Genomic DNA, 144,179 nt, shown 5'->3' on the forward strand with positions numbered 1-144,179 from the left:
TAAATTATAGGCTGACTACAAATCACCACCCACAGAAAAATGTGTGAAAAAGAACGGTAAAAGTATATGTGGACTGTGTGAGGACGCAGAGGAGGATGATATTCATTTATTCATGAGGTCTCAGAATAAGAATTAAACTATATTTAGGAATTGTTGATGAGGGAGATATCTTCATATCGTCAGACTTAATGAAGGATAATATTATTACATTTTAAAATTTGAAAGAATTGAAAAGAAACTTAAAGCTCTGGATGGAAGTTTTATTGATTATGAATGGTCTATTTTAAATGTTAAACTAGTTTTAGATATTTAAATATTCTATGTAGGCATTTTATATTTTATGTTATTTTAGACATCTATATATTGGTTATTTTCAGTATTTGTTTGTTTTAGAGGGTCGTTATGTTGCTGTTAGTTTTATGTGTTTATTTTGAAGACAATAAACCGTCCTAACTCCGGGCCAAGAAAAAAAATAAATAATAAAAAACAAGTTATTATCTAAATGATATTGGGAGAACAGTTGCTTTTACAAAAATAACATTTTTATATTAATATTGTGAGGGTCTCTTGAAAAGTGTCTGACATCAACGTCAATATGTCAGAACTTGTCAAAAAAAAAAAAAAAAAACTAGTCGCATCTATCAAGTATCTAGTGTACTATTTTGACGGATTACAGAGATTGGGAACATCGCTGGGAGAAGTACAAAGAGTCACAATGAGACTATGTTCAAAACTTACATTAAAATTCAGAAAAAAAGTTTTCTATCCTTCTTTGGTCGGAAACTCTTTAGAAAACCTCTGAATAAATATCGGTATATACAATCAAACGTGTAAATGCATGATAGATCCGGCAGCCCCCTTTAAGAAAGAACAAGGCATCCAGTCTAATCGAAAAAACAAAGAATAACTTTTAAAAATTATATGATGATCATTTAAAAACCGGGAACCGTTAGGGTAAAGGACGTCATAGCCGCAAATAAAGGACCCGCATCATTACTAATTCAGATACTTAAAAGGAATTGATTTTACAAAAAAATTACATGTATGTTTTTCAACTTAAATGAACTCTGTTAATAAAAAAAGATAGGGATTTTTTACTCTTTTTAATTATGTGGTCTAATCTTTATTTTATCACGTGAAAAAACTATTAATTAAGAAATATATTTTCTTTTGATAAAACTTTACTTTGTTTTATATTTTTTCATAGCAAAGTAACAAACGGAAAAAATTAATGCTCACGTTCCAACATATTCTTTGGATTTCTATTGACCTTTTAAGGCATTGTTCCATTCTTTTGGGAAAAAGGTAAAGTCGTACATTAAACTATGTCGTACTCAATAGAAAACAAACGATTTTAATATCATGTGCATTAAGGTGTCCCTAAAAAACAAAAAAAATTGGTATCATAAAATCTGTGCTGTTGTATTATGATGTTTTTCAAGATATAACTTACATAACAAAAATCCTACAGATATCTTTAAAAAAACCACCCTGTAGGTTTGAAAATATACTCGATTTTGAAGGGAAAAATTGTTACAAATTTTATGGTTTCAGCACATGAAAACTTCATACTTCAGTGAATATGACTAATTATTTAATTTGCGTGACCTCTATTTTCATTTTGATACATTTCTGATCCATCTGATGAATATTTTATTTTATAGTGTAATACACTTATCTTTCTGTTATATTTTAGGATAAAACAAATTAATAACACAAACAAAATGATTGTCTTTGAGCCCCAGCTCAAAATATGGCACTGAATCGTAGTTATACCCTAAAAACATGATTTTTGTAAAAGGCTTGAAAGACCAAACCTATATCCGTGAAATATTTAGTAGTCATATTCGTGTTCTATGGGTTAAATAACATTAATAAATGTGTGTTTCAGTCTGCAGGCCAAAATGTTGTTGCATGGTCTAATTTATGTGACTTTAGATTAGGTTTAGCAACGAACGTGTGAAGCTAATTCTTATCACGTCATAAAAAATGAAACATAGGATAAACTATTTTGGATTGTAAATCCTGATACATTTTTTAGTTCAAGAATTTTTGTTGTTGTGGGCAATATTTTTTATTTTCTCAAGCTCTTATTAGGCTTTTTATATTCTAGGGGAGACACCTCTAATTATTAAGTAACTACGCGTGAGTGTGCCCATGAAAAGTAGGGAGTAATCTTGTTGATTTGTGGAAAAATTGTATTCTTTATTATTAAAAAAAAAATTGTCAGATCTTCGAGACTTAATAACTCTAGGTAATGCTGGGTACTTAGGCTAGTAACTAATAATAGCATTCATATTTTGCTTCTACAAAGAATAATTTTTTTTATCATTATACTCATTTATTGGATCATTTGCATATTAAAAATTTGTCTTCTGATATTAAAAATATTTTAGTAAAAAAATCAATTATACTTGATAGTATCAAAAAATTATATCAAGAGTGTAAAATAGTTACACGATACAAAGAGAGGTTAATGTTATTTCCTTCCACTCATAAGTGTTTACACCTGATCTCATAAAGTGTCATTACAGGTAAGCTGCTCTACTTCCTTACATTCTTCAAATTGTACTGGGGTTCTATCTCATTTCTACGTTTCCTTTATTTCTACATCCTTTGTACGTCATATTTTATACAATTCTACCAATGCCTTCAAAAATAGCCAAATTTAACAGACCATCAGTGTAATTCTTATTATTACCTTATTGAACAGGTTACTATCTTGTAAAGTCAGGCAGGAGTTCAAAGTACTTGTCAGCACCCCCTCCCCCCTTGTTTGGCTCAAAGAAAATGGGGCATGAGACTGCCATTGTTCCTTATGATTCCTAAGGTCACGATGCTGGCCAGAAACTTGGCTTTAAAGACATGAGGGACATAAACTTTCCCCGTGGGCAACCACATGTTGTTCTGGAAGTTCTGGGATCTGTCGACAGTCCATTATATCTTATCCAAATAAAATATAATTGGGTTACCAAGGGACTTTTCTTCCGTGGTAAGCCCGGGTAGCTTTCATTTTGTCTTTAAGAATATTTCGTTTGTAGAAGTGGAATAAATTTATCGTCAGGTCAGTGTTTATGGGACTGTTGAACTTTGCAGGAACGTTAATCAGAGTCCCAAGAGATGCATTCTCGGACTGTTTCAGGGCTACAAGGAATAATGAGTTTATTTCTTATTAGTCTGTGACTTGTTGCCTTTTTTCTTATATACCCCTTCCTACTTCCAGTGTTTGTAGACGTCATAGACTGCACCTTTTGGATATACAGGGTTCGGATGCAAAATGTGGAATTTTAATAAATGCTAATAATATAATTAAAATTTAGAGGTTTTGAGATTTTTTTCATGCATATTCGGAATTTTCTGACCTTTCTATATAAGTAACCAATTATTAACATTTCTCGAATTTTTCTTCATGAGTGAGCAAGAAGCAAAAAGGCAAAGGGTATCAGACCTTCTGAATGCCAAAATTGAGGTGACAGAGATGATGAACATTGTGAAGTGCTCCAGGAAACTCATTTTCAAGGTGGCCAAGATCAAAAATACCTCTTAAGGAACGAAGGAAGTAGGGAAACAACTTGAAAAGGGATTCTAATTTTCTGGAGTACCTGGAGAAGAAGATCAAGGAGGACCCCACAAAATACATGAATCGTCTCTCTAAGGAGTTTGACGTGGATGAGGGGAGAATCAGGAGGGCTGTGAAGGATAACTTGGAGTTGTCTTCTTACACAAGGACTCAACGCTACCGGTTGACGTACCCTTTGAAGGAAGGAGACTACAAAAGTTCGTGCATTGATCTAGGCAAATGGATCCATAGTAAACATTTTACCTTTGCCTTGGGAGATCACCAGAGGAGGTCGAGAGGTTGTTCCGTACAAAACATGCGGCACAAACAATGGTCCTGGGGGTCGTAGTCTCCGGACAGCAAGAAAATACCTACCTTCTCTTTTAAGGCTGGGGAGAAAATCGGCCAAAATGCCTACGACATTGTGCCGAGGTGCCACTGTGAAGGAGTTGAACAACTTGTCCGAGAAGTTCATCATCAATTCCTGCAAGTGCGGAGGATTGGATTGCTACTGAGGGATGCCTTATTGAGTGAACATGTTCACAAAGGTAAAGTCTCAAAGTTTTCAAAAAAAATTTAATTTTATTATTAAAAAATATTCTTGACTTTTTTCTGAAATCTGTCATTCAGTCCACTTTTTGCTTCCAAACCCTGTATACCATCTTGTCTATGTACAGTGTTTGTGTCCCACTCAAGCATATTCGATGAAAGTGTTCCTTCGAGTATCCCATATTATTCATTCTTGTTTGGAATTGAAAGTTGTGCAACTAAATTAAAGCCAAGGCTCAATCTCTCATTTAAAATTGAAATAACCGAGTTAAATACATTCCTGATTTTTCAGGATCTAGTTAAAAATGGTGTAGATTAACCTAAAGAAACATGTAGAAAAGTTGTGTACCGACTACAACGAGTCTCTAGCATACAAACTAAGTTGTGTTCCTTAACCAAATATATTCCTTTTTTAAGAAATAATTATAGACAAGTATAAATAAATACATATTTGTGAATTGGATTTTTAATTACATATATTGTTTTCAAAAATGGCATAAAATATAAATTATTCATTGACATATATGAAGAAATTGTAATTCCCATTCAATGTTTAATTAAAATTTTATTACATATATTTTTTATTATTCTTTACTTTTTGCAAAAGTGTAAACATAAAACTACTTTTTTTATATATATTTCATTCATTCTTTTCAAAAGTTAAAAAATATCTCTCTTAAAATTTACTATCAATATATTTATATTGCAAAACTTTCTGTCAAAGTTGAAAAAATTAAAACTATTTTTATATTTATTCTAATGTTATTTATTTAAGTTTGCTTCGTGAGTAAAGAATCCAAGATTCAGTTCGGCATTAACTCCATAACGACCACCGTAACATCGGTGCAAATGGAATGTTCCAGATTATTAGCCTTCTCTAAGTAAACAACTTTTTATAATGTGGCAAGTAAACTTGGTATAAAATAACCCGTATTTAGTTATATAATAAAAAGTTGAACAATCTTATAAGTACTTAATTTAAATTTTGTATCATAAATCTAACTATTCCATCTATTTAACACTCATAAATATCAATTCAAATGGGAAAAATAATATTGTGAATTTAAATAATCGAGTTTATATGGAATTGCTGTAGTTCAAAGATAACGTAGATATCTCAGAGTTTATTATATACTTAATATAAAAAAAATACTAACAATAATAGTTTTGGGTTCTGGAAAGATAGAATTTGTTGTTTTTATAATAAAACTTTTTTATTTTTGATAGAGATTTCGTTAGAATATTCGTTACTTTATCCAAACTTTGAGAATCAAATGAGCTTTTTTGATGAGGTTGCATGTAGTATATAGAATAGTAGATATAATTTTTTTTTATGGCTACTATTGGACGTCTTTTTTCTCACATTGTAATAATAGAAGAATTTAAGAAATCTAAAGTAACTACTTTTACTTGAAACATTTAACTTAATTAACTAAAACTCAATTAAAAATTGCTAAATCTACAAATGAAAATACTAAGTAAGGCATAATTTAAATCATTAAAAATTTTTATTTAATAAAATTTAATATTTCTTGAGAATAATGAAATGTATTGGCGGAAAATGTTGATTAAAAGAAATAAGAAGAATTTCAATAAATATTGGACTTTATAATGACTCAATACCGAAATGCAGGGTTAAATCGTCATTCAAAATACGACATAATCGTCGTATTTTTAACCAAGTTTGTCCTTATATTCTAATTTACCAAATATGTAGTACATAAAAACTAACTACTGAATAGAAACATTTTCTACAAGTCTTGTGATTGTTATACAGTGTCAATATATTCTATTTTGATTCTTGCCTGATCTATTGTAAAGTCAATACCACTTTTCCAATATAATTTTTCCAAAAATAAGCTTATAATTTTTAATTAACCTTTGTTATACTAAGTTTCCCCAAAAATAATTGCTAAAACACTCCTTTTGCTATTTTAAAGTTTACTTTTGAACCTGCTTAAAAATTGAGTTTAAATGTTGTTGTTTTTAACCGGTATTTAGTCAGAAATAATTCATAAAATTAAAATGATCTAAAACTTTCTTGTGAAGATGTATTTACAAAAATATGATTAAACATTATAGTTTAAAATTTCTTCACCAGATTAAGGCCTATAAACATACATTATTCATATATCTTATCTAATAAAGTAACATTTAAAAATAATGATATACAAACATTTAACATTAAGTTTATATTTTCTTTTAAATCAACAACTAGCGCGTTTTTTGCACGTTTGAAAAAGTTTGAGTTTTTTTGCAGAGTCTGTAAATGTTTTAATGCGTTTGATGAATCATATTTCATTAAATCCGATGCCCCGTCCAAAGAACCCTCAATAGCCCTGGGTAGTTTCAATTCGAACACTCCATAACTTCCCACCTCCGAAATTAAAATAGTACGACTATCGTCAGCATCCAGAGGTTCTCCGACAGTTATTTGCCTTGCTAGGTACATCTTAACATTTGATAAAGCATTCTCTATCGACCTTGCTATAGGAGTACTTTCTTTATTTTTTGATGATACGCCAAATATAATTATCGGCGTAATTATATTAACATTTTTGTCCTCCGGATCCTTCAGGCTTAAAATAATAAATTATCACAGAATATGTAATTGTGATCATTCCGAAAAAGTGTGTCTAGAAGTATTAAATAATTTACCATAATCTTTACAAAGAGAGCTGAAAACCCAAATTCCTTTGACTTTTTGAAATTGATCTTTGAATTTACCTCCAATTAGGTATTCCAAAAGTCAACGACATGATCCTATGCATCCAAACACTAGATAGATAGTCTTCTTCTCAATTAGAAAAGTTCATTTTCATATGCCAAGGAATGGGCACATTCTGTAGCTTGACATGAGGAATGAGAAGAAAAGTAAACTTAATGTAAAAAAAAACCCAAAGTCAACTCAAATATCATGTATTATTAGATGATACTTGTGATTGCCTCTCACTCCATAGACACAGGGTTGTTTTTTATGTAATAAAAAATCATAGTATTTATTGTTTCATGCAATGGCCCCCTAATAGTTTTTATGTAGCCCCCCCCACCTCCACACACACAAAAAAAAAAGTAGTATCCCATATAAAATCTGAAACTTCAGAACAGATAATTCTGAAATTGATCAAGTAGACGTATAAAATAACCATATCATGTTCCTATGATATTTTTTTGGGCCTCCGAGGTAAATAGGAGCATGTTTTTGCAATAAAACTCCCTTTGTCTTTTCTCTTTCTCAATGACTCTGTCCCTCTGTCGGTCTCTGTTATTCTACCTTCATTCTTTGTTTCTATTCCCCTCCAGTAAGCCTTGCTACGCGGGTACACTCTGCTAGTAAATAAATACAAATTAAACATATTCTTATACATAATTTCATTACGGTGTGAACATAATTTTTTGGGCATAAGTCCCCCAAATGATGACAACTAGCAAAGTCCTGGTTATATATTTGTCCAATTTTTAGAATTGGAGAAAAAATATAATTTTGTATACTACTTTAAAAAAGGGATACAAAATTAATTTATATCCGAAAGTCAAAATATAATTAATTATCAGTTTGGCAGGTGTTAAATAACATTTTAATTAGTTTTAATATATTTTTATTAGACAGTATACTATTATAATTATTAACGTATTTATAATAAATATTAAAAGATTTTATAAGTAATAATGTTTTATATATGTTTTGAGTCAACATAAAATATATCTTAAACATAATATAATATCCCAAATTATATTTTCATTTACTTTATACATACAGGATATTATTTCATGGATTTATTTGAGTTCATTGAATGGTTTGTATTCAAATTTGTGCGATGAGTTATGATACACAAGAATTATAACTATAATTAAGAGTCACGACCCTTTAGAATCTTGAATAAACTTTTGATATGATATCGAGAGAATGACTTCAAAGTTATTAGTAAATTACAATGTTTATTATTTCGAACATAATAGGACAATGTTTATCTCACAAACAGTTTTGTTTATGCTACTCTAAACGACCTTTTATGGACAAATTTAGTCGACGGGGAGAGAACAAGATATAGGGAGAGGAAGTATATTAAAAAAATATCTTTACCTGTGTAAATACTAAAAACTAGTGTTAAAGTAGTGTTAAGACGATTAAAAAAAAAATACTCTTTAACGAAGCTATTCCTGTACAAATTCCCATTTTGATGTAAATTTCTAAAAATGTAACAATGGGTAAAATAAATTGCCTTCCTAAATTATTGTTGCTAATAGCAATATAAAATAAAGGAAAGTGACTCTTCTGGCCAGACAGCTTTTTCCAAGGCGCATTTCCACAGGGAAAGTAATCTCACGGCAAATTTTCCAAAGGTGAGCTTTCCTAGATACCATTTTCCATTCTTCGTTCACTCCTCTTATGATAACAAAGTTATTGACTCAAAACATTGCATAAAAACTAAATTTTTAATATTTTATATCATTCATAACTTACTTCACAATAATATCTTATAATTCTTCATTGTATTTTATCTTTTAAAATTTACTACAATAATGAATTAGTTTATATTTTATAATAACGTAAATTTAATTATTGTCATATTTTCAAAATGAATAGAGAATCAGTTTGAAAATTTTAAAAAAAACATAAACTTTATATAAAAAAACTTTTTTTTTTATATTTTATAAAAAAATCAATAAAATTATTTTCCATTTATTGTGTTAATAAATTTTTGACTACTTTGAGTGTTGGGGGTATGGGGGGGCAATTTACGGCGCCTCAAAAAGGTTAATAAAACTAATTTTTTAATAGAAATTGATAACAATTGGTCGAAAAATAGAGATTTTAGAAAAATCATTTTAGTTTCCATATGTATTGGTAAGTAATTAATGCTGTCTCAAAAATACTTATACGTCCATAAACCTCAATATCTCCACTACAATTCCTCACACGATTATTTTTATGGGGGTGTTTAGTCAGAACAATGCTGATATTTTAATTTAATAAAACTTTACTTTTTTTGTTGAAATTGTTACATTCCTATGATACTATAAGCATCACTAAAAAAACGGAATACTGTATATCATTTTATTTAATACCTATTAACTCATAATCTGAAGTAGAAGTTGGCAATAACAATATTATTTTTATAGACTGTTAAATATAGATTACAGAACGTTAATAAATTAAAATCAAATAAGATATATATTCTATATAGAATATTATCTCCTATTCTCATTTTTATACAATTTTTCATTTTTATCATCGGAGTATATTTGATCAATAAAATCTGTATAAAATAATCAAGATAAGTAATATTTTTAACTTGATAACTAACTTAAAAAGGTTAGGAAATGTCAATTAAGTGGGTCATTTGATCGATCGATGCAGTGCATTTTAAAATATTTATTCTTAAATTAAACAAACTTTTATGCTTCAAAAGTTTTAATTTGGCTCTGGGCCTGCACCCTGAAAACCATCAATTATAAACAATAAGAGTGTAGAGGACCTTAGAACTAGTTATAACTATTAAAATTGTTACAATATGTAGATTAGGCGCTATCAGGGTCCTTTGTTTTGAATAGCTATTTATAAATTTATATTTCAAATATATAATTAGATATTCCCTGATATCGAAAATAAATAACCAAATAATGGATCACTCGAGATTCATATATATATATAAATATATATTCTGAGTTTCCGTACTTTGAGTTCTAACTATTTCAAATTTTTCAAAAGATAGTTTGGTCGAGTTTGAGTAATTAAAAAAAAAGTTTGTCTTTACTTATGTCGAGTATTTTTTGAGTTTGAATAAATAGTCGGATCCAACTCTACTTTCTAATAACAAATTAAAAATGTTATATGTTACTTCAATATGTAGTTTAATCAAGTTCATAGATCGATTTTCCCATTTTTCTTTAAATGTATAAACAGTTTTTAATATTGTATATGAAACAGGGGATTTAATAAAATATAGCTTTTATATGAATCATTTGTTAACTCCTACGATATCACAAAATATAATATACAGTTTTATTTCCTCGTGCTACATATATATGTACAGATTTATAATTCCTTGTATTAAATTTACTATAAGCGAACGTAAAAATATATATACTTCAAGTTAAAGGATTTTTTCTCATTTAATCTGCTTTTCTGGCATGTATGATACATAAAAAGTATGCCTATTCAACAACCTGAATGCTTAATATATTAGGTAAATAACTATTTTAACTCTCCCTTAGCAAATTGAGATATTACAGACTGTTTCAGATAAATTTTCCAGAGAGAATAAAACTTATAAGTTTATTATTATAATTTTATTTTAAGTATATATAAAATTTACTATAGAGATGAAGACAAAACACTTTGATTAAATTTGTTCTGCGTTAGGTCCTGAAAGAGGAACTTTTGGATCCAAATCCCCCCCAAAAAAAAAAAAATCATATAGAAATTATACAGATGATTTTATAAGCATTATATCCAAAGTTGAGAGTTAAATAAAATGGGATCATGATTAAAATTACATTTTTACTAATTACTGATGCCGAAACAATACATGAGAGAATGTTAATAGTATTGCAACATACTTAGTAGTTATTATTAGAATTATTTGAATAATAATATTGGACACAATATTACCTTTATTTTGCTTCAAGCCTTTACTCCGAAAAGAAACTGAAAAAGGCTCAAAATCAGTTGATGCCAATTTTTCCAACTGTGGATTTACTATTTTATAACTGTTCATAGACTGATAAGAACGAATTATTATACATTTAATCAATGTTAATAACATAGATTATAGAAATAGAAGAGAATACTTTGAGAGGTAACAACCAAATGAATGATACATTTCTGTGTCTGCATGCATGACCCTTTCTCGCTAATGCAAAAATATACAGTGTATTTTGTCGATGTTTTTATTTATTTTCTCATAATCTGTGTTTTGAAAGTTCATTGGTTGAATTTGAAACTTTGAACAGTTATAAACAATCATGGAATAATATTTATATAGTGAAGAAAAATTAACCAACTACCAACTGATTTTTAATCCTATTTTTCGGTTTCTTTTCGGGGCGAAAGCTATAGGATACAATTATAGTCACGGCATATTTTTGTGACAAAAGTTGATATGTTTATAAACTTACATGATTGTTCACAACTACTTAACGTACCAGGAATATTGTCCTTGTAGTAAAATGATGCAGATGTCATGGAAAACTGAAATGCACGTAAATCCACCACCAAAGTTTTTGTTATGAATGAAAGGGGTGCACTTTTCCAATGCAACATAAACTTAAAATGTAAACAGCACCTTCTTTCTAACAGCTTCGTTCTGTTTCTATGTTCTTCTTCCTATATATATTTTTTATTGTATAACGAATTAGTCACATACGTACGTAAAAGACCACTGATTGATTGGTCTACCCCCTATCCGGAAATTAATCCCATATAAATATATTTCAATGAGAAAACCAACTAAAAAAAGAGAAAGGCATTAAATACATATCACTTTCACTATTTTTCGGTGTTAAAAGTCAAAATCAAAAAGCTTGGACTAATTTAGCCAAAAAAAAATAAACAAATGCTGCATCTATTCACGGGGTCCCTTACTTTTTAATCTAAAATATGTACTAAATTTGCTTCTGATGAAAATCGACTATTATAATCAAGGATATATTTTACAAAGAAATATATTTGATACAAATCCACACTGTAATGTAAAGAAACAATAAATAAACAATCTGTCTTTTCAAATTAAGATTTATTTTTATTTCATCTCATGTTTCTTGATTGCATCCAAGATATTTACTGATTTACATTTGTTATTTTCTGCTATGTAAAATATGAAATTGTATGAAGATTGATGATTTAAAAAAGAGTAATATTGTTAGATTATTTTTTAGTTTAAAATTGATTATTACAATTTTTTTTGTATTATATTTATTATGGCTCCATGGATGTGGTTGTGCTTTTAAGTTGTATTTTGCATAGTCTATATATATATATATGAAAATTGGTAGAGTTGTAAATTGCAAGCATTTTTGGTATATAGCAACAAAATAAATCAAAAAGTAACTTGTTAGCCTCGTTTTTTTATTTTGTAGTATGCAACTACTCTATTAGAACGTTCCATTAGATTAGCTGCAAGCAGCTATTGTAAGAATAAGAAAGAAAAAAAAACACAAGTCCCACTCCGTATCTAGTAAGGGCATTGTCAATCTGTCAATATACTTTGATTCCTACAGGCACTTACCTTATTATTTCCCAACAAAAGCTCAGTGTTACTCTTTATACTCAGATATCCTCTCATCAAGAATGAAAAATAGGTTTTCAAAAATAAAAATACAGTAATGCACAAGTACACTATATGCATTGCACCCTGTATATTCGTCTGTTGCCATATGCACACGTCTGCAATATTTCATTAAATCAAAACATGTTTATGATAGACATCAGTGAGTATTATTTTCAGTGCACCCTGTGACTTGTTGTCATATATTCAAAAAGGCTTACTCTTCTTTATCTAAGGCTTTTGCATTGATTTAAAAAATAGACCGTTATTTCCAATATCGGAACGTTTAAAATGTAAAAATCATCTAACCTTTCATTTCTCTTTTCAAAATATGTTTATAATAGAGTATGTTTGTGTCCTCTATGGGTGACCCCACCGTTGGATCTATAAGGCTGAAATTTTGTGTGAGTGCCTCTTTTGGAAGAATGAGGTACCAATTTTCAGAAGGTGGGGGGGGGGGGAGGTCAAATAAAGATGGCTTATTCTATACCCAAAATAGAAAAGTAGATTTTTGGATCTCAATGAAACTAGATAAGGGGTTCAGTTAAGAAAAAAAGTGTTTGCGTCTCGAACTAATACTATAGATAACAAGACGTTTTCTAATATTTTTTAAATTAAAAAAAGTCATGAGTAAAATAACAAATCGTCAAAAATTGGACTTTGGTTTTTTCAAGTGAAAAAAAAAAGGATTTCCAATGAAAGATTGGATTCTTATATAAATTAAAGTTTGAAAAAATTTGCTTGGAAATTCGTTTGTATATAAATTTGTCATATAAAAATTAATGGTTAATTGGAATATTTTTCTTTTTCTGCAATTTTTGTCAACTTTTTTCAATTTTTTTATTTTTGTTTCATCAATGTCAATTTTCAAATTTTAAAAGAAAAAAACCATGTATTGGGTACATCACATTTTAGAATAAAACATTACACACACAAAGTATATTCAATTTTCAGAACATTTTATTAATTTATTTTTGCAATTTTTGAAAAAATTGAACGAGTTAACAAAAATTATCTTTCAAAGACATTATTCTGATACTTTTTTGTTTTTGCAAGTATGCAAAAACCTTGGTAGATTTGTGTTCCTCTTTACAGTTGTAATAAAAGCTATATAGCAAGGAAACTTAAAAAACAAGTTACAACATTCCTTGCTAAATTATTGCCGAAAATTTTTGTAATTTTACTCATAGATTTTGATTTTGCTTGTAACAAATAAAATATAGAGATCTCATCAAGATAATTTGTTCAGGTTTTATGTTATTTGAAGTTCATAAAATAGTTTTTATTTTTGAAATTTATTATAATACATTACAATGGCCGCACAAAATTCATATCCACACAGATTCATGATAAAAATAGATACTTTCATTTTTATGTTTTGCTTATTTTTTGTTATAATTTTATGTAATAAGACTATATCAAGCATGCTTTTTAGCCAAAACAAGGCCTTGAAAATTTTTTTGAGAGTGAATTTATCCGATTACTAATACTGATTTATGATCAATAATAAAATCTAATCAGAAATAGGGTCAAGTACACTGGTACTTATAATTAAGTCTCCTTAAGTCCAATGGTTTATTATTTCTACTTAAATAGTGTTACCAGATGGGTTGAAGCAAAATCAGGTGTATTTACTTACAAAATCAACTATATAAATACTATAACTATATTCATGGTTTACAGAGGTTTAATTTTGTAGGGCTTCTATAAATATATGTATCATTTTTCAAAGCTTTAGTGGGATATTTGAGAATGCTCCAGGGAAAAATGTACATATTATCGCATTATAAAATTTTTGGTGCTGTATTAATTAGAAAATAATGTCCCTAAAATCTGTTATTAAAAGAGCCAGAGATGTTTGTATTTATTTTTTGGTGGAGGAATTCTCTACAAAATTTGATTTTTATTTTAAAGTTTAGTTTTTTGAGAGAATCTAAATTAGAACAATTAACTTTTTTGAAAAAATTTTAATTTAAAAATTAAAAAAAAAAAAGCTTTAGTCTTATTTGCATTTTTCATAAAATCTTCAAAATAAATATCTAAATGAATTATTATTTTCTTTTAATTTGCTTCACAATGTTCATTTTCTTTTAACTCATTATATTTTTCAATTAATACCCCAAGATCAAGTAGTTTATTTCGGTATCATATGTTATATACTTTTTAGACATTATAATAAGGCCATTTCGTTTATGAAACCGTGATAAGATAGTTAAAAGTTTATTTCTTAAATTAAATCTATATTTAGATCATAAAGGGTAAACCAAATTCAAGTCCAGAAGTAATTCTTATTATACATATATAAATAATAGATCAACCCCAAAAAATCTTAAGATATTCATTACACATTTGTTTTTATTTCATAACAATTTACCGTAAGAACTGGTCCTAGTTGGTAAAAAGAGGGAAACTAAATTTATAGAGTAATCTTATTGCTAGAAAATTGTTTCGATAAGCTTGATATATAGTTTATCTGACTCTGGGTGAGCTGTGAACTATTACATTTTCTATTTTTTCAAATTTAATTATTTTAATTTTTTCAATTTAAATCCCACAAATAAATTTATAATTTTTATTTATATTTCTGACATTACTAAACATCGTTCAAAAATCAGCTAAACTATTGGAAAAATCAGCTAAAGGATATTTTTATGATCTATATTAATCAAAAATCAGGTAAATATAGCCGGAAATCAGATGGTTCTACAACATACATAAGTATACATGAAATAGAGTAATGATACTTTATTAAAAAAATAATACTTAATTACTTAGTTTTTGTATTTCTATAATCTTGTTGACACGAAACATACTTTTTAACATAGTTTTTTGAATTGTTTACCTCACAAGTATCATATATGTTAACGTGTATTGTGTCAGCCCATAGTTAAGACTCCAAACTGCAGACTGTCCAATTAAAACTAAGTCTGGTGTTTGAATATAAGTAATAATCCCCTTTAAGTAGTAATTAGTCATATCAAATATACATGTATTATTAAAATAAAGTTTCTATTTATACTATTTTTTTCTTTAACTTAATACAAAACAGTTCTATTATAACAATTATAAAGTAACAATAAAACAATTATATTAAAAGTGGAAATTTTTTTATTTTGATCTGACGAAAAATACCTACATAACAAAATAATATTAAAAATCACAAAATTATGGTAATACATTTTTTTTTTCTGAAGAAAATTTAGTTGGAGTCATTTTTATTTAAAAATAACTTATTTATTTAAGGCTGAGGGCAATGTAAAGTATAATGTGTAAAAAATATTCCCTATGCCAAATTGAATTCCTATATTTGCATAAATAAATCTTTTTATCTATAGAAAAAAAGTAATAAATTTTATTATAATACATTAAATTCTCATTATATTTTTTATACGAAATCCAATCATAAATGACATTAACCGTGATATCCTGGTCCTGTTCAAGTGTCACATAAATCACTTAGATTTTGTAGGAATGACCTAATATTTCTTGATCCATTTAATATTTATCTTTTGTTAAATAGAAGTCCTCTTATATAGACCATAATCCAGTTATATATTTCGTATGAGTAATTTTTAATATACTTGAATGGATTATCTTCCCATTTATCGATTTTTGTGTGCACCTTTCATTTTTTAACACTTATTTTTCTTTGGAGTGTCATCAAATAATAGATGATTAATCGTCTTCATCATTTTCATTTTTTTTAAAGTATTACATATAATCATTTATACTTATAATATTATTATTTAATAAAAACATTTACATGTCACAAATCGAACGTAAAAACTAATTTATTATAATGAACTAATTATTTGAGTTTCTTAGTATCACAGTATAAAAATTGTTTGTAGAGTTAATTGTACAAATACATTTTATTTTAGGAGAATAAGAAATAACAAATAAAAATGGCTTCACTTTTACCCCTTTAAGGCTATTTCTAAAATGGCCATTTGCAATGGAATAATTCGTTTTTTCTTGTGGGAGAATACATTTTTACAGTTTATGATTGAATTTTTAATAATATGTTAATAATCGATTGGTTATTTGACAGCCTATCTTTATGATAAGTGAATTTGTTAATTGCACATTTAAAATCAATATATTATCGAAACTTCATATTATTTAACAAAATTTAATAAAGATTTTTTTATTAATAACATTATATTTTTGTTTTAAATATGCATATTTCTTCGAAAAATTAAATAGGTTTCCGAAATTTGGAAATCAAATAAGTGCTTATCAATTTTTATGACATTGCTTGTATTCTATAAAATAATAGGTACAATTTAACATTTCTTCACAATGTCAAAAAAAGGAAGAATCCAAGAAAACAAAAGAAAAACAAACTAATGACATAAAAGAAAAAAGTTAATAATTCAATTCACTAAACCTCGATTTAAAAATACCTCAATATATAAATAAATCCTATCGAGATAAATAAAGAATTTTATTTAATCAGATTAAGTGCTATAAGGGAATACTGAAAAGTTTTTGTAATAAAATATAGACTCAAAAGAATAAGTAGCATTCTTATAAATCTTGGTGTTTATAATATCCAATTTCACTAACGCAAGATCAATTATTTATCAATAAACAAGCAGTAAACAATTTTACAATAACATAAATATATAAACTACAAGTACACTTAATTAAATATACTTTTTATTTCATTGATAAATGCCCGCATACCAATCAATTAAAATTAATTAATAAATATATTTAGAGAAAATAATTTTTTTAATGATCAAAAGTTTTTTTTAGAAAAAAAAAAAAGTTAGGAAATTAGTAGTAGAATGAAGGATTAAAAAACCAAAGGTTTTTTATTAGAAAAAATGTTTTTTTTATTAGTTAATTAAATTTCAAAGATAATATATATTCTATAAATATAAAGAAATCTCTTAATTTTTTTTTATAATCATCCCTGCAATGACATTTTTTCTGAAATTTAACTTTAAAACTAAAAAAAAAGTGTGTCTCTTATTTGTACATGGAACATGTCTTATTTATTAAAATATTTTGCTTTGTAAAAAAGCACAAAGTGCTCCTTTTTGTAGGGATACTGGGACAGAAAAAATAGAACAATCAAATTTAATCTGGGCAGCAAAATGTGTACTTGAAGCCCCATGTATGCCTTGCTTCAGCATTTAGTATATCTGAAATGTGCTGCCTTTTGCCTTTTTGATCAGTCATGATGACAAGATGGCGTAATCTTTATAAAAGCTTGTTTATGCACAAAAGATGGCAGAATCAGAATGTCACTTGAATTACACTGAAAGTCTAGTTATTTACTTAAAAAAAGTCTAATTTAAAAAAAATTCTAGCTCAATACAATATTACATAACTGTTACAACCGTTTTTGACTACAAAAACAATTAAAATATTTGACAAGAAGTCGTATTCAAATGGAATTTGTGAAAAATTATTGATTGATATAACCATTGAATAATTTCAAACAATAGTAACACTCAGATTTAGAAATATATAATTCCATACATAAATAAAATTATTGTGAGAAAAAAATAATAACTATTTTCACCTATTCTGTGTAATATTGGAAAAAATAAGCTTTTATAGCGCAATAATAATTATTGTTGTAATAATATAAAGATTACTTTATACCAGGCCGTGCAGAAGTATTTATCAAGTTTTGTTCAGAACATATCGCGGACAATAGTGACATTTGAATGACTTAAGAAACAATTTATTCATACATTTTTAGAATAATAAAATAGTTTGCGATCAAATTTAATCAATGTAGCCACCATTTGACTCAATGACACTGGTCAGGCGACGTCTGAAGCAGCCATATACTTGCTGGATGTAATCGGCGTCCATGGAGGCCCAGACCTTGTTCACAGCAGCTTTTAAGGCATTTATGTTCTTGTGTCGTTTTTTGCAGGCCTTGGTCTCCACGTGCGCCTAGATAGGGAAGTCTAGTGGGTTCAGATCTGGGCTCTGAGGGGGCAGTAGTCCTTGGCCAAAAGTTCATGTTGTCCTTGAGCCACTCCTGAGCTTTCTTGGAAGCGTGGGCGGGTGCTCCATCTTGTTGAAAAACTCAAGAAGAGTTGCCGACTATGGATTTGATCCACAGAAGAACCTTGGACGCCAGAATCTTCACATAATCCTCCGCTGTTAATCTGAGTTACCAGTGGGGAACCAGACCGGCTTCATGGCCTTCCCATAAGATCTCCAAAGCACACAACACAGTCATTTTGCCTGTTGAAAACAGGATCGACCGTAAAAGTTTTCTCATCTGAAAAAATGATGATGCGTCCAGATGAGCTCTTGATATCATTCAAGATTTTCTTAGCACGCTCAAGTCTGACTTCTCACTGACGTCCAGTTAGCAGAGGACGTTCAGTACGCCTCAGGAACTTTCCTCTAGCCCTTTTCAATAACCTTGAAACAGTTGATGTCGACGTTCCCATATTTCTGGCCATGTCGGCAATGGACCTGTTGGGAGTTCTCTTGAACACTGCCTTTACTTGCCTTGTTGAGACAGTGGGCTTCTTGCCAGCCCCAGGGGAATGCTTGAGATCACCCCCAGCCTCCAAGCGCTTGGAAACGTTGTAAATTGTCTTCAACGAGACCCAACCTGTTCTTTAATGTTGTTATGAGGCACTCCGGCTCGGAGGAGGGTTGCAATTTTGATCCTCTTTGTTTCCTGATTGGACATGGTCTCACGTGTGGAAGTTGTTACGCTCTCACAGGAAGGATTTTTGTTTATTTTAACAGTAAAAATACGAAACAATCATATTGTTTGCCACAAAACCTCTTAAAAAGTATATTTACATCATCGGTAAATAATTTTGCACGGCCCGGTATCTGAATAAACTGTTCCCTCTTTTTTACATATCCTTTGTATTATATTTTTACTGTTTAGATTACAAAAATTAATTACTTTTATTACTCAGTGAAACAAGAATAACATAATGTAAAGTTAGCTATAAAAAATAAAGGTTCATCAATAGACGTTCATCTCCAATACAAGGGAAATATGATAAACTACGACGGAACTTACAAAATAATAACTATGTTATGGATACTTTCTCAAAAATTTCTTTCTTTGCTGAGATTTAATAATAGTTCCTTCATCCGTACTCACTCATAAAGTAGATATAGGATAGGAAATTAAATATAAAAAAGTGTAAGGAAATTATTTATAAAAAAAATTACCTCTTTCTTTGACATAATTGAGCCATGCATATCCATTACTTTTGGAGCACTCTTTCAAGTTTCACCCATAAAAATATAAAACTTTCACATAATATCTTAACCTTTCTACAGCTTTGCGAAATATTAATCAAATCACAAAATGAATTGGTTGTCTGCGAGTTCATGATCATTTGATTCAAAATAATTATTACTCTCTTCTAAAATTGTTATTTAATGGAAGAACGAATTATTTGTTATAAGCAAGGTTCTATTAACAAGATTCCATGTCCTTGTAAATTCAGATGCTTAGTAATTTATGACTAACGTAAAGTGTTTTGCATTGTTGCCTTGAACAACAAAGGCATGTATTTGTTCTTCTTTGTTTGTTAGTCAATAGGATTACGACAAAAGTTACCGATGTATTTTGATCAAAAAAAGTACGAAAATTATATATGGTCAAAAAATGAGGCAATACATTTTGAGAGACCAAAGTATCACAAAACCTACATTCGACGTTAATTTTAGAAAAACTGGGGATATATAATTCAATTTTGTTTTCAGCGGAGGTTTTGCACTTTAATGAGTTATTATGTATTTATAAAAAAGGTGCTTTATATTGCAAAAAATGCGAGGTCAAGATGGAAGGCCAAAGATGCACACAAGGTTAAAAACGCAATATCAATCTTTACTTTTGAGCAAATTATGAAACTACAGAGCTGAAACTATCTCTTTCTGGCACACAATACATATACAAGGTTGTTCAAGAACATCCGTACCGAAATTTTTTATTTATATTCCTGACATTACTAAAAATTGTCAAAAAAAATCAGCTAAACTACTTCAATAATCAATTATTTTTTCCTACACTTAGCTAATTGATATTTATCTGCACTATACACATTAAAAATCAGATAGGTATAGCCGAAAATCAAATGGTCTAGCAGTACTCTACATAAGTATACATGATATAAGAGTATAATGATTCTTTAATTAACAAATAATACTTAATTACTTAGTTTTTGTAGTTCTTTAATCTTGTATGAGACGAAACATACTTCTTAATATAGATTTCGAGCTCATAATTTCTCAAGTATCATATTTGCTAATATGTGCTGTATTGACCCTAGTGAAGACTAAAAACAGTATACTGAAACTGTCCAGTTAAGTCTTAGTCCTGTGTTTGAATACAAGTAATAATCCCTTTAAAAAAATTATTCTTCATATCAAATATAGAACTATTATTTATGTATAAAAATGAAGTTTAAGTCCGGTTCTTTCGATACAGGAAGACAGTGAAGGTTAGCAATTTTATTTACGAATTTTAATACTAATAAAAAAAACATTCATTCAATTTGTGTGTCATATTTACTAATCATTCGCTCCATACAACACCTAAAATATTTGGATGGCTTGACCACATCCGCGGTGGAGACTTTGTCCTAGTACTTGTTGAAGGAGACCTTCAAGAAGTCGATACTGTTGTGTGAATTCAATGAGACCTGCCTTGCTAACACCCCTTAGAGAAGTAGTCCATGATATTCATATCAGAGGAATAAGAGGGCCAGGTGGTCTCGGAGTCTCAAAATGGAACCTTTTCTTCTATTAACGAGTTTTAAGAGTGATGAGTAGGGCCAAATCGTGCAGAAACAGTAACCTGACACCATTACCCACAGCTTTATTCAAGGTATCACTTGGGAGTTCACAGTACATTTCGACACCCACCCTCTCTTTTTGCTCAAAGAAAATGGGAAGAATGACACTGCTGTTACTCCTAATGACCCCAAGGGTTCTGATGATAGCTGAAAACTTGCTTTAAAAGACTTGGGGGAAATTTGAACTCTCTGTGGCCAACTATCTGTCGTTCTGGATGTTGTGGAATCTGTCATCGTAATTATTTGTCTGAATTAAATGTTGTACAACTAACTTACAGCCAACACTCAACCTCTCCCTTTAAAATTAAAATAACGAAGATAAATACTTTCCTTATTGCTGTATTACAAATATTAAAGGATAAATGCAGTTCTGCACATTCTGTAGCAAGAAAAATAGAAACGTCAGCACATATTCTGGTAGAGTTATTCATTTAGTAAGAATGTGTTAAGAAAAAAACAAAAAACAACAACTACACGTCTCCACATCAGAAACTTATTGGGTAGTGGCCACAAATCTGAATCTTCCCAGAGCTTTTTTAGGTGGAGGCCATCATTAGTAAAGTGCAAGTTATAATATATTTATGCAGATGTAACTAGAAATCCATATCAATAAATTAGGAAGGTGTTAAGGGTTAGAACTTGACGTTTTTCTGACAATGGTCGTTAATTCGGACTGTTGGGTACTTGTATGGAAAAGAAAAAACAAGAAAAAAGCTGTCATTTTGATTGTCGTTTTTCTTATTTTTGTTTTTTCTTTAACACATATCAGTTAGGTGTAAGGATTTTGTTATATTCAATAACAATGTTTGTATCTCAGAATTATAAATAAAGGTAGGACTATAGGGCTTTAAAAACAAAAAGAACGAATGCAGTAGAAATACAATTTAATTTAATTCAACTTGTTCACTTTGGCACATTTTTGACTTCCTAAATTGTATTTTATTGAGAACAAATGAATTGAAGTAAAGTTTTGCACTCTACTAAGGGCTCATGTTAATGATAGCTGTTGTAATACAGTCAATTTTCCTTTGTTTTTCCTTTAATGGATATCTTTAAATGATTGATTATGGTGCTTTCAGTTAAACTTATTTTATCAAAATTCATACATGTTCTAGTGAGGTAAAATTTAAGAGATTATAACTCTCAGTACAAAAGAGAGAATTGCAACAGTTTTTTTATTGTCCTCGCATTATTTTTTCATACATATTCTTTTATATAGTCACACATCACATCAATCATATTATTTTTAGCAAGATCAAGACCTTAAAAAGGTCTATAAAAGTGAATTTATCATATTTATAATACTGACTTGTGTGATGTATAACATTCATCTTTTTATATCTTAATCAATTATAATAATTACATCATTTAAATTTTGTATAGGTGTAGTAGAAAGCAATCCTTAATTTTAATTAACTTTTTTTTTTTGATTATTATTGTTTATCTCCCTGGCAATTTATAATATTTTATTCCCATTCTTTATAATAAACCTTCGCGAGTGTAGTGTATCTTTAACCTCTAAATTACCAGAACGAAATTGATAAAACCTAAATTGCACGTGATTTTTTGTTAGAGAATCAGCGCTATAAAAACTTTTTACATTTATTTACGTCTTGCTTGTGTTTTCGAAGTGTAAATCATTGAGTGTGTGGCCCATCGATGCAAACAAGTGATACTCGGAATGTGCCAGGTCTGGTGAGAAAGCCAAATGAGCAAGAGGCTCCCGGTTGTAGGATTCGACAAACTGGAGGGTGGCTTAAGAGCAATGCGGTGGTGCGTTGTCATCACGGAAAATTACCTTGTAAAGTCTGGATTCATATTTTGGGCATTTTTTGGCGTATAGAATCGTTCAAATCGGCCAATAGATGTTGGTAGCGATCTCACCATTCACAGTTTGAGCGGGCTGTAGAATGTAGTGGCTTGCAATTCGGAGTCTTCAAACTTTATTGGTGGCTGACTGCGCTCTCCATTTCTCACGTCAAAATAATGACTGCACATTGTAGTTTGTAGGACAAACTTAAGACATATTTATTTGCGAAAAAAGTGCGTTGTTGAATGAAACTATACAAACAATAAATGAAATAAACATTTAGATTTTTGAACCGGTTTGTAATGTCTAACTGGTGACACCTAGGGACCAATAGCTGAAAGTCTCATTTCATAGGCGCATATCAAGTAACTAACTTTAAAACAAAATGTACGAAATATTATCATATATATAATGAATATAATAGTTTAAGATTATGAAATATGTAGTTATATACTCATTAAAATATTGTTGAGTACAATTTTTTAAATTTAAGAATTCAAATTTGATATTTTTTTTTTCATTGTTGGAACTTTCTCTCTTTACTTGGGAGATATCATCACTTTACAAGTCTAATGATATTGGAATTTGTGATTAAAAAATCGACTTGTATAACCTTTAAAAACTCACTAACAATAGCAAACATTACTCATAGGCAAAAAAGTCAAGGGCCTCTCGCATCAATAGCACCTCTTTTTTCAAAGTAATCTTTTTTTTAGTGTGTACCAACCTTCAAAGGGCAGCTGTCAAAATTTCATGGTAATTGTTTCTTTAGTTTGGTAGTTATTGTACAAATTGTGATGCTACATTTTTATTTCCAAAACAATGAATTAAAAAAAAGTGTTTTAATTTGACAATTCTTCTTGATAGGAAAAAATACTGGTAAAGCTAGGGAATGGCTGAAATTTTTTTTAAGTCTTCTGTTTCATATAGAGAATAATATAAAATAAATAAAATATGTAATAGTGAACAAAAAATAAACCCTGTTTTCATTGTTATGCCTGTCTACGCCTTCTGCAAGTCTAAAACGTTGGAGAGGAAGAAAGGCTCTTTCAAAAAGGCCAAAGTGGATCTGTAGGAGTGAAAGAAAACAACCCAGTCCATTCCCCTATAGTGCATGAGGGCCCTTGCAAGAGATGGCAGTGTTTCAAAGCAGACTGTCCTGGGAGCTATTAAAAAATGGGTTGAAAGAGCCTTGTGTCAGTGGAGAGGTACTTTTGACACCAACAATGAAAAAAACCCATCTCTTCCGTTGCAAAACTCATTTAAAGTAGTCTGATGAGCTCTTTTGAATTCTTTTTTGAAACTTTTGGACCTCCCTACAGCCCTAATGCCAACCCCCTCGACTAAATCTTTTAGATACATGTCGAGGTGAAGGCCTGCAGTGTACGTCATCCAAACACCGAGGCCCTCAAAGTCAATGTCAGCGAAAAATGGGACGTCATGAAAGAATACTATATCTGCAACGGGTACTTGGCCTTCCACCGCAGCCTAGAGTCCATCATCATCTCTAAGGGCAGATACATTAATGATTAAGAGGGCTCATATACACATCTATTTATAATATTATTTTGATGAAATTATATAGTTTATTAATAAATTATATATTGTTGAAGTTAAAAACTCAAAGGGCTCAAATTTTAATGGACCACTCTTAATGTATGTACATTAGAGTGATTTGTTCAAATCTCAAAAGTGTTACAAATTTACGTTACAAGTTTTTTTATTCTATAACTGTTTAAAAGTAATGTATTTACTCCATAAAAAATTTATGCTCTTCTTAAAAAAAATATACAATGTAAAAAAATAAAATTTAATAAAAACTTGTTAGGTTTGAGGGGGGGGGGGGAATAAAGAATAATATAAAAATATTTTGCAGAATACTGTATTTTTCTTTTAAACTATTTTGTATTTAAATTTGCATTATAATTGTGTTTTTTTTTAGAACAATAGAAATATTTCTCATAGCAAATTTATTATCTTTAAAAACTATTGAATTTAAAATGCTTTATTGAATAGACCTAGTTACACGTCTTTGACAAATAATCAAGAAATATTACTAAAAAACAGTTACATTTTTGACTGGGAAGGCAAATAAACTAACGAAGTTAGAAAAATACTTTATCCTAATTTTTGTCCCGTTTTAGATTCCAAAAAAAAAAAATAGTATCAAGGTTCTTGTTGAGAAATTTTTTAGAAAAAGTGTATAGAAGCCAAAAAATATTCAAGGCCAAGTAATAGAAGATGACACTTTGCTGAGTTTTTGTCATTGATGGTTTACCTGAACCCTATATAAAATGGTTTCAAGAGGAGATTGGACCTTCAGGACTTCCCAAATGTTGAAAGGATTTGATGACAAGTCCTTTTAAGTTCTGTGTTCTTCTGGCTTCTATGAATTTAAGGTACATCCTCTATAAATAATTCAAGGTGGATGTTCTGTAAATATTGTTGAGCCTCGGTGTGCCGGTGGTTTTGGATTTGATACGTGTTTTCTAACAGTGGGTTTAAATAAATTTTAGAAAATTGGATGAAAAGGAAAAAAATTTATTATATCATCGATATAAAGCTGTTTCTGCTTAAGCTAAATTTTGGTTCTAACTGTTTTCACTTTTTTGGCGAAAATAGTAGTTTATAAAACTTTTAAGTAGTTGAACTACCTGTAAACATTGCTTATTTTTGCTCAAATTTTGTATTTTTGTAAGAAAAATTTCATAAAATGAAAAAAACAACAACAATTTTACTTTACGTACAAAATAGTTGAATCTGTTTTTGAAAGAATTTTATTAATTAAAAACATAATATTGAAATATCTATAATGTGCCATATTAAATTTTTGTTACAAGCACTTTTATATTAACCAACCAATATATGTTTATATTTTGTTACAGATAGCAAAGTCATTCCTAGATAATTTAAGCTAATTACAATTATTTTTTCATGTAATAGTTATTTTAATATTAGTGTTCGATTCGGATATTAATCAAACTTGAAAAAAACAAAAGCAAAGAAAAACTCAACTAAACTAAAGTCAACAACTATAAATAACTAAAATTCACACGAAATATTTTTGAAAAACTCCATTGAAAGTGAGTAAAATGATCATAACACAAAGTATTTCAGTGAATACTAGGTGTAGTAAAAATAAATAAATTATTTTTTCAATAAATTGACTTAGTATTGTGATTTCATATTGTTAAAGTAAATTCCGTTTAGACTAGATAGAGTCAGAAAAATAAGAGTTTGTCCTAAACAAACTTCTAAGACAATTTTATGATTGGTTTACTCATTATTGTTTGATCAAAGATGGAGAAAGAGAAAATACAACATATTTTACTGTTTTTCTTCGATAATGGATAAAATGTAAACCAAGCGGTTGAAAATGTGAATCTTGTTTGTGGTTCTGATAACGTAACATACAGTAATGTATAATTATGGTTAAGTTGATGTCTTTTTACAAACATATATAAAGAATTAGGGAAAAAGTTAGTTTTATTTCCGGCCTAACTGCTTAACTAAGTATATTTTCTTTATTATTGGTCACATTAGATCATACGATAAAACTTTGTAAAGGTGTGAGTGTATCATATAAATCCTTTTATTACAGAATTGTGCTTGGTCAGTTCAAACTTGAATTATCGTTCGATGAGTACGGAGTTCTCAAAGGAAGACTTTTGCAATATGTTACTAATTGGAAGGGAAAACCGTTTCAAAAACGACCAAGAAAATTTTGGATTGTAAACGGTGCCAATAATCATTTGGTTCATGTTGGACAACAATGGTTCGATATAAACTTTTTCACTGCTGCAATCTGTCGTCTAACGTGAACAATTAGATCATTTGAAGCTGGTGATCTAACAGAAATAACCAGCATTTGTCAATAGCAGGCAACAAGGCATCATTTAGACACCACCAGGCTCCATGCATCTTCATTGACGCGCCAACAGCTCTGGGAGCTAGAATTGGAAGTTTTCGCGCATTCATTCTATAGTCAAGATATAGCAGTCATAGATGACATATCTATCATCAATGTACACATTATTTATTTATACGTACTTTGCTTATTATAATCTTCAAACCGCAACTGTTTTCACTTTTAAAATGAAGAGGTATTGTGATTTATCTCTTTCAAACCCATAATGCAACGGAAAATAATTTTGGTTAAATGTTAATTCTTTAAAGTCTATAAGATTCTAATAATAAAATTTTAGTTTATTTATAACTCCTGTGTGTTTATAAAACCATGGGATACTGGTGTCTCTCAAGGACTGAAGGAACTTTTTTTATAATTAAAAAATTTAACTATAAAGGTTATTCATTTTTTTATATTATGATATTTTTGACTACAGTTATATATATTTTACTTGATCAAATACTTATATTTAATATTAATACCTACAATTTGTTGTAATAATTTTGGATTAATAACTCAATATATATACTATTGCTGAAATCAGTTTCTAACATTAACTGAACATGAAGCTTCATTAAAAGCCATAAGTATAAACGAAATATTGTTGATAATATGTTTTATTGTTTATTATTTCCATTTGATATATTTATTTTCACTGAATGTATTTAAATAAAATCAGCATTTCATTCAGAGAAAACTATGAGACACCAGTTGATACATTCAAGAACAAAAATTACCTCACACACAGAAGCACAGAAGCATATCAATGTCAAAAAGAGTCTAAGATGATTAATTTGCGATGCATTCTTATAATAAAACAATATTTTAAGCATAAATGTCTAGAAATATATACAAATATTTAATTGATTAACGTGTTGAAGAAATAAATAAAGTTATAAAAAGGGTAATGTTTATTTTCAAATGTTGATAAGTTACTTATGAAAAATTTTACTGGGGATATTTTTGGATCCAGCTTCTAATATTAAATTAACAAAAATCTCAATCGCAAGCCATAAATACCAACAAAATTAATATATATTTATTTTTTCATGCACAATCCCCACATTTTGTCCGGTTTTAATATAAAGTTATAATGTTGGACCACCATAAAAACTGTCAACGTAGTTTTTTTAATACAAAATAGTATTTTTTTGACACTATCCAGCGTAAACTGATTGTTTTTGTTCAATGAAAGCCATCTATTGAAAAAATAATCTGTTTATTTTTAGTTATGTTTTATATTTAAGAGCTTACAAAATATTCAAATTTACTTTCTAATGATTTATTATATAATTTTAAATATAGTATGACATTTTGGCTATCAAATAAACAAGGTATAAAAGTTCAATATAAAACTAAGGACAATGATCAGAATTAAATTGATGAGTCATCAGTGGATCTTAGTTGAGAAAGGGTTCAAAAGTTTCTTTTTTGATGATTTTTTTATGGAGTTATACTTTTCAATCCTTGTTGGATTCAGAATGGAATGGAAGATCGATTAATTTAATTACTACGAGTAATGAATGTTGTAATAAGAAAAACAAAAACAGTATCTAATCGAATAATTCACCATAAATCTCCCAAAAAAGCGATGGACTTGAAAATAATTTATTTATTGTTATTGCTTTGTTGTAATCGTCCAATTTTCATTTTTTTTTACATAATATCTTAATGTGTGTTTAATTTTTAATTTTTCATACACATTTTTGCCCATATATATATTCCTAATAAGACAAAAGGTGTATACTAGTTTCTATGTACTAACCCCTTCTAATCTATTGTAATTTTGAAAGTTTTTTTCTTCTTTAAAAAATATTTCATTACATATATACAAACAATGAAGAAATATGTATTTGATCCTTTTTTGATTTTGTAAGTTAGCCATTAATAAATATTTTTTTATGATGTTGATCTCCAAAAACTGGTTAGGCACTCTCAGAGCTTTATTTGTTTTTTTCTTTGGCCACTCCTTTGTTGTTTTGGCCGTATGTTTTGAGCCAAAGTTCTCCCGAAATAGTCATTAGACAACCAATTTTAAGTATTCTTCCTTGAGGAAATGAGGTTTTCGCCCAAGATTTCTAGGGTACATGCCACGTCTAACTTCCTTTGAATTTGATTAAGTCGTCCTTTAATCATATAATTAATTATAAAACATAATGTTTCCCCAAATATATTATCCTCAGATATATGTTTTATCGAATTTCTTTTCATTCCATCAATTTGAATAATTATATTTGATTAATATATTCCATGCATAAGTTTAACTCATGGAGGAATAAATTTTCTTCAAATTTTTTAAAAGCAGCATAATTGAATGATGAAACATTCGGATTATGGATTCATGAAAAAGTAAGGAACACTTTATAAAGATGATTGGTAATAAATATTTCTTAGTTTATTATTTTTATATATATTGAATGAGTTATACTTATCATTATAAATCACCATTTTTTGAGTGCATTGGGTAATTGAAATAAACATAAAACCCTCCAGTTGTCTGTGCTCTTATAAGTAGTTATTTCAAATAAAGAAAATGAAATAATTTAATAAATCTATTCATCAATAACTAGGTAAAGGAAAATAAATTATTTTAAAGTCATTATGTATGGCTGTTTTTCAATAGAATCAAAAAACTTTCAACCAATAAAGAAAAAAAATTTATGATTTTTTTTTCTCCTATATTACATCCAATGTCCAGCTACAATTTAAAATTTAACAAAGAAATAAAACGAAACGAAAAACAACAACAACCTATTTAGTACTGACATAAATTGAGGTGTTAACACTTCCTTGAATAGGATGATTAAAAAATAAAATTTGTTCCCTATCACCAATCTTAATGGTGTCTATAGGTATTTTCTAAAAGTTGATTTCCCAAAAGTTTCCACAGTCCGACATCCTGATTCCCTACTACCATTAAATTCATAGTTAAATGTTTTTTCAGCCATCAATACTTCTTATAAATTTTTCTTTCTTACGAATCACCAAATACATTTTTATAAAACATAAAAGCTGATCTGTTACCCTTTTCCTTTGATCCAAACAGGAAATTCTACGCTTGTGCCTTCAGGCCTAACTCTAATAAAATTTTAGACGCCAACTCCCTAAATATTTTTGCCTTCTGACATGAACTAAACATATGCAATTGGGAGCAATTTCTCTATATTCAAAGGTACAAAGCTGGTCTAATAGGGATTTCCCTATAAATTTGTTGCAAGCTAGTGTTTTGCTTTTATTTGTATGCGTTTGCAAATTTCTACATGTGATTTTCTTTATGCTCTTTAGTGAGGAAAAATGACTTAAATTTTTTTTCTCCTTCATCCTGCTCCAGTCTCCCTTAATGGATTTTAAACAGTGGACATTGTTTTATATTGTTTCCGTAAAATTCCGATTTAAAACCTAATATCTCTCTCACTCTTTTAATTGCTGGGGGTAACTCTAAATTAAAATCAGGCACGACGCTTTTATTATTTGGTTGTATAAGTGCAATTAACAAATTAAAGATCCGGTAGTCAATTTTACAACTCCTTCTCCAGCTAATCCATTCAACACATACCACTCTCTTAATATGTCACTGATGATTGTCTTCTTTGCTATATCTGACCTTTCTGCAGATCCCACCTTCTTTCTTCCCCTTCTGTGACTCAAGAGTCCTTCCATTCTGACGCAAATAAGATAGCTGTCATCTCGATTATCCCCTCCCAAATACAAGTTTCTTCCAAAATACCTAATGTCATCATCTTTTATTTCGTCAGAATGTATCATATTCTTTGACCCACAAAGTAAACACCCAAAACCCCACCCCTGTTTATTGTCCATCGTCCATGGAACATTTTCGCTTAAAATTAAAAAAAAAAACATTTTCCCAAAGATCTTGGAAATTATTGTTTCAATAGAGTTCAATCCAAATCCTCCCATTCTTTTGAGCACTATCAGTTTTTCTATATTGTATTTTGGAAATAGTACTCCTTTTATAATTTGTCTTAAACCTCTTATCAATATTAGAGAACCTCTTCCAATCTCAAGACAAGTAATATATAAGTTTTGAATTTACATAAAATTTCCACTAGCATACTCTTTTTATGAAACTCAAGTTCGCTTTTTTAACTAATTTTAAACCTTTATCAATTTTCTTCATTTTATGAATCATGTATGTACACTGTGTCGGTACCCGACTTTTCCCATGTGATTCCCAATGGTCTAATTCAGTTAACAACATTACATCGCAGATTATATCCTTCTGTCCCCTACTAAGGATAATTGTTTTGTTTTTTTAGTAATTCCCAAAACTAAACTTCTTTTTGAAATGATCGTACATCCTTATGCAGAATCTCTCTTTTTTCTTAAGTTATTTTTCATTTGGAGCCTCCATACAAATGTAATTATCGTCAGTATGAAATTTACATGCATTTTTTTTCTATCAAAGTCCTATTCCAATAAAATCACACTAATTTATTTTGTCCATTAGAGAGATGAGTTTTAAATTAAATAGATAGCCTTTGAAAAATATCTTTGTTCCTTAAATTGAAGAAAGTGATTTATTTTTCATCGACAGTCACAATCCGCTACAGAAATGGATCGATTTTGTATCGATATAGCAGCAATGCGCAGATGGAATTTGAGTCCATGAGATTTTTAAAGTATGGCGAAGTTCTTCCTTCAAGACTTATATACTCGAACCACGGTAATTAACAACTGAACCGGACAAGCTCAATACTGCACAAAGAAGGTTTTTGTATAGCCTCCAACCTTTATGAGACTTTATCATATGATGCGATGTGAACAATAATGAACAAGAAATACGTAGTTTAAAAAAGAAAAGGTATGAATAACAAAATTTATTTTTCCTCTGCCATATAAAAGAAAAAATTAACCGAAAGTTAATTTAGTAACTCTGACAATAAAAACTGCTTTAACGAAGAGCAACTTTGCTGTTGCAACATTTTATTATATTTGTTATGAGCAATTATGCGACAAAGGAAATCAAAATGAGTCCCATTTTGTATGAAGCAACGACAGTTGCAAGAATTGATCCCTGATCGATTTTTAAATCTATAATGTGTCCAAAGGGACTTAACACTTATAACTCCTTTAGAAATCCTCAGCATTACTCTTCATGACTCCTGGTGACAATTTATACGTTCTCTCCTCAAGAGTAAAATACTATTGATTACAGCTTTATAGAAAATAGTATTCAGGTGGACAACAACAACAAAAATTGCACTTTAAAAAAAAAGCTTAGGGTTTACATCTCTACTTATAGGAATCAATTTAATTTTATTTTTGTATTTTGCAATGTTTTTATATTATTTGTGTGTCCTTTTACTGCTTTTTTTTTATTTTGCAAATATTGTTATTAGATGATGTAGTTGTAAAATGAATACTTGCCTCAAATCTAAAGAATTATTTTTGTTATGAAATGTAAAACACGCTCGGATTTTATTGACACAGAAATTTGAAAATAGAAGGTAATTATAAACTCTAACAATAAAAAGGGAAAATTACTTCTCATTTATTTGATATATAAAATGTTTTAATCTAAAGTGAAGCCGAGTAACAAATAAAGTATAAAACGAACATAATTTTAAATTTTCTTTTTGTGTCTTATGAAATATATGAGACTCTTTGATATAAATTATAATTCATATTTTGTTATTGTCCATTGTCTTAAAAGTTTTAAAAACAATCGTCAGTCTTTTTGATCAAAAATAAATTTCAGAAAATTAAATGGATAATGTAACAAAGCAATATCAAAAAATATGTAGGATTTCAATTTTAACTTGTGACAATTCTCGTGACCATTTATAAGTTAATAATTTAATTAAGTTATTTCGGCATTAATGATTATTATGACAATACTGCATAGTGCAAAAGTATTCAATTTTTTTCTTTCAAAAGGCATAATGATTGACAAATTTGTATTCACGTAGTATCGATCAATATTTGAGCGTTGGGTTAAACTATTATTTAGCTTAAGACATTATTTTGTTGTTAATATCAAGTACCTCAATTATTCATCTCTGGACGATAGACTGGAAAAGAAAAAATAAGAAAATAAACGTGGTCCACTTCTAGTGGACCACGTTTAGACAGTTTATCTATTTTTCCAATGTAGTGAAGGAAAGGATAAGATAGTTAATCGGACTTGGTACCTTAGACAAAGTAGGGTTTATGAAATAAATATCGGATATAGTTTAGAATAATCCATGATAGACTTAAATTAAATCGCTTTGTACACTTTTTCATTTTTAGTACCTGTTTTGGACAAATCTTCAGCAGCACCTTTGAATTTCCCATACAAGTCAATATTGATCAGTTATGAAGATCTATAAAAACGTTGGAATCTTGTTTAAAGTTCATATACATGATATATTTCTCTGCTCATATTGAATTTAAAAGAATAATTTCTTCGAAAAGCGTTGTCCATGAGCTATGCCGATTCCATATTCATTTTTAAAGTGAAGAAAAAATAATTCGTGGTTTACAATTTCAGGTTCTTCTTCTTAGGCTTGTCCTGTTAATCTAACAATTAAACAGTTTTTGACCCGACAGACGTTCACGTTGGTGACATTGAGTGTCTTTTTGTTAGAGGTAGTTCTAACGGCTCTGATTAAATTGACAATGTGGGCCCTTCTTACCTTCAATATTACATGTATAAACTAATTATTTTTCCATCATTCAACAACTAAAAGCTTAGAAAACTAATCTTTTCAAAAATAGCCGCAAATTTTTAGTTTTGATAAAATCAAGCTTTTAAAAAATAGCTTTAAAAGAGGTTTTATTAGTTTTTCTACACCTGTTATAAATAATAAGTAAATATGCCTAAATAACTTAGTAAATTAGTAAACAGTTGGCAATAAGAAAATACAGACAGCTAGCAAATGACCACAAGGATACCATTGTATACAAAATAACAACCTGATCATTGCTCAACTTTAAAAATAATAAAACTACAAAACTGGCATTAAAAACAAAGTTTTATGTTCGAGTTCGGACTTTTATTATAAAAAGTTATGTTTATGGAAAGAAAAAAAAATCACTATTACTACAAATATTAATAATGGTATTCATCCTAATTTTTGAGCTTGTGTGTTTTTTGTTGGCAACCTGAATAGCGTTTTTGTTTTTATAAAGCTGTTATCATAACTCTTTCATTCTTAAAGAGAGAACATCTAAATATAAAGTAAACAACGAGTTGTGTACTCATGAATGACTGTTGGGGAGTTATAACTGTGTGTCATAGTACGGATAAAACGGATAACTTTCTTCATATGTCCTTTATTGATACATTGTCGGACTTGCAGTTATTTTTTTTATCTCATAGATGCTTACATCAAATTTAATGAAATATCATAAAAGCTCTACTCATAATATGCTTCAAATTGTCAAAGTAACTTTATTAATTTTCAGTTTCATTTTATTACACTTTGAAAGTGCTTATGAGTTACAACCCTTAGTACTAAGATTATCAGTAGTAGTGTTTATAGTTTATTGTCAATAATAAGTGGCTCATTTAATGTACAGATAAAATTAGTAGGACACAACAAAAGTAGTAAATCTAGATATATGATGCCGGTTTGTAAAATAAAAAAAGTACAATGACGTGACGACTACAAATTTTATTTTACAAAACTTTGTGGTTTTTTTTTATACCAGAAATTAAATAATACACGCACCAATTTCACTTTTTATTTACAACTCTTATAAAAATAATTTTATACTCCATATTCAATACTTTTAATACTGTTACTATATGAATATATATAGGTATTTTAAACTTTTTTGAGTTGTTAATTTTTGTATTTTTATTAATGTTTAGAATGTGTACATATCATTCTCGAATTTAACACTTAAAATACCTGAGAGTTTTCCACACGTATGTTACCACCTGTGTATAATGTTCTCATGTCTGGCAAATACAAGCAAAATTTTCAATTCAGTTTCTGGCAAAGATTAGATATTCTTCGGAAGATTTACTATTTTGAACAAAATTTTACACAAATACATGACTTTTTGTACTGATGAAACTAAGCACCTCAATAGTATTTTCGTAACTAAATTTAATTTCTAACTTAATATTATGAGTGTAGAAAATAAAATTGTAATTTTTATAGCCACCCTCCAATTTAGAAATAAATACATTTGAACCTTAACCCCTAAATCAGGTAAAAAATATAATGCTTATACCTAATTTTTGGGTCTCCTGTAAAATTTCCTTTATCTCAGATAAATTGCCTTGCCAGCCAAGGCATTATTAAACTAATATTTATTGTTTGGTATTTTTTTAATTCTTTCATTGCCAAATATGGCTTTTATAACGTTGTGTCTTCTTTAATAAGACATAATTCATAATGAAGTCAATTACATACAGGTTTGGGCAGCAGAATGTTGTCTGTTAAATAATGTTACTTTTTAATTAATATCTGAAAGTTCGGTGATAATATCTTGACATTATAGTACAGCCATTTTATTTGCATCACTAAAATATAATAAACATTTTGTCATCTCATCATCATGAGTGTTAAAAAAGTAAAGAAGCACAAAATCTCAGATCTAGACGCTCTAAATTGAGATCATGAGGATTCTGGTTTTTATGGTGGGCGAGGTGGAGAATGAAAAAAAAATACCTATACAGGAAAGCAAGTATTGAACGTCACAATTCAATAATACATTTTATTAACAATTGTATTCTGTTCCAGAGGGATGTAATTCCACTTCCTTGGTAGATTTGAAGCGACTGGACTTTGCTGTGTGAGACACTTTGGAGAGGGAAAACAACAAAACTTCCCCCAAATGGGGACTCTCAGAAGGACTCTATAGTAATTGCGTGGGACAAACTGTCAGATGAGTTTGCCATCAACTCCTGCAAGTCCTTCTAGCATTATGTAAAGGTCACTTTGAGTAGCAAAGTTTAAAAATCCTTTCTTAAAAAGTTTTAACGATGCTATTTGTACTTTGTTTAAAAAAAATGATGAAGTATTTCTAAATCAACACCTTTCGTCCACTTTTTGCTGCCAGACCCTGCTTATATGAATTAACCTACTCATATCTGAAAAAAAACTGCTCTACATTTTAATGTTATTTTCAGTTAATTTCTAACTCCTTTTTGTAGAAGCAATATTTGAGCTATCAGGATAAGAGTTAAAAATTAGTAAGCCTGAATTCTTTGTAGGTAAATATGGGGACTATCATAAATTAATTACTTATTCTATAATATAATTTAAGTTTTGTAAATATGTGTACGAGCTTACCTTTGATTAATTGGACCCGATACTATTATAAGCCATTTTTTTATGCTCAAGCATACTCCCTCCCCCCTCCTCATAATTTTTTATTTTTTCATTTGCATATAATATAAAACAGTGAGCTGGAGCAGCATAGTTTTTTCCAAAAAGCTATCCATCAAAATGGCATCTAAAACTCAAAGCTGTGACACTTGGTTTTGAGAATCTGTTGAAAATAAAATATTATAGGTTAGGCTCCATAGCTATAAACTTTGCAATTTCTAAATGTCGTCAAAACTATGAGTTTAAATCCCTACAAAAAACGTCCAATTTGTTGAAGCTTCTGGTCACCATATGATAATATTTTCCCCCCATATTATGATTTTATTTTATAGATAGCACACTCAGCTTGCAGAATTAGTGTAAAATATCACATAACGTGTTCTTTATTAATTAAAATCAAAACAAGCCTAAGGATACTAAATGTGCATATTTAATTCCTTTTTTATTACATTATTAATTAACACTGTCATCTTCCTTCATGTAATTTCGTTGTTGATGCTCACTGGAAGTTAAAGAACGTCGTAATTCGATTTTAAATGAACAAATTGGCCTATTAAATGCCATGTTAAGTTTCTGTTTTTTGGGAATGCCTTTTTCACCAGTTTCTTGACCTGATTTATCTCCCTTCTGCCACTTTGGTACTTGATCGTAACAATCCTATACTTGGCATCCCAATGGTAGCCTTTGTCTTCTTTCCAAGCCTTGTTCAGTGCATCAAGCAACTGGTTCCCCGCATTAAGACGGAGGTGAAGCTCTGGAAGAGAAATACATTCTCTGTTAGAATGTCAGAGTGAAGATCAAAGCCCATCGAAAATCCTACCAAGATCTGCCCTCAAAGATTTGGCAACCTGGAAGGTCTGGCGACCTGACAGATTGGCAGAATGCTTTGTAGAGAGGAAAGTTTGAGCAGAGATCTAGCTTAAGTTAGCTTAAAGTATGGTGCCACCCATAAGAAAGATGGGCATCCGAAGAAGTTTGGCAGGACAACATCACCAGAACATAATTGGCTCAGGTCACAAAGTGAAGTATTGATAGATTGGGCTTTTCCTTTCGGTGACATTGTTGTTAGAATGTTCAGAGACCTTGCTATCTGATGGATGGTATGTGTTATCCCTTTTTTCAACCTCCTGCTTGCATTTAAAAAAGATCTGGAGAACCTAGAGGATGGTTTTAGATCTACTGAGAGGAACAGGGGAATCAAGAGTCTTTTTGTTTGACTTTCCATTCTCACAAACGTAACACTGGCCGTTAATTTTGGGGTAGGCTTATCCCTAGTGTGGAGGGAAAGGTTGTTGACTTCATCTATAACCTCCAAAAACTTAAAAACTTCCTGAACAGCTTTTGGCTTTTGAGGTAAAACTTCCCTGTTCAGTCCGCTTATTCAAGAAGAAACTGTATGAATTACAGATCTTAGATGGAAGACAGTCCTGATGTTCCATGTAGCCACTAAAAACGAAATCGTTGACCTTTAGCTTTTGCTCCTCTGAGGAACGCATCAAGATAGCTTTTCTCCAACATGCCCCACGAATTTTGGCACCGTGAGTCTTGTGATCTCCTTTTGAAGGCATCTTCTACATTTACAAAAAAACAAATAAATAACATGGCGTGTAATACGCCTCCTTACGGATTTAAAATTGAATTATTTCCTTCCAGCGCGCATAAACTACGCAATTACATGGGTAACGATGACATTCTTAATTAATAATGTAATAACAAATTAACTAAACATGCACATTTATTATTCTTTATTTTGTTTTGAATTGATATAATATCCTTTATGTGAGATTTTACACCGATTCTGAGAGCTGAGAGTAATATCTATAAGATATTACTCTTAATATACAAACAAAAATATTATCATATGGCGACCAGAAGCTTCAACAAATTAGATAAACAATTTTGTTAGGGGTTTAAAATAATGTTTTAGCCCAAATTTAGAAATTGCGAAGTTGACAACTATGGTGCTTTATCTGGAATATTTTATTTTTAACAGATTCTGGAAGCCAGATGTCAAAGCTCTTCAGTTTGGGGTGTCATTTTGATGGTATATATTTTTTTTACAAAACTATAGTCCTCGAACTCACATTGACAATGTTAAAGGAAAGTTTTATTAATTGTTTATTTAAGTACTAATAATATAATTAACTACATACATAATTTGAATATAATTATAGACATAGGTTGACACAAGCTCCAAAAATATGTGACATAACTTTAATTCGTAATGGTGACTTTTAGTCTTGACCACAGCCAAAGTTTCTTTGGAAAGGACTTGCATACTGCGCATATCATGTTCACGGATGTGAAGTCCAAGGCAGCCTCCAGCCTCGGCCTTTAGTTCGTATAAATCCTTGGCGGGGTCCAACAGGATTTGTTCTCAAGAATGGACCACACAAAGTAATCCAATATTTAGGTTGGGATGGAGGGCGGGGGCAAAAGTTTCTGTCCAAAAAGCCACTCAAATTAGCCTCGCACTACCACTGCGTCTCTCTGGATGTGTGGGAGGGAGTACCATCCTGTTGGAAGGTCGATGGCTCATTTTGGAAGTGCTATTGTACCCAGGGAACAAGACATTTCTCAAGGATGTTGCTGATGTACTATCAGACTGTGGTTTCTACACTCTGTTGAATCCATGGTCTTCCAGCTGACCTTTTTCGGGCAGAATCTGATCATGGTGGAGGTGAAAAGCTTGTTCCACAGTGAAAATCTTTTCATCACTGAACACAATGTCGGGAGCCGCGCCAGTCCTCAGCTTTTGAAGAATGGCATTGTTTCTCCCAAGTCTATTAAAAGTGAAAGTGCTTGATAAGAGATGTTGCCTCTTCAATTTGTAAGGAAACATCCCAAGGTCATCTTTAATCAGGTCTCTCATTGCTGTTGCAACGATGTTGAAATCTTTGACGATTTTGGTGAGGTTCCTCCTAAGAATTCTTGCAATCTTTGCCCCTATTACTCGGGGCATCTTTTTGACCTTCGTTTACTTGATCTTGGTATGCCCTCAATATATTGTGTCTCCTCGTACCTTTCAATGGTTCTCCTGATGAGCTAGGATTGACCTCAAGGCCTTTTCAGGTTTCTCAAGATGGCTGTTTGAGATTTGCCCTTCAGGTACTCCTGGATTATAGTCTTGACTACTTTTGTAGTTCACAAGACTGCTATTTTATTCAAAACTGTTTGTTTTGATCTAGTTTCTAGGCACTAGAGTTTCAAAATAATATATTGCAACCTTATATATAATAATATTATTAAAAGTTAGTTTAAGAGGACTTTCTGTTGACCTCATATTTAGAAAAAAACATATATATAGAAGTATTATAGTGTTAGATAGGTAGCAAAGCTGTTGTTTATATGTAAAGAGATAACCAATCAATGATGTTAACATATCAGCAGTAATATTTTTATTAGACACAATATATAGAAGGTTTATTCCGGCATAATTTCAAACTGGCAATTTATGTTCATATTGAACGTCTTTTTTATAATTAATATTAGACCCAACACACTTCCAATTACTTCCACTCTTAATCCTAACCTAATGTTCCTTACAATGTGACCCTTCCATGTTCCCATCCATGTAATGCCCTAAATACCACAGAAGTTTTCTATCAGTGTCCAACGTTATTGCAATAATATTACTTCGAGACAAGTTAATGCAGTTAAGTTTGCTTCTGGCTTTTGAGAAGTTATTTAACTATAATTTTCAGATTACTTTTTATCTCATCATCAGTCAGAAATATGATGGGTCCAGTTGTTTCACATGTTGATGAAGTTGTATCTCATTATGTCTTCGGTGACTTAATTGAACTTTTACAGTCCATGTCTAACAAAACCATGTCCCGCAAATCCATATCTCGTAGTACTCGAGCTCTTGGTTAAAGAACTGTATAAATTAATTATTCCCAATCAGTTGTTTTACCTCTTGCCCTGAAATTAAATCCTCACTGCTTTGTTTTTAACAAGGTGTCAACGGGACATTTTCTTCTTCTTCATGTTCCCTTATCCATTCAGACTATCTGTGCTCAAATGTCAATATTATTGAAAGAATGCACTTCTGGGTAAAGAAATTATGGTCACTGCAGAGCCCAGACCTCAATTCCCCAGAATATTACATCTGGGCGCTGAGTACAATCACAGGGTCTGCAGCAGCTTCTACCACCACTTGGAGCTCAGAATCAATCATACAGGCGAATACATTGATTAAAACATTATGCTTGGATTCAATGAATAGTTTATAAGCTTATTTCTTAATTCACCCAGGACTGTGGCAAGGACTTCAATATTTACACTGTTAATATTGGCACATAATAAAAGCTTGACTGGTACTATTCAAATAAATCCGAGCAATGCCAGATACTGCATAATTTATTCATTCACAAAAAAATATAAGAAATATATTTTTTTCTCTTTGGACATATTAATTATAAAAAGTAGTCCATTTTATCTTATGTACGTATATGAAAAAAAAATATATTCAAGCATATGACTTTCTTTTCATGCAATAGTTTCTATAATTAAATGACTTTGAACAAAATAGTGCATGCAATTGAAAAAAATTATATATAGGTACATTATAAGGATATATTTATAAAATTATAGAACTAAAAATATATATCTACATATTCTACAGTTAGGATGTTTTAAATAAAACATATAAAATAAACTGGAAGTGAAACAGACTCAAAGATATGCAAAATGCTTTGTACGTTTCTTATAATAAAAAATTCATTAAAAAAAGGCAAAAAGTTAATATAAATGTAAACAGAAACTTTACAAATTGAGTCAAAAAGGAATGAAATAGTAATAATGTGGAAATGCAGAAATTATTTTTCGAAAAAAGAAAGAAAGGAAAGGGGGTGCAGCAATGGTTTTCATCATAGTACATATTGCAGATGTCCACAGACACGTGAAGTGAATTCACAACAGAATATATAAAGATGGACCATACTATATAAAGGAAAAGATTTTTCATTAAAAAAATCTGCTAAAAAATTGCGTTCTCTTATAAATAGTACTTACAGCATGCATATATTGTCATTGGAACGTGATGGTATTGATTCAAATAATTATGCAACTGATGTGTGCATCCTAGTAAAGGATTTTAACATCATATCTAGAGATTTATACTCTCTGTAAGAAGGTGAGGAGAAGGCATGAACGATAAATATGGGTTTCCTGAGTTAAGAGCAGTGTTACTATTAGCTGCCTCTGATTTAAAATGCTATCAAGAAGATCCTTTTTTACATTAAAAGTAGCTTTAGTGCAGGAAAATGATTATAATTATTTATAAGCTATTTTTTTATTTATTTCATTATATATTTATAAATCAACTTAAACCAGAGATAGGCGAGAATTTTTCTTTAGAGAGAGATGTTATATAGCAGGTCGTATTAGAAAAATGAATTAAACACAAGAAAGAGCACATGCATCAACTGTATTTCATTTTCTAATTGCATTATGTAGTTTTTTCTATACACAAATCCTTTCTTTAATCATAGTTAAATTATCAAATTACTAGAAACATGTAACTGAATGCTCAATTACGCTTGCTACAAATGAGGTTGAAGAACTGAGAAATTACAACAATTACATTTGTTAACCATTAGTCACATTTTTATATAATAATAAGCTTGATAGTGGAATGATAAAATATCAACAAAACTATGATACATTAATCTTACAGGCCTGATTTTCTAAACATTTGTATATTTAGTGTACTATATGTATTTCTGGCCAAATAATGAAATTGCGAACATTTATAATAAAAAATGGTTTTATTGTTTTTCAAAGTATTCTCCAGCATGATTTAGATACTTTTGCATGCTCTCAAACCAATTGTCAAGGCTCTTTTTCCAGCCCGATTGACAAACCACCAAACATGGTTTTCGAACGCTTCAACAACATCTTCTGGCGACAGAAATCGTGGACAACTCATTTTTTTCTTAATGTGCAGGAATAAAAATAAGTCATTGGGTGCCAAGTCAGGGCTTTACGACGGATGACCAATCAGTTTTGGCCGGTCAAAAGGCACTGGTTTTTAGCCAATGTGTGAGAGCTTGCATTGTCGTGGAGAACAATGATCTGTCTTCCCTTGTTCGTTTTTCCAATTTCTCCGGAGACTTCAGGCAAACAAATGCCGATTTACTTCTCAGAATGGACTGTCCTACGATGCTCAAGTGGAACAGTCGCCATGTTACCAGTTTTGCCGGAGACACAGGTGACCATTTGTTTAGAAGTCCTTCTTTCACAAACAACTTTCTTTGGATTGGGGTCGTCTTTGAATACCCACATGGTGGACTGTTGTTTTGTATCGGGTTCATACGCATAGATCCATGAATTGTCACCTGTGACGATCTTTTCTACGTCTTTTGAAGAACCGCGAAAGTATTTTTTTAACATTTCTTTGGACCAATCGATACGAGCCCTCTTTTGAGTGATTGTCAAATTGTGCTGGATCCAACAAGAACAAATATTTTGTTTGGCCAGGTGTACAGGCAATATCGAATGTAGGCTGGTGGAAAGAAATGCCCAAGGATGCCTCTATCTCATGGCATGTCATATGGCAATCTTGTATCATTAAAACTTTTCATAAACAACGGTAGAGACACCTGGAGAATGCACATTTTAAAGGGTTTTATCATTTGCTATCGTACACATTTTTTTATACAAAAATATATTTTCACAAAAAAAAAAGTTATTTATCGTTTCAGTTTTATATTTTCTATCAAATTACATAATTACTTTATTCCCTTTACATTAACTTTTATACATATATATACATTCCAAAAAACACAACAACTTCATTAAAAATAATATTGATGAATTAATATTATAAAAGTGATTATCATTTCTTATGCATGGTTCAAACAAAAAAAAAAGTATGGATAAAAGAAAAAAGATAATAACACCTCAACAAAAATCTGCTAAATAATTTAAATTAAACAACAAAACTATAACCCAATTCCATTTGCATTCATATGGATCCTCTTCCGCACTTTATAGCATCTTGAGAGAAGTCTGTACATACTATTAGGTATGCAAATTTCTTACTTCTTGCTATATCGAAGATAAATAGCATTTTAGTGATTAAGTATTCTATTTTAAAAAGAAATCTATGTGGAGGAGGTGAAATTAAAAGCCAATCCCTAATCTTTATTTCAGGCTTGTAGTATTCCCTCAAAATCTCATTGGTAATCCATAAATTCATGGTGATCTCGGCTATGTTGTCAGACTCGACCTTGGTCCACTCCTTCTTGATAGAATGTTCTAGAGACTAGAAACTCTTGTGAGAATTAGCACATAACCTCTCCTGTATACGAGCCTAGGTAGTGTAGTCCAAGGGGTTCATATCTGGAGATGAAGGCAGCCACATGTTGATCCAAAAAGTGCTGAAAGTTTTTTCGCAAGAAGACCTGTATCTTAGCGGTTCGATGACATGGAGCTCTATTCAGTTAAAATAAAGCTGCTCCTGAACTTTTTTCGGGGGCCAATGGTGTACCTTCTTTTTCCGAAGTTCGATGTAAGCATCAAATTCGAGCCACTCCTTCATCTCCACAAAACAAGGAGGGTAGCTTCACAACGTCCAAAACCATGGTATTGACATGTGATTTTTTTTTTAAAACATGTCTGACTGAAGCTGATATATTTATGTTATGTTCGGTTTTGTTGTAAAGCCTGTTTTTTTCATTATAAAAGAGCAAAACTTTGCCAAAATTGTTGTTGACATTGAGTGCATTTAGATTCTTATTTGCTCTTGCCAACCGTCTCATCTTACTCTTTTCTGAGATGAGATCTCTTGATGTTTTCCTCCGAGATTTTGTACCATTGTTATTCCAGATTGAAAATAATAAAATGTATACCACATGATAGGTACAACCCTATAAAAAGGGAAAAGGAATTAAAGTGTGCATTGCACATGTTAGATTTTTTTTTCACTGGATATAATTTTTTTATTTTATTTCTACTATCTAAGTAGTAATAAAATTAATGTTTTAAATGTCAAGTAGTAAATTATTGTTTTTTAATACTTTTTTTGATAAGAAGATGGGCATCAACATCTTATGTTAGTCTTATCATATTCTTTAATCTATAAAGTCATTATGTACTAAAAATTATAAAATAAGTTAATTAATGTTGAACAATAAAAACTTAATACTGTGTAATACACATGAAATAACAAATAATAAACTGTTAAACCAAGATAATATGCGATAAAAACCAAGTATAAGTGTACAATTATTTAATATATATATATATGTTCAGTTTGTTTTTCATTGTTTCTTGCTCTACAATTTGTATTATATAAATATTTTAATTAACCCTATATAAAAACTGTTTATCCAACGTTAACTTTTTTCCAAAATATCCCAGTAAATAATAATTAAACTATGAAAATTGATTGTCCTAATTTAATGAGAAGGGGTTGTTTAAAGGCATGGAACAATAAAATTTAAAAGAGTCATTAAATATTTGAGATTATTTAAAATATTAATTAGGGTTAAAAAATCTAGATTTCCACTAAAACTCAAATACACTGTTCAACGTGGTGAATTTATTTAATTGTATTTGTTTTTGAATTAAATTGAATAGGTACATAACAGGGAAGGAGCACATGGGTCCATATTTGTAAAACTTGCAATTCACATTGAACTGCAAATCAAAGATTTGGAACTTCACCGGGACTCGATAGCAAGACCTGTAATTCAAGTTAATTTTTTACAAAACTAAAGAAAAACCTAAATACTATAGATTCAGTATTGAAAATATGAACTTAAAATAAGCTCCAAATTATTTTACAAAGACTCAAAAAAAAATACTCAAGTACTTGTGAGCAAACATTTGAGAGTCGAAATTTAATTGCAATATAACATTCCGCTTTCAAAAGAAAGTGTCTACTTTAACATTAGTATTCAAGTCGCCTTAATTATTTCAACTCATTATTTTTACTCATGACTCTATCTTCCAGGATCCTATGATTATGACTTGAAAATAATTTTATTCATGTACTTCATGAAGCATGTGTAAATTATTATTCATAATTATTCTTTTTTTCTAAGATATGACCTTATTTTAAGATCTTATCTAATCTCTGAGAAAGTTTATAAAAACAACAGAATTTTCTTAAATATTATTAATTAAACCATAAAAAATTAAGATATAATGATTTACTACAATGGAATTTAAATAAACAATAATTTAGTATGTCTACTGTTTCAAAATATACTTTTGTATTTATTTATATATATTCTCAAATGGTGGAATATGATTTTAACTTATTAAGTTTAATTTATAAATATAATTGATGTTGATGATTAATCAAGTTTTATCAATTGATGGTCGAAAATAACATTTTATAATGTTTGATAAATTACTTAAATAAAAGGTTTAATTCGAGAGCTAATTTTGCATTATAAGCTAAATTTTTTATTCAGTACTAAGTTAAAGTGGTGAAAAGTTTGTCTTTATAACTGGAGAACTAATATGATTCACTTAATTTTTTTCATTTAAGTTTATAAAACTTTTTGTATTTTATTTGACTTGATAAAATTGGTTTTTGGAATTCAAATACATAGATTTTTAAAATTATAACAGATAATTACAACATTGTCTTATTGTGATTTTAAGAAACGTTAATTTATTTACTTTGAAATTATAAATTTATGTAAGTAATTCTTGTCATTAAGTTAAAATAAATTGCAATCAAGTGTGGATTTTGCCAAAGGGTAAACTCAAAGATTCAGAAGATGATTTTTTTCCTCCAAATATTTTGCAGATGAGTAGTTGATCTTTGAACTGATATATTGTTGTTTTTTTTCAATCTTGTTTTAATGATTTTCCACATCTGCAGTATTTTTAAAGCTTATGTCATGTAATTAAAGAATTTATTACTTGAAAGGGATGATAACGTTCCAAAAACATTGGGAACATCGTAAGTAAATGTTCGTACACAATGAAATAAAAAAGTAATACTTATTTAATTATATTACTAACCTTCTCTAAGTGATTATCGGGTTTTTAACGCAGTTAGTGAACTGGGTAAAAACAACACCAAAATAAAACGTATTTATTTAAAGTGTTTCTTGCCTTTTTTAAAAATAATATTAATAACATGAGTTCGGGACTCAACAAAATAAAGAAATTTTTTTTCTTTCTTATAAAGTATATTTTAAATTATTTTTCGATGAAAATATTATGAAGTTTATGTTATTCTAAGGGAATTTTGTAAATCAAATGAGTATCCATAAGTTTTTGAGAAGATTGCATGCATTATATTACCTACTTCCAATGGAAAGTAATTTTGAAACTACCCTTGTACGTCTCAGTCCTCGTATAGAAGAAGAAACGAAGAATCCAAAAAATCGAAAGTAATTGGACTTCACCTAGGGAAATACCACTTCCTGATGACATACTGGTACTCTTTGACTACGATTTTAAGGCATTTCAGGAACCAATATAAGGGCATCCTCTTCACGTGTGATTCCGCAATTTGATGTTGTATAGTGTATATGGTTCTGCATTATGATTGGAACGCAGAGCGGAACATAAATAATTGCTGAACGATGAACGAAAGAAAAAAAAAAGTAACAGAACACCAAAATAGAAGAACGGTTACACACTTGATCTATATATTAAATGCGATATTCTGTGTGTCTGGGAATCAAATCCAAATTAATTAATGGATTTTGCTAAATAATTTCATTTAGGTTCTTAAGCTCAAGAGATGGTTTTTGTAACCATTTTTTTTTTGCTTTTAAGGCCGTGTCTGCTTTCAAATAGCATTTTTCTACAAACAGTTTTGATTTGATAAAACACGTCCACTTCATATAAAACAAAAAATAAAAACTGTAAAATCCTTAAAATTATTCTTTACATGTTCATAAGTATTTTTACACTTTTTTTAAAAGTAGACAATAAGATTGAGAAAAGAATAAAACAAATGATTTTGGACAAAAACAAGAAACTTGAGCAAACAACAGTTCAATTTGAATATTTTGCTTCTCTGTATCTTATAATCTCCATTTAAAAATCAGTGATCAAAAGATAAAAGCTGCGACAATATTTTTTATTGTCCCAAAAACTTTGTGCAAACCAACTCTAACTATTATTAATAGCTTAATTCAATTTTATATAAGATATGTGACTTGAATTTACATTTTAATTTCGACATTTTTAGCACCACAAAGAAATAAGGATGAAACAAGGAATCCTATATTTCTTATAAGGAACTCTAATTTAATCGTCAGTAATGTAACAAAGTGATACTATTTCTTTTAAGTATTTTGAATATATTAACCTCTTAATGGATTTAAGAAAGTTTACTTGTCAAACCAATACAATATATGAATTGATACTGGAGGTATAACACGTATTAATAACATAACACGGCGCATTTTGCATGACGCAGTGAATTGAATTAGTCTGAATCTTTGTATAGTGTTGCATATTCCCCTCATATCTCCTATTTTGAATATTTGGTTAAAAAATTATTTAAAAAAATATTTTTATTGCTAACAAGAATTAATGTAGTTGTTGACGAGTTGACTATATACTCATATATAAGAAGTGTATACTTTTGCATTGACTATATACTAAAGTAATAGTGTAAGCACAGAAAACTGAAATACTCAAAGCAAAATCTAGGAAATATTGGTAAATACTCACTCTTAGTTGAATTTGTAGAAAATGCAGGCATACTTGACGCAGTCTCAAGTGTAACAGTCACCTTACAGGCTTTTCCAGTTGCAATGCGTATTGAAAACTTTCAATACACGGGCAAAAAATGACTACGGGTTGTATAATATTTAATGATTATTACATAGGCTGTTGTAAAGTTTTTAATTCTGTTTTTCATGCTTTTGCAGAGTGTCCTTTTTGCTGTCCATATCTTGGCTATAATTATGTTTGGGCTTACAAAAATAAGTATAAATGGTATACAACATCCCAAATGACCACTTCTTAGCTGACAGGAAGGAGAAAGTACACATGGTCTACCCAACTAAGTTGGGGGTCATTAAGTCCAATTGAAGGTGATGCCACTGATTTTCTTCAACCAAAAAGAGATACTCGATGCTCACAAGTACAGCGAGGTGTTGAAAACAAAGTAATCACATAGGTGAAAACCATGAATGGGGATCACTGGTTTACCTTCCAGTAGGACTCACCCCACCCTCACCAGGCCGAAACCCTCAACTTGCTCAAGGAGGAAAACGTCGACTTCTGGTGCCCGCAGACTTGACCCTCTAACTCTCCCGATTTGAAACTTATGGACCACTTCGTTTTAGGGGGTTAAAGCGACAATTCTGCTCAAGGCTCCACAACAATTTGGTGGATCTCAAGAAATTGATCGTGAAGCACACGTCGTCCACGCCTGCTCTTCCTTCTTAACCCGCCTCGACAAGGCCATCGCCGCTATAGTTGGACACATCAAATAATCATTGTCTCCATCCATAGAACTTTTGTTACAAAAGAAATCGATAAATTAAATTTTCTGGAGTTATATACCATTACATAATGTCCTGTAGCATGTTGAATTTTATAAACATATAACACATGTTAAATTTTGATTTCTCCAAAATAGCCACCTTTGTTATACGTAACGACATTACGTAAAAATGCTCTATATTACATACTACATTGAGTAATTCAACCACTTCAAATTAAAAGTAGGTGAATGTATACGTAAGTTTCCAATATGGTATATATGAAGATGACAACACCGGTTAGCAAATATTTGAATTATATGTTACACTATTAAGTTAAAAATATACGAAGTATTTTTTAGTAGATTTTTAAATTGTTTTTGTGTTTTTCTTTGTTACATTTCCAATAAGTCCATTTTTCTTTTTACAGTCTGTAAGGGAATATCTTTCTTAACACAGTAAGTAAACTCTTTTAAAAGCTTACCTAATAATCAAACAAATTTTATTAGACTTCAAGCGGTATTACCCGGAGTAATTAGGCGTGTGCTTAGATACAAATTTTGCTCTAATAATATAAATTATAGGTGTACATAACTTCAATAGAAATCCTCAATTTAATTTCTCTGTTTTTTATGAGCACACTCAAACAAAACTACTCAATATGTATTCCAATTCATATGTATTCATGTCTCAAAAATGAAAATAATAATAAAAGCTTGAGATAAAACAAAATCAATATGTTAGAATCACGGATGAGCACTTTCAGTTTTGGAACAGTTACTAATAAAAACAAACAATATTATTTTTAGTATACAAGAGTTATTATTTAATAGAAATCTTCACATATACAGAAAATTTAAATAAATTGTATTAATTTACATATAGGACCAACAAAGAATCCCAGAAACCATGCCTTTTTTATAGAAGCACATACCTGCAATTTTTCATTAATATTGCCTATATTATTATTTCTTAAATCAAAATGTGTTTATATGGTTTACGTCATGGAAAATTATATACATTATACAGTGCACTTATATTCATACAAAGAGAAAAATACCATTGGTTTGATTAATATAGATACGCTCAATGATACATTATTTAAGATTGTAACATTTAAAAAAATTTACTTTGTCAATTTTGTACTCGTAAAATCAAAAAAGTAATGTAAATAGTTGTTGGAGCTCAAGGCAATGCCACAAAATATATCTTATGTTCAAAAGTTAATCTTAGCAATATGAGTTTGGTGTCTCAACGAGATTTAGTTTGTAATTATGATAGTTTTTTTTTGTCATCAAAAAAGTAAAATAAATTTTTTCATATCTAGAAGTTATTAATTATAATACACAAATTTTAATCATGTACAAGGAAATATCAGACAATTTCAATAAAAATTTTGATAAAAGTTCTTTGTTCAAATTAGCTTCTGACCTAACTATTAATTTAAATTAGGACAATTAAATACTGTTTCAGAAGAATACATTTCAAAGATCTTGAGCACACTTTACTATTCAAATTATATACAGCATACAATTCTTACAATAATAGCTTTTAAAAGTTATAATTTATTTATGAATTGTATATTTATTAATGCTATTGAAAATTAAGTATAATCGTAAATTGAAAAGAAAGTTTAAATCTGATTGGCAGTTGCTTTTATTTATTATGTTATAAAAATATATTTATGTATAAATTCTAAAAACATGATTGCATAATCAAGAGCATTAAGTGGTTTAATATACTTCATGCATCAAACCAAAAGCAAATGTTCAGGAAATGGGGGAAAAAAATATAAAGTCAAATTATTTATTGAAATTTTTATTTTAAATGGGCAGGAATTTTATACTGTAGTCTACATAGACTCCAAACCATACGTTCAATTTATTTGGCAGGGTCTTATTAAGGGGGTTCACAGATGTGAGTAGAGTAAATTTTTTATTCTAAAAACTTTTTTGTAGCTAGTAGTCTTCTGGCATAGTTTACAACATCCCTTCGACATAAAGGGTTGGCAGCAACACATAGACTTAAGAGAGGGATTACGAAATACATAAATAGTTTTATATTTTCAATAATATTAACCAAAGACAAGGTTTTTAACAAAAACTTTTTAACTTGTTTCACTTAATATGACCACCTTCATTATGAATCACAGCCTTTACAAGTTACCTGAAGGCCATGCCGGTTTTGATGACAAACATATCTGACAAGTTGTCCCATGAACCCACTATGTAGGACTTCAGTGTGTCCACATTTGGGTGTGAGATCCGGTTAGTTTTCCGCTTCAAAGTACCCCATCTGTAAAAGTTTAGTGGGTTCTAATCTGGTGAGGAAGGGGGTCGTAACTCTTATGCAAGAATCGAGCCATATTATCTGTGTAGAACTTTTGACACTAGGCACCGTCCCAAGTCCACACATAGTTACCCTCCGTATAGTTGGTCCTTAGCCAAGGTGAGATGGTTTACTGATTCCGAATATTTACTTAGATTTGCTCCATGAAATAAATATTTTTGTGCTATCTAATTATTAATATTCGTTGATGTCTACATTAACAGGATATTATGATAACAAGTGTTCCTTTTCTGTATGTATACCTTTCTCTTTTTTTGACTCGAGTACCCACCGTGTTCCAATATATAACTCGTTGTTTGCCAGCTTTTCCTTCAGCAATCAATATAAATATCTTATTTGATCCAATCGATACTAGGGAAGTTCTCATTGGATGCATTTTCTTGTGTTGCTCTCATTTGAATTTAGTAATCGTTGGGAATTGTTGAACATTTTTAAAATTCATATCATAGCTGTTTTCGAATTCTAAACACATCTGTATAAATGTAAAAGCTAACCATGTCTTTGTCCTCACCGAGAACAAAGTGCTATAGCGAGCCAGATATATTCTGTCATATCTGTAGATGCTTCACTACAACACTTCAAAGACGGAACATAACTCCCTTCGTTAAGAGTATATACTTTTAATTACCGCTTGGATATTAAGACAAAAAATGGGCACTTCACATAGTATGCACGACCTGTCTCGAAACTTTGAGATCATGGTCTCAACAAAAAATGCTGAGTTCAAATTTGGTGTGCCAATGATTTGGAGAGATCCAACAAACCGCTGAGATGATTTCAACTTTTTCGTTGTAAATGTTAAAGATCCAATAAAAATAACAAGCGATACATGACATACCCTAGCATCTCCTCTGCAATAAGCCCAGTTCCTCATTCGAACGAAGTATTTGTTTTCACCAAATTAGGGTATATTGATGAGGAAGCACATGCTTCATTCTATGATGAAGAAGACGCGGATGCAAATTACACACAATTGGGTCATTGTTTGGTCAAACTTCTTTGTATAATTAACCTGAATTGAATGAACTAATTCTAGATTTGAATTTACCTTAACAATCTGCTGAGTTGTTTTCCTCCTGACTACAAGAGCGAAACATGCATAGTAAGTGCACAAGTGTCACATTTTAATGTAACAGAGATGCAGAACTGTGGAAGTTCTTTGATTCCGACAATCACTTGGTATACTGCAGTAACATTGGAGGGCTGTTTGTGGCTGTGGGGTTACCTTTGTATCATTCAAGTGAGTGGATACTCTTAATTGATAGCTCAAAAACAGGTTTAATGTGTGTTTTAATAAACACAATGGTAATATATGGATGTATTCCAATTGGATACTCAGTCTCCATGAAGGGGGATACATTAAAATAGTACTTGAACCAATGAAATACCACGATCACCAGTAGTTAATCTTTGTAGACTTAAAAGTGGTGAACTTCCTTTTTGGTAAACAAGAAAGTTCACAAAATACACTTGTTTCCTTCGGTATTGGGTCCGTAGAGCTGACAAGGATTACAGCGTTAAAATTGAATAAAATAAAACCTTTTAAACAACCTGTAGTTCAAAAATCTCATGTGATAACCAACAACTAGTGATACATTGAAATCAGCTACCAATAAGCAAATAAAATTACTTAAAAGAAAAATAATGTATTATATTTCCCTCATAAATTAAAGGTTTTTGGTATGTGTTGTAGTATTTTTCATAACCACGTTGTTCAAAACTTGGTATAATAGGCGAAAACTAATGTCAGATTTGAAATCAACAGCTCAAATGCAATTAGTTCACTTGACAAAACCCCATGCAAGGAAACTATTGTTGGCCAGGGTTATCACAGTGACCTTCTATTTTGTTACATACGGTAGAAGGTAACTTCCTTTTTAATTAGAGGTAAAAATCAGGGAGTAAAAGTGGTGACGGAGTGGCCGTGGGTCCTTTCTATAGGTGCATTTCTAAAGTTATTTTTTATTGCAGTGATAAATGAAAGATTTCCGTTTAAAATAAATACTGTCAAAAATGATTGAACAATATATTTAAATTACGTTATCGATAAATTATCTACAACTAGCATATTTAATAATATTTAAAAAAAAATTTCTATCTTGTTTTTTAAAAAAACTATCCCTCTAAAATCTGCCCATTTAAAGTAAGTTAAAGAAACACCAAAAAACGAAAACAAAAACATGATACTAAAATACTTACGTTTGGCGTATGGACACCAAAGGGTGTGTTGCCTATCTAAAATGATAATAAACACTGCGTAAAACAAAACTTAAATGTATATTATTGTATAACAATGATAAAACTTTTTTGATTCATAAAATTTTTTATATAACTTTACAAAAAAAAATGAGTTTGTCGCATTTTTAAATATTTACTCATTCTCCACAAATTTGTTTCTTTTCTTTTTTCCTCCTATATTTGATTTTAAATGAGAGGTTGTGTAAAAATAATAACAACAAAAATGAATAAGATTAGTATAAAAAACATAACTTTTTACTCACATTAATGGTCCATGAAAAATCCGAATCTGTATTATATAACGTGTTTTCAGTCGGCATTAGCGTTGCTGATGGCTTATGGGTTCAAATAGTCACGATAATATTAACGCAACCACTTTTAAAAAAATATAGATTAACAAAACAAAGAAGAAATACTGTCATTAGTTACGATTTCTGAATAAATTCTAAAAAATTTTGTTGATACCCTACAATCACACATAATCTTTCATAAAGTGTATTTTCGTGTATAAACATTGTATTGATGGCAATTAAGAGTGTATAAATAACAAGGTTAGATTAGAATAAAACTCTAATTTTTTCATTACCATTAAAAAACCTGCAATATATTTCGATGTTAAAATAGAAGAAAATAAACAGTTTGATTTAAAACTTTAAGATATATAGCAACCATTTTTATCTAAAACACCTAAATTTATTATAAATCAGACACTAACGTGTATTAAAATTTATATAAATCTACTGGAAGTATTGAATATTGAATCACGAAACCTTGCATATAAACAAATAACCTAAAATACTCTAGAACACAAAAAATATTGCTCTAATACAACAATGCATTACTGAGCTAGGCCCAATCATATTCAAGAAAAAAAAGTGCTTTGAGGTGGATCTCTGGTGATTAAAATTCCAATCATAAGCAAATGTAGATATAAATAATTTAAAAAAATGTATTTCAACTTTAAAATTTTTTGCCTCATCTGTACAGTCATTAAGGTCGCAAATGAAGATGATAAAAGATTGGCAAGTACATTGGGTATCATATGAAGAGCATTCTGAAGAACATCAGGGTCCTCAAGACCAATGGCAGTAATACCAATTGCAAGATGGGTGGAGAAAATCCTCCAAGCATGGAGGAATGCCAATATTTTGCATTTTGAGCACGATAACTCTCAAAGACAAAGATAATTGTTCTTAAGACATCCATGAAGAAGGAAGTGTGTGTCAAAGTCAAGGAGATGTTTCGTAAAGTGCATGCCGTCAGTTGAAAACTGTTAACTCATTTTTGTAAGAAATTTAGTAATTTTCGGCTCATTTAAAAAAAACGACAACTTTAGAAAAAGGCTGACATATCCATCGGGTATATTAAAGTTCAATCAGAAGACTAATAAGAGGTTAAAAACTGTTTAACCTTTACAATCGTATGTGACTAATTTGTCACATCATCATTGATGGAAAAAAAGATCTAAAATCAACACCAAATCTACCACAAAGTTAGACTAAATGAAAGTGCTTTGTCCGTATATTACAAGAGTTAAAAGAAAAGGATTTGATGACAGTGTTGGGTTCCAGAGCTACCCAAAGTCCATGCAAATTTTGTTTGCATGCTCTTTATAACTCAACTTTAAAATTGATATAATTGAAATTTCGAAATTGTCATTTACTTTAATTAAATTAAGTAAAAATAGATTATTTACCTATTCATATGATGATGATATATAAAAAGTATTATTAATGTAAGTGAAAAAATAATTTTTATAACAATCATTAATTATAAAGTTTTCTGTATAGCTTATTTGAATAAAAATACAATAAATTAACTTTTCAAAAGTACAAAAACCTTAACTTCATTTTGAATTACAATAAAATAAAGTTATATTTTCTATCTTTTATCATAGTTTCCAATAAATAAAATATTCTAACTTACCTTTTCCCAAATTAAAACTTCTTTATAATTGATTAATATAATCTAAATTTATGAAGAAAATAAGAAAGAAGAACTAGAAATAGAATGTTTGAACAACTTATGGAAAGTTACTTGTTGTCCACTAAAAGTAGGTAGTTGTCATTAAAATTTCTGATCGAAGTAATATTGTTTTCCTTTTGATTTAAGTAAATAAAATTTAATAAATTTAATTTGTGTCTTCTCTTTCCATCCTTCAGAGCTTAAAATAATAATAAAAAAACAAGAATAAACGATTCATTCATAATGATAAGTATATATAAAAATTAGTAATATAATAATCAAACGCAGTAAAAAAAAAAACTGCTTTCACCAATTAAAAAGCAATACAGTTTTAGATAATAATATAAGCAGTTTTACATATATAAAGTATGCAAACTGACATGAAAAAAATCTGTGTAATCTTAAATCTTTCTACGGCAAATAATTTTTTTAATTTGAATTGAACTCACTTATTGCGACCATACATTTTTTGAGATATAGCATTCTAGAGATGCCCTCTTCACCATTATTTTCTGGAACTTTGCTACTGCCTTAGACGCAATCCTCTAAGGTACATTTTGGCTTCTGGGAACGAGCTGTGATGTGCATATAAGATGATGTGTTTAAATAGCTTTGATAAAAAATTAATAATTGTGTTATGAGAGTTTTTTCATGAATAAAAAGTTGTTTCCCTAATTTTGAATGTTTTAAAATAATCGAAAACCAAATTTGTTAGGAAAAACGATTTATTATTATGATTAAAATAATAAGCAAGAAATAGCTGCGTGTTTATAAAATGGAATGAAATAGTTTAAAAAAAAATTAAAATTAGTTTTTACAGATTGTTCTGTAAAAAAAAAAAAAAAAATCAAATCTACAAATAGTTTGAAAATAATCAAAACATTTAAATCTAAATAATCATGTACTCCAGATATAAAAAGGTATTTATGATTTTCTGATTGCAATGAACAACTTAGATATAAACAAAAGCTATAAGTTATTGACTGACGTAAGTAACTGGATACTTTTTGTATTATTTTCTAACAATTCACACCTATAAATACGAAAATATATATATTTTAAAATCCATTCTTTAACTTTTAATTCCATTTTAACAACAAAAATATAAATTAAAATGTTTTACTTACAGTTTGAGAAAATTGCCTTTTGGGTCAAATTTTTCATTTCTTCTTTGACTCGATAGTAATATTTGAAATTAATAAAATAAATATTTTATTTTTAAAAATATCTGAAAATTATTATATTGTGTAATTTCTAAATATTGAAGAATTGTCATTTCATTTTTAAAAGTTAGTATGTGCTGTTTCATTAGATAAATAATTAAAAATGAACAAAAATCCTAATCAAATAAAAATAGTATCAAAAGGACAGATTTATTGAAACTACCAAAAAATTAAAAATTTAGTGAGATTCAATCAGAGTATAATTAACATTTCTTCAATACAATTTTATTAAAGTCATCTCAATTTGTTCATTTCAAAAACTCCTAAGCAAACAAATTTTATAATAAGTAATAAAAAACTTTTTCTCCAATATTTAAAAGTTGTAAATTTTATTACTTTTTTGAGCTCATAGAAGAAATTTATTTTGCATTTAATTAATAAAATTTATTTTCAACAATGATTTAAGCTTGACTACTTTATTATGCCAATTAATTATGAATCAAATAATGTAGGCAATTTAAAAAAATATATTTATTTGCATAATATAGAATAATTTCAAAAAGATAATTACATGAAATCAAAAAAATAATATATATAAAAAAAAGTTATTACAGAGTTGCAGACATTGGTTTATAACGAAATTAAGCGACTGGAACAGCTGTGCATGTACAGTTACGACGTTGTTTGTTATATTGCTGACTACCTTGAAGTGTTTGCCGTCAGTTTTAAAGAAAATGGTATGAATTAAAGAAATTTTTATTCTGCAATCGTAGATAAGGCATATTGTCTTTCGTGCGATCCGCACCATAAAAAGTGATGTTAAGATTACAAACTAATTAAATATAGACAAATACTTTGTCTAGAGAGTCAAGATGGAAGTTTAAGAGTAAGGAGGGCTGTGGACGAAATTTACAGGGGGGGCTATATGTTTGGATCCATAAGTGCAGAAGGTCCACCATATTTCCCCCCTATAGCGTATAGTTAACTACCATTGAGTACATCAAGACCCTGGAAGATCATCTCAAGCTCTGGACTGAGCAAGTTGCAGCTGGAGGAAAATTCATTTGGCAAAAATACTCTGCTTAATGTCACTTTGTAAAGAAAACGTTAACCTGGTTTGTTATATATATATATTTGACTTGGAGGAATCAGTGTTTGGTCACCAAGATCATCCTTTGTATGGGTTGCAGTCAAACAACACTCCAGCTTTTCCTGAACACAAAAGCTGATTTAATGTCCAAAATCCGAGAAGAATTCCGGAATTTGCCAAAGGAGAGTGCCATCAAGGTCTGCTCCCGTTTCCAAGGTCGTTCTTGACGCTAAAGGCGTATAATTTATGTAATATAATGTAATTACAATATTATTTTTTATTTAACTTATATTTGACATTGGTTTTGATTAAAATCAGATGATTAGTGTATGAAAAGATGATTTACCAGAAGCCCTAATAGTTGTTAAATTGATGTCACATCGTATATCTATAGATATTAACATTTAAGCCACATCATTGCCACTTCAAGTTCTTCATTTATATTTTTTAATACTATTAATTTATACAAATATATTTTGACTTCTGTTCATTCAAATTTAAGTTAAGTCCAGTTTTTTAAAGAATATTTTGGGGGAGTGCAATAATTTTTTGAAAAAATGTAATCTTTAATAACTTTGATTTTTTTTCGAGTTAGAGTAAATCTTGGCTCCAACACTTATTGAAAGGGTACACAAGGACTAAAGCCTTAATATCATTTTTTTGTCTCACTTTTTTTATTAGAAAAATGATTTTAAATGTAAGAAAAAAATACGAAATAATAGTTTGATAAAAAAATATTTATTTTTATAATTAAATAGTAATGTTTGTATTATAAAAAAAAATATTTATTAAAAATTTTGATGCATGAAAACTTGAAAGATAGTTTTTAATTTTAGGTTTACAGGACCACCCTCTACAAAGTCAGCGAGTACGACGAAACTTTGGAGAGGAAGAATAATTATATTCAAAATGCCAAAATTCATTTGCAAAAGTTAAAGAAAATAGCCCAGGACCATCCCTTTAAGTTCATGAGAACCCGTAAAAAAGATATCGGTGTTTTACGCAAAATTGTAAAGGGAGCAATAAAAAAAGTGGATGGAATTAGCATTTTGAGGATTAAGAGGCCCCTTATGACAATAACAATGAAAGAAACCCATCTCCACTGTTGCAAGACTCTATTGAAATCTTTTTTCACACTTTTGGCCCCCTACATCCCTGATAGTCGACTACACCTATTGGTAGCATTTGAAGGGAAAGACCTCCAGTTACCATCATCCAAACACCGAGATCCCATAAGCCTACATCCACAGCGCGTGTAGGGCCTTCCACTAACGACTGGACGCCATCATTGCCGCTAAGGACGGCTACATGAATTATAAAAAGAGCTCAGACATACATCGGTTTATAATATTTATTTTCCTGAAATGATATAGTTAATGAACAAATTATATCTTGTTCAAGCTTTAAATTCATAGTATTTAAATTTTAATGGACCACTCGGTATTTCCAAAAATGTTAGAATCTACCCTTTAGAATTACACCCCACTACTATTTCTTCAGCTTTATTGTCACATATTATAAAAAAGAAGATTGTTTTGCAACACCCTCTATATGTTGATTTCTTATTTGAGTTAAGAACAAAATAATTATTTTTATTATTATCTTGTAAATGGCTTTGAATTTGTTTATGAACATATCAACCAAGTAAATAACATGGAATTATGATATATAGAAGAAATTGAGACTATCGTAGGTGAATATGTATTTTGATAGCATGGAAGGCGTTTTAAATACTTTTATCCTGGATCCAACCTTTATATTAGAATTGATTATATTTTTTTTAAGAAACTCATCAGTTTTTTTAGAATTATAAGATGATTCTATACAAGACGTGCCCTATATTTTCCTTTATTTTGGTCAAATTAATTTTGGATTCAAAATTTTATCATGTTTTTGTTGAAGGTAAGCACTCTATTTCTATGGTACATATATACATATATATGTACTCTTGATTAATTTATTCATTATATTTTGACACCTCGAAAGTTTAATTTATCTTTATTTGAAATATATCCAGAAATAGTAATTTAATATTAATCGATCAGGTACAACAGGGATAATTCGATTTCAATATGATCAAAAAATGAAATTATGGGATATATGATAAATTAAAATTTTTATAAAACGTTTAATACATATTTTTCATTTTTTTTTCAAGTTATATGTTTGATTTGAGGGTACTGCGTTCAGTTTTTGCCTCAAGCAATAGCAACAAATACAATGGCTTGGGTTGAATGTTATATCCGATACAGAGTAACAACATCGCTTTTGAATAATGTCAAATTTCATTTGAGACGCCTGTTGTAAAATATGTCAATTGAATGGGTATTTACATTTATATTTTTTAAAAAGGTAAAAATTTTTTCCAGGATACTGTGTACTTTTTGTCAAACTTTACTTCAAGACACATACGTACGATCTCAAACCAAGATCCTTGAGCCGTTTTTAAAACTAGAAACTTTCATTTTTCTTTACATTCTGCTAATGGACATCATTTGGTTTTATTTGATAGTTTTTGTAGATCCTTAAGAGGTTTACCAGTCCCTCTACAACCGCTGACAATATATTGTTGCAGCTCTTGACTATTTTTAATGCGTATTTTGATGACATATACAGTCCAGACTATAACTGTTACAATATCAGCAATCTTCCAATTAGATCATTGTACTACAATTTACAATTTTACTTAGATATTACTAGGAAATAATTTTTCTAAGGTAGAAAATAACCGAAGAAAATAACAGGGGTTTAAAAATGTATCGAGACCAAAAAACAAGAAAATTTGATATACTGGATGCATACAAAGACATCCATAAAAAATAGCATAAATATATGGTGTATACTTACTAAGTATCAATTAGTAATATGTATACAACAAACTGTTCAACAAATATTTACTCAGATGGAAATAGTTATTCTATCTCATTTTATTTATCGGTTGTAGATGTTTGTTCAGGAATTGTGTGAGGCAAATGTATTACTTAATTTGATATATATTTAACCAAAATACTGTCATTTATGTAGATATATTTCCAATGATACCTACATTAGGGTGTAACTGAATTGAAAGATATTCATATAGTTCGATGGATAACTCTGGAAGGACAATACAATATTAAGTACTGCTTCAAATATGACCTGCCGCGTTTGTAAAAATGCCGTAAACCGATAAAAGACACTGTTGTAATCCTTATAACTTTGTAGAATGTTTGAAAAGAACATCAGCTGTAAGTAACCGTGAGAGGAGGAAAATATACTCAAATCCCTCTTTTTGTATAGCAAGGCCATATAGGCTGGATTACTCCAAATCCAACAAGGTCTTACACTGACAGGATGCGTCGTACAAAGTGATAGTAAATGTATAGCTTTAATTATAGATTTTCTATTTGTCATATATATCAAATTGGTGCAAATCAAAGTGTTACTTCTACGGCTTTCTATTTCAGTAGCTGTAAAGACGCCAATCTAAGAGTATCAAAGACAAAAAGTCCTTGATTTACTCCATGCACATTTCGATTTTGAGACCATGAAGGATGTTGAAATAGAAAAAATAGTTCGTACCTTCTATATCGTGCCTGCTTTAGAGAAAATGTCCAACTCTAGCAGCAGAACGAGAAAAATATAATTATCAGTTATGGTTGTATATATTTAAATATAGAAGACCTGTTCAATTGTTAAGGTGACTTTTCAAATTGCACGGATTTTGCGTGTTCGGTGATTTTGCGCAATTGAAAATCATGAATCAAATAATTTTGTTAAAAAATGAAAATAAGTGCTCCAAAACAAATGTTGACAATGACATACCGTGAAACCGTGTTCCGATTAAAAAAAAAAATGTTTACAAGAGGTACAAACTCTTCCAAGATGGTTTCGAAGATGCCAAAGACTAGCCTCGCATTTATACGTTTTGATCACTGTTTTTTGTAAGACTACCGTGGCGTAGTGCATTAGAAGATCTTAAAAAAATGGTCATACGGTAATTAAAGAGTGTTATCGTGAACATTTTGCACCACTTGCAAGAAGCAATACGAGGAAAACGTCTAGAATTAAAGTAACACAATTACATTCTTTTACATTACGAAATGTGTTAGATTTTTTAGACAAAAAGAAAAAAACACCACCATCCACAAGTCGCCATATTAACCGGATTTGGCCCCGTCTTACTTTTTGTGCCCCCAAGTGCGTCAAGCATTTGCACATGTGTATGTATCTGAGAGGAATGACTTAGAAGGAGACCACATAAATAATCACGAATAAATAATTATTTTAACCTAAAAATATAAAGTCACATTACCTTTTGAGCACACCTCGTAAATTTATGAAATTAATGTCAATGTTTTCTCTCAACTTTTAAGTTGCACCCTATAAAAGTTCCATGCAAACCTTTATTGTTACTTTCAATACTTGTGCCTTAATACTTAGATGTTCCTTTCTCAATAACATGGATATAACCGTTAGAAAATAAAAATAAAATCCTCGTCAGGTTGGAAGCGCAAAAAGTCACTTCTACTTTATAGTACATATTTTTTGTTAGCTCTATAACTATATTATAAATAAAATATATATTGTACAAAGTAAACATATAAAATAAGAAATAAAAGAAGATACCGAAACGATTAACCTCTTTTTAGTACCTTGTATGCATCTCATAAATAGATACGAGATGTGCAATTTTATTGAAATATATTAATATTTATTTTAAGCACAATGCCCATTCAATTGAAGAAAATGTGACAAAACTATAAAAATAGTTTTAGACTAAACTACAAAGATTACAATTGTTTGTTTTTTGCATCACATTTTTATTTTTGTAAATTTTTTTCTGTAGGTAATTATAATTTATTATATTATAATTTTGTACTGAGACTTATCAGGGAAAGAACAGGGCATCAGTTTCACCCTAATTTACATATATGGTGGGTCAATATATATAAAAAAGTCTGCCTGATTATATATTGGGGGCTTGGTTATTTGAATTCATAAAAAATTGTGAAATTTTAACTTTTTGGTAAAAAATTTCAAAAATCTATTGCTGTTCACAAAAATATAAACTTTAAATATTTAACCTTAGGGAATAATCTCATAAATTCACAGCTTATTTGTTCGATAAACATTTATCACTGCTTCCCATACATACATAAAATAAAATTGTACAAATATAAGGCAACGAACACGACCATGCAACGGAATATTTGTACTACTACAGCAGATTCTAAAACCTAGTTTACATTAAAATTTTCTTCAACAATATATTTTATATTTTTTACATTTTATAAATTTTAAAAAATGAATGTCTTCGTTTTCTTCATTCATTGCTTGATATCTATCGTAAGATAGAGCGAGGTATATATTGATGAAATGGTATGCACTTGGCAATTCTTCCATGCATACATTACCCTTGGAGCTTGTATCCTTTCACTTGCTTAGGTGGGCAAGAACAGGGACATGTCCAGAGTAGGCTTTTACAATGAGTCTCAATTTTTCTTTTCCGAGCTTGATATAGTTCGACTTCGGCTTATTAAGCATAGTTTATGCATGTTTCATACCTTGATCTTTTTTATATCAGTCACACCAATAGTGAAAAAGAAGTCATGAATTACCTTCTTAATGTAGCTTGGAGGCGTCCCAATAGTAAACTGGTTTTGGCTCTCAGTACCCCTCTTCGCAAGATGGCCTGCAAATTCATTTCCTGTAATATCAGAAAGTCCTTTACACCATTCTAGATGTATACTTTTCAACTCATTCCTTTAATGATGGTTTCTTTACATTTAAAAACTTATTTACTAGTAGTAAGTGGATTAAAGACTGCAGCAATTGGTGATTGTGAGTCTGATCTGATTGTTACATTGTTCAGTGTTTTTTTCGTACTTGGGAAGAGCTTCTTCACCTTGCGTCATGGCGAAAATCTCTGTTTGAAGCACATAATCCTCTTTATTCTATGAATCCATTGAATTACAAATTGATGCATTACCTTTGGTGATGGCCTATCACTCCCTAGTGTTTCCGTTTTCGTCCTTACACCAGTCCGTATAGATGGATTCTTAATCCGACTATTATTTATTCAAATACGATTACTTTTCATTCAGTCACTTGGTTGATCCATGACGACTTGTTTTTATCACTATAGAATCGATGCTTACGAAGTTTTGGAAGGTTACTCATTCCATCCCAGGTATCACGTAAGACATGCTTCGTTCCCAATCTGGATTTCGTTGCCTGTTCCTTAATGTATATGTCCAGAGGAGCAATAATCAAAACTGCCTCCATTCCTGCGCTTGGTGTCGATTGTAAATTATGAGTCATTCCCAAGAGTGCTTTACATTGAATGGTGTTTAATATTTTTTTCCACCTTTCTTCTTATTGATTGCATCCCCCCATACTAGACACCTAAAGGAGACAACAGGTCTGATCATAGTTCCATACAACCAGAGAGCAATGTTTGAGGTGTGTCCCCATTTTTGTCCTATGATTGCCTTGGTCATATTCCATGTCTAAGAAAACTTGGAGGTTTTATTTTTAAATACTCTGTCCAGGTGAGTTCTTGATCAAAATTCACACCTAGGCATTTCATATATGTGGCATGTTCCATCACATTGCCATACATTTCTAATTGTGAAAAGTATTTGGATCTAAGTTTATAAGCTTTCGAAAATACTATAGCGCTTGATATTGATGGGTTAAAGGTAGGCCCATTTTCTTTTCCCCATTCAATAACAGTATTGTTTGCCCTTTGCATTGCCAGGACAAGGGATTGGGGATGTATTCCACTAATAAAAAGGAGGATGTCGTTTGCATAGCCAATGACCTTGATTGCTCCTTTTTAAATGTATAACCGGAAAGAGTAATCGGTCAACTGTTTTTTTTTCTTTGAGCACAGTATGTATTCCAAAATGTAGTACATCAATACATTAGGAATGTTTTCCCAGTTTGGGATTTAAATTCTATTGTTGGCTTCTCAAGGCCCTCATCGACTTTTTTCGTACTCAGCTGGGCTATTGCTTCTTCTCTTGGTCCGTCATCTTCATTAAGAGCTTCAGTCCCTCCACAATTGGCATCAGTGGCACCATCAACATCCATTTATTTGTTGCCACCACTATCAATCTCAGTTTGTTTACTAATTTAAGAACTATCTTTTTTCTTATTGGCAAAATAATCTTTTATGGTAGTGTTACAAGATATTGTTGATTTACTAACATCCCTTTGATTTTGTTTTTGTGGTATCCCCCTACTTCTTTTTCCTCTTGTTGGATAATGGGTGCTTTCCTTGGGTATTGGAAACGTACCTTTCCTGCTGAAACTATTCTGATAGTAAAGTCTATCAAATGCCAGTGGGTCTACACATATGCAGAGCACCTTACCAAAGTTAGTAATTCAGAGCTATTTATAGAAAATTAAATTTTAAATATATTTTTTAAGAAAAAAAATCAAAAGTTTACAACACATTTCTGAAATTTATTGAAATTCACAGATGATTTAATTCCTTAGAAAATAAATTGAAAAATTAAACTTTCTATACCAATAATTTGAAAAAACTAATTAAATTTCAATTATTTAAATTAAAAAAAGAAAATGTAATTTTCTTGTAAAAGGCAAAAATTCCTTAATTTACTTAAAATACATACTGTGCTCCAAGAAAAAAAAACTCGATGAAAAAGTATTTAAGGATAATACTTTACGAGACTTTTTACATAAATGACGAAAGCTGTGTTCATGGCGTACTTCACTCCCATGATGAAGGTTCAGAGCGAATCCAAATTTGGATGAGAGTTGTATCAGAAATGGTTCTTCATGACAGCCCAAACAAGAAAGTGTTGAAGTGAGGACTGCAGGAAATTTTTGGTTCTTTTGGCTGTAAAAGTGTTGAAGAAGATATTTTGATTTTTAAGGCAGTCTTTGTATTGTTTTTTTGGCACAGATACTAGTGAAGGGGAAATAGCACCCGCGTTGGCTTTTTTATCGTGCTCCGATATTTGTATACTTAGAGATATCGGATACTTCAAACTTGTTAATTTTTTCTTTCAGCTGTCGTTTGGTTGTGCAGTGAAACTTCTATTATTATAAGTAATTGAAATAAAATCGTAATTAAATGCTACTGCAAGTTTTTGGTACAATATTTATTAATTGATACTGTTAGAACTAAAAAAAGTTTACTCCTGTAAAATTGATTTTTGCAAAGTTTATGTGATTTGTGATCCCAACTCTTTAGATTATGATTTCAGGTAATAAATTGAGAATAAGGACAATTCACTTGACTATCCAAACATTGGTGATTTGAAAATCACAGAAAATAATGATGAAGGGTCCATGATTTATGAGGTATATAAAAAGTATGTTTGTAAGGAATTTTGGGAGAGATCTGAGGCTTTTCGAACAGCTAATAGTTGTAATATTGAGTAAATAAAATACATTTATTTCTTATATTTATCCTAAATATTTAGATTCAAATTATGTATTTCAACAAGTTTAAAAATAATGGAAAAAAAACAACAATTAAATAATATTAAGACCAAATTATTAGAAGAACAACTTCAAAAAACAAGGGTGAGTAATTGCAGAAATAAAAATCTCTTTTAAATCCAACACTTTTATAGATTTCAACTATGTCAGCGATAAGAGCCATACCATGTAATATTGGTCTTTTCTGGAGAATTTACTTATCTAAATGATATTTGAAACAGTAGCATTGTGGAGAACACTTTCTAATTGAGCAAAATAAAACCTTTTAGAATTTCCAAAGCTTGAAAATTGCGGAAGTGTTAATGAATTTGAAACAGTTTTCACAAGGAGAATTAAAAAGAATAAATCTTGAGGATACTCAAAATGGTGCTGTGAACTTCTGACGATCTTACATACCAGTTAGAAAGTTTAAAATAATCAATATCTCCCACTGGATATTCAATTTTTAAGTGCAAGCCCATAGGCTAACAATAATATAGACTGTAATTGCAAATGAAGCAATTAGTTATGTCATTGATTGTTAAAACATTTTTTGGAAGAGCTTCAATCTCTAAATTTATCAGATCCATCAAGTTACAAAAATACTATTTTTTTACTAATAATATCTACTGTCGTAAAATAGTCATATCTCAACTGGTATTTTCCTGACTGCTCCCTGTACCGTGGACAACAATAACAGAATGCGATTCAATAAAACCATAGAATAATTTGTTGGCAGAAATGGACTATATAGTTCATCGAAGAATACAAATGTAATCCACACTCAGTTTGGTGGGAAATCAATGTTGGTTTTTTGTGTAGTAACATCAAAAAATATATTTCATCTAGATTTATTTGTTTGAAAAATAACAAAAAAACACTCTTGGCTTCTTTTGTGTTGACAAATCTCATTTACCTATTTATTCTAAATAAAAATATGAACATGTTTATATTTTTTATATACTCTGTAACTGAATTCTATATTTATATAGAATGAAATCGTTGTACGCATGAAAGTATAATGTTTTTATGAAAAATATTACATTGTCTTCATTTAAAGTCTCTAAATGTTATAAACAGATTCATATAAATGATAAAAAATAGAAATAAAAGTTTACTCTTACTAAATTAGTTTCCCCCCCCCCCTTATTTTACTTTTTTCATTGTTGTAAAGAACAAAGTTAAAATATTTAAATTTAAACTTCTTTTGTGTATTCCTTTGAAAAAAAAAAAAAAAAATCCCACATTTTTGGGTGGAAAAAAACCCCCGCTCACAATGTCGGATCCATTTCTTAATTGTTTAATAAAGTGTTTCTCAAAAAAAAAAAAAAAAAAAATCGGAGAGATATAAGAAAATGAACCAAAACCTTGGGGCGCACTATTAAACAAAGTTTGTTTTTGAGTTTTTTAATATTTCTTTAATTTCAGAATTTATTTACCAGAGTGAACTGAAGAAAAAACACAAATACTCGATTATTGCCCTTATTTTGAATAAATTAAATCTTTATTTTTGAAAATCTATATCATTCGTTCTTTTTATTTCAAATGATACATGATATGTATATTAGAAGTAATATGCCTATAAAAAACCTATTGATAGTTGCTGCAAAAGGTCGCAATAATGGTAAACAAATTCAGAAAGAATAACGCCAGAGAGACATATTTAATCTTTATTTATCAACTTCTTCTCTAAGGGTGCATTTACAAAAGAGCCACTTCAGTGTCCCATGTTATATTATTTTGTCAACAATCCAAAAAATTAAATAGGTTAGTGCTGTTACAGGGGTTCCTATATGTAATAAAATCCTTTAAGTTATAAACATTGATAGGTAAACTAGTAATTTCATTAATAAAATATCAATTTAAACGATAACTATTCTTTGTATATTTGGTATAATGTAATACAAGTTGCTATAATTTTTTTTCCCTCTACAAAGATTAATTTGTCATAGAATTACTTTAATTTTTTTTTTCTCTGAGTTATGAACTTATCACATTCATTCTACGAAACTTTAATTACTAAATTTATATGTTTGTATCCAACAAATATTACAAAGAAATTAAGTACTAAAAAAACAGTCCCTTTAGATTCTGTCAATAATTATATACATATGTTTTGTAAAACTGTTTGGGACATTATATTAAAGTTTAGAAGGTAATAAAAGAAGTTTGCCAGGGGTGTTATTCAAAAGTAATTGATGTACAACTAAGGTTTTTATTGCAAATTTCCGTTTACTTAGGATTTTCCGGAGCATTACACCAACAGGAAATTCCCAGTAAATATTATTTTTTTCTAGGAAATCCTACATTTAATGTATTTACAATATAAATTTTATTTAAATAAATAATATATAACAGAACGTTATATTTGCAAGGATAATATTTTGTTTTGTATACATGTTATAATTTACAATTGAATTTGGTTAATAGACTTTGTGGGTTTGTTTATTTTACAAAATCATCTGAAAATAGTTCTTGGGATAATTTTCCTTCAATATTTGAGCTCTTAGCTCTAATAATTGTCTCGAGACGAGGCCTAAATACCTTGCAGGCCTTGACTCTGTTGTCAGAATTAAGCTTGGTCAACTCCTTCTTGATGGAAGTATCTACGGACTCTGAAGAGTAGCACCAAACAATTTCTCCCCCATGACCCGCCTAGTTAGTGTAGTCCAAGGGGTTCGTGTCTGGAGAGGAGGAGTGTTTCTAATTTTCAAAAGAAATAAACGAAATGTTTTGCATCTTGTTCGTCAAGATGCATATATAGATACATAATGTGTGATACAGTTGTGTGTGATAATTGTTTTCTTAAATAATTTGTGTTGATGTATATGGGAAAATATTTCTTGTAATAAAATTAACTTGGAATAAAAGAATATTTAATTAGTCAGAACACAATTTGGATCAAAATATGATTTTGAATATTAAAATATAATATTTCTTAATATTATAATCCGTGCAACAGAAACTATTTCACAAAAATTAAAACAATTTCTACACCTGGGAAGTATGGGATTAACGATAACAGGAAGATATTTGCAATAGAATTGAGCCAAAATTTATCGTATTCGAAAAAATTAAAAAATTAACATTCCAAAACTTAGTTAGATCTACACAAAGATAAGGATATGATAATCCTTGTTTTTCGACAGAAAAAATATGTAATCTGCTATTTTTTTTAATAACCACCTCCAATTTCCCAGAGCAAAAGCAAAACTTAGCTCTCCGTTACTAAACGTCTTTTCTTTAACACAGTTAGTGAGTTGAGTAAAAAAAGAAACCAAAAAAATAAAAAATATAAAATTACAAGATAAATAGTTGAACGATTAAAATAACTACGTCATGCAAGTTTTCGTTTTATTTTCTAGGCTATTCACTAGATTTTGTATTTTTATTTATTTATTAAAATGCTGTAAATACTTTTTGAAATAGGAGATTAATAATAAAATAAATGTTGGTGGTTTTAACAAAATGTAATTCCTTATACAAAAAAGAAAATACAAGTAATTGTATGAAAATTGAAAAAAAAGAATCCAATAAATCTAAAGGAGAAACAAAAGCACGTACTATAACAAAAAATTAATAAAATTCGCTGAACCCGGATTAAAAAGTCCCAAAAAAATACAATTAATTTTAAAGTAGGTATTATCGAAATAAAATAAAAAAACTTATATGAACGGACAAACAAAAATGTATTAGTAATAAAATGTAGATTTAAAGGAATACGCAGCTTTTTTAAACTATCACGCTGTAAAATATCCAAGTTCGCTAATGAAGGATAAAACCTTTTTTTATATGAACTTTTTGTTTTCTATTTTTTTTTTTTTTTTGAATAATTTAACACCTTCAGTTGTATTTTATTCGTTTCCCAGCTGTTGTAAATATGCTGTAAAATAATATAAAGTTGACTGTTTACTACAACTTATTTGATATAGATTGCAATATTTTAAAATGAAACGGTAATAAAAAAAAACTTTGTTTGTATAATGGCTAAAAAAATATTATACAGAAAAAATTAAAAGACATTTATTTACCTTGATCTTTATAACGATCAAGAAGAGGTCAAAACCGATTGGATGTGTGTAAGCAAATGTTTCAGTTTATATTCGTAAGATATCAATCCACTTCATTTAGAACATCATATTGAAAGTATCAGATGTTTGTTTTAAAAAAAAATATAATTTTACTTTTTAATATCAACAATTTCCAAAAAATCCTCTTGTGTTGATCTTGTACCCCAGTCTAGGCCTGAAAGCCTTGCACACTTTAATGACGTACATAGCTATCGAACAATTCAGGCCACTCCTTCTTAACGGAGGTTTTCAGGGAATCATCATTACGGTGGGGGACTTTGCAGTTCTTCTTCTTCACGAAGCCCCATATTCCAGTGGCAAGCAGTCCATCAATGAATGGGCCCAGATGTTTGGAAGTTGGAAATGGGTAAGGTTATCCTACCACCAAGCTTGAGTTATTATGCGTAAACGGCCAGGGCCTCAAAACCACTTCCATCACCTCTTGTTACTCCTGGCTTCAATTTCAAAAACCATACCGATAAAGAAGTCTGCAATACAATTTTTGTTGTGTCCTTCACTTTTGGTCTTCCTAAATAGGATGTCCCACTATTATTGAGCCTTCTGACCCTACGGTCCATAGAGTAATTTATAATGTCCACAACTTCCATTAGAGAGGGCAATCCGCTGCCTTAATGCCTCGATTGCCATTCTTTAATGACGTATATTTGACATTATCACAGTATTCAAAATGGCTTTAACCTACTAAAAAAAATTATATATGCATAATTATTATTTTAAAACAATGGTGACGTAGAAGTAACTTATTGATTAATTAATAAATTTTTAATTTATCATGTACTTATGTAGGTATCAAATTTATTGGTTTAGAAAATATGCAAATGAAATATATTAAGTATTATCTTATAATATCTACGTCTTATGTTTAACTTACTGTCAGAAAAATGCTTATAGTTAAGAATATAACCATGTGTCAAATAATCTCATAATGCATAAATAACTATTTAGGATATTATAATGAAATGTCATGTCTTTTTTAGTTAGTACTTTTGTAATAACTGGTGACGTAGATTTGTTTTGTAAATTATAATATTGCAGTGATAATGTGAAGAAGTAATAAAGAAACATTGAAATACAAGGAATAGGTTTATGAAGGTATGAAAATAGTTTAACCAAATTTTACGAATATGATGAGTCAGATTAAGTGTAAAGGAGATGGTGTATCCATTGATACACATGATAAAAATATCATTGAAAACAAGAGACAAAAAATAGAGCGGATTTAGTATGTACCTTTCAATTGCCTTAAACGAAGATAGAAGAAGATATTTGCCATTTTATTTGTAAAGTTCTGTTATTACTTCTAAACTATTCTTCAGAGATATGAAATGTCAATTACTTAATCATATTTAAGGTAGAATCATTTAGTACTCCAGATCCTTGGGATTCCTTCAAAATCCTTGGATTAAAAGTTATGTTACAAAATAGGAGGGATTCAACGAGAGCATCAGTACTCAAATCCGGACTTGAGGAATATCTTTGAAATATGTATAGACTTAGACTCTATACCATGATGACTGAGAAACCAGAGGACTCAGAATCCAAAAAGTTGGATTGCATTACAGATCTTGGTCCAACTCCATCCTTTATCCATCTCTAAATCTCAATAACTACGAGATATTTTCTTCAAAGGCACAATCAAGAGTGGATTTGAATGGGTTATTTTCTTTTCATGCCTACACCTGTACAGAGTGAAGACCCAAAACTTGCTGTAGCATGAATAATATACAAAAAGTGAGTTTGTATGTTATCCAAAAAGACAACTCAAAATCAATATATGATATGTATATAAATATATTAAGCAATATTTCTATTTAATATGTCCTACTAAATAACCAATATGGCCCTCCACACCCAGGAGAACAAATTGGCAGCTTTTGATGGTGAAGGATGTGTCAATGGCGTACTGTGTTGTCAGGGTGACAGCTCAAAGCATATCCAAATTTGGATGAGAGATGCGGAAGACATTTTCTCCACGACACTGCAAATAGCGTAGTATTAGTCGTTGAGTTTATGGCTGAATGGGAGACACACATAAAGGCAAAATTCAGTAGTACATAAATTTAAGTTTGAAAAAAAAAAAAATGTTGAGGTTTTGAAAGTACAATATAAGGTTGTGATTATTATATAAGAATATAATCTTTTGTATAAAATGCAAATTTAATATTTTGACATCAAACCTTTACTTGAAAGAAATTGATTCTCAAGGGAAGTTACACTTTGAAATAGTGTCTTTTTTCCCGCAACTCTAGAATTTTAATTATTAACCACTTCTTAATAGCTTCAACTCCCTACGGATAAATGAAAGTAAATGCTTTTGGTTAGGTTATTAAACATTCACAAAATCTTATTCTTCTATTTTTTTAAAATGTCCACACAAATATTAATGATGAAAAAGTGGAAGAGATGAAAAGTGATACTTTTATATGCTGAAACTTAAATATTGTGGGAAGTATTTTACTTATTCTGAACAAAAACGGTTTCGATATCGAATGGTTACACCCCCACTCAACACTAACAAATCAGGACTGTAAAATAAATTATAACCTTCTGTCCTATGGCGATTGAAAATTCAGAGTGCGTCTTCTTCCCATGTCTGTCCGTGCGGCAATTGATTAACAGAGTGAAGGAGATGGTACAGAAATAAAGGAATTGAGGAATCATGAAAGGCGATTACCTAGTATCAACAGTGTCAAGTCATCAAAAAGATTCTAAATAGAAGCTTCGATTTCAAAAATACAGTCAGTCTTACCGAATCAAAGTAGGGAGCAATAGAAAATTGTGCAGCAGTAAAGTGTTGAAATTTGTGTATTAAATTTTTCTGTATTCTTATATAATTTTTGTAAAAGTCATCCTACAAACATTTTTATTAGTTGAAGTGTTAATTATCTACGACAATATTTTTGGATGATTTAAGTACTGCTCTTAATTTAAATGTTTATTTACATATATCAATTTCAGTTTATCCTTCGATCAAATTCTCAATCAGCAATTGCCGCTATTCTTAATCCGTGTACTAGAAGTAAGGATGTCAAAAATTGTATAAATTTTTTAAGTAGAGAAAGAAGTAAGGAATATTTATATCTTGACTGGTGCAACAGTCAAAAGGACATAACAGGGAATGAAATTACAAATCACCTATCAAAAATAAGTGCTGAGAACCAAAACCGAAAGCATGTCTAAAATCTAGATTATGAGTGAAATAGGTAATTTCTTTTAAAAGTCTGGTTGAAACAATATAAAGAAGACTCAAGTATGAAACGTACACACATCATACTGAGAGAGCCAGAGGCAAAGAGGTCAAACTTGGTTGTGAGAAAATAAAGCATCTAATAGAGGCTTTCACATGTCAATGGCCATTTATTGCCCACTTGAGTAAATTTAAAAATATAAGTTCAACATGCCATACATGTTTGGAAGAATCAAAAAATGCAGACCATCTTATAAACAAATGTCCTGCACAGTTGTGTATGGAATATATTAATTAATGCAAAAAATTTGATGATAAAGTTATTGTTCTAAAATTTATGAAATTTTTAAAAATGTGCATAACAGTTTCAATAGGTAACTTGTATTAAGGATCTGTTGTACTGGTACTAATAATCTAATGTACAGTCTTGTTCTTTACCTTTGTATTCCTATATTATTTTTAAAAGTATATCTAGGGTAAATAGCCAAAGTTTTAATAAACTAATGCTATCAAAGTTGACCATGTAAGACATAAAAAATAAATTTGTATCGTTTATATTTTTCCTTAATTTGGTAATGTAATATGCTTTCTCTCTATAGTGTTTGTTATGAGAATGAGAAGAGATACATCTTCACTTTCATAACCTCTAGCACAAGGTGGTGGGGTCTCTTTGCGAATTGAACTAGTCCCATGTTGTGCTTTATAGCCATCTTGATGTCCCTAAGAGCAACAAAGAACTCGTTGGGTAGGTGACTTAGTGGGATCTTCCTTTATATTCTTCTCCAAACTTAGCAATAACATTTGTATCTCATTTTAAGTTATGCCTTTCACATTCTGATATCCTGGAGAGGTCATTTCTATTTTTTTTTCATCAGTGTCAACTTAAAAAACAAGCGTCTAGAACACTTAACAATGTCCGTAATCTTCATCACATCAACTCCAGTATCTAGGAAGTCTGAGATGTGCTCCTTTTTCCTTGTTACTTTCTCATGATGATGAAATGACTTAATGATTAGTATGGTTTGCATATGTAAAAAGAAAGTGAGAACAGAATATACAGGGTGCGTGGACAAAATCTGCCGCTTCAAAAACAACAACTATAAGCTTATTTTATAATATTTATTGATAAAATAAAAACGAATATCTTTATTAGGATATAGAATAGCTATCTATTCAATGTAGCCGCCGTCTGCGGCCAAAACCCGCTCAATGCGGCAACTAAAACGAGAAGAGACATTTTGGATCTGCGCAGCTTCTATCTCACTGAATTTCACCTTCATGGAGGTATGAGAGACTGCTTGGTGTTATGGGAGGAGCAGTTGGTCATGTTGCCACATCCACGGCCTGTCTCAAAGATGTGGGGCGGCATGACATGACCTTCACTTGACACTATCCCAAAGACCATAACAGTGGCCGGAAAAATGGTCTTCATGACCCTGGGGACGTCCCGGACAATCCTAGTGCTCTTCTCCTCCTTCTTCATCCTGTCAACAACGTCCATCGGGTCTTATGACTCCTCCAGCTGCTTCCTGAGACTTCTGACCTTTTCTAACTGGCATTGACAGAATACCAAAGATGTCAGCATTTCTTAATTTTATGTGATCACTAAGCATAATCTGAATAGCAGCGCACCTACGATCTGTCTCATTGAACATGAGGACTTTTCTTGGACACTTAAAATGATTATATCACTACAAGTGGTAAACAATAACTAAAGGCTATGACCCAAAAAAAATTTTAACACCAAAAACAGACGGATCAGTCATTAGGTGATGGAGTAATGTCGACTTTAAAATGTGGCAGATTTTGTACACGCACCCTGTACAAAAATAATCACTAAACCTCTTCATAGTAATGAAAGATGAAAATTAATTTATATTCTAACTTATGCTGACCTACCCTCTACTATAAACCCAAAAACTTCCAACTGCATGACTAAATGAGTAAATATGATATCAAGAAAAGACAACATAAAAACCAATTTGTGATATGTTCATGGTAAATATATTTAGCTATATTATATAAGATATATTCCTCCTTCAAAAGTAATAACAACCTTGACACATTGGCAAGCTCCTGACAATGAAGGTCATGTTCATGGCATAACACACTGTCACCATGGTTACTCCAAGTGAATCTCAATTTGGATGAAAAGTGTGGAATATGTTCTTCACCACGGTCCTTCAACTGCTAAGTACAGATGATTGAGGACAGGAATGGTAGAGGGTAACATAGTAAGTAGTTGACCATATCGTTGCTGCGGGAGTTCTGTTTCTTCTTAGCTGTTTTGGGCTATAATGCCATTGGGGCAGAGTACATCGCATAAGCGTTATCATTTTTGTTGCTGCTCGAATGAGATTCACCATTTTTTTAAACTTACTTTTGAATTATTTGAAAACATCCATTGACAACATTCATTCGAAAAAAAATACCTACAGTACACTCTTTAAAAAAAAGTGGAACACTGACCTTTTGGGAAATAATTGGACAATAAATAAGTTAATACCCATATAAATAAAATGATTGTGTACCATTTGCCACATTTTGGCATCTAACCACTACTAATAAAATAGAATACATTAATATTACTCACAAAAAGAGAGAGTTCAAGTACCTACAACCGATATTTAAAGAGTCTTGTACTCAAAAATATTAATATATGTGGGAGAGAGAGAGACTCTAGCATTTAATGACATCTTTAACCCTCTTTTTTTCTGTCTGTTAAAACTATGTGTGGCGTGTCAACCTAAAAATAGTCTTGAAAAAATAAGGAAAGTAGAAATCCTCCATTCATTTTCTTAATTCATATTTACAGGGGAAGGGATTTTATATTCAAAAAATATGAAAATAATTTATACTAGAGTAGTTTTTCCCCGCGTTGCCCCAGTCATTAAAAATAATAATAATAATTAAAAACACTTCTTATGTAACAAAACATCAAGACATCAAAGTAAAAAAGATTCTTGCTGGATGTTTTTATTTATCTTTTGACACTTTTTTATAAAAATTATAAGGTTAGAAGAACAAAAATATGCAAGCCCTGACCATTGAACAGTTGTTTGCTTAACTTTCATCTTATGGTCAAAAGTCCTTTGTTTTATTCTTTTTTCTCCAAACCATATAGCCTCCATTTTAAAAAAGTATAAAAAGAGACCTAGCAAAATAGAGAGGAAAAAAAATCTTAAATTTTACGGTTATTATTTTTGTGTTTTATATTAAGTAGTCGTTTGTTTGCCAACTATCAAATTATTTTAAGGTGCCAAAGACTTAAAGGCCTAAAAAATGTTATCAAACCCGTGTTCGGAGCATAAAAAAGCTACTTAAAAGGTTTCAGCAAACTTTATTCATTGGTTCGACCGTGATTACTAGAACGACCCAAACACAGACATTTGCATTTAATAAATAAACTACAATTTTTTGAAACATAATTCAGTAATTTACAAATCTTTTACTCTTATATAACAAAGTTTATTGTGAAGTCAATCACTCAAAACAACCACCTCCAACTTTAAACAAACCTTCCAACCTTGCCCTGAACCTGGGACAGGAAACACCAATGTTATTTGCACTTTTATTGGACTCTATCTAGAAGACGCCCAGACGTATTAGTGAAAGGAGCTTATATCTGGCAAACTAAATGGCCACATTAACTATGATGAGTAATTTTTTCACCTCTTCCCGACACAACATAACTCCTCAAAGGTCTGTGCAACATGGTAAGCAGTTGGTGCCTCCAGCTTAGTAAACTCTATAATCTAATTTGGGATGTGTCCGGCACGGAGGCACATATTAATGGGCACACATAATTTTATTCGGAGGACATATCAGGGATTTGGTATTTTTACTTATACAGTTTTATCAGCTAAATTTGATGTCACACTTTCATTACATAAGATGTCAGGGTTGCCAAAATATTAATGATGTAACTTATAAAGGATTAAAAAAATTATAACCTTGTACATAAGCCCTACTATTTCATAGGCATATTATTTGTGTAAGTTATAGGCTAAATATTCAAATTACTGGGTATTCTTAAGATACCAAATAATTTATGCTTAAGTTTTGGCAACTAGATAATATTTAATACTTTTATTGGCCTTGATATGACCTTCCATATAAAAAATTTACAATTGATTTATAGTGCAAATCAATTATGGCAAATTTAAGTACAATTTGATACAGCTTCAAAGAGTTTATAAGAATCATTTGTTATCAGCAATCAGGGCCATCCAGAGCAATATATTTTTTTAGAAGGGGGAGGGGGCTTATAAAAAAATATAAAATGTTGAATTTTTTGGCTTAAAAATTTCTACAAAAAAATTAACAAAATCCACAGTTGATCACAAGAAATTAAATTCTTTGGAAAAAAATTTAAAAAATCCAAAACTACTCATAGGAACTTTAAATTTTTTGTGAAAAAAAAAATGGAATAATTTAATTAAGTTTCAAATGTAACATTTTTGAAAAAAAAATCATATAATATGTTTAAAAAAAAAAAATCATATAAAACGATTTTTGAAAATAATTAGAGATATTAAATTTTCTAGAAAAATGCAGGAATTGCTTTTTTTTTTGGGGGGGAAGGGTTACATACCTCAAGTTATCTCCCTACAAACACCCCTGGTAATCCACACTTACTTTTGTATTGATGCACTACATTTGTAGATCTGTAAGCAATGTAATATTTACTTACCTAGCAATATAAATATATTTTGCTTCGTATGTACTTTCAAATATATTTCTGGAGTACTTTTGTATGTAATAATATGAAAGTCTATATCAATATTTGATGTTCATAATCCAGGATATATTTTTATTGTAAGGGAAGCCAATATCAAAGAAAATTTATAAAGAAGGATAGGTTTTTATTATCTTTAATTAAATTTTTAGTACAGTGTGAGTAAAGGAAATATTAACCTAATTTTTTTGACTGGCTTTTATTTCTCTTTTCTGCCATTTATATAGAGAGGTGACTTTGATAAGCCATCATTGTTTTTAAGGATGTTTTAATCTCTTTTTAACATTAGGAACACAGTCTATGTTTGAGTTGGTCCTTGGACTTTTTTAAAAGAAATAATATATTGCCACTCTATTACAAAACCATTTTTAAATAAAGTATATGCAATGATTTTTCATAATAATTCTAGTGTCATTTGACTCAATACTCTTTTTCACGTTTAATCATCTTATTGTTTTCTTAATTAAGATTATATATCTGAAGGGTAATCAACATTGGAGTAGTTAATCATTGGCGTTTTGATTTTATTCGAAAGAACTTCTAGCCCTACGAAGAATGGTGTAGAAGGACAAAGATAAGTCGACTTAAATATGTATTGTTAAGTTGCATGAGTTGTTTTTTTAAACTTGAATTCGTAACAGTCCATTTTATGACTGATTGTAAGAAGTACAGATTTTTTTTAACAAGAAAAGCTGTAAAGTAAAGACCTTGGTTATAACAAGGTGTATAATGTCGAAATAGTATAGAATTCATTATGTTTATTACTAGATACTTTATCCCTTAAGCCCCTCAATGCAATCATCCCCACCATAGATCTTCATGTAAGGAAAAACACACTTGGGTTATTTAGTTTCTACTGCCGATGAGGATGTCAAGTAAAAACGGTTGTCCATTAAAAATTACACTCATTGGATCTGCAAGATCCAGGATAACAGTAGATTGTGTGTTTGCGTCGATGACTGTTGTATTATTTTCTGTTGATCTTCACTCTCCTCCAGTTACTACAGTAGCCGTCATTGCTTCGTAATTTTCTTTCTGTTCCTATAATCTCTTTTAATAACATTCATATATTACTAGGTGGAAGTGTCTTAAACATTTAATTTTATCCTTAATTTTTGAATATCTGAGCATATTCTAAGCATTTTGGGACCTATAAAACTAAATTTTCTTCTAAATGCATATTTAATCAAAATTAGCTTGTTTTGTTGTTGACTTTTTCACCACATTTATAAAGTTTTAAAGCTGTCGATGATAGAAAGCACTAAATTTAATATATTTTGTTGAAAATAACAAAGTAATTGTTGTTTAGTAGCTATTTGTTTAACAAAGCACAGATTCAATACGTTTTCTATACTAAAAACCAAGAACCAAGACGATATAGTAAAACCTAATAACTGGGAAGAAATCCTAAGGATTGTCAGCTCTGGAAGTCACGCATGGATATCAAATTTTGGTAACAGTCGTACTAAATGTGTTGTTAATAAATTCTACAGAAATAATACAAAGACCTAGAATATATTAATAGGATAAATTTAGTACAATCTACTAATTTGATAATTTACCTAACACCTTTGTGATATTACAAAATATTACTTAATAAAATCTTGTTTTTTTTCACATATTAAATATATGCAAAATTATAAGAATTGATTATTTGTATAGATACATTAACAGTAAAAAAAATTAGTTCAATTTTCTTATTGTTAATCAGATGTGTTCTATCGACTGTACTATTTATTTACATTTTTTGTAAAAGATTAAACTTACCTTTAGAAATATTATTTTTTTAAATATTTATTAAATAACTGGCAGCTTAGTTTAAACATATACTAAACAGGGGCTTTTACTTACATTTTCTTATCGAAAATATAATCTATGATGGATTTGAATAAAATATGACCTACAACGTGTGTGAAAATAATTTTTTTGATTTTTGTTATCATTGTTCCTAAACTTTTGGAGAAATAACATTTAAGACTAAAGAAGTTAATAGTCCCTGCGTTCATGAATGATAGAGAGCAACCCATACGGGAATTATTAGTAGCATTGAAATTCTTGGTAGGAAAAAAAAAGGGCAAGGAGAAATCGGAAGAAAAACATTTATGAATTTAAACCTTTGTTAAGATCACATGTCTGTTATATTATTTTATCAGGAAAAAAATGAATTACAGCTATAAAAAGAGAATCGTCTACATTCAAAATAAAACACTGGTTGAAAATTATCGTAATTATACTTCAATTTTTATATAATTATTTTAATATTACATTTTTGAAACAATTTACACCAAAGAGAGACATTAATGCTTATTTCAGAGAGAGAAGATAACACCAAGACGACCTATTAAATAATTAATAAAAAAGTAAGAAAGTACGCAAAACATCTATAGTTTTTCCTTTTCTAATTGTTCAAGAGAGGTTTTAAATTGCAAAATACTCAGCTTTAGTATAGGTGTACGTCCTTGTTTGACTCAGAGTAGAATTTGAGGATCGCAAACAAAGTAATTCCTGTCAATGTCCTTATTAAACCCCATATTTTTCTGTATGTTGATCTCGAACATCTTGTAATAAAAAATATTTTAACCTTCAGTTACAGATATTTGTGAATTGAAAAGATAATCATAGTCAATTCTTTACCTCTTTCATCGTATTATAACTAATTAAAATTAATTCTTTAATAACTTCAATAGGTTTGCCGAAATTTGATGGGACACCAGTGTCCCTCCAGGTGTGAAAGTTAATTTTTTATTGATTATAAGCAAAATGCTAAAGTTATGCTGCTGAGTAAAATTATTAACATGTATTAAGTATTTTTATATAATATTTATTTGTAATTGTAACAAGTAACAATTCTACCATGAAAAATTGATAAATATTAATATAATAACTGATTTACATGCAAAACATAACGGAACAATCTCTATCTCTAACCATGCTTAAATCAAAATTGCAAGCTATACAAATGACTAAAGTTCAATTTTCAATATTTTGCTTCCACAGTAAGAACATCTTTTTATTTTTATTTAAACTCTGGAATATGTCTACTATACTTGACCATTATAACAGATATACTTATTTTCTTTTCGTTGGTCTAGACGATTGTGTTGCCATCTTACGCCATTCATAATATTTAATCAGACTCTTGTCAATTAAAACTTTGAAGTCATGAAGCAATAATTTATTTGGATATTTAATGTTATAAGCAATATAGCTATTTGCACATACTATATCTAGGTGATCGAAAAAGATTCTTAGATAAAATTGTGTTGATGACTGAATCTTAGTGGTATGAATAAGTTCTTTGATCCATGAGATCAACTTTCCCATGCCTTTGTTGTAGAGCTTTACAATTGTAGGCCAAAAAATTTATGGACCTTTTGGGGAGATACACTTTCTGTGAAAATACTTAATATGCTTCATCATTTTAATCATCTTTGAGATTATCGTCAAAGTGAAAATTTTTAAGTATCATAACAAAAACGTGTATGTTGGCATCAGGAGTCAATGAAGCATATTATGCATTCGTTTCTTTTGTAACCTCTTTATCAGCTATAACGTAAGTATTAAAATTATATAATATATCAATATCCTCTCTATCAACCCTGTCTGCTTTGTTTAAAATGCTATAAATTTGTAACTAAAAGCGCTGCAAAAAAGATTAAAATATCTTGTTTGTTTTGTTGTTTTTTCCCTTTAGGGAAAAAATATATTTAAGTATATGTATAACTTACTAATCTGTCTACTAATAATGAGTACTTTAATATCAATCCTCTATAGGGACAAAAACCAAAGATACGTGTCTCGTCCTGAACAAATTTAAATTCTAATAAAAGAAAAAAAACGTATAATTCAAACCCAGAGGGACACCAGTGTCTGGGTCATTTTAAACTTCCATAACATTTACATTTTTCGTCCGAAAATAGCAAAGTTTTTAACAATTACTCCTTATACTAGACAGATATTAAACAAGGAATAAAATACTTAAATTATGCGTATCTGAAAAGCAAATGATTGGTAGAATGTTATTTTATTAAATTGCTAAAAAATGATATAGTTTGAAAATAAGATAAATATAAAGTCCTATGATAAACTGTTTTTTCTTTATAAATTTTAGAAATATACAATTACTCTTTCTAATAATTGCATAATATATTTTAAATATCATGAAAAATAATGTAATGCCGAATGAATTAAAATATGTGACACAAGTGTTCGTTCGATGAAAAAGGGTTAAAGATAACTAATGAAATTTTTTTTTTTCAATTATGAACTAAAATAATGAACAATAAACTATAATTATAAAATACGTAAATTTTTATTGTAAAACCTCTTTGTATACAACACTTTTTGTAACTTCGGTCCCTTTGATGTAAATATAATCAAACCTCCACCTCCTTTTGACACTCCTGGAAATGCAACATTTGATTGACAATGTGAAAATACTGATTATGGTAAATATATTTAATATTTTTTTGAAAATCTTTGATCCTGTGATTGACTTATTGTCATGGTCATTCCCTTTTCAACTATATTTAAAAATAAAGATACATACAAAAATTAATTCGTTAATCCTTTTCTTAATTCCGATTTTTTATTTGTATTTGGGGTTTTTATGTTCCTTTAATTGGTTGGATGGATTTGTACTGATTATTTATAAGTAAACGTTATAGAATTACAATTACTCCATCTAACCTAGGAATTTTTCGTGAAATCCATATGAATACATAAAGTATCTATTCTTTCTCTAGGAAACACACCTAGAGTTGAACGCACATTGAGTTCAAGAGAAAAATATCTTCAGAACGCGTTGTCATTGAGTATTTTATATATGTTTTTCCTTTTTCTTTTGATAACCCATAACTTAAAAAAAAAAAATCAAACTTATCCTCTAGAGCACAGGAATCTGGTCAGATCAGAATTTACATAGCTTTACGTACGTAACTTTGGTTCTGCACAACTTGAAATAAATGCGTTTTCATCATTGTTTTTCTAAGCGGAACGTATATCAAACACACACACACACACACATGAAATATCTTAATACTATGTAGGATGATAAATAGTTTACTTATTATTATAATTACATCCTTTAAATTTTGTATCATTTTTTCGTATTATTTCATCCTTTTAAAATAGTAAATATCAATAGAAATGCTATAATTATTGGGTCAATATAAGACATCGAGATATATTTTTTTTTTTTTAAATGACCTTAATAACATGAGTTTGGGTTTTTTATAATATATATATTCTAAAATTTGTTTCTAGTAAATTTATCAAATTTATATTGCTATGATTTCATAACATAATCCAACCTTTTGTAAACAAATTTGTACTCATAATGAGGTTGGGTGTATTATATAAAATAACTAATAACAATTTATATTTCTTTATTTAACGTTTTATGTGTGAGTCCACATTTAGATACCTATCAATAAAAGGAAAAACAAAGGAACAATTTGAAGTATTACGATTAATTTAATTAAATATATCTAAATTAAAAATAGTAAAATATGTGGATAAACCCTAAACAAGGGATTATGCAGGTAATTAATAATTTTTTAAATTGTTGGAAGGGCATACTGCAAAGAATTGGGAAAAAAATGTAGATTCAAAGGAACAAGAAGCATTTTTATTGATATTGGGGTGAATAATAACCCAGTTAACTAACAGAAGGTTAAAAATATTTTTTGTGGGACGATGAGAAATCTCCAAAAAGTTTTTTTACGTTCTGATTTGAAAAATATATTAAGTAGTTTTCCATTAATAAGCTTATCAATTTTAAATCATTTATAAATAAATATCACATTTCCAATTAAAAGTATGATTAATTCACTTTGATATAATAAATTTAATATGTATCACAAATTTAGTAGATAGAGATCAAATATCTGCATATTGTAATTTGATAAGAAATGAGAAAGCTGATTTATTATCAATAAATTATTTGATACATTGATTTTAAAGACTGTTGTAACGATGTTAACTCTAAGTCTAAAGGGTAGTTCTTTTCAGCGTTTGCGTCTTTCTCTGGCCTCATCCCATCCCATGCAAAATGGATGTGATATAAAAAGCATCTCCGTTACAAATATGATGATTATACGAAAGTTGATCATAATGCTTCCTTTAGAAAGTATGATCACATTTTCTTTTAATCAGGAACAAAAACATTATGCACTTTTGCATACACAAGTTATTTTCGGATAAAGCGGAAAAATGTTCTACTCAATTCGTCCAAAAAATAAAAAAAAAAGTGTCGAGAAAATGATAATAAGGACATACTGACAATGATTTTCTGGAAGCCTTTTGCTGTGGAAGAGGTAAAAATTCCCTTAATTCACATTTTCTCAAAAAAGAAGAAAACAAAAAATGAGAAGAATCCCGGTCAATTGATGAATAAAATTGCTTGAAGCAATGACTCATTGTCCTGTTCAACTTTCCATCGTCTTTTCAGTCAGTACTTACGGTATAATACATATGGACACAATTTTGGACAGCTTTTAATCTCGTCAACCAAGGAGAAAGGGGTCGTCCGAACCATAGCTTTAATCAAGCTAAACCAGAAGAATTCTGGTAGATATCTTTTTTACTTCTTCTCAGACGAGAAAAATATTTATAAGCCCCAGAATCATAACTCGAGGAAGAAGATATGCTTGGAAAAATATATCCTTACATTGTCTTTTGGATCATGAAGGCCAAGTAATCACAGCACATTAATGTTATTATCGATTTTAGCAGCAAAAGTCACGTTATACTGCTCTCCATATTCTAATAGGCCATGGAGGTCACCAACAAGCTCTACCTTAATATTCTGCATACCCAAGTCTGCCCTTAGATCTGCAGCTTTCTACAAAAACTACTTAGATATTGTACAAACACGAGAAACCCTGTCACGCCAGCGAAGGAGCAATCATTTTTTTTTTTTAAATGTGGTATACGCCCTGTCGAGTGATGTCCCTACTAATTCATCAGAATGGAAACCTTCAGACCTTTTCTGTCTGGAGTAATACCAAACATGTTTCCAATAAAGGTCCAAACAGCACCACTAGATGCCTTAGAGCAGTGATAAGGAAGTTATTCAGGACTTTACTCAGTGGAAAGTAAAGAAGGCAGCGGGACATTTCCAGGCACGTTGTAAGCATGCAGTCCGAACTAATGTAGATTATATTGATTACATGTTCAATTTATGTTATAATGTTGATGTTTGTGAATATTTTAATAAAATCAGTCATGAAATAAATTCAAAGCAGCGGTTTACTCATTCTTTCATTAAACCCACATTTATTATTTCTTTGTATTAATTCACAATTAGACATAAACATAATTTAATAGGTGATGTACAATAAAACTTAGTTTTAAATTATATATACATTCATTTTTTATGAAAAAAATTGAAATTGAATACAGTATAAGATCAGATGGTTTAAAAAATTTATATCCCTTCGTATTGGATCCGTTCCCTCGCTACTTTTATGATCAGAGGGATTTGTTATTAATTCTATTAGTAAATAAATCACAAATCCTTACAATTTTGTGCCGTTCAAGTTATTTGATTTTTAAAAACCTGACCTTAGGAAAGCTCGATACTTAATATAGTTACACTTTGTACCATTTAATGTATTTTCCAAAGCAGTTATCGTTCATCTTACTATTGATGCAATAGAGTTTCAGCAAGAACAATAAAAATATGTTTAATGTACCGGGTGTTCTAAAACTAAATTTTGTTGCATATTGAGATTGGTAGCATATACTGGGCTCGGATTGGAAATCTAAGCTCTCTTTGGGTCACCCTGGAACCAAAGGTAATATGTTTTTTTTTTAAATTATACATAATATACAAATAAAATAAATTAATTCAGTCTAATTACTTAACTATGAATCGACTCTTACATTGAACTACTTGAGATTCAGTTTATAGAGGAGGAATGTAGATGTGCCGTAGTTATCTGCCTAATTAATAATCAAAGACAGATCAGTAGACTGTAATCATTTGGATCACGCAGTTTAAATACTTTTTTGAAGTTGATAATACTGTAACTCTCTAAAAGGAAAAATAATAAATCCCACTCTTTCTCAATGAAGGCCAGGCGTATATTCTAGGCCTTGATCTCCATTAAGCTATATGTGTCCATGGTCCACTAGCCGGAAGTCAGGTGATGAGGGGTTTACGAGTTTGTAGGGTCCAAATAGGTAGGTGAATTTTTCATTGCATTAAGTTTAAGTTGTCTTTTCGTCAGTATTATTGTTGTTTGTTGACGTATTGCAACCTTTTAATACTGTGTATGAAAGGCAATAAATTTCGAAATAATTTATTTTTATAGCCCAACATCGATTAGAAGTTATTAAATTTTTAGAAAGCTCTAATTGGTGTGATACGAATTGATTATGCACAATGTATGCTCATAATTTGATCAAAATAAATATTATTGATTCATTTAGTTTTGCAAATTATTATTACATTCGTGATTTACATATATATAAGTATTGTAAAAATATAGATTTAATATTCGTAGCATGCAGTGACCATAATTGCATACTATTTACTTTCATTATCAAAAATTGTGGTGTATCAACATAAAAAAGATATTGGATCAAAAGTGAAATGAAAATCCCAATGTATTTTTCCTTTCATATATCATTAATTCCAATGTTTCATAGACATATTTTATTAAATGACAGACTTTATAGAGATGGCATGGAATAAATGAATCCAAACGTTCTTTTGAAGAATTAATTAACTGATACCAGTAAAAAAACGTTTGAGGTACAGACAAGAAGCATCCTATCTGTTTAAAAACAAGTCCTGGCAGATTCTCAAAAGTGAAGAATTGTTATAATAACCCTGTAGAATTTGAACCTTCGTTGCATATATTCTACGAATGTGTAAAAATTACCCCAATCATTTAAATGGTGGAGGAATAAATATAGATAAAATTGGATTGGCTCATTATAAGTCTTTACGTTATAAGGATAGGTGAAAGATTAAGTGGATAATCTCGAAAGTACAAAGTATAATATTTGCAGTGAAACCCAATAACCAAGAACTACATTTGTGGCTCTAAAATTACGTTTTTCCAGTAATTATAACCCTCAAATCCCTCTCAATCCATGGTAAACACCAATACATAATATATACCAACGATGATTTGTCAGAACTGGCACGAGATCTTATCTTCTTGATATTATTGACTTATTAGATCTCGGGATCTGCCGTGTTTTTTTTTACCTCTTATGTTGTTAACCTTATTTTAATTAAACATACAAGTGTATTTTGTTTTCATTTTTCAACCCCAAACATGATAATAATTGTTTAAAATTAATTAATAAATTTCAATTGAATTAAAAAATTGATCATTAAGAATCAAGATATGCATTTTGGCTTTGAAAAAAATAAATTAAATAAAAAAAAGTTTTAATGTATATGACCTATATTCAGACCTGGTATCAAGTGAATACCAAAAGTTCTGTCTATGACCAAATCACTTATGGGCAGATATTTATTCTCAATAGATGCATTTGAAAATTACCCGTCCAAGTTTTTTACCATTAAGGCCAAGGGATTCTACGAGAAGGGTATTATAAAGTTAGATTTGTGTTGGCACCAAGTTTTCGAATAGTAAGGAGCTTAAATCAAATGATTTTAACACTTATTAAAAAAGATAAAAATAAAGTGAAAAATACAAAATTACTTTTTACACAGCCTATTATTTAGTTTTTTTTTTTAAATTGTAATATTTATGTATATTTGATTTGTGAATTTCTTGTTTAAAAGAGTATAAAAACTGATAAAATGATAATTTTTTGCGGTGAAATCCATTTTTTCATTTTTGAAAAATATTAATTATATTCAAAAAATAATTTGCATTATTTACTATACTTTTATCAATAGATGAAAACAAGATTTTATTTATATTATTTAAAAATATATTCAACAGAAATAAATGTACCATTTTTAGTATGTTTTATCTTCATTGAAAATGTCAAAAACCCAATTAGTTATAATAAAAAAATATATTCTTCAAAGATGTAATAAAAAAAAAAACATAATTTGAGGGACTGTAGCCACCTGAAGTATTAACTACAAGCCATTAGCCAGGCTGTGGATTCAAAATTTGTTAAGAAGTCATCAATCAAAGAACGCTTGTATGGTTTTGAGGGAGCTTTCAATCCTGAGCTAGTGCTCTCAAAATTTATAAGTACCTTACCATGTCAATTATCGAGTGTACAATATAACTTTAAAAGTGATGTATGAAAGAAAAAACCAAGAATAGCGACTATTTCTTCTTTTTTGTCATTATTTAATCATTCCTGGTATGTTAACATCTTTCTCTAAAAAATGATTTCTTACCGATCTTTAGTGTAAATTAACTTAAAAATGCATAATAAAATAAATATAATTATAATATTTTCTCTGTATGAATGATATTTCAAATATAAAAAGTTCTCAACTTTATATCAGTAATTCTTTTTGTCCCTCCAAAATCATAGCAAAGGCAGCTGTTAATAACAAAGGTCTTAACTTTGGTGAACCATAGGTTTTCCAAGTTTGGGTGGACAAAGTTGTTTGAGGGATTGTATATGCGTTGGATTAAAAAAGTTTGATCATCTCATCACAATTATTCCTCCTCTCCTTTTATGACTGAACAAAATTAATTAATCGAAATTTGGTATAAAAATAATTTTATAATTGTTAATACTAAACATGATTTTACTTCAAAATATTATGTAGTAATTGTTTTATTATAATTCATTGTTTTTCAATTAACTGCGATAATATTTGGTTTTTATTTATTTAATACGATAGTAAATATATGTATTGCCATATTTTGGGAGTAGATAATATTAATAAACAAAAAAACTATTTTTCCATCATTTTAAACACTAAAAAAATCCACACTATGGCTTAGTATATAAATAACTTTAGGGAAGTACTTTTTTTGCAATGTTTCGATAATCTTTTTTTCTCTTTTTTTTTTGTCCAAAATATTTAAAAAAATACATAGCTCAATATACAACCCCCTCAGTAGGAAATTAATCTCTTGAATTCAATGCGTGTAGGTTTGGGATTTTCTTCTGAAAGGAAATATAGAATATGTTACTGCACTTCAAAGAAAATTCCTAGGTAAATGTAATACTATGATGTGTACTTATATTTTATTAGTGCAACTCCATCTGACCAATTAAAGTAACATTAAAATAGAAAAAAATAGAAAAAAAGTTAGATTCGTATATGAATACGTAAATATTAGATAGTGGAGAACTTGAAGACTTGCAGTGCTTTTTTTGTTTTTGAACTAGTTCGGTTAAGACATGTCAAATTTAAGCACAAAATATATACAAATATTGTAGACATGAGGATCGACAATGGAGTAATTCCTATCTATGTCTTACTGGATAAGATTTATGTTGTATTAATTCATCTCACGCAATAGCTATTTGCAGCTAGTCTAATGAAACGACATATCTCTTAAGTTGTTCTCTTTGTCCAAACATTCTTCTAAGAATCATTGCTATTAAGTTAATTTCGTTTTCTTACATCGTGGAAGAACATATTTTTTACAACTCTAGTTATAAGTGTAAGTCTAAAGTCTAAAAAGTACGTTTGGAAAGATTATCCGCTCTCTTTCAAAATATTACTTTAATTGTAAGGGTTAAACTACTAATTTTCGGGAATGTATATTAAATACTAAAAATGTAGCAAAGTTAACCCCCTTTTGATAGTTTCTGAAGCAAAAATATTATAAATATCTTTTTTTTACTTAAAAGAGAAAGCCTAGGAGCTTTTATATATATATATACGTACAAGCAAATAATATAAAAGTAATCTGAATAACGTCATTGGAGATTTATGACATCAATAATAATAATACGGAATAAAAAATAATAATTGACTTGGAAAATGGCATTTAATAAATCATTATAATAAGCATAAAAAATACATTGTAGCAAATATTTTACAAATCTTGATTGCTTTTTCAAGTCGTTTTGCTCTGAGGAGTAACAAGTACGTATTTGCAACTTCAGTATTGAGTAAATCGGTGCTTCTCAACTGTGTCTTTGCAGTGTATGGTAACGGTGTTTGCAAGATAATCAAAGACTTCAAAAACTGCCATTTTTATTAAACAAGCCTTATTTATTTTTTGAATAAGTTTTGTGTCTTATAAAAATTACAGTAACACTGTTATATTTCCAAAGCTACAGAAATATGCCTCAATTCTTACAATGTAAAATAATAATCTGAGAAATCAAGAGGAAAAACACAGAACAACTTTTGTGCGAAACAGTAAATTTAAATCATTAAACCACAATATAAAAATTTCATATACAAATAAATACTAAAAAAGAAATGATCAAGATAAATCCATAACTACCGATTATCATATTATAAATGTCTTTTGGAGCATACTGAAAAGTTGTGGTAATAAAACGTAGATTCAAAAGATTAGGAAGCACTTTTACAAATACTGGGGTGTATAATATCCTAGTTCACTAATATATAGTTAAAATTAATAGCTATAAATGTTTTGTCTAAGAATAAAGGAATCGTGAAATTTATTTTCCAAAAAAGGTCAAAAAAATTGCCCATCAATATCTGTTCAAAAAAAAATGGTGAAAAAAAGTCTTAAATCCACTTTTTCAGTCAAAATTAGATGATTTCTCAAAATTAAATCAAATAGAATTGATGCTAAGGAAGCAAATCAAGGATGTAATGTTTTTCTAAATTAGTGTAAATGTATGTAGGGGTAGGTTTCACGGAATCAAAATCGTTCAATACGAGGTCTGTAAGTTTATTTAAAATAACTATAAATTTGCTTACATTTTCTAAAAAATTAAAACACTATATGATACTATGGATGAAATCATTATAATATTTTATGCAACTTTTCTCTTTTCCTTGTCTCCATAATATTTTTTTAATATTAAAGTGTTATAAAACATAAAAAAATACTTTTTTAAACCATTGTGTCAACAGGAAAGTTCTTTAAAATCATTTTGTATGTTTCTGAAAATAAATACATTCTAAAAAGTAATATTAAAAAACTATTTTTTCCTTCTCCCCACCTACTTCAAAGAGTAAACAAGTAAATCTCTCATTAAACATGTTCAGAGATAAAGAATAATACGAAACAAACAACGTTTAGAACAACAATAAAAAAAAATGGATTTTTTGTTACAATTTCTTATCATACAATAAGTCTACTTGTCCAAATACAATATAAATTTCAGCCAAAGTACACACCATTATCAAATTGTTTGCAAAACAAAAAAGGCCGTGGTTGAAAGTCCAAGATTTCATTAAAAAAAGAACGCTTGATGGTAAGGGATATCACCAATAATCCTAGCAAGACATCTAAAGCCATTTTATAACGTTTGGAGGGTCGAACAACTTTGTGGCGCATTATACACAAAAATGGAATAAGAGGTTGACGACCAAGAAAGACACCATTATCGAGAACCAAATAGGGCAAGGCTTTCTTGAAGTATGGCAAAGAACGCATAAACAACGATGTTCACTTTTGGAAATCGATTCTTTGGTCAGATAAGACCAAACTTTAGATGTTTGGTCTTCGTGATGTAACATTTGTATGGTGCAAGAAGGATGAAGCATTTAAACCAAACACCACCTTGCCCAATGTACTATGAAGATGCTTCTTTGCCAATAGCCCTGGCAACCTGGAATACATGGGACCATGGAAAAGAAGAATTACATTGATAATATAGCCAACGATATAAAGGAAAGGGAAGCTAAACTTAAACTTGGTCCCGATTGCTTATCCCAGTAGGACAATGATCCAAAAGATGCAGCCAAGATGGGGACAAAGTGGTTCCAAGACAAAAGGATTAAAGTCTTAGTAAGTCTTTGGAAACTCGGGGAGATAATTGAAGTTGTGTGCCCTTGCTAGGAGTTCCAAAATTTAAATAAATTGGAAATATTTGCCAAGAAGGAATGGTCCAAACTGTCTGTAATACATATGCCTATTTGGTGCTTGAATAATAAAAAAAAGACTTGACGCTGTGCTTGCCCAAAAAGCGTTTGCAATTAATTATTATTTTAATAGGGTGCAAATATTTATGTGCACTACATTGTCATTTACATCACTTTAATTGTGATAAATTAATGATAATATATCATCCTGGATTTTATGTTAATAACTTTTCCATGTGCTGAAAAATCTTAATAGTTCCAGAAGATTTATGTTGTAATTATGAAGAAAAATCATCATTTTTATTACGGGACGAATAGTTTTGTTTTTAACTGTACATACATTTTATAAACCTATTTGTAGGGTAATTTTCCAAAGAGTACAAATGTAATCTAAACTCCATTTTGATAAAAAACATACTAGGTTATTTTTTTGTTTGCAGGCAACAAATATTTTATTATAATATTGATATACACTTATTGCCATAGTCTACAATGTTATAAAATAATTTTTCTATTTTGTCCTGCTATTTTTAGAGTTTCTTCAATTTTTGGTAGACTAGGTACTTAATCTTTAGTACTTTACCCAAATCTATAAATTATTCTGATCAATATTATTATTGTTCTATATATATTTTTACAAAAAGCATACACAACTTTTTTTTTGTATGTATTCCTTAAATGAGGTTGGATTTGTTTTATTTACGAATGAAAAAATAGGGTTGAAAACCTCAAACTTGATCTTGTTTTGTGTCTTTCTTGATAAAAAAGAAAAGAATAGGGAGAGAATTCATCTCTCTCTTTTTGTTGACCATTATCTCATTTTTATAATGAAATCCATGAAAAACATATGTAGGAACATACTAAGTGCGATGCAAAAATATATACACTAGGTCGTTGACAAATGGAAAGGTTCTAATGAGTTTATAAAGAACATTTACAAATAATGTAAGGCGCGTAGATCATTTCATAACACTGTGGAAATGTTTTATTTTTGTAGTTACTAGGAAAATTTTGTCTGAACTTGACACTCGCTGGAGTATCTGCGCGCTTCTTGAAGCAGTAAATTAATTATTGTTTCCTCACTTTTTCCTGTAGGTTTAAGGTAGTTTCCTGGATGATAATATAACCATGCCCATACTACTAAAACAGCTTAAAGAAGTCCTAGCAAAAAAATTGAGTACTGGGCAAAATAAATATAGCCCCCATATTCACACGACTCCAAAACTATGGACTACACTATTTGGTTGTGTGTAGAATCTGGAGCCTTAACCTTTACGCACGGATCCATTTGGGCATAACACCACCTTATACGAAAACCAGGCCGATATATCCAAAGAATACATAATAAATGCATACCAAGCCGTCAGGAGATGTCTTGAAGGGGTTGCATCCAGGAGTAGATGAGACAATATATCGTTACAGACTAAAAAATATATATAATTAAAGTTAAAAGTATTGATTGTTTATATTACAACGTTGCACTCGGTAAACTCTCAATGAAAAAAAAGGATTTAGATACACAAAAAAAAAGTCTTTTATTTTTTAAAAGAACAAATAAATTGATATAGGGATGATTGGAGTAATTTATCGTAATAATTTAACAACATGTATTTTGTGAGTAGTGAAGAAGGAAAATTAGTGGGTAAAAGGGATTTTAATGATCAATAGGATACTTTGTAGTTAAGAAGGGTTATATAATACCCTCACCTTATTCTTCAATACAAAAAATACCTGTATATTACCTGAAAAAAGAAGTAACATTCTGTTTAAAAACATATTTTTGCCAGATACACGTCATCCTGTATTTTGTCATATATTTAATGCTGAATAAAATTAATTTAGAACTTTTTCTTTCTGTTTCAGTAGTTATGTACAAGAGGGATGGCTGAGCAATCGAAGAAGCTTAGAGTTTGGTGACGTCATCATTTGTTTTGATGCCGTCAAAGAGAATTGCATACAATTACTTCACATCTTAGTAATTTATTGTTTCCTTCCTACACTTTCATTCATTACTAGATCCTCCATAACCATTACAATAATGAAAGAGGGGTAGCCATATAATGTAAATGACTTCATAATATTGTGTAATGTATTATGAGTATTACCTGTGCATGTGCACGTGACTATATATTCTTTTTCCCTTTTTATTATTATAAGTGATGACTCTCTGGTCTTCCTTCGTTCTAATATTACGTGTAATAAAGTGTAACTACGATCCTCATGGTATATCTAACATAGTCATTCCAATCTTTTGTTACTTGATACTCTCGGTGGTTGGCGACAACTCTGGATATTATGTTAATTAAATTTTCTTACCCACGCGCATGCAAATTAGTTGCAATCCACAACATAGTGGCTAACTAGGGTGGTGAAACTTCTCCCTAAATTCACAGACGCCGAGCTGTGGACTGAGTGTTCCTGAATGGAACTTGGGGAGTCTACTGAAGATCTTCAACGGCTACGTAAGCCTGAACTTGTATATCTTATCTGCTCCAACATAAAGTTCTGTGGGGGTGATCCCAACACCTACGACTTCGCTGCAGAATCCTCTGCACCCCTTCTCTCCGCCACGGATTCTCAGACAGGAACAAATCTTTTAAGCGTCTCTCAACCTCCGCCTTTCGACATGACTGGCCCTCGTAGAGGCCAGCGCTGGTTGTCCTGGACTGAGGAGTTCCAAGTCTTTGTGCCTATCTGCGGTGAACTTCACTTGGATCAAAAGAAGACCCTACTCCTACACTGCGCCGGCCCTGACGTTCAACGTTGGCACAAAACCCTCACTGTTGAGCCTTTGAATAAACAAGAAATATACACTGCCCTACTCTGTGTAATGCACGAAGCCTTTTCTCCAGTTCAATTTTACTTTATGAAAGATTTTGCTTAACCGAGATGAAGCAAGGGGTCGTAAACCAATAGACGATTATCTCACGCGTCTACGTGGCCAGGCAAAGTTCTATAAACTCCTGTGTTCCTCATGCAAAAAGTCATACGAAGATGATGTAGTGCTAGGAACCATCATCAAGAACACTACTTCTCCGAAACTGCGCCAAACAGCTTTCGAGGAGAAAATCGTAAAATTAGATGTTGTACTCCAACTTGGACGCACCCTCGAGTCAGCAGAAGCCCAGTCCCGAGAAATGGTTACCGATAGGTCTGTTTTGACTTTGGAATATAAAGATACCAAGGGCATCCAGTGTTTCAAAAAATACACCCCGTTTGGTGGTCGTGTTCGTAGGCCTCTGCCGCCCTGAAACAAAGTTTTTAAGTTCTGTGCTCCGACTCATGTCTTCCATAGAAAATTCTGCCCTGCTGTCGGGAAAACTTGCTCCAAATGTTCTTTAATGTATCACTTGGTTTCATATTGCAAGTCGGGAGGTAGCAACGTCATCAAATGTGACTCCTTCTTCTATTCTCGCGTTTAAACTCTTCTCAAAGAGCGTTTGTTTCCCTTCTGATTAACGGAAAGCTGATTGCCTTTCTCCTTGACCTTGGGGGAAATGCGTATATTCTCCCGAAATATCTGTGTAACTCTTCTCAAATATCTGGCCCTACCGGACCCATTACCGTATTTGGTCGTGGCAAAATCAAGTCTTATGGACTTCTGTCATTGCTATGAGGAATATGAGCTGGATCCTCAATCGAAGGAACTCCTGACTATTAACACTCTGCTAGGTCTGCTCAAGTATAATGGCTTACCTTACGGACTGGCAGCTGCTCCTGCTATATTTCAGGCTGCAAAGGAGAAGCTCCTGGAGGGTATTCTTAACGTAAAAGTCTACATAGACGACCTACTCATCTACTCGGAATCCGTCCACGAACACCTTAAAACACTTAGACTCGTGTACGAACGTAATTGCAAGGCTGGAGCACGCCTTAATAGAAATAAATGTACGTTTGCTGTTCTTGATCTCACATACTTGGGGTTCAAGGTATCTAAGCATGGTCGTTCTCTAGATCCTGAACTGACTCGTCCGCTCCTTGAATTCCCTACTCCAACCTCTCCTTCAGAAGTCAAGTCCTTCTTAGGTCGGGTAAATTTCAATGGGCACTTCGTGGAAAACCTCTCATCGTTGGTGTCTCCGTTTTCCGAGCTGAACATGTTAAATATTGAATTCAAATGGCTTGATGAAGAAAGTGAGAGCTTGTCTTCAATAAAGAAGGCTATTACAGAAGCGCCATGCTAACGAATTATGATCCCTCTATGCTTCTTATTATCTCGACTGACGCTTCTCCATTGGGTCTCAGTGCAGTGTGCATGTGTATATAACCAAATCTATTTCCTACTCCATTAATAACGTGAAGTTATCATATGGACAGAGTTGGGACTTTTGTAGAGAAAAAGTTGAGTTTAAAAAAGACAGAAAATAATGACCTTTTAAAAGGTTTTTTTGTTCACATAACACAAATGTCTTAAAAAAACATTTTTTAAATAGTTTTAACCCACAAATACAAAATTAAATTTAATTTGCTCGTTTTTGTAAATTACCCCCCCCTAGAGGCCAGAAAATAATATATTTCAATTTCTTCTAATAAATAAATATACTGTATATTTTTCTAAAGTTTTTTAACAAGAATATAGCTTTCAGAGATCCCATTGGTCCATAACATATTTTTTCCATTATTATAGCGGCTGTTCCACAGTACGGAGAGTTCAGAATGAAGAATGTGCTTCTGATACTATTAAATATAATCTATCAAACTCATTTATAATTTATTAGATATTGCAGAGGATTCAATACTTTTATTTTTTGTTGATTTTTAATCGTTAATATTTTATAGATATTTTGTTTATTACTTGTTAGAGATGGATAAAAAGCCCTATTCTGATAAAGAAATAAAAACTATTATATTTATATATGTTTTTTAATGCAACTTCACCATTAAGATATAGATGATTTTAATATCTACATTATTAGCTCTCTAAATATCATTTATTCATATAATCATTAAGCTTTTATCTTTATAATGGAAAACATCAATGAATATTTGGAGAAACTTTTTGGACTCCTTTCAAAAAATTCGTTGTCTATAGATGGCCTTTTCAAAATATCAGATTATGATTTAATAATTTAATCTTTTTTCTCTCAGATTATTTTTTATAATAATATAAATTGTAAAATATAGCTTGTTATTATTTAAAAATTATTCTTCAAATTTTGTATCATATTTTCTAACAAATTGCAGGCCATTATTCATCAAATATAACTACATGTTTTCAGTATGATTATTTGAACAATTTTATCATCAAATAAATGGGGACATCATTATTTAATCATATAATAACCATATATTTAAAATTATGTAAGCATAAATTTTGTAAAAAAATTAAAATTATCCGTCTCGAGTTTGAATTCCTCATTTTAATATCTCATAAACACGATTATATATCAAGGGAAATCCCTAATTCTCGTTATTAGCTTGAGGCCTATGTTTAGTTATAAAACAAAATATTTAGTTAACCCTTTTTTTAAATTACAAAAATAGTTAATGAAATGGGAAATTAATAGTTTTGGATTTGTTTAGATAGTAACATTTAAAAACAAACATTTATAAATGAAATTAAATGCAATCATATTTAATATACAGGGTGCACTTCAAGGCAGCATTAACAAAGACATTTTCAAGGACTCACCTTTTAAACAAATTAATGCTTATTCTAATTTTTATGTAAAAACGTTTTTTACCATAGACCTCAACTTCTTTGTTACAATTGAAATAAGCTGATGTTTCTTTCTTACTCAAAACTGATAGTCCATATCTTTTAAAAAAAATAAAAATAAAATTGCAAGTGATTTGCTATTTAATTATAAAGACTGTTCACATTTGCAGCCGTCTAGCTTGACTTTTTGTCTTGTTCAAAGAATAACTGTAAAACAAGATGTATTTTCTCTTTGCTGGTGTCCATCTTTGACACCCGCTCCAACAATACTTAGCCAATCAATCACAAAATCACAATTACAAAAACCATCTTTTGGAAAAATAATGGATTTATGTTTGCTACATATTAAGTGGACACAATCAACAACAATGTATTTTACAATTTCAGTTGATAATGCAATTTGTGACGTCATAAAATATAGTTTAAATAAAATACTTTGTTATATTTTTTTTTTGAAAGTTTTAAAAAGAAATAGGGAAAAGATACACTTTTTATGGATGAGTTTTTTAAAATATTCTCACAAATATTTTACAATTTAACTTTACTTTATTTATCTCTAATAAAATCTTATTTGAAAAAGAAAAAAAAAAAAATGTGTCAAAAGCATCATATGGTCATCAAATAAAGCATAATATATATATATAATGTCTTGTTATAAGAAGAAACCAAGAGTAAGAAGAGCCATAAAGGATTGTAATAAAAAATATGGGAAACACACATTTAATTTTTTTTATGCCTTCAAACAAAAAAGCAGGCAAAATAAAAAAGATATTTGTACTACTTCTCACGTATTATCAATATCTTTATTTTTACACATTCACAAGCATAATATGATCATAACATTGCAACAAACGTTGTCTCACTAAATTACTAATTTAAATGGTATACCTATGAATTACAAAACATATCTAGGGTAGAGCGGGGCTGTTTTGGAAACTGTTCCGTTTCCTAGTGTTTCATCAAACATTACATTTTAAAAAGTTGAGCTTACAGAGTGGGATCTAAAACTTGCAAAAGCATGATGAAGTAGCAAAAAAAACCCCCGGGATTTTTATAGAATCAAGAAAAGATAACCTAAAATGAAATGTTTCGATACTAAATGTAGCTTTATTTTACTTTATATGTCCTCCTTCACATGCAATAGAAACATACACATACCAGCTTACAGATTTGTAGCCCTAGACCATAAAAACCAAGTCATGATGACAGCTTGGACTTCAAATTTGTAAAAGAGGTTCAACAGATATTTTTCCCACAACACCTAAAACTACAAAATTTGGTGGGTTGAAGTCAGCCTTGAAGAGGGCCTCATGGAAAAAGGGCAGAAGTCACCCATATTCGTCCTGCATAAGTTGTTTTTCTTTTCATTTAGGATGTTTGGAGCTGTAAAAGACTTCTGTATATTATAGGCAGTCCTGATGGAGATGCCAACAGTCTTTGGGGACTTTTGAGCACTAACGCAGCATGGATGAAAATTGCACACATGTTTCTTTTATTTTTATAGCTATCGTTTGGTTGCATATTGAAAACTTGTAATAACAAATATCGGTGATAAAAAATTTTCTAACCCTTTTAAACCCACAAGGAATTGTAGAGAAAATCAAAAATAATTATTGTTAATTCTTGATCTCTTTGATCTTATTAGTACTAAGTAGAATTAATTTTTTATAAATTCAGTAGGATGGGACTTTTTCATAATTTATAAACATAATACTAAAATTATGCTATTGAGTTGAATTCTTAACAGTTTTTAATTATTTTGATACACTTTTTATTAGTAATTAAATTATGTAATCATTGTAGCCTTAAAAAATTTTATTAGTGAACCATAATGAAGCAATTTCTATCTTTGACTAATCATAAATCAAAAGTACAAGCCATACAAATGACCTAAGTTCGATTTTCTATATTTTTGCTAGCACAGTAAGCATATCTTTTTCTTTTTTGTTCAAACTCCAGTTAATGTCCAATATGATTGTCCATTATCACAAACACATTTTTTCTGTTTTTTGGTCTAGACGATTGGCTTTCCCTCTTATCCCCTTCATAATGTTTAATCAGACTCTTGTCAATTACAACTTTGAAATAAAGAAGCGATAATTTATTTGGATATTTAATTTTATAAACGATATTGAATACTATATCTAGAATATTCATATATAAAATTGTGTTGATGCCTGAATTTTAGGGGTATGAAGCAGTTATTTGATCCACGAGATCGACTCCCCCATGCCTTTGTTGTAGAGCTTCACTATTGTAGGACATAATTTTTGTAAAACTTCCGTTCCGACATACTATCACTGATCCTTAGCTTATATGTTTTATCACTCTAATCATTCTTGAGATTATCATCAAAGTAAAAATTTCGAGGTATCGTAATAACGACGTGAATTTTGGCTGATATATTTCAACTTAATTATGCGTTTATTTATAATAAATAGGTAAAATTGGGAAAATTATTTGATATAACGTTCATAATTTCAAATTTATACATAAATTCAGAAAAATAAGCACAAGTTTCACCCTGAAACTGATTTGTCTGATGATCAATTTTATGCTTATTGGTATTAAAAAAATGATTATTTCAGGAATTGTAGAGAAATGACCTCTTATGCAGAAAATCATAATCGTTTCACATTCAATATGGCGCATATAACAGCAAGTCGTTTTGCATAAGTCTACATCTCAAAGCATTGGTTAGTTGAAGATAAAACAAAAAAGTAATGTCTCATAGTCGAGTTCATTATGAATTTTTACTTCAATATGTGATTCAAAATTAATTTAGATTGAAATGTTTTAGTTGGTCCATCACATACGTTATGTCAAATATAATTAATTCAAAACATGAAACAACAGAAAAAAAAGATGCACTTTAAAAAAAAGTAAATAATATCGCCATTGTGAAGAAAAGTGTGTAACATTTTCACTCTGAACATGTTCTAGTAAGTTTACTATTATGCTCTAAATAAGATACATAAGAGATGAAAGTGATTTCGGTGTTATCAGTGTACTAATAAACTGTTCACCTACCTCAATTGAGATACTACTTCAATTATTAATAGCCAGGATTTGAACAAGACCACAGGACCTTTTATGAAAGTTGGAATTCTTCAAATTTAACTGCTTACTTTTGTCTCTTCACCGCTACAACTTCTCCAAATAGTATGCTACACACAAAGTCCTGAACGTGCAGTAAAGAAGTAACCAACACTTCAGCTCAAATTTGTGGACAAAAGAGACTACATCAGAACAATATTAAAATTAAGTTTAATTTTCCTTATTAATGAAACAAAAAAATTATTATAAGCAATTATTGATTTATAGTTTTTTATTGAAAGGTTATCGAAAGAAAATAAATTAAATATTTATATTAAATGAAAAATATAAAACTTAAAGAATATACAAAATATGCTTAAACAAAAACAAATCAACACCACAAATTAAGAAATAATTAATAAAAGATCGTATTTTTACGAGTTTATTGACAGTTTTTAAGTTTAAAATTAATAATGGATAAAATTGGATGTGTTATTTTTCATAAATAATCAGTAAAAGTATATTTGATATGAATATATTTAAAGCTTTATATCAAAAAATAAGATTTTAGTAACAATAAGAAAGACAAACATCAAAATAAATACGTGTAATACGCAGTACCAAAAGATTATATTTATTTATTACAACATGTTTGAAACTTAAATACTCATATCATGAGGCAAGTTATTTAAAGATTACATTAATTTTTTTTCAAAATATATGTTTCATCTACAATAATTAATAAGATAAAAATCCTTTAGCTGGATTTAAATCGATAATTCGAATTGAACAACATCAAAATTTCCCTCTTTTTTTTGACATTTTACAGATTTTCAAATCAAAACACGTCTTTAAAGTACTATTTTTTGGTTATTTTCTTGTTTAAAGGAATAAAGTACAAAATAAAAAATATCTGGCAATACCAAATTCCCAAATTTTGTTATTTTGGTACAGTCTAATATATATATATATATATAATGAAAATATTATTAATTAAAGGATAATAATATTGTTAAAGGACTCAAGAGAATTAGTGTAGAAGTTCACTGAACAAGGGAACATTAATGTACGGGATTTGTAACCTATTTTAGTTGTTAAACAAAACAACATGAAGTAGTGCTCTCTGTTAGAAAAATAAATCAACTCTTTAATTGATTATATTATTTCATATAAAATATACACATGTTACTTACAAAAAAAAAACGCTGTGAATTTTTATTTATTGAACATTTAGGAGGAATACGGATTTTAACTTAAGTATGTTTTTAGTAGGATTGACAGATTCGAAAATTTGCACCCGATTCCGGTTTCAATTCTGATATCATCTTTATGTCGATTCCAATACTGATTCCTTATTATGTATAAAGGAAGTTGACAAACAAAGTATAAAATTGTTAAGTATTTTTAATTTTTGAATAGGAAAAAAAATACATCAATTTATTAATCTTAATTATTTGACAATAATTTTAAATTTAAAAAGTTTATTTCTCTCCTAGCTGAGGAGTCCTTTTATTATCTTGTTAGCTCATATTAGAGAATTTGAAGCCCAACTCATATTTTCTTAGAAATATTATTGGAGACTTGTCACCCCTCAGTTTTTAATTTCAACTGTCTCACTAATAAAAAAAAATAATTGCGACTTTCTCTATTATTTTACTGGTTCCACCCACAAAAGACCAAATGATCTTGAACTGTCTCGAGTTCTTAACTATTTTTTATATCCTTGCCTTCGAAATTGAAATATTTATAAGCCTGAATTTTTAGCTTGTGTCTTTTTAATAGATCCGGAACAGATACTGATCCCTCAAACTTGACTCAGAAAATATGGACTTGACTTTTGTTCTGTTACAAACAACATTATTCAACAAACATGCAAATATAAAATGTTAATTTAAAAAGTTACTAAATGGTTTTATAAAAAAACTACTCAACCCTACATCTACCATTACGTACATTTTGAGTGACTCATGATAAAATTCAAATGTATGCAGCACTAAAAATGTGTTTATTTCTAAACTGTTACTTTCAAGTACATTTTCTATTAAAATTTTCAAATTTGTCTAATTTTTCTAAGTACTTTCCTCGTATTTACTTTTTTGGAGTTGTCTGAAGGATGTTGTCTAGTCTAGTACTTTTTTTATTTGTAACCCTAAAGGTGTCTTTAAAATGAACTAAAATAAGTTATATAATCTATATAAATAATTGTACATAAGTATCGGTGGAATTGACAGGATTGAGCTGATTCCGATACTTCAAGAAGGCTGATTCTTGCTGACTGAGATGTATCGGTTGTGGCCCTTAGCTACAGACCGTCACACCTCCTGGCAGTTAATATATACTATTTCTTTTGCTCAGGTCCTAATATTCTTTTAATTAAAATGATATCTTTTTGTGTGAAGACTAATAGTTTCCTTCGAAATTACTTTCTGTTTTGTCTCTTGTAATATGTTCATAACTACAAATGAACAACTGATTATTCTACAAAAAGTATAACTTAATACACAAGAAAACAGATACACTATTAGAAAAGAATTGATTAAGATCAATTAGGTTCTTAATGCTCATAACTTACGAAAAGAAAGCAGGGAATTGAATAACAAGAGTATAGCAAAGAAAAGCGTAGCTATGCATACAAATTATAATAAAAATGATCAATTTTTTAGTTATTGCATATGCAAGTTAAATAATATTATAATCAGCACAAATATTTTAGGGATGACCAAGTGTTTCAACTTATCATTTTGGTATTTATGTGGATTTAAGATGAGATTGTTATTTTTTCTTTATAGAATAATAAATTTATCCATCTACAAAAATCAAGAATGAGAACAATTAAAGGTCGGACGTACAACCAAACAGTTTTAAAATAATTTATATTTAGGCTTAAAGCGAATCTTAATCGAACGGAAACCGTCCTTATTCATAATCAATGTTTTCTTCTTCCTCCTCATCATCATTAACATATAATTCAAGGTCATCGTCTTTAACATCTGATTCGTAACCATTTTCATCGTTTTCAACATATAATTTGTTAACATCTTCTTCAATATTGGATTCTGAATCATCTTCCAAATCCTCCTTAGCTTACAAAATTATTTAATTTTTTTACTTTGACTTGGGCATTTTTCTTGAAGTGATAATTTGAAGTCGGTTGATTTTATTTTATTTTCGTACCGTGCAAAAGAACCGTGTTGGGATGCCCATTTAATTAAAAAAACTATTGGAAGTTTCATAGGTTGTTTTTCAGTTGGTAGGATTACTGAATTATAGGAAACCGTAATTTGTAGTTTCTCTACTTTGATTTTATGCTAATTAAGGCTAATTTTTAAATTCTAATCATTGTCAAAATGTAAAAAAATAGAATGGAAGAAGATCAATAAATCTGTCTTTATTTTTTATTATACTAGGTACAAACAGCTTTAACATTATTAAAACCATTGGAAGGAATTACTCTGTTGTCGATGCTTATTTATAGTCTAAGTAAAACAATAAAAAGACTAACAGACCCCTTACGAATACCCAGTTTACTCACTGCATTTTATAAGAATACTCCCTTGTGGTTACTTATTAAATAAATATTTTTTCCTGAAAAATTAAATATTAATGAAAAAACTTTTGAAAAAAATAACTTTCAGATTCCCAACTACATACAAAAAATCCCATATGAGTCAATGTATGTAATTTACAACTCGATGTATGAGTTTTAAAAAAAGAAACACTTTTCAAAAAAAGAAAAAAAAAACTATTATCGGAATATTATTAATAAGCCATTGTTCATGGTTTCTTAGTTTAATGAAGATTTTTTAAAACAATTTGGATCGATTTTTATGTCCATACTGTTGACCAAAATTTTATTATTTTGCAATTGATCACCAATTTTAGTAGTATCAAAATTTAGATCAATATTTTTGTTTTCAAATATATACAGAGTAGGGATTTTAAATCCATAAAGTTTAAAGATAACGTATAGTATAATTTTTTTCGCAAAAAAAAGTTCACCATTTCACAAATGTAAAATCAATTACTTAAAAAAACGATCCCCTAGCTTCAACTAAACCCTCCAACCTGGCCCTGAACCTGGCACAGGAATGGATGAGGAACTCTTTCTTTAAGTTGGCCACTGCCTTGAGAATAGAAGCCTGCCAGAGGTCAATAGAGCTACTGTATGCACGTTATTGGACTCTTTCTCCAACCTTACACATAGTTGTCTAAGGGAATCCGATCTGGCAAACTAGGAGGCTCCATTAATTTTAATTGTGTATTTCATTAATTTATTAGAAGTTATTAGACAAAAAAAGATCATATGGATCCTTCTACGTGTCCTCATCCCACCAGACTCCTTGAAAGCCATGGCAACATTGTAAACATTTGATTTTTGTAGCTTTGTGTACTTAACTATCTTTTAATGGTTGCAACAGACACTTAAGCACGGAATAATAGCTTCATTCTTTCGTATTCAGAGGACATCTAAATGATGTTTTATTTTTTATTTTACAGTTTTGTTACTTGAATCTAATGAGCCAATTTTTATGACATACATATCATCCAGTCTTTCTCCACTATCCTCATTTATAAGTTGTACAAATATGAATTATACTATAATTTAACTTGATATGACCATTTAAAAGAATTATTTCAATCAGCCATGTCCGATATTCTAGACAAGTCAATTGACGTACATATGACTAAATTCAAAAGGAAAATGTCCTGCAAACAATATATGATGAATAAATCTATAAAATTTCGATTGAAATGGTGATATAAGTGCTACAGCATAAGGGATTTTCGAGTTTAATTTATAACTACAGAAGAAAGAAAATAATAAATATGGTCTTGCATAAAGTGTAGTTTCTGGGACTGTATCAGAAACTGAATAATTCCTATTGTACACTATATTTCGATAATTTCTTCAATTTGTCTGATTTGTAAATAAATTATACCTAAATGGATTATGAGGAAAGATAAAATATAGGTTAAATTGAGCTAAAACATACAAATAATATATAAGCAGTCAACTGGTTTGATAGTCGTGGATTAACTTCAATAGGCACGAGTTTAGAATAATACAATCAAGTTTCATCAATTATAAGAAGATAAAAAAGGAAAAATTCCAGATTTTAATTTTTTTAAATTTTTTTAATGTAATTTTTTAATAAAATCTTTCTGCTGGGACAGACCCTGAGTAATCGACTGTAAAAAGTGGTAGCTGGAAGGAACAATATCTGATAAATACTAAAGGTGATGCAGGAAATCCTCATTAAAACAAGTCCAATGTTTCCTCCACTACTTTTGCAGCAACTTACCGAGGGTTATCAAGACTATGCATAACTTTGTTTTGCATATTGGGATCAGTTAAGAATCCATTGTTGGCTCTGATTCATCAACTATAGTTAGTAAAATGTCTATTAGGATAAACAAATACCATAAATTTCAGCCAACAAACCGTTGTAAATCTATGTCATTTACAGTATCTTTTGTAATCTATTGGAACCTTGATTTTCCATCTCTTGAGCAATATCTCTTGCTGCGAGTCTCTGTTTTAAATTTAGTACATTTCATACCATATTTTTCGTCTCCAACTTGATCAAAAAAATAATTATAACGGAACAAGTTATTCTTTAGGGTACCACAAATAAGCGAGAAGGTTGGAATCCTGCATCTGCACAAGTTTTATCGATCTACTTCTCACTGATCAAGTGATTAATTTGTAAGAGATCATTCAGAAGTGCTGCTGAAGGAATTTGTAGCTTTAAACCATCAAGACACGTAACCAAAAATAAAAAAGCGTACACAACAATCAAGTTCATGTTTCTGTCTTGTCACAAATACAGTCGTTTTGTTAATTCTTAAAAATATATTTTTGTTGAGCAGATCTTTAAGGCATAAATAATCTTTAACATCAAACTTGCTCTGTGTAAGGCACAAGGTCTGATGGAACTTTGGAATCCTTTATATTTTCATTCACTTAAGTAAAGAATCACAAGCTTACCAGTTCCTCATAATCCCTCCAACAAAAGTATCATTAAACAACTTTTTACAACTGAAAAATATTTTTTTTTATCATCTGATTCTGATAATGATTTATAATTTAGGGGGAAGTGCAAAACTCTTAATTTGGGTAATCTGTGTATATTTTAGAATAAAAATACAATATTTAAATTATAATTATAATGTTTATGAATCTATATAAAGGAAAATTTTGAAAGAAAAATGAAATAAAAGTTGTCCTTTTTTTTTTTTCTTTGTACATAGCTTGAATTATGTTATATTTAACTTAATAAACGGTCTAGGAGGAATCACTGATTGTTTTCAACAATCAAGGAAATTATAATTTAAAAAAAATTATAAAACAAAAATAATATTTTATTTATTTACATCTTTTCTACAATACTCAAGAAAAAAGTTTTTTTTTTTTCATGCGTGTTTAAAAATTGCAATCGTAATCTTTCACTAAATTTGCTAAATTTAAGTAGTTACAGTAGCAAAATTAGTTTCTGCAAATTTTAAAAAAAGATTTGTAATTTCAGTGGTAATGGTATCACTATCAGTTGAACTTTCCCTTAAATGAAACCAAAAAACAATATTCTACCCAATTAAAATTATGTTTGCAAACCAATTGATAAAAAATGAATATTAAAATATGGTGCTATAGAATTGATCAACAAGATTATGCAATTACATTTTTTTAATGTACTTCCTTGACTAAATCCATCAAAACTTATTTTTGTGATAAATAACTTAATTTCTTCGTATACAACAATATTTTTTCGTAGATTTAGGGTTTACTATATATATTGTGTACCTAAATTCCATCTACTTTTCGTTATAATTGTAAAAACAATTATTTATTTCATGTGTTCTTTTTCTGTATAGGGCAATCCAATAAAAGTTTTATCCATTTGTCATAAATCAAATACTAAATACCCCCTATTTTATGTGTCTGTATAGTTGGAGAAATACATTTATATACGCTATATTTTTTCAGGGAATGCAAACTACAAATCATGACATCAATTTAAAAAAAACTACATTTATCCAAAATGTTGCATCCATTAGATTTGTATTTCAAAATGTACAATAAATTTGTTTTATCTTATTTGTGAAATATATAAATCTGTACATGGAAAAACCTTAGTTTTTTTCCCTGGGACTTATTTGGAGTTCAGGATTGCACAGCAAAACGTGAATGATAATTATCTGAACAATTATTTTTTAAATTAAATTTTAGTTTTTTCTGCATAAATAAACTATTATAAGTATTTCGTCATCTTGTCATCATGAGTGAGCAAAAAGCCTAGAGGCAGCACATCTCAAATCTCTTAGATGCTGAAGTTGAGGCTCAAGGATTATGGACTATGTGAATTACTCCAGCAACTTTGTTTTCATGGTGTCTAAGATCCAAAAAAGAAAGAGGTAACCTTTATATAAAAACAGGAAGTGGAGGGCCCAATTTAAAAAAAATGATTAAGGAGGACACCACCAAATCGATGAATCGCCTCGTCAACGACTTCTCCGTGGCAGCTTGGACCATCAGGAGAACAGCAGCTAAAAACATAAATAGTGTACAGGGTGTGTGGACAAAATTTGCCGCTTAAAAAAACAACAACAACTACAAGCTTATTTTATAATATTTATTGATAAAATAAAAAAAAATATCTTTATTAGGATATACAGCAGCTATCTATTCAATGTAGCCGCCGTTTGCGGCCAAAACCCGCTCAATGCGGCTATTAAACGGAGGACAGGCATTTTGGATCTACGCTGCTTCTATATCACTGAATTTCTGCTTGATGTAGGTGATGACAGACGGTTTGGTGTTATGGGAGGAACGGTTGGTCATGTTCTCCACGTAGGACCAGACAAAGTAGTCCAACGGGTTCAAATCCGGTGATGAGGGAGGCCAAGAAGGGAAGGGTGATCCTGAACAAAAATTTTCTCATCATAGAAGACCCAGAGCATGTTCGGCGACTTTGGGTTCTTCAAGATGTTCAGCACCCTGAAGCTTTTCAGCAGCCACAACCCTTGAATATTTTCACTCAGAAGTTGGGTTGTCTGACGCCTGTAGGACTTGCACCTTAAGGCATCCTTCACACAAGCCCTCACAGTCCACTCAGCCACGCCCAGGTCCCTCGCATGGCTCTCATGGGACGCTGGGGGTCTTTGTCGATGATGTCCCTGTTGATGAAGGTGACGTTCCGGACAATCCTTGTGCTCTTCTCCTCCTTCTTCGTCCTGTCAACAACGTCCATCGGGTCCGATTACTCCTCCAGCTGCTTCCTGAGACTTTTGATCGTCCTAACTGGCATTGACAGAAGACCAGACATGTCAGCATTGCTTAACTTCATGTGATCACCAAGCATAATCTGAATAGCAGCGCACCTACGATCTCTTTCATTGACATAATGACTTTTCTTGGGTACTTAAAATGCTACTATCGCTACAAGTGGTAACAATAACTAAAGCCTATAACCCGGGAAATATTTTAACAACAAAAACAGACATATCAGACATCAGCTGATGGATTAATGTCGTCTTTTAAATGCGGCAGCTTGTATCCACGCACCCTGTATTAGATCCATACATTGTAACAGCAAATCATGTAGAATGATGTTTGTGTGGATTCCCTTCTGCTAATTTTGATGTTGAATATACGGTATGCTCTTGAAGGCCAATTTACAAAATGTGAATAAAAAATTGAAAGTGTTCATTCCAAGGGGCACGAAAAAACTGTTTTTTTGGTTAACATAATTAAAAAAAATATAGCATTATTTCATTTTATCTTTTGTTGTGTAAATATTACATCTTTTTTACGTTAGTAATATGCCTGACTTATTTTTTAGTTAATGACTATACTCCTGTATAATCAAACATAAAATCATGTAGACAAAGTGCTTTCAAGCAATATAAATTTATCTGGAAACACAGCATTGGAAAATTAATACTATAATAAAACCAGTTAATAAAAAAAACTTTTTAATGCGGTAATCCATTTGAATCACTGAAGGCCAAATACGTAATCAAATGACAAGGTATATTCTGTTTATATCCATAAATGAACTTAATAAATTATTATTAGTTGAAAAAAGTGTCACTTTGCTAAGTTCTATAAAAACTTAATCCATTGATATAATTCGTCGCTTTTCTAATGAAAATGAAATAGTTAATAGTTATTTTGACATATTATTAGATTAATTGTTCGAGGAAAACTAGTAATTAAGTTTTGTATATAGCTTAAACTGTGTCTATTATACCCAAATAATATGTCTTTGTATTTGGTTGTAAGGAAAACAACTGTTAGTGGAAAGTGTAGCTCCACTTCTGTGACTGTATTTTTGATAAATAAACAGAGTTTTAAATCTGAATTGGGGAAATTAATGAAAAACTATTGTTGTTCTATACCAAACAAGATATTGCACGCTAATATTTTTTACTTCTGGACAAAGATGGACGTACAAAAAGTTTGGAAATTGTAACAATGATCCAAGACGGCTTTGACACCTTGGACATCATCAAGAAGCTGGGATAATCTACTACACCATCTACCGCCTTTACAGGCTCTTGGGTCATCCTTGAAGAGACGGGGCAGTTGAGCTAACTCCATAGGCTCGTCAGAAGGCAACACACCATAAAGACTTCTGAAATATCCTAAACTAAAAGTCCTGTTACTGGTCAACTTTTCAGAAATTATGAAGGGTGCTTCAAAAATTCAAATAAGTTTGATCTATGGCATTTTATGACTCAAAAGCATCAACATTTTCATATCGAGCGATGTAAGAGTCTTTTTAGTTAATTTATGGACATAGACTACAGCATCAAGTGGCCAGTAAAATCCAAAGCTTGGGGAGTCTGAAATGGCAACAATTGGCAAGCCTAGATGTTTGATACTGTTGATGTGAAAGTCAATTTTTTCCAAATAGTTACTTTGTTGATTGAAGAAGCATTTTTTTCAATTATTACTCTTGAAACGCTGATGTCAGTTTTCAACAAAGGATAAAAAGTTTCAAAACTAGCATTGTGTTTTTGAGATGATTTATTTCTTATCTTCATTGATTTCCGGATCCTAGAGTTTTTCAAACCAAGACAATCAGCATAGGCCTATATTGATTTTCCTCCACGTATTCTGGACTTATGTTTTAGTATGTTACTGTCTATACTCCTAAAAATTTATCTATCGCAAATGGTAAACAGAATCGCTATAACAGGGTCTCCCTGCTTACATCCTCAGACCACGTTAAAAGACCTAGCATTTGTAACATTACCATACCTTGTTTAAGATTTGACCAGCATAGTCGCTATTACCTTGTACCATTACATGGAGTTGAGAAATAATGTTAAACGGTTTTTTAAATTCAAATGCCACAAAACTAGCCTTCTCTTCATTTTCAAAGGGCCGTTTGCTGCATCGCAAGGAACAACAACATACGGCCAATTCAGAAAAGAAATATATTTGATGAGTTCCCTCTTACGGATATTTGAGATACGAGAGTTTAAATTTTGGGAAACAAGAGAATGATTCTTTTTTTTTTTTTTATAAAAAAGAGGTAGGACATAAAAACAAACAAAAAAAAAACCCTTCTACATTTGCTATACATCAGATGTTATTTACTGTAACAGTAAATGCTTGCTTTTTTAACATTGATGACCCACTAGGGATCTTTTGAGAAGTTTTTCTTTCAGTGTTCATAGATATTTTTCCTTCGATTCCTGATATTATTTATTCATAATTTAATTATTTTGGCTTCTCTTGATCAAAATTTTGTAAAATATGAAGAACCTAAATTAAAATTAGCCTTTTAATGATGACATTAAAGGGTAAAAAACACAATAAAAATATTCCCACTGTAATTTAAAAAAATGATATGAGGTCTTATAACTGTCGATATAGTGGGAGATTATAAATTTTTTGAAAATAGTAAGTTTGAAAGCTAAGCTTTTAAAAATATTTATTATTTTATTGTTACACTACAATTTAATAAAAAATTTGATCATTCTTTATTTTTAAATTGACTTTTTTTATGATTACAGAAAATTTGTGTTCTATTTATTTAAATTTGAGAACCAAACCATTCTCTTATTCAGGGATATGTCATTTTCTTACATTCTGAAGAACAACTTATTCCACAAAAAAAACAAAATTTCATTTAATTAAAAAAAAGTGTTCAGAACACTCTGAACTGGATTTATAAGATAATGAAATTAAATTGAAGGTTGCTTTTAATAAAAGTACTGTATTTTGACACTTTTGAGCTGCCCAAAATTATGTCTAGAGGCTATTTTGAGACTGTTAAAAACCATTTTAATAATTAGGGAAACCTTTTATACCAATTAAGAGCTTCACTCATACAAATATATGTATTAGAATTTAGTGCCCTGTAAAAATTTTTGACCAATCGAATTGTCTATGTTTCTTTTAGAAAGCTACGACCTTAAGGCTTACTTTGAATTATTGAAAAACATTAAGGCTTTACATATAAATTAGATTATAGCAGGTTGGACTTTTTTTACTCAATATAAATAAAATGAACAAATAATTATTCATATCTAAATGAAATATTGAACTTAATCAATAATGAGCACATTATAAGCCATGTAATTATTTACAAAATGAACGATTGAACGAAAAAAGGGTTTCATAATTCCTATAATATCCATTTTAATATTTTGGTTGCTAAACAAGTCAGGGAAGTACTGTCATTAGGATTTTAGAGGACAGAAAAGACGTTTATGTATTGGAAACATTTGTGATTTTTATGGTGTCTGTCATGGAATTTCAGGATCATGACAGTGTATTGACATCATTTTACCTGACACTTGAGTCAAGATCCTTCTTTATTAAAATTTATAGAATTAGAGTGATTAATGCTTAATTTGTATTTTGGCGATTTTTTTGTAAGTAATTAATTAAAATTAAACACATTTATGTTAATTAAAAGGATAAATTCTTTAAAATTTTTGTAAAATGAAATATTTAGAATAAAATTAGTTATACTTGTCTCTTCAAAAAATTGTATGGGGTAAAGTATTGCTTAAAAAAATATAAAATTTGTCTAAAGAAGAACCCTTAACATAGTGAACTAGTACAGTAATCGTTTGAGGGTTCAAAGAGATATAATTTGTTATTACGAAAGTTAAAATTTTAGAATTTCATTAGTGATAATTTTCATTGAAACAAAATACTTATTATTTTTAACAAAATTCGGTATCAAAATATTAACTTATAAATTTTTTGAAGGTTAAATGTGAAACATAAAATAACTAACTATATACCATTTGCAGTGATTCAAAATAATTATAAGAAGTACAATTATTTAAACAACAACAAAATTGAATTTTTCTTATTACTGACTAGACGCGTATGAATTTTATGATTTAAAGTTGGGCATATTAATATTATTAAAGAACTCCCCAGATAAATCATTGGGATATGATTTATTTAGTAAAAAAATAGTCTTTTATGATTATCAAATACACATATTTGAAATTATTCTTTATATACAACATGTTTTATTATAAAAATTATAATAAAATAAACATATTTCCCAAGTAACTTTTATTGTATTCTGATCATGATTTCATTTTATCGCTCAATTCAACGAAGGTTCAATAAATGTAATTACGTTCTAATATTTGATATAAAAGTGAAAACTTTCGAAGTAATATAAATTATATTAGAGTGCAAAATAAAGATTTTCTTTTAAACGGTTTTTTTTTTTGTATTTAAGAATAATAAAAAAATACAAGTATTTGCGAAGTTTCTAAACTCGTTAATCATTTTTTATTGGAACTTGCCATTTAGAAATATAAAAAAATATTACATAACCTCTCATCTTGGTCAGCATCACTTGCTGATTGTCAAGTGCAGGAGCATTGGTTATATAAAAGCAAATTAATGTAAGAGTTAGTGCATTTTTTAAGAAAAACAATAATGGGAAGATTTAAATGCGTTTCTTTTGATTCTAAAAGTTTAAACTATTTTTTTTGAATAACTAGTATTAATTCAATGTCCCTGAAAATTAGAAATGTTACATGTTTAACCTTTTTTTCTTGTAAACTAGAATATTATAGGCCCCTATATCTGTAAAAATGCGTCATATTCTTCTGAATCTCCAATTTATTCATAATAATATCCAGTATATTCATGGATAAATCATCACTTTTAGGGGAGCAGTCGTTGGCACTTTTCTCTTTACTACTAATGACCAGTGTAGATGGTGCATTTGTAGTTTTATTTAACAAATATTATTAATTATACATTTATTTGATTTAAACATTATTGTATAAAAGATAAATAACTTTCGTTTTATTAATTATTAATTACTCCACTCATCAACGATGGTTATTATATTATATAATTACAATCATACAACTCCGTTACTACTTATTATATTTATATAAAACTGCTGGATTGATAAATTAATTACATTATTAATTAAATATTTCATTCATTAGAGTACATATTGCTTAAATCTCTAGTAATAAGGGATTAATTAACACAAAATATTTTCACAAATGAATGAAATTAATAATTTTAAAGGTTTAATAAATATAAAATTACTAAAAAAACAAAACAAAGAATATCATAGTCAATTTTCCCCTCTATATAAATAGCCATAACTTTTTGGTAAAAAGTAAGATAATACTAAAGGCCTAATAATTTATTTTTGTAATGGTCTCTATAACTTATTTGCTCCCCCCAAAAATTATCCTAATATTACATTTTGAACATCTTTTTAAAGTATGTACTACTATATTAGGCTATATTTTATTTTTATGTATACTTAACAACGGCTGTTATATAAGCATGTTGTAAAATGTGGATTATCATAGTTGGAAAAAAAGGAAATATTATAAAATATCAGAGAAAATAAATTATGTATGGACATTTTTCTAGCCAATTAGATAAGCTCGTTTTTAAGTAAACCAATTATTGGTACTAATTTGATTTTTTCTATCTGGAAGACATAAAAACCCATCAGGAAAATAGTCAGTTCTTTAGGTTGGTGATGTTGTTATTCCTTTCAAATTTAAAGAAAATGACATATAGAATAATTGGCTATTTTATTACTTCATGCACCAACCCTAATTTAAAAAAATAACATATATAAATATTTTTGTATGAAAATATTGGGGTTTTTTTTTCTGCATAAAAATAGTGTCTTACCAAAAGTATTGTCCATTGCTACTTATTTCAACTGTTAGCTTGACAGGGTTGTGGCCGTACAGATATCTTTTTGCCCATGCAATATGTAGCTTTTTATCATATTAAGATGAATTCACTACATCATTTTTTGTCATTTTTCCTTATGCCGAATGCATTTTCTTTTTTTTAACTATAAATTTTTTTTTCAACATTTCTAAAGTAGCATACTTTTGAACATAAAGGATAAAATTGCTTAAAACCACAGTACTGAAAATCATTTATTTAACAAAGCAAAACTATATGAACAACTAGAATGGAAACTCGGGTGAGCGCATAACCTAAGCCTAAAGTCCAACTTCGTTAAATAACTATGTATTTCAATATGTTCAAAAGTTATGGTCATTTTGCATTTTTCACATGTTGTGTAACCTTGAATTTTGACCATAATTTATTAACCTTTTACATAGATTATTTCCGTACCAAGTTGGATCAAAGTCGATCTGTAACTTTTGCCTTAATCCTGGTGACTAACTAACTAACAAACAAACAAACAGAGGCAAAAACATTATCTCCTGTGAACTTTTTGGTCGGAGTAAATTTGTCAATTTTTGCTGGAGCAGCGGGCACAGTGTCTCATTATTGCTATATTGACCCTTCCCTATTTTCTGTGTCATTGTTGGTGGGTTTTGAGGAGTACAATATCATTGTTTTACTTTGCCTTTTTTTTGATACTCCACCAAAAATTTACCTTGAAACTCAACGACAAACAATACCGAAAATTGAGACGGTTCCTTATGGCGTGGTTCTAATTTTCTTATTGCTCAACCAAAATTCCACCTAATAACTTGATCAATTCTCGATCATACATAAAAGGTAGGTTAAACCCACAAATTTTAAGCAAAACTTTTGCTCATTTATATATCTGTAAATAAATCAAATGTACCGCCTTATTTCAAATTTCTTCAAAAGGTAAAGGTTCTTTCACAAAAAAACTATTCAATTTTATCTTTATTTCGATAAATTTTCCTCTTTAATTGAATTAATGGAGGACAGTAAAAGTCGTTATGAAGTAATTTTTAACACTCCTAGTGAGCCAAAAACAGTGTCACTTATGAGATTACCTTGTACAAATATTAATCAAATGGTCTTTGTTTCATTACTCGGCATAAAGCATTATCAAGCTCCTAGCAGCATTTTTTTAGAGGGAGGATGATGGAAATTGTATCGGATAAAGTCCTTTTTTACAGTTATATAATATTTTTAAGTTATCATAAAGTGCATGATCCTCTCCCCTGTTAGATAATACTTGTTCCATATTATGATTGATTTTGTTCTTGAACTTCAATAAGAAATATTATATATTTACATATCTATGTATATATAAATTTTAAATATATTTTTTATACATAAAAAAAACCGATAGAATTAATATTTTTCCTATAAAAATATACTTTCGTCATTGATAATTTTTTCTCTCCTTATATGAGCAAAAAATGATCAATAAAATACATATATATTTTTGTGGTCCTATTTTTTTGGAAATATGGTTAGGAAATTCACTTTTTACTGAACAAAAGCTTTTCAAGGTATGTTTTTGTACAAGGGGCGGGGATCAAATTGTCGCCAAAATATTTTCCTACAAAAAACAACACAAAATATACATTTTTAACTTTTTTATTGAAAATCAAAACTATGACGAGCATATATGTATAGAGTAGCCATTCATTCGATATAATCACCGTTGGCATCAATAACGGCCTCCATACGGCCTCTGAACCGGCCGCAGGCTCTTCTGACCATCTCATTGTCCATGTTGCCGAATACCTCCTTGATTGAGTCCATCAAGCTAGCCTTGGTGCTATGGGGATGTCTGTTGGTATGTTTCTCGACATAGCCCCAGACAAAATAGTTCAAAGGATTAAGGTCGGGAGATTAGGAGGCCACAAATCCTTGGTTACGACTTCATAACAGTTCTCGATTACCCACTGCATGGAGATTTTGGACACATGGCAGGGTGCTGAGTCCTGTTGCCACACCCAGGGCCTGTCTCCGGCCAGCCCAGATCCCTTGCCATGGCCTTCATGGACCTGGTAGGGTCATCCTCAAGCCATCTTCTTCACCTTGTCGACAAAGTCGGTGTCCCTGACATTCCTGTCGGCGCCCTCCTCCTTGGGTGCCCTCTTTATGGTGGCATCAACATCCCAGGTGTCCTCTAGCTTCTTACGGATACGCTGAACGTGTAAATTCACTCCTAAGGTTGAAGCAATCGTTGAATTGGAGATTTCACCTCCATTATTAACCAATGCCATGACTACGGCGGACCTCGAAAGCTCCTCGTTCCACTTATAGCTCTTTATCTCCTCATATAATGACGGCATGATGCTAACTGAACTACGTATCGTCAGCTGACGAGAATAGCTTTCCTATTTGGTAACCGGTTTTTTATTTGATAATGTCATCTTCAAGTAATCAAGGTTTAAATTAGGCGATAATTTGATCCCCACTCCCTGTAGATGTTATGTTACTCAAAATGGACACATAAGTGTCTGCTATACGTGATACAACATAATTTATGTCTTTAATAAATTGAAAAATAATCCATTTAAAAAATAACTATATATCAACTTTGGAAATATAATCAATTTATCTAAAATAATTATTTCATCTTGTGTAGACAAGTAATTGCAAAGTGAACAAAGAAGAACAATAGAGGTTATAATCCCACAATACTTTTTTTTTAAATGCTCTTTATATGTTATACAATAATGTTAAAGATCAGGAGAATATTTTCTGACAACTTTTAGAAGATTTTTTGTAAATTCAAAATAATTATAAATTACTCCATTTTGACTAATATTGGATTTTATTAGGTAAAAATGAAGTTTATATATTTTTTTTATATGTGGATAGCAAAGGCTTGAGAGGCGACAATTTTTTCCTTTATTAAGATCACTCCTGGGTTAAGATTTATTTGTTTCAGATGAAATATTGATCAACATCCATTTATATCACAAATATTAGAAATTAGACAAGTATTTATAATATTTTTTATTGAAATTTTGTCAATGTATATATGAAATGAAAATATCTAATGGCTTTTTATACTAATTAGTTTTAATGAACCGTTTAATATAATAATTTTCTTTAAAAAAACATACATAATTCATTTATAATATTTTTTTCCTTATCCAATCTTTCATTCCTTAAAACTTTCGTTCTTCCATTCTACCATTCCAGTCGCTACAATTGATCAAGTTGAAGATTAAGAGGACTCTCAAAACCAAGGTCTTCGTCATTAAAATTCAGTCTAGGAATCTAACATTGCACAATACTTACGAAAATGTCCCTCTCCACGGCATCCTTAACATCGGGAGCAGTTGTAGAATACGTTTCAGTGTGTTTCAGATTCTAATCAACTGAAAAATCAAGTTCTCTTCATTGATGCTAGATTGATTTATTTTGAAATAATGCAAAGGTGGATATTCTATACAGGAACAATTTTTTGTGGGTTTCCATAAATTGATTCATTATATTTTTTAGAAGGCACGTATTCACATGTTTTGGCAGATCCAATTAATTGTTTGATCTGCTTCGCAAATATCATGTGAGAATTTTAAGATTTGTCCCTTGACATAATTGAAATTGTCCGTAGGGAAGGGATGTTTCATTATAGTCTTCGATAATACTCTAATGCGATATAAGTACTTTCTAACACTAAGAGTGAAACCCCCGCATCACGGACGGCTTACTTATTTTAATTTCATGGCTGGATACACCTCTTTTGCACTGATTAAACATGAATTTTAATGTAGAGGTTGTTTTTGAACAAGGAAAAATACTTTAATACATATTTTAAAGCATTCAGCATTTGATGTTTCTTGGTATTTAAAGGATAACTCCAATCGATCCTACTCTTTCAATTGACTTTTCCACATTAATAATTCTCCTTGAGATTTGATGGGAATATTTGTGAATATAACATGTAAAAATAATCATTTAGTTTTAAAATAAAGTTACTTGTATATTAAATCCAGAATTTGTTGTATTACTAAAACGAATTTAACCCTCCGTTAGTAAACATAAACTTTAAAACAAACTTAGTAAACGAAGTATAAAATAAACTTATTAACCTAATGCATTAAAAAAATAAAAATTAGAACGAAAAATTGGAATTTGTTTGCAAATTTTATTAACTACACATTGCCAGACATTTTAAAAACTAAAGTTGATTCATAAGATAGTATATATAAAAAACATAGCAAAAAAAATACAATTAAAGTGTTAGTGTATAATAATTGTTATAAAATGATTGCTTTTTTCTCATCTTGGTTTTTATTTGGTATTCATATATTTTCAGATTTTAAAAACAAAAAAGACAAAACAAAATGAAACGTGCAAATTGAATAATAAAGAGATGCATTGTCTTCTATATAATAATGACAACCATATAAAAAAATACTATATATTATAAATATAATACTCCTGTAGGTATAGCTTTACAATGTTTTAAATTCTTTCTGTATCTGTCTCTGTCCTTTACCTTAGGGTGTACAAAATATGCTGTACTTTTGTAAGGGAAGCATTAATTTTTTGACTGTCTGTCCCGCTAAAAAAAAAGTAAAAAGTCATCACTTTGTAGCTCCTACCAAAAAGAATCATCTAAATCTGAAAGAACGTCTCAATTTAATATATTTAAAATGGGATATTCCCTGAAGAAATTATTGGTAGTCTTTATTGAACAGTAAAAAGTGCAATCTTCTGCATGATTTAAAAATGATAAAAGCTTTTTTCTGCCGGGGTTAGAAATGTACTATTAAAGGCTCAAATAGTTTCATGTATGTTTCTTGTAATTTTTCTTCGTTTAAGATATTCAATAATATAATTAAGTATCGTGGATTAAGTACACTTACTCAACAATTATACTAAAATCGTAACTAACTTAAATCTGAATGGCACAATTAGACTTTGAACTTCAAATTTCTTGGGAAATATAGATTTATAGTGTCGTAAAGCTGTTTTGTTTACAAAAGATGGGTATATAGCAACGTAATCAACAATACACTTATCATGGGTTATAACTTCTATAAATTATAAAGATTCCTTCACGGCATCTCCTGTTCCAAAGATCGTTCATAACACTTGATGATTTCTTTTGAGCCTTCGCAGAATAACTTTAGTCAAAGAGAGTACGTGGAGAGTTTCTTTAAAATTTAGGAAACTCCATTGCACGGATTAATTTTAAAATTTTGGCATTGTATCATAATAAATTTTCTGACGAGAATACTTCATAAATGATCATTATTCCAAAGTTTACCCATCCAACTCAGATTCAATAACCCGATAGAGCTGAAAATTTGATAACTGTTAGGATTTCAAATTTCTTTGGTTCTAAGTAGTCTTTTTGTAGATAAACTTTTTTTTTTACTTTAATGAAAAAAATTACTTTCAATATAACAAAATTTCGTATAAATATTACTTTAAAAAAAAGTAACACATAAAATATGTATTACTTAGATACAATATAGGCACTCCATGCTATGCCTTGTCCCACATATTTAAAGTATATGAACTAAAAAACTTTACAGCATTCATCAGTTTAGAAATGATATGATATTTTTTTCTCCTATCCATGACCTTAGCAGATTTATTTTTTCATTGGTCCTACAATGGGGTGGTTCTTTTTGGAAAATTATTTATATTAACTTTAAACTTCTGTATTTTCTGCATTCATTTCAAGGTATATTTTCAAGATATTTGTCACATTTTTATAGATATTAAAGTTTGAAGTGGAGTACCAGTAAAAATTATAGCCTAGTCATGTGTAAAACAGAATGGAAGCTGAAGTATTAAAACCAGTATTTTATTTTTATTTTGATGGAGGTTTTGTATTAAAAAGTTGATGTAAAAAAATTAAAAAAATATTACAGAAAAGGGGTCTCATTTGCTCAAGCCTTTTTAGTTGTAAAATAAGCATTTTTGTGTTCCATATTAGAAGCAAGTATATTGCCAATTCGAATCCATACTGGGCAGATTGTACTACTTTTTTTAAAACTATACTAAACTGATTAGCAAGAATGTAGGAGAAGATGATATATTTTTCATTGTAAAAGGATGCAGATTACCTAAATGTCTAAGATCTTTTTTCGGTTTTGAATTTAAAGCAACACATCCGTGAGGTGCAAAACAGGGAAAATATCTAGTTGACATAACATTTCATAAAAAGAAAGAAGAATTGGATATAATTGGGTTGAATATTTTTATTGACTTCAAAAGTAAATCTAGAGGGCCAAGTGCTCTATTTCAATAAGCGTTATTTGCAAACGCTGCTTTTTTTTCTTAAGACTTATATGACGTTTACTTACACATTGAGGGAGCTATACATTTCACTAATATAAAATCATTGTAAAAGTCTGCATTTTTAATTTCATATCTATGGCGTTCACCCATTTTTCCACAATCATACTTAATCAATTACAGAACAAAGAGTAAAACGAAAAATGGGGATTTTCCTTCAAATTTAGTTAAGTATTAATTTTTACTAATTTCTAGATATTTTAAAACATTTAGTTTTATCAAAAGACAGTATAAAAATTAAAAATTACAATAAATTATAAAGTCTGAGTGTATAATAATTTTTGTAAAATTATTGTTTGTTTTTTATCATTGTTTCTATAATGACATTTTCTCATGTCATATAGACTAAAGAAAAGGTTTCTTGGAGTGTTTTTATATTCTTATATTGTATTTATTTGTTAAAATGTGAATCTTTTTGTTTATTAGATAGTGATTGTTAGATTGTTTTTGACTTGTAGATCTTTAGAAGGAAAATAACGTTGATCTATAATATTGAATGATGTTTTTATACAAAAATCAATTTTCCTATATGTTTTTTTTTGATACATCAAATAAATTATACATATAAATGCTGCTGTTGAGGAAAAAAAAATTATAACAAAAAGTAGAATGATTATAAATATAATAATATTGTGATTAAAAGGATTTTTTTTTCTATTTCATTCATTTCACAACTCGTAAATATCAATAAAGATGCTAAAAATACTTGGATAAATATATATTTGACTTCAAAAAAATATATATACTTAATTTTAAATAATATTAAAAATATGAGTTATGGGTTTTAACAATATTTAATTTGTTATTCTTAGTAGTAAAACATTAAATTATTATATTTCTGATACACAATTTATTTCAATAATGGCTATTATTTTCTTCTTTTAAAGCTACCGAAGTATGTATCATCTATAGGAAATAAAGAGGGCGTCAAGTTTCTATTAAGGACGTTGTTATCAACTCAAGATAACATCAGCTGTTGTAGGAGAAATGATGTAATAATTTATGATATTTGTATCTTTTGTTTATTCTTGATTTGCGTGGAATATATATTCGTATTTCATACCGAACACATACCACCGTTTATGTAATCTCAAGAAACACTATCCCCATCAAGCAATATACAATAATATTAAAATCACACAAATTCTCTCATGTTTCAATACAAACTTGAATTTGATATTGAAGTGTTTCCTTTAAAGATTAAAAAAAAAAGAAACTTATTTTAAAATTTTTTTATTAACTATTTCATGAAAAAAATGTGGCTAAAAAAAAGATCCTTTTAATGTAATAGGAAATCCAAATGTGCTCTTAAAATTTGCTATTGATAATACTGGCCATTTTTTTATTCTCCTATTGGACGTTTCTCCAAAATATTAAGAGCACATTTCGTTTTTTACACTTTGTGGTTATTGTAGATGTGATTTATCATAATACAGATCAAATCCTTAGATAACTTACGTTAATCAAAGACAAGGAATAATTTTAAAAACTGAAATTTATTTGACTGAAATAATGGAAAATATAGTAATTTACATTTTTCCGAATATTTTACTGAATAATGATGTAATATTAGATATAGAACGATTCTTGTTATGATACATCGTTATGGAACAATGAATCAATGTTCACTCATTTGGGCCCCACTTTTTTGGGCGTGCATCCTTTTAGCAAGGTTTATTTCAGTGTGGATCATTTTAGGTTGCTTCTATTTTGGGTAGTATCATTTGGGCGTATCATATTTATATTATATTGGAATTACTTTCAATCAAAAGGTTAGGATCATGTCATCACTAGTAGTCCAATAACATTACAATATATTATCCACATGCACGCATGCAGTCTTCAGATCAGGAGTAGCACTCCATTTAATTAGTATATGGCATGCAGTGTACCTGCATTAGGCCTTGAAATAGACTCTCCTATTATATCGAAGCAGTCTTAACCAACGCAAGGACCAAAAAAGGGGGTTAAACCAACGTGTTGAAAAAGCGGAAAAGCTTTTGCTCTCCTAATATGCTGAGACTGTTCGAACTTTAATCTCGCCCAAGATCTTAAAGCGGAGAAATGGAGTGCAATGTGAGATAATGAAAAGTTGATACTTTACGGAAGAGATCCTGTTCTAAAGATTAGTCCTGGACGAGGAAGAGTCTTTCGATCACTATTTGGTAGGTTGAAAAGTGCTGTATTTCCTAATTCATCACCCTTAGTGAAATAGCTTAGCAAATGTCGCATATCCTCATAACCAAGAATCCTAATTCATCAACTGAATAATATTTTATTTTTTCTATATCTGGCTTTCTTGCATGTTTGTGGTAAATCTCTTTGTTAGCTGTTGAAGGAATGAAATATATGAACAAAGCTCGATGATTAACTCCGTGGACTAAGAAAATCTCTGACGTCTTCAACCCTTACCTGAATTTAGTTTTTCTATGGTGTATTAGAATGAACTCTTATATTATTTTATATACTTTGGGTGCTCCGCCTCTAAGGGATGTTACGTTCAAAGATGAGACCCCGTACTTCATTCTTTAACACTTGCCTTATACTATCTCCTCCAACATTAAACTCCATTAACTTTCTCTTCATTCAACTGTATCATTTATTTTTTCCATCTCCATTATTGGCAATGGTATATCCTACTATAGCGTTACAACATATTTTTTTAATTCTGACTTTTCTAGGATTTGGTGCATGATACGATATGGTTCGAAAATTGATGCTTTGGAATCTTGTTGAATTTGTTTATAACTAATTAATACTTAAACATATACTTGTCAAAAACATATTCTAATGCAGAACATACTTCTTAAACTTCTTCTCCAAAAAAAGTGCACAAAAGCCTTGCACTCTTACAGTAAATTTAGGGTAGATGCCCCAATATGCTTATTAATCTTCCTTAGTATAAAAATGAACTATTTTGACAATTGTCAATGAAATAACTGGGATTAAATGTTTGCTGTGTAGATCTATAGATTTAGATTAACTTTTCAAATTAGAACAGAAGATAATTTACTTAACGAAAATATAGTAACACAAAAATTAATTATATAATGTCAAAAAACTTATTTTTGTATTAAAAACATAGAAATTATATTTATTATAAATTCATTTTAAAATTAATTGCACATCCGCGCAAGAAATCTAGTACAGGTAATTCCTCAATTCAATTAATCTTTCTAGTGCAAGTGTGATTCTTCTTTATAGATTTTCTTTCTGAAAGGATTAGCCCCTGATAATAACTGTTGAAAAACTACGTATTGGAGTCTATTTTCTTGCGTGATTTCATTTATTAATTTTCAGATTGAGGGATGCTGGCACTGTAGAGAGGACTAGAAAGCCATATGTCACGACTCAACAGAATTATTTGTCCTTGGTAATCCCTGTGCCACTCTATTATACATATTCCAGAGAGCTGGTGGATTCTTAGCAACTCTCCTAGCTAAACCGTACGGTCTACCTATATATGTTTCTTTAAATTCGTCTGCAACGACTTGTAGTTAGTTCGGAAAAGTATTCTACAGCTCTTGGATGGCTCCCAGAACCTGGTCCAGAAGTAAAAAACCCATCATTTTTGACTTAAATCAAAAATGTTCACCTAAAACTCCAAAGGGATTGCCCAAAATGAAAGAAGCAATCAACTAATTTTGTTTGTGGAAATGCTGCCTGTGTTGCTGTTATATTTGCCTGTTCAAAATCTGACAGGATATTTTTAGTATAGAAGACTCGGACATAGCCAGTTAAGAATATTTCATTCCCAAATTTTCTATGTGTGTAATGGGACTTGTTGGGAAGTAATCCATAGAGACATGGAATTACTATCCCCATAACAAGTACAAGAACAGTGAAAAGTTGGTGAAATATAGTCAGACAGACGTGAAATGTCCCATCCTCGAGCCAATGCTTATATTTGGTCATTAATTCCAACATTTTTCTTGTGCTAAATATTATAATTAAATGTTCATCATCGACACCTGAATCATACAGGATAAATTGTTCTCCAGCGTTCATTTTTTGAAATTCCAATGGATTTAGTAGAATTTTTTATGCAAGTGTAAAATATTTTGATTTCTATTTTGGATGGGACTGGGAGATGACAATGGCTCAATAAAACAGAAATAGCCACATCCCCATTCTGTCGACCCAACTGTGTCTTCACTCGACCTAAGAAATTTGCTTCGATACACCACCAATTCATGGTTTCTGTAAGTTTCCTGTAGATTATATACATGAATTCATCAAAACATATGTGCCTTGATCCTCTTTTGCTTTTCACAAACTCCATAGTTCAGACTTTGACTTTCAATTTGAATAATTATGAAATGGCGGCAATTCAAATCTTTGATTATCAACAGCAGATTAAACATTTGTGGGAAATTTTGAATAACACAAATTACAAATTCTGTTATACTTATGCAGGGGTGTCCGTAAGATTATATATATATTTTGGAAGGGAGGGCCCGCATAAAAAAAAATTCTGGGCCTAAATTTGATCAAATGACCTTATTAGATAATTTTTTCTTGCTCAAGAAAAAAATCCCCCTGAGCGGACTCCCTTGCTATGATTTACATCTTACCTCTAGTAAAGTGTAGCGAATAATAAAAAATATGTAACAAATATTTAATGAAGGTCCTTTACATTGACTTTAAACGATTAGTATTAAAAACTTAATGAGGTGGATTATTTATGGAGCATTTTTTGTGAATGACGCTCACCAAATTTGATCTGCATGTACAAAACCAGTCCTGGTGTATTTTAGTATAAGATTGTTTAAAAAAATAATAAATTTTACTCGGCTAATTTTATTTCCTTCAATAAAATATTAATCTCTTCACTTAAGTATATTCAATACTGTTTGAGCTTAACACATCGTTACATGTATTCTTGCTATCTATTCCTTCTTTAACGATTAGGTGCATTGCAACTGGCTATCAAATACAACTACAAGCATTTTGTTATTTTATTTATAATATATTTTATATATAATTTTCTAAGATTCTCTATTATGAATTCGACTAAAAACTTTTAATTAATGGAACAACACTATCTTTAAATCTATAGACTCAGTAATGCCATTAATAATATTTATCTTCATTCAGACGGGATAGACCTCATATTGTCTATGTAAATACCTTGGACGTAGTAAATTATGAATAACGTGATTATTATACATAAACGTTTTATTAATATGGTAGTTTACTTTTAGTTAGAATGTAACTTTGATCGGCTGCATCCAAGTCATTTATGAATAATTTCAACACATTTTTTTAGTTAGGAATAAACATTATTTTTGAATACTAGGTTTATTTTTGTCACAAAAAAGTCATCAAAATAGTCAAGAAATAAGTAATATATTAAGAATAATCGGATATTGTCTAATAAACATGAAATGATCAGGTCATAAACAAACTAATAATAAGATCTTAAATTGGCATTTATGGTAGATCTAATAAATAAAGAGTGTCATATAATTATCTTGCTAACATAACTGAATATGATGTCTTAAGTTAGCCTTGTGATTTTGACTATTATTTCTTGAGAGAGATATATTGCTGCAAATATTTAAATGATATTCTTGAAATAAAAATTTCTAAACCATCCCTATATTCATATTGCTTGAACAGTTTGTAACACAGACCTATATAATAATTGTACAACTGATAAGACTAATAATTTTGATAACTCGCATCTCTACAATTACAATAATTAAATTGCCTTTTCCTATCGAAATAAAGCTGAAGGAATCAATAAGATACAAGATTAAGATAACAGACAACTCATATGTAAGGGATTAAAATTTGAGGAATATATTATATGTTTTATTTAATTTGTACAACCAAATTGTATTATTGTTTTGTTACATTTCAACTATTGTCTTCAATAAAACACATTATAATTAGTTCTTATGGAAAACATTTAGTTAGTATCTGTAATAAATTTATTGGTGTCGAGATCCTAGATCTTTACATGTGTAATATTCCAATATTGCGAGAAGCTGTATAGAAAAAGATTTCCGACTGAATAAGTTCGGGAATTGCAATAACATTCAGATATTCCAACTGAGGTAAACGGAAGTTAAGAGGGCACTTATATTTTACTAAACACATCATCACTTAAAAGTTTCCAATAACAATTTATATATAATAATATAACAGAATATAATTATCTTTTACAAGTTTTGCAATGACAAAATATACTCAATAGTAATAAAGAAATCAAGGGTGAGCTTGAAGTGTTCAGGTCAATTATTTAGCCCCATAGACTGCACATTACAAACTCCATCTTATAAATAGAATTATATCAATGTGATAGATATGAATGATTTCTGCATTTCAAGACACTGAAGAATTCTTATCAATAAATGTTTTCTTAGAGTAGGAGACGAATCAGAGTTAACTTCAGGAGGAATGGAATCAATAATTTCATTGAATGAGCTGAGGATGGAGGCTGATTTTTTCTGTCTATTCCTCACTGTGTCTTTGAGTCGATTATTCTGTCTTTTTATGAAACTCCTGAGTTCTTATAAAGTATACGATGATTCCTTACAAGATCTAGATGAATTTATGTGTTCTTGAGGATAGTGAAGATGTTGATGTGAAGAGACATCTGCATAATGAACGATCCCTCCATTAAAGGAGACGAGATCCCTTGAACAGAACTTGAAGCTGAAGGAAGGATCATAAGGCATCGGACTATATATCCCAAAAGTATTATATTAATTATTAAGAATGGAAACGATGGTAAGTATAACCGAATGCTTCATAGGAAAGATCCATCTAACTTCGTTTGTTTATTTGTCTTTCGATGTTAGGAATACAATGACAATTTTGATAATTTCAAACAGATTATATTGCTATTTTTTAGCTAAAATTGGAAGAAAATATGGAATATTTTGACTGAGATTTTAGAAATTAGGTAACGTAAAATAGATTTAACTATAGTTTAGGTTATCAATAGTATATGAATGTATTCATTTATATAAGAAAGTCAACATAAATAAGGAAGATACTTATGGCGCTAAAAAGAGCTATGCGGAAAAGAAACACGCTGAAAAGAAGCTGTGCTGTAAAAGGTGCGCCCAAAAGAGTCCTGCTGAAAAAATCACGCTGAAATGTATGACCGCCTTTCAAAAGATACCCTGGCCCAGTTATGTTTATTTATAAATCGTGTTTATTTTGGCCATGTTAAAAAAAATGACGAAAATCAACATGGTAACCCTGATAATGTGAAAAATGTTTGGGAAGAGAGAACCTTACCTGTCAGGAGACTTAATTATATCAGTAATAATCAACTGGGACAAAGGAAGAGGGTGTGAAGGAAAAAAAACAAAGGAAATTGGCAAGAATTACTTTTATGTCAATGGACTATTCTAATAATAGCCCAACAACAACTTAAAATTATGACTACGCAATAAATTGTGAAGGTTACTCTCCATCATTTATAAACATTCAATCATGTTCAATAAGGTTTTGAATATAATTTAACGTAGTAGAAAAGGACAACAGTTAAAGAAAGATAAAATCATTCTTTAGATAACCAATTTTAAAAAGATGGTAACCAAAAAATAACATGATTTACATCACTATTTATGACATTAACTAAAAAAGTTTTCTAATTCAGTTGAAGAAGATGAGTTTGTAAGTGATCACTATCTCAAGTCAACCTACAAGTAATTTTATAATAGAAAAATTACAAGTGTTGTAAGCATAGTTTACGCTTTTAAATTTTAAGGCAAATACCGTTCTATATGATTTGAAACTTTTATGAAACAAAGAATTACTTTAATGAACAGTTTTTATTGACATTTGAGTTTTTACGACTCAAAAAAGAGAACTAAAATGGATTTTCCACCACATATTTGGCTCACCTTTTAAATGTATTCCCATTTATTATTTACTCTGTTCATATTTCACGTGCTATATTCTTTCTACGTATCTTTCTAATACTTATCAGATGAAATAACATACAACAAGTAAGCAGTATTGAATTTTTTTCTTCTTTATAAATTATTGCGAGTAGAGAAAGCAGTCAATGTTTTTATTTACATAAAGAATAATATTTTTTTTCGATACAGATTGTTTTATATGAAGATGTTTATTATATAATAATAATTTATGATAGTTGTATACAAACATTTTTATAAATCGCTACTCCAACAGTGTTGGTATTAGTGTTGATATTGTGTTCAAGACCGAATTTTCTTTCGATTCGGTCTCAATTTTTATTTTTCTAGGCGGATTTGGATCCATGTTTTGGTTAAGACAACAATCTCAGACAGTGAATCTAAATTTGATCGTTTTCAAATTGTGAATCATTATTTTAGTACCAATCGATGGTCCAATTTCTCCTCTATTCTGAATTATATCTCATTTTATAAATGTAACATCTACAACTTTACAGTTAGTTTAATTGATTCTTCATTAAAACTTAAGGAATCTTTTATTGACTTTAATAAATATCCTATTTTTGCTGTAAGATCAAATAATAACTTGGGGTATATTATGATAAAATTACATTAAGTCTAACTTTTCAGATGCAAAAACATCTTGTAATCAAAATAGAAAAAAAATATACTTCCGATCATATATTATATTTTATTATAATTTTTAATACAAAACTTATATATGTTTTTTGCTTATTCACTCATAAAGAGAAGGTTGATTGCTTCAAGTCATGATAAGATTTTCTTTTAATTAATAAGAACCAGTAAAAAGTGAGCATTTAGTTAATTCAATTCAAAAAATCTAATGGTTTCAGTATATCAAAAAAGAGAGCAAATATTAAAGTGTCAACCGGGCCAAATGAACAATGTTATAATTACAGCAGCTTACCTACCATTACATTTTAATAGATAAGCTACAAATAGCTGTTAAAGGAGGGGGGGGGAATCCAGAGGTACAAAGGCCTGATAATAACTTATTTTTCATTTTATGGGTAACACTTAGTGGTCCATTCTTGAGGCAAAGGCATACACAAAACCTCATCCAAATTTGTAGAGACTGAAGGCTTCTCTGATAAAGACACGGGTCCAAATAGGTCATGAAGTTATCCACACCGCCATAAGGAACTGTGACACGGCGACAATAAAGGATGGGAATGACCATTTTAAATAACATTTTTGATATGTTACATATAATTTAATTTGTATTATATGTTAAAGTATAAAAGTCGTGATTTCAAAAATAACCTGTTATTAACGTATTTCCGGATTATCCTGATTGATGTAAACCATGCGCTTATAATTACAATGTGCAACAAGTTTTTATAACTGATAATTAATCCGTACAACAAGAAAATAACCATTAAAACCTTAACCTAATATTGGTTTGGCCTTTATCTTACAACATTAAAAGATTTTTCTTTTTAAAAAGGGGCGATTTGGATTGATTTTGTAGTTTAACTTGTAATTTTCTATTTTAATATTATATAAAAAAACGATGAAGGCAGTGTAAAGTTTGGTCCAAAATGTTATGAAGTAAAGTCGACTATTTGACTAATAGTAAAAAAAAATAGTTAAAATAATACAGGCATAAAAATTAATTTTATTTTAAATATGCTTTATATACATTTTTTATATAATTATTGTTTAACTATTTGGTTATCTTATTGACTTCAAAATAACGAATTGTGGAAAACAACACTAGATATCTAATTCAATTTTACCTTTTCTTTTTATGTGACGCTTTTACCTTTAACTACACACTCTCGTTACAACGTTACTATTTCTTAGATCATAAATGAGGCACTGTCAAACATCCAAACAAACTTTGTTTTATTAATATATTTCGATTTAATGTTATAACTTTATTTATTAAGCTTATTAGATTCAATGAATTGTATTAAAACATGACTAAATTCAAAGGTAACTGTAATTGCAATAATTAATAATAGTTATAGGAGGGTGGTCTTAAAAGTTTACGATTTCAACTGAAAATGGCAGTCCTTTTCAATAAAATTTAGTCGCTTCTACCTAGTCCTAGCATCTGCTGATAGTTACTCACTAAAGTGTCATCCGTTTTAACACACAGTGGTAATGTGACAGTCCTGTAAGTGAGTTGATGTTATTTATAATTGTACGGATTACTGAGATAGGAACATGTCTTAGAAAAGTCTGAAGATTTACAATTAAACTATTTTTATAAAGTAAATCAAAAATCAAAATGAACAATCTAAAATCTTTCCAACCACACGATAAAAAAACATTAATCTTCTTATACATCAAAATAAAAAGCAATGACCTAAAATCTCTGTAATTGATTGCATTATTTAACAAACAATATTAGTTGTTTTTTTAGAGAAGCATATATATTTATTCTTTTTATGAAAACGTGAAACTAATTAAGCATTTTAATTTGCTAGGGGGAGTACCCGGCATTCTCGGAGTCATTTGTTCGACTATTTTGTAAAGTTTCATATTCATTATATAGTCAATTGAAAAAATGCACATTCATTTAATCAAGATTAGTCCCTTATTTGATAGGAGAACTTGATTCTATGGTGGAAGTCTAGGTCCAGTTATCTTGATATGTTCGACCCCTGACGTCTTAATTAAAATATCCAAACGATAATCAGAGCCTCTATGGCACATATTATGTAACTAATGCAATACACAAAAAAATAATGAGAAGGGTTAAAGACTTGTTGACCCCAATACTCAAATATTGACCAATGTACTAATGAACAATCAATGCATATTTGAAATTAAGAAATACATTTTTTGAACTACGCAGTAGGATTTGACGGATTTACTTTTAACTGTGTCTGCGTTTGTGTACTTTAGACTATCAATATATTCTTTTCAATATAAATTTAAATTGATATTATTTTATAAGGATAATTAAAAAGAGGCCCACGAACCTTTTTTGTTTTGATATCGCTATAAAAAAAAAGACCAATTGATATTTTTCAATAATTTTGTTTTCATTTGAAAGCCTCAACATTCCGGTAAATAATGGAACACCATTTCTTTCATATGGCCGCCGTGGGTGGCCTTACAGTAGCACATTCTGTCTATCCAATTTTTTAATACCTTTTCCATTGTGTGAGCTTCAATAGCTGCAATGGCTACTCCAATTTCGTGCTTCAAATAATCAATCGTCTCTAGATGGTTGGCGTAACATTTATCCTTGACGGTTCCCCACAAAAAATAGTCCAATTGAGTCAAATTGCAGCTACGAGTTGGCCTGTTGACGTTGCCGTTTCGGCTTATGATGCGATTGTCGAACACAGTACTCAAAAGATCCACTGTAACGTTGAATGTGTGGCACGTAGCGCTATCTTGTTAGAACCAAATGTCGTCGATGTCTTCCTTATCCATTTGGGAAAACAAAAAATCTTCCAATATGGCCCGATAGCGCTCACCATTGACTGTAACGGCAGCTCCTTGCTCGTTTTTTCGCTTTCGCCAACAGCAGCAATGTTTTCGATTGAGTGCACTGGACGAACACGGGAACGCGTTGTTTTATCCATTAACGAACCAGTTTAGCTCACATAATTCACAAATTTATCTCCAAACTGCGTTGAAGGCGCTTTATTTCGACCAACGTAATTTTCTTGCAGTTTCGGTTAAAGACTCTCCATTTTGGAAATAAGCCTTGGTATTTCCTTATTTTTTTCGAGCGTAAACTTTAATATTTTGTAAAAGGTCTCCAGCTTACGAAATAGTTGACACAATGAGAATGTTACTACAGCTGTCAGACGTCAAAAAAGTTGTAATTTAAAATGTAACCGCTAGATGGGCCACCCGTTAGTTAAAAAAAAAAAAAAAAAAAAAAAACAGGTTGTCTTTTCTTGTTCTTTTCTGTACTGAAGTTAAATAATGTCTTCTTTATTTTATACATGGTCCATGCACGATAACTTTTTCCTCTCTACAATTAAGGAAGCTAGATTAACCAAAAAAATAAACTATTAAAAACAATCATATTTCATTGTTCATATAAATATTTTATTTATATATATGTTTTAAATATAAATCAAAATATCTTTTTTTCCTTATTGCGTGTTTAGGCATTGCAATTGTGCTAGAGGTAAACGTTAATCAAATTTGCTTAAATTACCAAGGTTGGGCTGATTCTAAAAAGGATTTATAGTTTAGGGGCAACTGTATCCCTCTAAGTAACACCACTGCTTACGGGTCAAATTTTGTACGTCTCCCCTCATACATCTTTACATTTATTTCTTTGATCATTTAATTTGTGCAATAATAAAAAAAAGAGACTGAGGTTATTATTACTTTGGATAAATGATGCTTTTTCCCTCCACGGTTTAATAAATTATTTATAATTTATAATAAAACGTAAATAAATATTTTATTCCATGTTTAACTTTAAAGATGTTTAAGACAAGAGTTACTCCAATGTTGATCCTCAATACATCTCTGTGTACAAACAGGGACTTACAAATATAACTCCTCCACGAATCTTCAAGCATACTTTCCGTTTTCTTTTAGGAAAACGAATTTTCAATACGGTAATCAATATAATTGAATATAGTTAGAAAGGAAATTCACTTATCAGAAGTACAAAAGTAATGACAAGAGCTTAGGAAAAGAAAACTCATTCTTCAGATTACAAATTCCATAAAACAGGCCAGCAAAAAAGTATATACAAACCATGTACATCAATGAAGATTATTTATAAAGCAAAACAACCAACAATTTTCTTAGTTGACCTTAAGAAATAAAAACACAATTTTTTTAGATTACAACAAAATATTTCTTTCCTTCTTAGGAGCCTTTCCAATCATAACTGATAAGAATAATCAAGCATAAAAAACAAACAATATGGCAACTAAGTAGAGTACACAAAATCAGCAAACATTCTACACTTAATTTTAAAAAAAACACTCAAATAAAAAGGTATTCTTCTTTTAAAAAAATATATATGCTATTGTTGTTTGAAAAGTCCATGTTAAGTTCGAGAAATTGAACTACTGGCGGGTATTGAGGCTATATTTAATAAGTATAATCTCTTGGAAGAACACATACCAACTTTCAGGCAGATTGATCTGTTTCTTTTTTGTTGGCATTTGTTATAATCGAAGAATCGGAAGGAAAGATTGTGGTGATTTTCTTTTCAGATTTGCAATGAATAATCCTCATTGACTATCTGGAAGAAGGTAAAACAGGTCTATATTATCCATTGGTTTTAGATGGTTTAAAAACCGAGCTGCAAGAATAATGCTCATGATTTGACGATAAAAAAGTCGTTTTCCATTCCGACAATGTACAGCTCACAACTAAGCAGTTGTGTTCACAAAATTATGGAAATAGGGCTCCAACTCGAGATGCCTCAGTTCTATAAATCTCATGCATCTTCATTTTTCTGTCATCCATCACCATATCAAGGCTTTTATCAATGGTTTATGGGGTAGTAACCTCAACAGGGCGTCCAGAATGTTCAGTATCACTTGTGCCCGTATGACAACTCCAATTTTTTTTTAAAACCATATATACTGTTCTAATCGAAGGTGCATAGTCCCCATAATGTTGATCAAGTTGTTTTTAGTCTCCTGGGACGATTTGCCTATCATAAAGTAATGTTTCATCAACACACAAAATTATTTTTGTTAATTTAAAAAAAAAATCTCTCCATTTCCTCGATTCAAACGAATGCTAAACAAAAAGAAATATACCAGTATGATGAAAATTTGGTGTGTGTTCTTCTAAGAGTTGCTAATAACTAAACATAACCTTGACACGCAAGTAGTTCTCTGTTTTGAACTTTGCACTGAGTTTTCAAACGACCTTTGTACATCAACCAATTTTACTATTAAATATTTAGTATTCAAACTTAAAACTACTCACACTAAAATGTGTTTTGTTACGTATTTTTTTATCAATATATGGTGCACAATATTTATTTCTTTTTATGTGGAAATAAAAATTATTGTTTATTTTTATTTTAAAATGTTATTACATACTTAGATTTGTTTTTTTTGGTTTGAAAATTCATATCAAATAGGTGAAATCTCCATTTTTTTAATACAAAATTAACTTTAGTATTTTTATAGCTCGTATTTTTTCATTTTTTTAATAACCATATGATTATTTTTTATTGAAGAGTTTCAGAAGGAGTGTTATTTTTCACAAATAATGTCATTAACTACCAATATTATTTAAACAATTTAGTATATAACGTAATTAAAATATATGATTCTGCAAAATACTTAAAAAAGTGGGTTTATCCTAGAATTAATAGAATTAATCTGGCTACATATACTTGATTTGGACAAATTGCACAAATATATAGTTTTTGTACGTCAATGGATCGGATGGGACCATTTTTAGCGCTCTAGAACCATCAATTTTGGCGTAATTTGCATTTAAATCATTGTACGAGATTCAAATTATGAAAATAAACAAAGAAAGTGTTTCTGAGTTGTAGCTACAGACACTCATTGATAGCTTGTTATTTCTTAGATTCTGAGGTACACAGCTTTAAAATATTAAGCGCAAAAATGAGTCTATAATTTTAATAACTTTGTTATAACAGATGCAATAATTGTTATCGCTTAATTGAAGAAATAACTAAACTATTTAAAATATATATTTATAAATAAACCCAATTTTCTATTAGTCTTTTATCATGAAAATAAGTTTCTATGTTTTTTGATTATTATTTTAAAAAGTATGACACTCTGAGCTATAGATACACACACACTAGTTGCTAAGTCGTCTTATATTTTAGATCAAGTAGTCACTCAGATGTAAAATATTAAAAATAAACTCAAATCTTCTATAGAAAAACAGACAAACTTTACTATATTTAAAAAGATTATTAAAGTGTTTTATCTAACTCTCCAATATTGAACATTATTTTTATAACGTTATTATTGAAATTGTTTATAAATAAACAGCAAAAATAAAACGTATATAATTATTTTATAAAAAGTTGAACCATAAAAAATTGTAATTTTTTTTCCGTTTTACATCTCTTCTTGAATTATAAATATTTATTAGTTAAAATCTAAAAATCTTGTATAAATGAATAACATCAGTATATAATTACATATTTAAAAAAAATCTTAACAATAAAAAATAATTTCTTATTGTTATAGGAAAAACATTAAATTTTTATTATTTTTGACAATTTTTCTAAAATATTTTTTACTTACTGCAAATTTTTTGAATCAAATTAGAATTGATGTGGCAAAAGTATTCGATGGCTGATCAAATCATACAAGTGTGCACGTCTAAAACTGAACACTCCTTTAAATTTTATGCCATGCACACATTCGTGATTTTATTGAGTTGAAACCGGTTTATACCTTGAGGCAAGGATCTTGACTAGTTATAAACAAAACTCCAGCAAAATCTAAATAGCAACAGTGAAATAACAGTCGATAATATGGAGGAACGTCGAGTCGAAATTTTGGAAGTTTCCGCGTGGGGAAAAACTCCCACTGAAATTGCCAAGGTTCTGAACTGCAGCCGCACCACTGTTTACAGCGTGGTAGCCAAAGGGACTCATGAGGCGACCACAAGATCTAAATCAAGGCCTTGAAGGTCAGACGAAATGGTTGCTGCCGTGAAAAAGTATGTCGAGGACAAGAGAGGCAAGGTCACCGTGTGCGGCCTCTCCAGGGAGTTCAACGTCAGCAGAAGGACCGTTTAGGTAAGAAAAATCTTGGCCTTAAGGTCTACAAGATAACCCCTCATCAAACTCTCAAGCCGTAAAATTTAAAGGACTGTTCCGTTTTAGACGCGCACACCTGTATTAATATTTTTCTATGAAGCTGCTTTTAGTCTTGGGAAATAACGTTTTTGTATCTTAGTATTGAGCGAGTGGCTACTTGTGAGTGTGTTAAGATTAAACGAAGGGTAACCCCACTGATTTGTTAGAAAGTTATCTTATATTTTATTAAAGCAAAATTGGTATGATCATCATCGTTTTATAAGTTTAATAAGATACTACTTCTAGTTCTCAATATATCTATGTAAACTTCTTAATTTTGAAACCCTTTCTCTGGTATAATGCAACTAGCATTGTTTAAAATTTGCATTTTTTTACTCAATATAAGTCCATTAAATTAAATAAAGGTTCAAAAATATAGCTAAAAGGATTGAGCATTTTATATTCTCCCAAAAAAATGGAATACAGAGCCTATAATGGACGCAAATATGTTTATAAAAGTAAATCAATAATTGGTTTAGATAAGATTGCACATTAATTATATAAAATGATACCTACAAAATTTTTAATTTTGTAACTACCACTATATGCTTCCATTCTCAAATTTAAAAAAAAATCAAAATATCAAAAGGAAAAACAAAGAAACGACATGTATTCAAAATATTAAAAAAATCATGATTAACAAATTTATATTTATCATTTAAACTATTATTTGCTACAAATAATTATTCATTGATATAAGCTTATGGTTTTACGTTTTTAGTTTATATTTTTCTCTATAGATGGCAGGTATGATAATCAGGCTCTCCTTTTCTAAGTTAATGACTAGCACCAATTACAGGTAGCTTAGAGCAGGAGAGATAATTCAAGAAAAATGAATGAGCTACTGTAAGACGGTGCAATTGATCGTAGTGAAAGATAATTATAACTTGTATACAACGAATATCTAAAAAACAAAACAAGACAGATGTAATACACATTAAATTTGGACAAAATAATTGTGTTTGCTTTTATGTTGATGGCCAAAATATAATAAAATGAACTTTTTAGTGGTTGTTTTGTGTATTATTGGTTAATGTAATAATAGCCACATTTTTCAATGCGGCATACAAATATTTTAATTGGCAATAAAAAATAATTAGAAATATACAATATTTCTTCTGATATGAGCATCTGCTTAATTCATAAAGATTTTTTATAGGACATGTATAAAAGTATTTCTGTTTTACCAAAATAAATAAACTTTACAAACTTATTTTTGTAACCCAAATACCATCTTTTTAAAATGATCCCTTTTTTATATGCGTTAATAACCGACAATCATTCATTCATTTTTTAAAGGCTGTCAATAGTTTGTGTCATCTATGTCGTAAATTAATAGTCTCATTTGCAATAAACTGCGAGTCACGATTTTTATCCGTTTGATGACAATGTGTATGTAAGGCTTTTAAGTATCGGGTTTTGTTAAAAAGTGTGCTATATGTAATTTTATAAGGATTAATAAATGTATGTTTGATGCATTTTTATGATACAATTTTTTAAGACAATGATTAATTACAAAATAAAGTATCATAAATGCATATTTGCATTCTTTATAAGCAGTAAAAATTGTTAAAATGAGAGAGCATAAAGTCAATTAATACTACAAGACATTACATGTTACAAAATCCAATGCCAAAAAGAACCTCTGAACTACAATACGCAGGGAAATAATATTATTCAGTCCTCAATATTATCACCCTTGTAGAACATGCCATTGGATAAAGAAGAAGTAAGGCTTACAAACTTTGTATCTAACTTGAATCAAATTTTGACTGTGAGCGAAAAACATACTTATAAGACTAATCACTTATTTTTAAGTTTTAAATGTTTTGTTTTTTTAATGTCAAATTGTATAAACTTTGAAGATGAAATCCGTGCCCATTTTGTTTGCATCTTTTGTCAAAAGTCAAGTTTACAAAAAGACCTTTTTTTTGGCAAAATAGAAAGCATTTAATTAATACCCTACACAAGAAATAAATGTTATTTTGAAAATATTTGTGATCTGGCAAGTACCTTTTTATGCTTTATATGTGCCCTCCTCATGACCTGTTACTGTGAAGGGGTGGAATCCAAATCAAAATGTTAAATAAATTATCTTTAATTTTTTTTTTTTTTTCAAAACAGCTATTAGGGAAAATACATGCATCCTAATTCCACTCTGCATCAAATAAAAATTACTTTGTTTTTAATCCCCAACCCTTTAAATGAGTCCAACCAGGACTTACACTTTTTACTCCCGAGAAACTCCTCAGTTTTGCTGTTTGTGATTTATTATCACTATAAATACTATGATGTTCCTTTTTCAAGAAGGAAATAATCACAATACAAACTTTAAAAAATAACAACAACAGCAAAACTAACAATATCAAACATCTTGTGAATTTACGAGTTTGAATACAAAATGCAGAACTCAATTTTTCTGATTTGCAAAAATATTAACTTATTTGAAAAAATAATTATAATAAAAAAATAAAGTAAATCCCTATTCGAAGTTCCCCCGTTAGAAGCAATACCAGCCTGCATATGTTCTTTGAAGATGGTTGTGGCTTTATAAATTTTATGCTTGGTATAGTTGTCCAGATGTTGAATTTCAGGTCCTCCACCTTTCGATGCATATATATGATGGCCTTGATGACGCTGCTATCAAAAGTATTCAAGGGGGTCCAAGTCGGGGGGGGGGAACAGAGGCCACAAGTTTGTTGGCCAGAAATCAATAAAGTTGTAGGTACAGAACTTCACTTCTTGGAACTTTTGACATCCCTATGGAAAAGTTTTTGTCATGTTAAAGATTGTTGACAGTCCTCACATTGACCCTGACGATGGCAGAAATGTCTTTTTGGGCTATATGGTCGTCAAGGAAGTCGTATACACGATTCCTTTTTTGCAGCTTGTTTACTTTTTTTTTTGTGGTCGTTTAAAAAGAAGTATTGCGTCAAAACAAATCATTCTTTGACACTAGCGCATGACCAGAAAAAACCTGCAAACTGTATTTAAAAAAGCGATAAATACGATTAAATCGACGGAAAAACTTTTTCTTTCACTCTTTGCTCATTGAAAATTTACATTAAGCATAAAAACTAAAATATTATATTCTTTTTACTATATATGACATTATTATTTTAGCCTTTTCGGATGACGTAGGGCACATGTCCTTTTACTAAAAATCAATAAAGTTTTTTATGCAAAACTCAGTATCTATGGACTTCTGTTTGAGAATGTTTTTGGCATGCTGAATATTGCAGACAGTCTTCAAATTTACCTTGACGATAACATAAATGTTTTTTGGACATATCCCTCAAGTAAGCTAGATACTCGAATCCATTTTGCCTCTTTTTTACTAATTTTGTAACCGATTTAAAGCTAAAATTGCATCAAAACAAAACTTATTTATGAGGCTATTACATGAATAAAAAAATCACAAAACGTCTTACTCAAAAAATGTGGTAAATGTGATAAATTTACATTAAAACTTTATTTCCATACTTTGTAAAGGTCTTGCTACGGTACTGACAGGAGGTATATTTTAAATTAAAAAAATATTATTCATGGAGCTAAAATATGATATATTTGTAGAATATATTACGTGAATATTTCATACCCTTGGGTGAATAAGCACCCGAGGGAGGATACAGAGAATTTAAGGAACTCATTTTTTTAAAATTCAGACTGTTTTACTATAAGCATAAAAAAATATGAGATTTCTCAATCTGATATACGAATAAGCTATGACACTATTTTCTTAAATAAATAAAAGGTAAACCATTAAGTCATTTAAGCATACATTTCCTTTCATCTTATTTACATAGCAACTTTATGAATATAAGTTACCATGTATGAATAAATAAAACAGTAATAGTTTGTTTATTTATCTGCTACATAATATATTTGAAGAATGACTCATCAAGTTTCATAGAAAGTGACATACAAAGGAGTTATAAATTATACTTTACGAAACAAAATGTACCTCTAAATAGTATTGTGTCATTCCTCCAATGTTTGGTACAGTACAGTCTACGAATCAGTCATATAAGTTTTTGAAACTGGTCTTTTTGATTGAACCAACCAGAAATTATTATAAAAAAGATTAAAGTTGATTGACAGGGACTGAATTATTAGTATTATTTTCCAAAAGTGTTTTAGTGGTACATATTCTCCTTAATGTCTATTATTTTAAAAATAGAAAAAAAAAAATTGACAATCGATCTATAAAATGAAATATGAATACCGAATTCCAGAGAAAGAGGTGGCTAGTCTTGTTTAAGACATGCAACATTGCGGTATTGACTTTGCTAACGAACATCTTGAACATATCTTTTTTCAATTAAGAAATAGGTCATTTTTAGGATGGACCTGGGACTCTTTCCTGAACAGACTATTTGACAAAAACAAAAAATAATTTAATAGCTTGAGGAAAAAGTAATTTTGTATTTTTCGTTTTATTTCAATACATTATAAAAACTGTTAAATTTAAGCCAAATATGTCCCATTTTTGTTCTTCTAGTAGATACCCTTGTCCCTATTGACTATATACTTGCACAACCAATTTTCATAGGTCTCTATTGAGGCTCAATTGGAATCCCTAATTGGGTTGGACAAAGCCCGGAACATGTGCAAATCATTTGGTTTCAGGTCCGGACTGTAGGGCGGATACATAAAAACATACCATCCGAGCTCACAGAGCTTTTAGCGCGTCACCAAAAAAGTGTGCAACCTAGGATTGTCTTGTCTGCTATTCACCAATGCTGGCCGCTTCAAATTAGCTTCAAATGGTTGAGTATTTTATAATAGAGGGCAGAATTGGGAGGTGGGACACACTGGAACCAAAGCAAGTGTAATACTGTCCAAAAAGCGTTTGTAGTTTACATTAACACCCTTTACAACGCCTTATCGTATGATCCTATGTCGCCAATAATGATCTCAGATATACTATGTTAAAAAAATTGGTGGCAAATACAATTTTATTTTTTCCCCAAGAATGATTTTGCAATACTTTGTAATCATGATTATAATTCATATTACTCCTTTTTTTAACTGATAATATTTTTAAATATATGCCATGAATTGTAACTATTAATTTTTCGTTAATCAAAAATTAATTTATTTCATTACGATAATATTTCAATAGTTTGTTTATGCTGGATACAGAAAAAATGTTTAAAGAGAAAGAGATTGAATTGAACCATTTTTTATTTATACAGCGTTTCATTATTGAAATTGGTGACAATAATATAATATTTCATCTATTACAAATGTTGTATTCTAAATAGGTACCATAATTGATGGTACCGCCTTTTGCGAATCAGTAAAGTCCGTCTATCAAAATGGCATTTGGGTAAGTATCTTATGTTGAACGAAAAAATAGGATATATTTATGTGTTAATGGTTGGTGGGTTTTTATACATAAAATATATATGAAGATGGTATTAACGAAAAAAAAAGTTAACGCAAGATAATTCTTTTGATAGTATAAAAAGTTTAAAATAAATCCATCAAGCATTAAACACCAATTATTTAACTGATGATAATTCATTTAATCCTTTTAACACCATAATATATGTTTTTTTTTCTTTGCCTTTTTTAGCATATAACAAATTATGCAACAAAATAATTCTTACAGGACATGTCTATTTATTTTTGGATGGCTATGAGAGTAAATTATAAGGTTTCAAAATGGAGTTCCAATGGAAATTTATATAGATGAGAGTGGTTTTGCAATATACAGATCAGCCTATAATAATGCATAGGATTGAGCGGAAAAACGTGGACCAGCGAGGATTCTTTAACACAAAAACGGCGGAATATGTCAAAATGACATCCTTGTCTAGTTCAATATTACATTAAAAAAAAAAGGAATAATCCACTTAACCTGAAAGTGTACTTTTATTAATGATGATTCTAATTTTACAAAATATCAAATGTGTGGAGTTATAAAATACTGCAAAAGCAAGTTATCAACCATTAGGGCAAGAGATGTCATTTTGACATCGTTTATGTTAAGGTTAAATAATGTCAATGTATAAGCAGTTGATACAAGTATAAACACGTAGCAGAGTCAAAGAGCTTAACTCTCAACACTTCTTAACTTATTTTGAAATGTCTGTGGCATCGTTTACCGTATATGTGTAAGCATTGTACCTGGTCCCTTGGAGTAATTCTGTAATGGAGAAATAGACAATCAACATGTCTGGAAAACAAAATCATTCTGAATGGGAAATATTGAAGAGTCTGCATCCTTCACCATATTCTGAATCTGGAGAAGAAGATATAGGAATAAGTAGTGATGATGAAAATATCCAACCACCTTGCAGTTCATCAAAAGAGGATTATACCCTTCAAGAAATGGTTGTTACCGATAGTCCCAAAAGTGCTCCTCCATCAGCTTCATATACTTCATCAGATAGAAGCCAGAGTTAGATTTCCTGACATCTATATTCGAAACTGCTTTCACAAGCAAAGATAGAACGAAATGGGAAGTTAGTTCTTCAATTATTGTAATTGCTTTGCATAATGTAATGAAAGATCTTACTCCAAGAGGCGTGATGTACAAGGAAATACCAATGATATATTTTCTTTATTTAGGGACAAATTTATTGTTGATACCATAATTGAATACCCTAAGGTTAAGGCCTGTTCTAAAATAGGTAATGCAGACTGCAGTTCTTCCACCGAAGAAATATATGGAATCCAGGCTTTGATGTATGCTCTTGTACTTCTAGCTAAAGGGCAAACTGTGGATTAACTGTGGAATAGATTAAAGATGTGGGACCACCAATTTTCGGGCAAATCATGTTTGGAAACTTGTATAAAGAATTAAAAAAGTATATACTTCCTGACACAAGAACAACTATGAATGACTAAAGGACAAGCTTACTCTTCTTTCGTTTGTATGGAAAAATTTTGTTTAAAACTGTAAAGTACGTTATATTCCCAAGCAAAACATAAGTTGATCAGCAAATATTTCCTCAAAAAAAAAAAGAAAAGCCGGAGAAATTTGGAATTAAATTCTTGTTGGGCGTGTATAGCAAAACAACATATTTGTTAACTGGATATCTAATTTATGAAAAGATGATCCTTGCCCAGCCAACCAATCAATGTTAAGTCATGTTGTCTTCACACTTATCGAACCTTTTTCTGGATATGGTCGAAATGGTACCACAAAAAACGTCATCACTTCTTTAATATTATCAAAGCAACAGAAAGAATCGTTGGAACCATGAACAGAATCAGGAGAAAGATACCAAAGGAGGTAAAATCAATGTAAACTCTTCTGTACTCCAGAATATTACTACAAAACCAAAACACAAGCTTAACAGTATATCAATGCAAGCAGTCCCATAATGTTGTACCTTTGAGCACAGTACATGAAATTGTATTTGGCACAGAATACAAGAAGAAAACCAAACAAATTATAGAGTTGATTTGATTGACCAAAAGGAATATTTATACATAACTTCACGACGCTGGTCATTGGAAGTATTATACAATGTACTTGATTTAGCTTCGATGAATTCTGACATTGTATACAATAAAGT

Source organism: Lepeophtheirus salmonis, chromosome 14 (genome assembly GCF_016086655.4).
Source record: "Lepeophtheirus salmonis chromosome 14, UVic_Lsal_1.4, whole genome shotgun sequence".
In the NCBI taxonomy this organism is placed as follows: Eukaryota; Metazoa; Arthropoda; class Copepoda; order Siphonostomatoida; family Caligidae; genus Lepeophtheirus; species Lepeophtheirus salmonis.